We start from the raw sequence: 144,179 nt of genomic DNA on the forward strand, positions 1-144,179 counted from the left end.
GACACTATCATTATTGCTTTGTCCACCCACACTTTCCCACTTGAGCTCTGGGTGTTCTCAACATGCTAAATATGTTGAAAATCACTAAATGTGAAGCGGGGGGAACAGAGGTCATAGGGTACTCAGCAAAAATAAATTGGAACACTAGGGAAAGTATCTTATTTGTGGTGCGGCATCCACATGAACTGAGTGTGGATTTCTCATTTCATGGTATTTCACAGCGTTTCCTCTGAAGTTGCACTCCCCTGCTTCTTCCACAGCTCTATTCTTACCCTGTTTATTGGCAGCAACTAAGAGTAAAACTAACTTGTGAGTTCCCTTTAATGAGTTGGGCTCCAAGCCAACTAAGACTTAGCTACACAGATCAATGTATATAGCTCCTCTAGGTCTGTAGTTTCACATTAAAACTCCAGGGAGTACAACACCTTGAAGTGTGGAACACCTCAGTTTGTTAAAGTCGTTGGGAATCTGTTTGTGTTGTCCACTTTGTTGCCATTACAGAGCCATGCTCTGGATCACAGCATTAATTAGATTCTAATTAATTAAAGGCACTTACACCCTCGGAGGACTCTACATCATTATACATCATTAATGTAGTTAATGTGTTCCAGGAGTTAGAGTAATTTATGGCTGCATGCTCACACTTGATGTTTTAGGAGTCTTCTTCCGCACTAAGACATTACAGTGCACCCCAGATGCCGTACTGTTTGTTCTAATGTATGTTTCCCACTTTGCATTTTGGACAATTACTAATGAACCATTAGGTTCAGAATGGGGGGGTTTCAAAGTCAGATACATTTAAGACAGCTACTGTTTTTTAAGCCTATATTTGTTTACATTGTGGCTAATTGGCACCATTAAAATGATGCTGAATTACCTGTTAGAACTCCCTATCTGTGATGCACCTGTGCACAGGTTTTACAACTGTTAATGGAGATGACTCACAGGCAAGTTGTGGGGTTGTAAGGTGCATCTTTTCCCTGTGAATATTTAGACGTTTATTTGGGATAATCTGACTTGATTGTGACTCAGGGAGGGAGTGCAGTTTTTGACACTAAATACAGTTCATGTCTCTCCCTTCAACTCTCCTGCGCCCCCCCAGTGAGGCGTGCCTCACAGCTTGAAAGCCTTTTGTCTCTTAATTTTCTAATAGAAATACATTGTATTTTGTGACTCAGTGTTAATCAAGCTTGTATTTTCACTGTTAATGCAAATCATGGAGTTGGACTGCCTACATGTTTGCTTTACTCTTTCACATAAAAGCTGACATTTTGTCAGAGCTGGAGTAAATCCTGCAGTTCTGTGGGCCAATTATCTGATGTTCAGTTAGGTCACGATCAGTGAGCGTTTAGATAGTGTGAAACATTCTCCATCTGCGAATACGTGAGGGTCTGTGTGACGTAAATGTCGTCATCAGAGGTGGCACTAAGACTGTGCAGATGTCCATGTGATAATAATTAAGGTCTTGGGAGCATGTTTATTGTGGTCACGGCTTCAGTTGCCTCGCTGATGACAGTTCACTGAATATTTAATTTTTCCAGGAATCAGCAAAAACTCAGATCGATGACAGTGACCATGTTTCACTCCAACTATTGGAAACAGAGAGAAACTGAGATGCTTCATGCCCACTGGAATTTTTACTGTGTTGTTTTTCCTGTTTTGCTCATTAAAGAACATGATGTTCATGAGTGATGTTACTGAGAGCTCAGCATTATTGATCCAGTCAGAGGTCAAAGTCTCCCCTGGTTCCTCCTATCCCCCATGTGCTTACCGTATGACTGCAGTCAAATAGTCAAATGTTAAAATGCACAAACCCATTTTCACTTTGAGTGAAGCCACACAAGTGTTTCTAGTTCCTCTGACTGATTAGACGTCTTCTCAGGCTCAAACCCCAACACTCCACCCAGACAGGTGTTTTCATTCCTCCTGATTAGACTCCTACATCTTCTCACTGGAGGGCCTGTACACACTGTGCTTGATTGACATCTCCCTCAGTTTTGAAGCATCTGTGAGGATGGGAACTTTATCAGTCTTATCAGAACATTGTGACCCCCTTCATCCCTCCACTCAGCATCCTCCTGAAAGTGTGTGCAGGACTGTGAATTTCAACCTGCCAAACTCCACATATGAACAGATGCACCACAAATCCCAAATAGAACAATGTCAGCTTGCTGTTGCGCAGTTTATTCACCGTGACACATGCCACCTGTGCCATGCCAACCTAACTAAACAGCCAGGGCAGCAAGAACACAAAGCAGCCTCCACCAATGGCACAATAAACAATGCACACCACAACACACATGGTGTCTGTGACATGGGGGAGTCATGGACATTAGACTGACTCCGCCAACATTTGCACAAAGATGATTTTCAACTTTGGCCTGGATGGTGGTGTACTACAGTGCCTGCTGCTGTTTGATTTCACCACAAGCCAGGATGGATTTACTTCCTGTCACAAAGTCAAAAAGTCAAAGTCCAAAGTCCAATCTGCCATCTGTGACAGACTCACTAATGTCCAGACAAGCTTTTCCTCTGCAGACGGTTTAACTTCAATCAAACACAACAGTCATGTGGTGATCACACAACAAAGTGACAGTCGCTCGTCCTTGAGTGTCACTAACTACCATGAGTTTGAGTCTGTTACATCCTCCTGGAATTTCATTCAGTGAGAAGTTAATGAAAGGTTAGGACGCCAACAGTCAGTTAGTAAACCACTTAGCTTTTAGCTCAGCTCTGTACTTAACAGGACAATAACTTTGCATAGTTTAGTCAAAAGATGTTTTTGTACCACGAAGTCTTGTCTTATAACTGTCGCTTTTAATTAACATCCACCCTTTTTAATGTAAATTGCATACACTTGCATAAACTAAACTAAACTACAAAGCCAAAACTCATTTACAAGGCAACATTTGAAAAGTGATGTTTTCTACAAGAAAATTTGCTTGTTTAGCACAAGACTAAAACCAAACCTAAACTAAATCAATTCATACATGGTATTTTTTGTGTTTTTTGTCATCATCTAAAAAAAAGGTCATATTTGATAACAATAAATAGGATATACTTTATATAAGATTTATGAAAAACATCATATCCCTTCTAAATCTAAAAGAAATTTTAGGCCTCTGGGCCTAAACACATGGGATATATGGACTTTTTAATTAGTTTTTTCACTGGTGTCCTTGAACCTCTCTTGAAGGAAAACTGTGGAAAACTTTGCTCTAACTCTTTCAAAAAACAGCAGTAAGCTGCTGTCCAGTCACAATTAACCAACACTGACATTTAGAAAACATTAATGTAGATGTTCCAGGGTTAACTTAAATCCAATTAGCACTTGTATTTGCAGGTGCTACTACTCCCAAATTGCTTGACAGGTGTATTATTTTTGATACTGTCAGTCTCTTTAATTAATGTTTGTATTTTTCTTTGTTGTTTTCTATTTGTGGGAAGATGATTTTAGCTAGCTGAGATGTCCTCAGCATCCACAGACTATTTCCTGTCCTTTGTCCTCTGTTTTTCACCACAGTGCAAACAACTGTCAGTCACAGGTGACACTAACAACATTAGTGCCAGCTCCAGGGCCACGCTGTCCCTGCTGGCACGCTGGTTCATTTACTGAGCATGACTTATTGGTTCATCTGAGGGTCCATCATTAATGCAAGTAGTTCCCAGTCTGCTTCTCCCACTATGACAAGCCAAAGTGGGCACTGTGGGAAAGGTCTGCCCGTGGAATATTACCTGCACTAAGAGGTTTTCCTTGTCACCTTGGATCATGCTGCCTGCTGTTGAAGACAGACCAAAAACACCACCCACAACTCTAAGCATCTACCTGTTGTGGCATAAGAGGAGCAATAAAGCTCACACTGAGTTTGAATATTATAGCACAGTCAGAAGGCAACTACAGTTGGTGATTATTCTCTGTGGGTTTGTATTGAATCAATACAGGATGCAATTTGTCCTGCATCTCGTGCTGTGAATAATGTGATGTCAAGTGAAGTTAAAAAAAAAAAAAAAAAAAAGATAAAATAAATAAATAAAAAAAGTAAAAATAAAATAAATTATAAACACATGAAAGGCATTTCATGCATCAGCAATATGAAATCTCCAAAAATCTTTGCAAAAGTCAGCATTAAGCAACAAATTCCCCCATTTAACTAAACAAACAAAATCATAAAAAAAAAAAAAAATGTACACACGGTGTGTGCAGGATTACACAGCTGCTGGCGCCACTGATTTTTTGTCACAATCCCTTTCGATAACACAAGTTCTTTTGATCCATTGTTCAAGTAAAATATGGATTGTAGCAGCTTTAATTATGCCCTTTTCTGTATGTTCATCTGATCTGTGTAATCAGTACTCAACAGTAAACATTCTGCTCTCAGACAGTTTTATGCTTTATTATTACTTATAAAACAAAGCTTTTTATCCAGGATTTACATGGAGGCATTGTATTCAGATCAAAACTGTGTAGTTACAAGTAAATGCCAGCCTATGTCATTCAGTGTCTGCACTCTTATTTTGATGTGACAGATGATGGGAGCAGGACTTCTTTGTGACCAAAATAGTCACAAATCTGCCATAAGTCTTGTGAAAATGTGACATAACCTACTGTATTAAAAATACACATGAAACAAACAGGATTATTAGTTTGGTGGGAAGCTACTTACGACATGGTTTCTTTATTTATTGATGTATCAACGCATTAATGAATACAAAGTGGTAAGATAGGAAATCACTGGTCATGTGTGTAATCAGGCCAGACTGTGGTGTCTGTTTACAGCTGAACATGTTGTATTTTGGTTAGTTGTGACTTTGTTGTTCCTCTGACCATTTGAACTAATTAATTACACCACTTAAATGAGAATTCATTCGATTTCCTCTACAAAGCCTCCACTATCCATGACTAATGCTCTTATTCATCAAGAAGGGATTAAATGTGTTCTGCCCTCTGTAATTAAGAAGTGGAGTGAGGCAGTTTAAGAGGATTCACTTTAAAGGTTACTTTACAATATAGACTGAGATAAACATTTTCTTCTTTGATCACTCCAACTGTGAGGACATGTCACACAGACGGCCTCTGTCTTAAATTAGCCTGAGAGGTAAAATTACACAGTGCATAATGAAATACCATACGGAGGAAACCTTTTATGTGAAACATCATTTTACTGTATAAGAAAACAGAAAAAAAGAACTTCAGAGTTGAAACACTGTATGGGACCAATTAAATGACTATATTCAGACAGTGCATGGATGAGAGTCACTGAGCTCTACTTAGAAGAAAGAGCTTTCACAGGTGCATCATGCTGTGATGAACAAACTGCACAGTGATTCATGATGCTGCTCTGAGGATTGGAGTAAATAATTAGTACAGTACTAGCTGTAATGTGCCTGTTATGCTTTTTGCAGGTCTTTAGTGGAACATGTAGCATGTAAAGAGCATTTCATTTCAGTGACGCTAAGAACAGATCTGTCTGTCTTATGTTTTGAGGTTTATAGTTGAATTACGGTAAGAATTTAACTAATTAACAGGTCTTTTAAACAAAATGCAGAGCATGTTCATGTTCTGCTTTCTTGTAAATTAAATCAAGGTGTATGTTAATGAACAAGAGTCTGCAGCCATGCAAGAGGCTCTGGTTGAATTTAGTCACAGTGGTGATGTTTACCAGATATATGGTTTCTCTTAGTTTAATTTACATACATATAGCATGAAATGAAAAGTTCAGCTGAGGCTGATGGGAATGTTTGCTCATAAACTGAAGAACTGGAGAAATTAAAATTTTGACCTGATGATGATGAAAATTTAGGGCATCACCAATTATCTGTGGATTTGTGAATATGAGTAATATCATCATCATTTGTCATCCATTGATATACTGACAAGTTTAAAGTTTGTGTTTTAGTGCTGATTCAAAACTGAACCTGAGAATTTGCCACAAGGCGACGGATTTCCTCAGACTTAAAACTGACATTAAATCAATGTCAGTGTTACAGATGGTTTTTACAGACGATAACTTGCACAATAACAGCTCTCTGCTCTCTGCAGCTGTTGTGGTGGGAGTGTATAATTCTGCAGGTCTGTGTGAAAAAGCATTCAGTCTCATTAACAGAGCCTATTGAAATTGTGAATTGTTCCAAAGCAGCAGATAGCTGGCAGACAGAGCAGAGCCTGTCCTGACCCCCCTGGAGCCCCGACCAAAATCCTGCTGAGGGGCCCCTCATACGTCACCTGTGAGCCATGTAAACCATTTCCAAATATAAAATACTGTCTATTCTGTGGCTTGGCTCAATACTTGATGGTTATTGTTTACTGAAAGATGTGCATATTGCCCAGTATGTCCAGCTACTCAACATTTTAAAATTCAATATTTAATCAGTAGCCGATGTCAATCCATTGCTTTCCATTTCACATTAGTCCAGAGTTGTAACTAAACCTTGACTGAGAGACTAGACTCTTTTTGTAATGATGTGCACCTATATTGTCTGGACTGGTCCCAACAGATGTAGCTGTGCATGTGTGCACATCTGCACATGTGACGTGGTTATCTTTTCCGAGCTTTGATAAACACTGCAGCCAGTGTTGATCCAACATAATAAATGGTTGCATTTCACTCTTACTTTTGTCAGGCACAAAATCACAGAACAATCCTGGATGAGGCTGTCGAGGAAGACACAGAAAGATGTCCAGCTCTCAGGGAGACAGACCGATTAGAGAGAGAGACAAAGATCAATTTAATGTTACTGTTATTTGCTGATTCCTGCAATTTCACTCTGATGGTGTTTTTTTCATGCAGCAACATTGTTATGGGCATTATGTTGTCTGGTTGTCCGTCCGTCTGTCTGTCCCATTCTTGTTAACTGGATATCTCAGAAACGCCTTGAAGGAATTTCTTCAAATTTGGCAGTTGGATCAACTGATTAGATTTTGTTGGTCAAAGGTCAAAGGTCGAAATTCAAGGTTACCTTAGGTGGTGACCTCGCAAAATATGGTTTTGGTCTTGTAAATATCTCTGGAACTCCACAGTTCATTATTTGATTTAAGAGTTCGTGTGACAGGATAATTTTTTTATCACTTGACGAGACAGCGTTATCAGTCCACATCATTATGGACTTTGGTTTGTTCTGATTGACATTTTTCACATTGTAAGCCTATTATTTGGTTGGATAAAAATTCTTAATATTGGGGGACTAATCAATAATTGTCTGCATGCCTGCAATTAACTCTAATCAACCAATGTCCCATTCAAACATCTGTGTTTCATTGTGTTCCCACTGGTTTAACAGCAGAGCCCAGGAATGTAATTTGTAATTTCTGGCAGGTGACAGAATATCCTTTAATGCAGGAGAGTTTTTAAAATCACCCATCATGAATAAATAAATGTGACAGTGATGAATGACTTGCTTTATTTAGATGGCTCTGCAAGTTGAGTTCCATTGCACAGTGAAATAAACAGAGAGTATGAAATTAATCTACAAATTATGGTGTAATTGAGGACAGTGAGCAGTACATGGAAGTTGTAGCTCCTGTCATAAAACATCTAAAATCAATGTCACAGCATTTCTCTTTTAAAAAACTTTGGGCCATTGTTTCCTCCTCATTCATTAAAAGTTTTTTAATGAAACCATCTGACATTTGAGTAAATTCACTTGTTTTCCATCTTACCCAAAATCTAATGAAAAGATTGACTTTACTTTCATATTTGCCTGCCTGTGCCTGTGCATTGTAGCTGAGCTCCATATAAAATGAAACATTGAAAATGGCATAGCTGTCTAGACACATTGTTTATGTAATATGATTAGAAATAAAAACGTTAAGACCTCGGCTGGAGGAGCAGTTACAGGTTAAGACTTCCTGGATGACCACTGGGTGCAGTGATTGAGCACAGTGTGAAGGCAGCGTCCACGGAGGGTCAAGACACTGCAGGTATTCCTCCATCTAAATGTTAAAGCAGCTGCTGTTACTGATTAGCAAGTTTAGCCAGACAGGAAGAAGTAAAGAGACAGATCACCTGGTGATTCATGCTGGAGCCCAAACCTGCAGACTCTCAGGCCTCTGAGGTACAAGGCTTCATCCTCCTGATGCAGGCTGAACAGTGCTCCTCTCCCCACTGTGTTGAAGTTACTTGTGATAATTATCTGTCAACCATTCAAACAGCAGTCATCAAAGGCCTATTATTTTCTTTTCAAACTGACAGACAACTGAGAGTAAAAGCTGCAGTGTATCATCCTGGTTGGACCCCAGTTGTGATCACAGCTCACTCGCCTTGTTACTTTTCCATTCCCTTATAATAGAGCATTTGCATATCTATGACAAAAATGCATTACACTCTCAATGGTGTATTGTTTATAGACATACAGACGAGATGATTGCAGAAATGGGAAATAAGACTGTGTAGCATCGACTTAATTGGATTTCTTATCTGGCCATTGTGTGCATGAAGACACAGACTATGGGTGTGAGTGTTGAAGTCACGATCCATGCAGGGTCCAACTTTCAACAATGTTTTGGCCAAAGTTGGTGGACTGTGGTTATTCAAACAATCACGGCTACATCTACAGGTGTGAGACAAATACATATATAACAGAGAGGTTAGTTTCTTTCATAGGCCCATACTAAGCTAATTTCAGAAACTTTTTTTAATTAAAATGTAAAAGAAGATTTTAAAGCAACTGTTTGACTATTTATAAATCTCACTTTCTTTCCAAGAGTTAGAATTAAATATGAATCTACAGCAAAGAGACAGTTTGCCTACCTCAGTGAGGAAACAGACGGCCTGGCTCCATCAAAGGTAAAAAAAACTGCATCTCTGAAATATTTCAGTTCTGTCAAACCCCTGTGAAACTTCATTAGACAATGAATGCTGCAGTCGTGTCATATTTAAACTTTGTCATATTTAAACTGTACTCACAAGCAGCAAAGTCATAAAATCTGATCATAACTTCCAAGTTGTAATTCCAATTTGAAGATCAGGAATTTCCCTCTTGGAAATCTTTGAAAATAACTACAGAAGATTTCAATAAATTATTAGTAAAATGGGTCCAACGCTAGTTGTTACATTTTAATAAAATACAATATTGTCACTAATATAGTCAGTTCAGCTAATATAAATTAACTGTACACAATTTGTATTGGTTTTCATTTGTTAATGAACTACTAAAATATGTAACAAAACTAAAGTAGCTTTGGTTAGTGAAATGATGTTACAAGGCTAGCAGTGGTTGAAACTATGGTTGAACAATATGTGAACACATTGCTAGGTTTTCTGTTCTTCCCAATTGATTTTCATGCTTCCTTCTTAAGCTGGATTTGGCACAGATGCAGCTTTAGAGGTGCTTGTAGGTGGAATTTTGTTACCTTTGGTCACATCCAGGCCATCTGTTCCCCCTGTTTCCAGCTCTAAAGCTAACATCTTCAGGCTGTAGTGTCACATTCATTCATTTTTGGCTGGACTGCATCAGCAGGGACAGGGTGATGATGTCAGTGGTTTACAGCGGTTCCACAACAGTTTTCAACTACTTCCTCAATTTTGCACATTGACCATTTGCAGTTCAGCCATGTACGAGGTTTTGAACTAGTCTTGTTTCATATCACCCTGAGCCTCGCATCTCTACACTGGCGGCCTGTTTATTTTTGAATTGATTTGAAAATTCTTGTAATTAAGGTTAAGGCCAGGTTTGGGCTGACCACTCCCTATATCTCTGAGATAATTTTCCCTATGAGCCAGGACGCAGTCTGAGATCCTCTGGTAGAGCACTGCTGGTTGTTCCAAGGTCTAGGCTGAAAACCAGAGGGCCTTTGCTGTCAGGGACCACCCTAAACTCTGGAACAACTTTCCATAGGAGCTCAGAGTCAGTCCCCTGTTTTATCTCACTTCTTAAGACGCATTTTTATTAAAAAAAACCCCAAACTTTTATTGTATGATGTCTTTTTAATTACATTGACATTTTACTTTGATTTGTTTGAATATTTTGAATTTGATTTGTGAAGCACTTTGTTACTTTTATTGAAAAACTTTGTAAAAATAAATTGTTATTATTACTATTATTATTATTATTATTATTATATTATATTTTTAGCGTACAGACATGAGAGTGGTATCAATCTTATTATTAAACTCTTGGCAAGAAGGTGAAAGTATATTCAACTAAAAAATTATATTAAACTATTCCTTTCAAAAGCAATGTTTTCACTTTGGGGGACTCTCTGAGCACGGTCTGGCCTCGATACACTTCCGACCCTTTTAATCCCAGCACAGAATAAGAGCTGAATGATTTACTTGCATAACCCACTATTTATATGAGACATTCAAAAAGCACTAAGACACAGAGGCCTGCAGTCAGTATGTGAAAAGGTCCAATATTACAATGAATACTTAGATGGGAAGAATGCTCATATTCTGTGATCTCTGAGAAGTACTTCGTCCAGCTCCCAGTCTCATGTGGAGTGAGGCTGCATGAGGCGAGCAAAGGATTATTCCAGTGTTTCCATCCTACAGCCTTTTGCCTCCTCCTCTACACCTGCTCCCAGCTGGCTGGACCCAAGGATACAATGTGCAGTCACTGTAGTTAACCACACAGCTTCCTCCTTTATGAAAGCAACAGCTGGTGATTGTGCTGGGAGCTTCTTTAAACTGTGATCTTCACTGCTGAGGACACTGAGGGCAAGCACTGCTGCCATTACTGTGTTGGCAGAGTTAGACTGAAAATCAAACTGAAAGTAACTGCGAAGATGTTTGGGTAGTCAGAATGAGACAGGCTAAAAATAATATTAATGCACCACTTCTTTCTGACCTGGTGTCAATGTGCAGTGTGGAGTAGCCAATTAAACAGCAGGAATTTCTTTCTAGCTTGTGATTCAATTCGTCAAACTCCACGATTCCTTGCATTGTAATCAGAAACAAAACTAGGTTGAAACCTGGTATATGGTTGGACCACCTATGGTCAAATCCTGATTTTAAAACCACAACATCGTCTGACAGAATCACCAAACGCAGAGATGAAAGACAAAGACTCGGCTGTGATTTCAGCTGTATTTACTTATAAAATGATCACTCGGAGAGAGAGAGAGAGAGTTAGGACAGACAGCCTATCTTTCTTTTTTTTAGGTAATTTTTAGGTAACTTTTGCCTTCATTACAATCATTATAAAAGAGACGGGAAAATTGGAGAGAGATAGAGAAAGAGGATGTCACACAGCAAAGTGCTACAGGCAAAGACCTCGACCAAATGGCATGGACAAGGTGAGCTACAAGGACACCCACTCTGAGGAAGACTATCTTTCTTAATTTGTCTCTCACAGAACACAGCCTCCGTCTGCAATCCACAATTGTTCAGCTTTTATTTAGTTCCAACTCCTATTACAGGCAGGTCCTAATGTCTGACTCCCTCTGTTTGATTTGTAGTCATAGTGGTTAGTAGGAAGCCTCGTTACTCGTTACCTCGTTACTGATGACCTCTCGCTCTCCCTCCCTCTCTCCTGCTCTCACTGCTCGGTATGTCTTATGTTTAGTTATTCCTCTGCCTCCTTTAGTAATAATAATACACGTAATGAAAGTTGTTTATTTGCTGTAATGGGGGTGAGGCTCAATGTGTTGTGTGTTCCAGCTCCCCCCGCATCCCTGCAGCCCCCAGAGCGGCTGGGTGGACTGCAGCTGGGCACTGGAGTGGTGGTGGAAATACCATCACTCAGTCAGTCAGTCAGTCAGTCAGGGACATTTTGTCTGGCCCCTGTGGTTGCTGTCCAGCCAAAAATACATAATCTCACAAAAATACATGATGCTGTGCAATAAGTGGAATTTCAACCAGGAGACGTAGTAACAAGCTCAGTCTTCAGCAGTCCTTGGTCGGTGCTGTGTGTTGGCAAGCTGCTTGGAATGCAACGGAAATGTGAGGATTTAATGGAGGTTCAGGAAGGTTAAGGCTGATTTCATGGAGGTTTTTTTTTTTTTTAGATAATTTTTTGGCATTTTTGCCTTTGTTAGACAGGCTAGTAGGATAGTGACAGGAAAGAGGCAGAAAGAGGGGGGATGAAATGCAGTAAAGAGTCAGACTGGACTCATGGAGGTGACGCTTGTGACTTTTACTTCCTGCCCCCTGCCCAAAAGTCCCATAAAGAGACTTTAAAGTTTGAAGATCATAACCTTTATTTTGAAGACATTTTAATGGCTACATTTACAACATATAACCAGGATTTGCTGAGCAAATTTCATGGCAAAAGTACTTTAAAAGTAAAATCCTTAAAATACATTACAGTATTATTCTTGGGTCTACAAGTATCACCAATGTCATGGGGACTTGTCTATTTTGGCCCTGAAGCTGAATTCATCCATCCATGCATTTTCAGTCTTAGTCTAGACATCTGTCACTCCAGTGAAGTTTTCCAGCTCTTCCTGGGGGATCCCAAGGTGTTCCCAGGCCAGATATACAAGATATATAATCCCTCCCGTGTGTCCTGGCCTGCCTCGGGTCTCCCACGACTTGGACCTGCCTGAAAGACCTCTGCTGGGAGGTGCCCAGGATTTATTAATTGTAGTAAAGATGAATCTTACTCCTCCTAAACTCCTGCAGCAAACTTCACTTCTTCAGGGAACTCTGCATCATCCTCATGACTGCTCGTGACCTCACTGTCCTTTTCTGCATAAGCTTTCCATGCAGCATTCAGCTCTGCAAAGAAGTCAGACTTATAACTGGAGGTCACATCTCTGACTTCTGCAGTAAGATTTTGTCCCCTTTCCTCCCCTAGTTTCTCTCCCCTCTTCTGTTTTTCCAACCTTACAGGCGTCAGCAGCAGTGAATCTTCTCTTATAGCAGCCTGAGTCCTGGTGTGAGTCCATGTGAAACTTTTCAAATCTTGTGGCTCTATGGCACGAACAGGAACATCAGGAGTGCTGGCATTAATGTCCATTACTTGAACAAATACGTTTTTGGTTAAATCCGGCCAAGTTTTGCTCACTCTTAGATAGTAATTTAACAAAAGGCAAGTGTATTTTACTGAACATTGTGATGTCACAATGAAGCTGACATGTGACCATTTGGATATAAAATGTCATCACTTTATAATTTTATCCTTTTAGACATGTTTGTTAAATTGTGTCATAATTAGTGTATGAATTCTTGAGTTATGGCCAAAAATGTACTGTACTGTGAGGTCACCGCTGACCTTTGACCTTGACCGCCAGATTCTAATCAGTCCATCCTCGAGTCCAAGTGAATGTTTGTAATGAAATTCCCTCCAGGTGGACTTGAGGTTACAGAGACTTTGACCTAAATATTGTCTTCTAAATACTGTTAATTAACATGTTTGGTTGTCTCTACTGCACGTTGCCAGCGAAACAGACACAATTTTTACACCTCAGCTTTTACACGAATTAAACAAGTTAAATACATGATTGTCAGCTTTAAAAATTTGCATAGATGGACTTTCTACTTTTTGACAGAGCTGGGCTAACTGTTTCTTCGTGTTTCCAGTCTCTGTGCAAAACTAAGCTAATTGTCTGCTGGCAGTGGGCTCTTAGTTTGATGCACAGATATGAGAGTGGTATGAATCTTCTCATCTACTTTAACTCTTTGCAAGAAAGTGAATAAGTGGTTTTCAAAAAAACTAAAGAAGAATACGGGGTTAAACAAATGGGGAGAAAAAGATAATTCCCAGTAAAATCTATTGTAAATGCAATCATGAAACTGGAAGATAAAGACAATAGATCCCTTAAGAAAGTTTTAAAAGGTGATTTGAAATGTAATATGCTTCTACTCCTCAGGCACGTGGTCCTGCAGACTAAATTGTGATTATAGTGTTAAAGGTGTGGAGATGGTTGATAGATTTGGAAAATGGTGAAATTTCAGAGGACGCCAGATAAAAGAACGACAACACCTTTAACACATCTTTAATTAACAGCTCATAAAAAAGTCATAAAGCACATATTGTAATATCTGTTTTAGCTGGAAAATGTTTGTAATATATCTCATCGCTGTGTTGAGGCCGTTCAGCTCACTGAGTTTCAGAAGGGTGTGTAAATTAGTCTAAAAAAAATTTTCTTGAAAAGGGAAAGTGACAAACCCAGGCCCCCCCATTTTTACACGGTCTGCACCTTGACCCCTGAGATGGGAGACCCCTGCTTCTTATCTACCTGGAAATCTGCTGATTGTGCCTTAGAGGGGCTCATGCTGCCCCAGCACCTGCTCTCCTTTTTCACACACACACACACACACACACACACACACACACACACACACACACACACACACACACACACACACACACCACCTTATCTGTTGTTGTCTGAGATTGTTACGGCACCATGTTGTTCCTGGTGCCTTTTGTCTTTTCCTTCTCCTGTCTTCCCTCTAGCTCCACCAGGCTGTTCCCAACTAAGCCTCCACAAGATGCAGCTGACCAGTGAAGAAGGGGCTGTTTCTGCTGCCTCTCAGCCTGAGGGTCATTTGTTTTTTGGTTGCTGTGTCCTTACTTTGTTTTCTCTAGTCTTGATTTTGGTGTCCTGGTTATTTGTATTTGTGTTAAACAAACTCTGGATTTTGTTGTTTTATTTTATTTTGTTGTTGGTCTGATGCGGGTCACTGGTGCCATGTTGTGCACCTCTTAGGGCCACCCAAGGGTGGGCCCTAACAGGCGTGAGTTTGGTCTCAGCATTGGTAGGGACACAACAACCCTGCCTCCAAAACAAAGAGGACTTTTTCATGCTGTCAACTGAATGATTTATTAATGTATGATCTGTATTTACATTTAAATAAAACTATACATAGTAACAGATCAAAGATTAAAAACAGGAAACCAGCTCCGCCTTGACCAGCTACACCAGTAAAGTGCTGCTAATCCAGTGATGCATCAATGGTAACAATCTAATATTGTGAGGCTGGTGACATTACATAGCTAAAGCAGGTTTTCATTTTAAATCACTGGGGCTGCTGACTGGTTAGTTTAGTATTACTGCAGAAAAAGCTCCTGCTGTTTCTTGGTGGCACGATACAAAGTGCAAAACATGTTTGCATGGAACACATGACGTTATGTGTGCTGTGCAGTTCAGCCAACAGAGGACAGGGAGTCATCTGAAACACAACATTTTTGCTTGTGTTTGAAGTCTGGATTGACACTGATAACTGACACACTGATATGCTCTTGCCCCCTCTGTGTCTGGCAGTAATGGCAATATTTGTACATGACATGGCCTCCAGATAGTCCCCACCCTTTCAGCCAATCAAATGCTAGTGTGTCTAAATCAGTTGTCTTGGAGACGCAGCCTCTGGGAGAGCACATCGGAGTTATCTAATGACTTCACTCCAAACAGTGTGAACCAGTTCACTCAAGTATTGTTAAGGACATGTCCCTAACGTCCATATGCAAACCTACCGCCATGTCTGAGAAACACATTTAAAGCTGCTCTAATCAGTATTTTTATACAGCATTAGCAATATGTCAAATGACTATGTTTAAAATGATAGGGGGTCACTTGTGGTGATGAAAGAATTATCACTTTGCAGTTCCCTTCAGCTCTGAGGAGCGTTAGTTTTAGCTCTACACTGTATTCCCAGCACCAAATGGAGACAGACAAAATAAGCAGCTGGTACAGATGGTGAATCTTTTAGCAAATATCTGGTTATTTTTAACAGGAGACCAAAACAATGCTGGACGACTATATTACTCTCATCTAAAAGGCTTCTTCAGTTCTGACTGCGTGGTGAGGAGTCCCAGGTATTTAACCTCTAGTGGGGTCATTACACCTTGAGAATTGTTGAGCTGTCATGTGAGTCTTTAGTGTCACGTAGGTCATGGGCCCAATCACAGTGTCCTCACTCACAGACTCACAGACTTTGAGGTGCGTTCCTGCTGAGCCCATGAGGGCTTGGGGCTGCCCCACTGCCAAATCATCAGGTGCATGATGTTCTCTGGCAGACAGTTTGAGCTTTTTATGCACACTTTCCGTGAGATTGCATTTCTGTAGACTTTGCCTGAGGGAATTATTCACAGTTCGCTGTATTGTGATGTTAAACGCAGGTTACCATGGTTATTAGGGGAAGTGTGAAAGTGTTAAAGAGAAAGGGTAAACAACCATCATAAAACAGAAAAAAAGAACCGACAGTTAGCTCTCACCCACTTTGTAAGGCAAGAGCCTGGAAGATGTTCAAATCAGGCAGTGAGTCCCTTAAGCACCTGGGCCGTGAAGAAAGTACAATAAAAAGTCCCAAACCCACAAATGAACACAACATGTCAAAGTAACATGATATGTTGTGAAGTGCTGTCCTATTCCTATTTATAGCTTTCTGATCCCTTGCAGCATTTTACACTTCAAGGTAGTCTGTGAGGGTTCGGGGTTGTAAGTGCTTCCCTGCAATGTTTTTGCTCCCTCTCTTTCCCATCTGTCCTTGTGGGCATGTCCTGAGCCTATTGGTGTGGGGGTATGATGACCCTCAGAAAACATGCAGTTGTAAACCAAAACACAGATCTTCTTTGTCTAGGTTTTTCATTTCTACCTCCATCCTCTGATGTATGAGCGTTGTTCACTTTCCAGAGTGAACAATGCTCACATTCATTAGTTGCTAACAGATATGTTCAGTCCATTGTTCACCAGAGAGGAGGTAGTACCTTCTCATCAAACTAGGAGACTTCACAGGATGGATGTGATGTCAGGGGTCTGCTCTGTGGCCACGATGGAACTCAGGCGTAAGCTGTTGGGAATGATTCTGTGTTGCCTTCATCTCAAGTTGAAGTTTTCTGTCTTTCAGAGTCCTGTACCAGTCGATGGGTGTTCATTCCAAAGTGTGTAGTAGCAATATTTTTGTGACCATTCCCAGGCCTCCATGTAGTGACACCTGGACTTACCTGAGGTTCTTGAAGATGTTTCACCTCTCATCTGAAAGACTTGTTCTGTTCTACGATGACCTGGATGACTGAAGCCCACTGCCACCCATTAACATCTGTCTTTTGTCTTCAGTGAGGAAGAGTACAATCAGCATTCATTCCCAGTTCAAATAACTCTACAGTGAACACAGCTATTTATCGGCTCCAGCTCCGATGGGCAGTAATGGAAACATGACACCCGGATGTCATAATTTACTGGCACTGCAAGTCAGTGCATGTTGCAATTAGATGAAGCTGAGCCAGAAACCTGTCCTCTACCAGTACTGTGGATCACTGCTGACAATATTCATTAGAACTATACAGTCACTGTTTCTGCTTATTTATTGTGATTTAGGTGAGTGTTTAATACTTTATCATTTAGGGACTTTTTAGTGATGTTTTGTGTTCATGAACATCACTCACTACACTGTGCTTACATGTTCAGTGAAGAGACTCATACATTGCCTCTGTGGTGAAAGGGCAAACACAATTTCATTTTTTATTTATAGGTGTGAGCAAACTGTTTTCCAAAGGACATCCAATCCCATTACTTGTCTACTCCTTTAGGTTGAAAAACCTTTATTGAATTACAGACATGTACAATTGAATTTGAAGACAGACCCAGGTTCAATTTGCTTTGATTTTAGCTTTAAAATAAAACTGTTTTGTTCCTTTTCTCTTGCAGGGTGACTAAAATGACCTGCAGCAAATAAATGTTTTAAATATTTTGCTCAGGTGCTACCATGGAGACTGGGAGTGATTTCATTTTTCTTTTGCAGGTCATAAGAACTTTATGACTAGTCCCCTAATATGATTTCATCTTGTCCAACAATTATTTTGACAGAACACAAGAGATGGACAAAGAACAGCTGAGGTAAGATGTAATGTATCAGGAAACGTATTTTCTAACAAAACCTTTTAGTCCTACTTGTAGTAGCCTCGATTTAAATGCATTCAAACAAATAACATTTTAGATGCAAGATTTATTGCACTGATGTACATTTTTGAAAAAAAACCCCAACTTTATTTCATATTTTCTGGTCCTTGGTAGTAATGCACAATTCAGATATAAAAAGAACCACAGGTATGAAAATAGCATGGTCATCTGAAATGGATTGTAGATACTGGAGCCAAAGGAGCAATGTCATCAAAAAACCCCACTCACAGGACGCCACGCCGTTGAGGAGTACAATCTCAACACTTGCACTTGACTGTACCACTGAGTAATGAGATATCTATGTCACACTGAAGCCAAAAGTATGAAAAACACAAAGCAGAGAAAGTGTACAGTTGAGTATTGTGTATACAGTAAGTTAGATAGGAGATAATACACGTCAACAGAAATATGATTCACCACTGTTGAAACACAATGTTGATCACTAAAGTCTGGCTACAGAATGAAAGCTTGTGGTAAAAAACACACTTTGTGTACAGCTGCAGCGACACGTGTCAGTCCTCAGCACATACAGTTGTTAGTGAGATTTCTGCCGCAAATAGTACAACAGTGGATGAAATGACATATACCATCTTTAAGCACTTCTAGGCTAATTATTTCTTTTACGCTCATAGTTTCCATTTAAATGACACTTCACGGTACTGCACTGAATACATGGAAACTGAAGCTGTACTCCTTTTTAAAAAAAAACAAAAACACAACAATTTCCTCAAACAAGATTTCAACTATCAGAGAATAAACTGAAACAGAAATGTCTTTGGCTTATTCACACAATAATATTAACAGGATGTGGCTTAGAATCAGTGCAGTCTGATTTAAATGAGTTTATTGTTCTTTGTCACCAAAAATGCACTAATACTCTGAAAACTCTTAGTTTAAATGACAAAACTTTCAAATTCATAACATACACAACTTTCTTTGCAAGGGGTTTACATAGCACATTAGTTACAGACAGATAGGTTTCATTTCTAGCTCTCCACCCATCTGCCCCAACCCCCATCAGTACAAGTCCTGCTGATCCTTGGCACAGATGCTATGGTGCCCAGATCTGGTTCACTGGTTCAGTCTAGAGTCACACAAATGCCCACACTAGCCTGGGATCAAATCCCTGTGTTTACCCTCTCTGCCGTCACAGTGTAATACTGAAAAATGTGAACTGTCCAGTTGGAAAACATATTGTCCAAAATCAATACGGAAAGTAAATACAATAAGGTGGGTAGAAATTAGGCTTTTTAAACCTCAGTGTGGGGCACTGGGGACAACCAATGGAAAATCTAATTTGTCAGTTTAACACATCAGAAGCACCTTGACTTCATTTTGTCCAAATCTGACATCATGCTAAATCAAATGAGTCATTAAGGATCAATAAATGTTCTATGTAAATCCCTTACATGCAGAGTTTTTTTTACTTTAAAGGAGATCCTTGTAAGTTTTAATATTGCTACATAGCCAACGTTAGCATTAACATCTGTTCAGTTATCAGTCTTGCCAAACGCTTTGGCAAGACTGCCATTGTTAAATTTACAATACAAGAGGTTATAATGATATGGTCAACTGGTCAGAGCTAGCTGGTTAGCATGCTAACTCCAGTATAGAGAAGAAATGGCAGCAATAGAGGCAAAACAAGAAGGTTGTTTTCCACGTCTGGAGACAGCTCTTGGTGAGTAAAGGAATTAAGTTTGATGCTGAACACATAACATTTCTTCTAGACTGGTAAGTAACCAGCTGTTAATGCTAACGTTTGCTATGTACTGATAGCAAAACTTACAAATAGCCCCTTTAACCATATTAGACAACATTTCAGTCCAGTCTGGATCTTGTAAATCCTTTCATTGCCATATGACAAAAGCCTATTTTAAATAGTATAAATAATATCTTACAGAATATTTCATAATAATGGACTTTGCAAACTTCCATGGAGCCATGTTCACAAAAACTCTTGACCTTTTACTTTTATTTAGTTAAGTGTTGCAAGAACTTGTGTCTGTTGCAGTTGCGTGTTTTCGACACCATTCAGTTGACAGTCTGTATGATTTTAATAGTCAGGGCCCATTTGGCAGAATATAAACTTACAAATGAATGCAATGTGACTCAGCTGGTGATGAACCAGTCTGAGATCTCTGTCATACAGAATTCCTCCCCTCTCTGTCTAATAAAGGCAAAAGTGCCACAAAAAGTGTTTGTTCTTGGAACTTAAATCACTTTTTACACCAACATGGAAATGCAAGAGTTATTGTAAAGTATAGCACCTCTCAGAATACCTTATTGCATTGCCCTTCATGTGTTAGCAGAAGGGAGTCAGAACACTAACATCTGGGCTCAACAGAGTAATGAATCAACAAGCACTGCAAAAATGTGCTATAAAACAACAGGTTTGCATTCACACTATGGCCGACAAACTGCCATATGTGGTAGTTTAATGTCTGTAATTATTATTAAGTATGGTTACTGGTATAAATGCCAAAGAACAGAACAAAACAACAGCCAGAAGAATTACTGTCAGCGATTGCTGAGGAGTTGTGATGAGCATGTGCACTAACATATGTGGCTGCATCCATTTTCATTCAGCATCTTGTTTGTCTTGTTTGCAGGCACAGTGGGCGGTGCTTTACACCACTGCTGGCGGAGTTTACTGTTTTTCTCCTAGTGGAAATAATGACCATTGAGTTTCACTTCTGCTGCATCCTGCCACAGTGTGAACGCAGCGTCAACCCTGGCAGTTGCTAAATACTCCGCATTTCAAAAGCCAACGTTTATCTTCTTAAGGTTTCTACCGCCATGCTTTACTGTATGTGCAGTATGAAAACATATTATTATAGCTGTTTTAGGGTTGTTGAAAACTTGCCTGAAAAAATGAATGACTGGGCACATACGTGAAATATTTGGCACATATATTGCAAATTTAATAAAAAGAAAACAGCTAAAAAAGGGATATAAAAAGTCCCACTTAAGTATACTGCCCCAGGCATAGAAGTAGCCTTTGCTGCAGTGAGGTCTCCACCACGTTGAGATTATTACAGAGGTAAATATGTATTTCTCTTGTTCATCTCAGCTCTGGGCAGGCTACACTAAGGCAATTCAACGGTTGCTAATGCCAAGTCTAAACACAAGGAAATCAGATTACGAAACAAACAGTCCATATTAAAACTATAATTCTATTTCCCAACGTATTACAACTTCTTCAGGGTAATGTTTAATTGTCTATTGCATGCAAACAAGAGTCACTGGCCAAACAGAGATGAGTGAACCTAATGAGTTGGATTATTATATTTGTGCCTAAAGTAATGTTCAAATAACGACCATTATGGTTCATTTGTTCACCCCATTCTCCAACTGTGTTAGGAAAAGAACTGTAAGGTTGTTGTTAGTTTAACAGCTGAAAGAAGAAACACACTTCTTTTCTTATTCATTTTATATATTGTGTGCTAAGAGCTCTGGAAAGAAGTGGCTGCTGTGCAACACCAATGCATGTTGTGACTATGTGTAACATCTAGAAAAGTAACACCTCTGTAACAATGCAGTTGGTAAACATAAACTCTTTTGTTAAGTCTACTGTCTATAATTATGTTTAACCCATAAAACTTTAAGCAATCCCACAGAGAGAACAAGACTAGATGTAAACCTGGTATATGGATGGACCGTGTATAGGTGTGTGCAGGGTTTAATTTGAGACAAAATCATAGTGATCAGTCCAACCAGGTGTCTTGTCCTTTCCTCATGTGGACACATGGGGGACATGAACATACGCGACAAAATCACAAGTTAAATGCTAATTAAACATGGCAGAATTCTATCGCCCTTCCATTACAATGGATAGCGCAACTCGGCCAGCCGTGCTAACACTTATTTCAGAAAATAATCTCGAAATCAATAGCGCAACGTGTTGTCAACATGAAAATAAATGAGATATTGTCACTGCAGTGTGAGCGTGGACAGTGAAAGTTGTTTTTACTATCAGCTGTTCTGTGCTCTGGGCATCGGGGGCACCAGTAAAAATCTCGGTGGACTGGTCAAAAATTCTGAAACATTGGCAACCGGAAATGAGATGATACGCTTACTGCAGCACGCAAGCACAACAATAAAAGTCCTCTATAAAATACGGGGTTCTGTCTGTGCTAGCAGGCTTTTAATTTGAAAGTGACAGGAAGTTTTGAGTTTGTATGAATGTGCAATATGTAACTTTAACAGGGCAAACATGCGGATCAAAACAAGGTGTCACACTAAAATACTGGTATGACCAACAGAAATAAAGGCCTATTACCTTCTGCAGTTGAGGTAAAGGCCCCGGTCACGATTAGAGGAAATACTCTTACGCTGTAAACGCCTCATGCTGACGTCATAGAAACTGTTCATTTTGAAAGAGCAACCGCCCATGATGATGAAAGTCCAACACTTGGCTGACCAGTGGTGTAACTTCATCACTCACTCACTCACTCACTCACTCACTCAGTCATGGACATTCGGCCCAAAGCCGGTCCAGCCAAAAATATTATCCCACAATGACTTTTATCAAATTAATATTATTCATTGATCTAATTTCTCTCAAGGGAATAGTTTGACTTTTGGGAAATACGCTTTGCTTTTTTGAGTTAGAGGAGAGGGTTGATGCCACCCTCATGTCTCTATTCTAAATACGAAGTTACAGCCTGTAGCTAGTTAGCTTAGCATAAAGTCTTCAAAAAGAGGCTTGGCTCACTCTGTCCAAGTGAAAAATAAAGCTCAGTAACTAATACATTATAGCTTGTTTGTTTAATTCTTTAAAAAGCCCAAATTCTGGTACACAAAAATTGTCAGTCTTTATGCTAAGCTAAGCTACCTGGCTGCTGGATTTAGCTTATTTAGCTACTATACATACGTGATAGTAGCATCAGTCTTAGTATTAACCAAGTAGCATCAAATATCCCAATCATTACTACTTTAAAAATATATCTAATTGACAGTGTACATGAGGTTGGTGCTCTGTGCTTAAATGCCATTTATTGAAGGGATTTTCCCACAGTAGTTTTCTCTTGAGCCCCTGGGTACACACCAAGGGTCCCCTGATGAGAGATTTGTCCCTGTAACTAAAATATAAAGAACCATTAAAATAACTGACTTCATGCCCATAAAACATGTAAAAATATGCCAATAAAGCACAAATTATTACTTCTGCTGTAAGGTTATTCAGATCTTGCTCTTCCCTGGGAACCAGTTCATTTATTATAACTTATATGGGCACTAATAGTGTTAGCAAGAAAGAGGAATGAGCCAGACCTAATGGCTGAAAGTCAGTATGAAGCGATAAGAACCCAATGATTCTTCATGTGGTTGTTAACAACATACAGCTGTTTTATAAATGTAACTCAAAGCTCAAAACGAGAGCAGCCACTATCAGTCAAAGCCAGGCTCTTGTATTTTTTTTTTTTTATAAATTATTTCTCCCTGATTATTGTAGCAGATACTATCTACCCCTCCAGAGGAAGGCACTATGAATGGTTTGAATGTCCTTGGATTTTCATCAACTGGATTTGACTGATGGCTGGATAATAACGTGCCTGTACATTCCCTTCAACACAAGTCATCCTCCTGATTTAGAAGTTTGGGAGTAACAGTACAAAGCACATTTCCTTCTTTGTCTATGTATTGTCATGTGCACACAGTCCATCCTGTCCTCCCTGCCGCCCTGCTTGGCATAGGCCTGCAGACACACACTGTGTTTCCATCTCTAGGTAACTTTGTCAGAGTTCATTTGGTGTTACCTTTTTTTATTAAACTTGAATTTCTTCTGTTAAGTTGTGCTGTCCTCCTTTTAAAAACCTCCTGCAGTGTGCTAAAGGTAGAGATAGCCCACCCAGTAGACGACGTTGAACAGTAAGAAGGAGGTGGGAAAAAAGACGCGTGAATATGCGTCTAGTTCAAGTAGATCTATGTGGACGCGACCTTTTCTCCATGCACCGTCTTTACATTCCTCAAAGCAGCAGAAGAAGCTCTGGCAGTCTTTTCCGTCCAGACACTCGTAGACACATGCATCCTCAAAGTCCTGCCAGTACATGGAATTGTTTAGAGCGATGACGGTGTGTGGAGGTCGCACATCCAGGACAGAGTAGTTCTGAGGGGAAGAGACAGAACATACAGAAACACAGGAAGGAAAAGTGATTTCATGAACTCAGTCTTGTTCATTAAATTAGTAGGGTTTTTTTTTTTTTAATCTGGTGCAGCCTAAATGTTTATAGGGTAATGTTAGAGGGAACTTGAATATATCTGTTTTTCCATTGGTGGACAGAACATGTTACTGTCAAAAAAGCTTTTTGACACATGAAAATAATAGCTTTGCATTGATCTATTTTATCAGCATCGACAGATTTACCTGTCTATATTTTCTTTAGCCTAGCCAGAGCATTAAAAAATGAAAGCTGTACACCATCAACCTAGTGCCAAACTTCTATAAAGTTGACTCCTAAAAGACAGGGTTTAAAAAGAATGATCAAAATCAATTTAACAGGGGCAGAGATATTCTGATTGTTCAAATTACACCTCTGTCCTGCAGCTCTTCATTATCTCCTTTTTACTGTTGTTGTAACATGTGTGCTTCAACTTGTCCTTAATGTGCATCACTGACAAGTCGAAGCATGAATGTCGGTGTGATCTCTGCTCTACTTGTTTAGTCCTGAATAATATAAAACTACCAGACTACACCTACTGTAGCATCGACCTCACAGGCTGCTTACAATTCATGGCCACTTTGCTCAGCAGTCATTATTATCCACGTTGAAATCGTGACATTACATCATTGTTAGGGGCTGAATGTGGGAAAATATATAAAGTGAAAAAATAATTGATACAAATGATACAAATGTTAATAAATGTTAATGCAAATGCATAAATAAACTGTCATTTTCTTCGTCAAGATTATTTCCATAGTCAGTTTTTTTTTATTAATACATCAGAAAATAAATAAAAATAAATCTAAAACATCCTGAGTACTGCGTAAATGAAAAAAAGTATTTCATTATATTAACCACAGCTTGAAGATATGTATTGTAACAGGGCAAAGCAAAGCTTTCTGGATGTACCATCAACATAAAAATCCTACGCTGGGTTACCTTAATGCAAACATTTTCATTTTAAATACAATGAAAATAAGCAAATTCGGGTGGAAAAATCCATCACAGTTCAGTCTGCGGTGCACTAATGGAGGGGCAGTTATACATTCCCTGTGCCTAAAATTGCAGATTTGATCACTGTTATTCTGCACTTCCCTCCCTCAGTTGTTGATGGGCTAGAAAAGGCCTGTTTGTCTTGTTCAGACGGATGCAGTGTCCCTTAAAATAGTAACAGTCTTATCAGAGGAGCTGATAAAGGGCAGCATCACATCATCTCAACCCTGAAAGATTTTCTCACTCCCATCTCGTGATAACAGAGAAATCTACTTCTGTAACAAGTGACAGTAATTGCGTACATAAGGACATCATCTCAATCTACATTTGATTACTTTAACTAGAGTTTACTAGTCTTTAATAGTATAAAACTGTATATAATGTATAAAACTGATTGAAGGGCAACTCACTGATCTTTTAGGTTCCATGCAGCTGGGTCTTCTGGTGCTGTATGAGTAGTAATTTAATGTTGCGTACTCCATCAGAGCAGCGAAGACAAACAGGAAGCAGACGGTGACGAAAAGGTCCATGGCAGTGACGTAAGACACTCGGGGTAGTGACGTCCTGGCCACGGTGCTGAGAGTAGTCATAGTCAGCACGGTGGTTATACCTGAAGGTCAGAACAAAGGACAAACTCATCTGAGGAACTGCTGTCACGTAGTAATAGAAAGGTTTGTGCTGGATCTATTTTCAGTTTGATTGTGACATTGAACTATATTTAAATGTTTCCTCTGCCTGAAGAAACTCAAGCTAATGCAGGTTGTGTTAATCAATATCAGCACCTTGGACCACACTCCAACACTCGTCTGAATGATTTTACTCATAGTGTTTAGTGTAACATTTGTCCCTTTGAGATTAAATGTGTACAAAGAGCACACAATTAAATGTTGTCACTTATTTGAGTGCACAATCAAAACTGACTGTGTTCAAAATGGAGCAGTTTAACAGAAGATGAGCATTGACATTGACAGATCTGTGCTGTGTTGCCTCATGATCATTTATGATCACATTAAAACAACCAGTAGTACAACCATACAGTAAATCCATACATGAGAACATAATGACTTGACTCTGAGGCGTGCAAGGAAGATTGTAGCTGACTCCTCCCACCTTGGACACATACTTTTTGTGACACTCCCCTCTGGCAGGAGGCTGCGGTCCTTCAGGACCAAAACCTCTCGCCACAAAAATAGCTTCTTCCCATCTGCTATTAGCCTTATCAACAAGGCTAGAGAGCCCCACTGTTGCTGATCCCCCTGATCCTCAATTGCACGACAGTCATGTACACAGATACGAGCTGAGCTTCCTCTCAGCTCTCTCTGAAAAACAAAACAAAAAAACACTACCAAACTCAAAAATCCCATCATGGATCAAATTTAAAATCTACCTTGAATGGAAAAGACTGGAGGAAAAATCTACACTTTTTTTGCAGTGACCAGTTGAAAACAAACAGAAACCAAGACTTTAATACACATTACATACATTTTCTTCTTGCTCTGCCTAAGAAAAGAACCTGCGTTAATTGATTTTTAGGCCACATATTATCAGCATTTCATCTAGTAGCATCATCAGGTCCAAATAGCTGCAAAATTAATCAGCTTCAGCTGTACTTTGTATTTTAGTGCTAATTAGCAGATGTTAGCATGCTATGGTGCGAATCTATAGTAAACATACCTCCTAAACATCAGCATGTTAGAAATGTCATTGTGAGCTTCTTAGCATTTAGCTAACAGGCTCCTGTGTCAAATTGTAGCCACATGGAGACACTCAGTGCGTCCTAATTCAGGCATCGCCGCCTTTGGAGGACACAGAACGACGTGGCCTCTGAGGACCACTTAGATGGAGAAGGCTGAACTGAAATGAGATGGTATGGTCTAGAGAGGATTGCCTATTTATCCTTGGCCACTCTTTTATTTGCAGTGACTACCTTGCTCTCTTTTTGAAAAGTAATGAATCTTGGGATAGGTTGGGCTGCCAAGGATCCACCTGTTGGATCCTAAGATCCAGGAAACAAAGGGTGCATTTCTCTGCCACATTTGAAGATGCCTTCGAAATGGGACTGCCTCGTTGCCCCGCTGTGATGCAATTCTACAAATCTACAAATGCATCCTTCAAAGGATCCAGCTTCTGAATTGAAGCTTCACAGCTTCTGTGTCTTTTTACCAATATGGTGGAAATGTTAGCAAGCAATTGCCCATTTATTATTATTTCTTATTAGCACACAGTCATGTTTCTGGCCACCTAAGACATCCAAGTCCAGTATCCACTCTCGTTTTAGCTCCTTTGACTCCACTGACTCCTGAGGGAAATATCTGTCTCTATAGCTGCCAAATGTGCCACCAGCGAGCTAACTTTGTCCATCTGCTCTTTGGTGCCTGGCAGGTAGGATGCAGTGACTTATTATAGCTATTTCACTGCTGTGTCTGAGACACTGATGAAAACAGTTAGAATGAACCAAGACAGTAAAGTGTCAGGCCATTAAACCAAAACGATGAGCTGAAAGAAGCTAAATCGCTCTGTAGTTTGTCCCTACATTGGAGCCCTTTTACATTAACCATATTCTTCTGATCCTTGGAGGAAATTACAGGATGTTGCAAGAAATGTTGATATAAAAAATACTGGTTGGTGCAGCTTTATGATTCCCTGGATTACTGCATGTAAAAGCACTTAGGATCCGCCTCTTCCATTTTTTTTTTTTATGGTCAAAGTAACTGTGGCTTCACCCTAACTCGGCCACTTAGCTGCTAAGTTAGAAGCTAATATTTTCATTTTGACAGCAGATGTTGATGTCACTGACAGACATGAGAAAAAGCAAGCACCCCTGTACAATTTCATTTCCCCTCTTCCTCCCTCCTCCATCAGCATTATAGGGATAAGGAAAAAAACAAAACATCTGCGACTGTTTCACTGAGGTTCCCATGGTAACAAGCTGGTTTCATCTATTTCAGGCGGACATCTCGCACTTTTCCTTTAGCCTCTGCTTCGCCACAGTGATTACCCTTACCTGCCTTCTGCTGATGCTGTGGCACAGATTCTTTTAGAGCAGGTTTGTGGAGAGCAACACTCTCAAACGCATTTATCTTCACTGACAGCTTAATGTGGATGAAATTGTCAGGTTTAGTATAAGATGTGTGAAACATGCTGTAGATGCTTTGAGGCCCAATGTATGCGACAGCTTTCCGAAAAGATTGGCAGGCAAAGTGTGTCATAACTTGCTACAGAGCTAAGTTAGTGCTGTAAATATTTGTCATTTTGGCTCAAACCTGAACTGAAAGGTTTGCTGCCCCAGACTAACTCACCCTGATCCTTCTCTACCTTTACTCCCACGCTGGCTCGCCTCACCCCTGTACTTTTACAATCAGCCTACATCCATGATCCATTCATTAGCTCCATTCTTTCTCCAGATCTGCATGTAATAGATCCAGGTGCTTTAAAGAAAAGGTAACTGATTAATGTCACTCGTTCATTCATTCATTTTCTACATTTGTCCCTCTCATCAGTGGTGAATGTACATGTATTGACCAGACAATACAACAGCAGGGCAGAGTGTGACACTGTGAGGAGCAGCTAATGTTCTGCTAACACACCACTGAGAGAGGGGCACAGCACATTTGGTGTTTCCATTAAGAGCTGGGGGAAAACTGTGCATTTATACAAATTATTCCAAAGCCAAAAGTGTAATTTCTTATATTTTTAGTCTAAAAGTTTGAAATAGCTTGAAATTTTCTCCATTCCCTCCTGAGCAAATGCAACCTCACTCAAAAATGTGAATAATGGATAAAATGAAACAGAGAAAAAGAAAAGAAATGAAGACTGAAATCAATTACCTTCACCAAAATGCTCCACAGGAATGCTACAACAAAACTGGGGAGTGTGTACAAAAGAGGGAAAAAGCACAACAAAACAGAAGAAGCAGATGGAGTGACTCAAGTTACTCCAACAAATATCCACGAAGTACAGATAACAGCACATAAAGACTGGAGCATATTCAAAGCAATATGTGAAAATGGAAGTTGGTCTTTCAGACACACTGTTTGTCCTGGTTTTCAGACCTGCTGTAATCCACAGTACCTAAGGCCGTTCTGGCTGGAGTGGCATCTTTTTTGATCCAGAAGGACACCCAGGACAGGACCACGGTGAGGATGCAGGGGATGTAAGTCTGGATGGTGAAGTAGCCCATTCTCCTACTCAGGTCAAAGTACACTGTCATCACCACATAGTCTCCTGTGGAAAAGACAGCAGCGGAGCTCGATGTGACACTTTACAGAAACACAGGCCTGATCTGACTGTTAGGGAATATACATTGTACTCTATTCATAAATTATGTGTGTTAAGTATTTATTTATTATATTATTATAATATACATACAATATATATATTATAATCATTACATGAATTCTATTTATTAATTAGATCTCCAAATCTCCATGGGCTGATGAAGATCATTAGATGAGGTTCAGAGTTCCTGAAAAAATTAAGCCACTACTGCACTAAGCTACTACTTCCAAGGTGAAGATGGACACTGTATAAGCACTGTATCATTTGATATGATTACAGTTGTGTTATGAGTTATGTATATTCAGATAACGTATAATTGTTGACAAATACATAAATAAACATATGCACATTGATCACTATCACAAATATACTGTCAATAAGTGCTACATTGAGCCAGTTTGGTAAAGCTCAGTTGTGCATCCTGACTGGTTTCCAGTGGCTTCCTGTAAAGTGTAAGATTCATGAGAAATCCTATATGCAAATGATGTATAACCTATAAATACAAGAGCTGAGTCAGCTCTATGCAAATCAAATACAGCCTCCTCTCATATAACCCATTTTTCTTTCTTCAGCTGATTTCAGGTATGATTACTTATAGGAAATCATACTGCATTATACACATGTATGGTATAAACTGTAATAGTCAGTCCACTGTGTATCAACCTTTCTTATGCACAACTGTTATGTAATTGATGCATACAATATTTGAAAATCCATGTGGTCACTTTCTTGCTCCAAAGAAGTTTCACTAAACACATTAAAGTTATTATCTCTATGATGTTCACAAAGTCAGAGCCAGTTTTGATACCATTTGTGGTTTGCATGATTCAGTGTATTAACATTGTATAATTACCTCTAAATATTATATTGTAGTTTTCATTGTTCATGGTGCAGTCTGCCACTGGCTTCAAATTGCCTACCTTTGCACAAGGAATTCACAGGAAATGTCTGAGTGTGTCACCCAGCGTTAGTGTTTGTATGTCACTGATATCAGCCTCACTGTTCACTGTCCTAACACAGTGTCGGGGCTGTATTAAGTTAGTGCTAATGCTAACCCTACATTTCCTGCTGCTTCACATTTAAAGCATTCAACTGGTGGAACACAAAGGTAGCTTTTGTTGTGGGGTACTATCAAACGGCTCTTCATGTTACTATGGTAACCATGGATTTTCGCCGAATCAACCATGACTGAAATGTTGAAACTTAAATTATGTCAGATCTGAAATATGAGACCTTGTCATTTGTAAAGAAAATTTCTTAGCAACTTGCAGAAACTGAGCATGATGATGACTTGGTCAGCGGGGCACTTGTGACGCTGTCCACAAAAAAGTCACTGTGCAAAACAAATTCGAGAGAGATTCAGTGAGAACAGATTGAGAAGAGAAGAGATAGAAAGTGTGTTTCCATTAACCTGCTTAATGTGCAATTTGAAATTGTGAACTTAAAAACTAGTAATGGAAACACCGGACTTTTGAAAAAACTCAAATGTTGGAAAAGAATTTATATGCTAACGAGGTGGTTTTTCAGACTATTCGACAAAGCAATATTTCACAAAACTGATTCATTCAAGTCATGGTGTGTGCCCTGTAATCCCCCAGGGAACCAGTTCTAACCAAGAGGCAGACTGATGGACATTCATTGTCATGTTTAGCTGGAACAATATCGTGAGAGGTGAAAACAGACCATTCACAATTGTGTTTTATCAACTTCTAAAAAATTTCTAATTTCTAAAAAAATGATTCTATTTTGTGCAAAACTGCAGTGGAAACACAGGTAGCATTAAGTTTTTGGGGGATTGTTCTACTTTTTTGCAGGCTCAGTGTAAAGAAGGAGAAGATGTTACATCAGTGATGATAAGACAGTGAGTGGTCTGACTAACAAATTTTTATCTTAGAAGCAACTTTTCATGAAAAAACATGGAATTGACTTGAAAAAAGACAGAGGTTATTTTTATGGACGAACAGAATCAAATGGTGGCCAGTAGTAGTGTTTAGACAGAGAAAACTCCAGAGTAGAAACTCATTTCTTGCTTCAGATTTGCACTTACTTCTGAATCAAAATTATTTTTCCAATATGTTTCTTGTGTGATAGTGATCTAACGACCTGTTTCTTCTCTTCAAACCAGACTGGGTGGACATCAGTGTCAGATGTTTTTAGAAACTTGTTGCACAATAAATGAATGAGGGCATAATAATAATGAACTGAAACTTATTTCTGCCACTACTTCTATAAAATAAACATCAACACGTTTCAGCAGCTCCTTTTCAAATAGGAAGAAACGGTGCCTCTTACCTGCTGTAGTCTTTAATATGTCTGTAGTGTTTCGCAGGCCCATAAAATCAAACTGGTAGAGACGCCAGGACTTTTGGTCAGCTGCCTCCACAGAGTTCTTCCTCCACTTGTAAATCATCTCATCTCGTGGGTATCCATCTGCAATTACACAGAGCATGTGCGTCTGACCCCTGGCGCTACATGGCACATCCTAATGATGGATACCCTGTACAGACAGACCTAGGGCCACCCAGAGCAACATTTGTCTTGTGCTGGAGGCTGGCTAATGAAAAGACAGTCTGGAATGAAGACAGAGGCAGAAGGAAAGTAGATTAAATGAAAGCTTTGGTTCAATAATGTACTGAATCCGTCTTGATGTTGGGCCTGACCTTCACATGATGTGCACGGGGCCTGGGAGTGCTTTTACAATCGATCACGTGAGGTTAATGATGGGTTAATGATTCCATTTCTGCTTCGTTGTCGCACTAGCCTGAATTGTTCCTGTTTTAAACAGACACATAATCATTTCAAGTAGAAAAGCTAACAAAATTATGATCTTGGCTGATAGCAATTTGATGTAATAGGCTTTCAATTAAGAAAAACATTAACTGTGAGGGAGGATGTTGCCCAAACTACTAATTGTCTTCAAAAAATGCTTGATGAATGCATTCCATTAACATTTGCCACACTTCTCTCATTTGCTATTAATGGTTTCATTAAAGATTCAGCAATTGCTGCTCGCATTCAAAATTCTCAGGTTACTGTTGAGAATAGCTCCTCAACTGAGCAAACCTTTATGAATGGCAACAATGGAAGGGCAATATTCTGTAAGACATTTGCATAAAACATTAGTAATGAGCTCAAGGCACGATTCATGATGCATTTATGAGCTAACTACATTCATAAATCTTAATACATATTAGCCTGACAGAAAGAGACAATCCTTTCTAAAATTAAAGTGCTGTTTTCCACTCACCTAGTGTTTGCTAATATGACAATATGTAACCTGAGGCGATACAGATAGTCAGCAAGTAGAAACTTTGCAATTGGTTTATAACAATGTAGCTGTACGTTTAATATCTCTGGTCACATATGGCCATTGTGTCATTGCAAAAACAATGAGCAGAGATTTTTGCATCATGCATTTAATTGACTGCATTAACTCACAGCTGCACATCTGGCTAACATCATCTAATGATTGAAACATACATGTCCCAAAACTAAATACACCTTTAAATAAGGATTTTACGGATATTGGCAATTGCTAGTCACAGTTTAAAGGAAAGGTTTACAATTTTTCAAGTCTTAAAACAACAGTCAGGTGCCCACGTGAACACTGAATATGTTGATACTGGCCATCAAGAAATCCCTTCCCAATGTACTCCACTGTAAGTGACAGGGACACAGGCCTCATTCAGTTTAAACAAATGTATTCCAAAGTTTATCTGAAGTTAAAAGAGCACTTCACCAATTTAGCATTGGACTGTTATAACATGTTCAGGCTCACGATAGACAGTGTAAAACAAAAATGATTAAAATTGATGCAGCAGAACTAGAGATATATTCTTTTTTATTTGAAGCATTCTTCTTACTTGTCAAAACCTTGTGCTTTCTGCAACACCGGCACATAGACTTTGATTGTGGTGGAACTTCCTTTTCATGTGAGACAACAGCAGTCCAAGTTTGTCAAAACAATTATTTTCCAGAGTTACAGTCTTTTTAGTACAAAACTCCCTTGTGTTTCCCTGTGCTGTGTTTTGGGGCTGAGCCAAAATGGAAGACTGAAACCCAAAAAGGGGTGTTAATAGTAAAAAAAAAAAAAAAACTTACAACACAATTACAGACAAGTGATAAAATAGTCACCACATGGCGCCAGAACAGCTTCAATGCTCCTTGGCATTGATTCAGTAAGTCTCTGAACTCTACTGGAGGAACGGACACCATTCTTCCTAATGATATTTCCTCATTTATTGCTTTGATGATGGTGGTGGAGAGCGCTGTTTAACACATTAGTCCAAAATCTCTGACAGGTGTCCAACTGGTTTGAGATCAGATGACTGTGAAGGCCGCAGCGTATGAGTCACATCATTTTCATCAAACCATCAAACCATTCAGTGATCCCTCATGGGTCATGGATGAGGACATTGTCTTCCTGTTTCTCCACTAATAATTCAGGGTTCTCCTTTATTTTTGTCACTTGATTTGCTGAAAACAAACTGCTGAAACCTTAGTACCATTAAAAACATTGGGAAGGGATCTCTTAATGGCCAGTGTGGACAGGAGGAATGACTACAACTTGCTAAACCTGTTTCAGTGTTCCTATGGGCACTTGACTATTGTTTTAAGATGGACTTGGTGCCTCATTTTCGTCAACATTTGTGTATTCTCTGTGAACTTGTGTAAAACTGTGAGTTTACAGATCCGATTAGATGAAACAGATAGATGAAATTTGTCATCTGTATTGTTTTTCTCTTACAGTCTATGGTACTATAGCCACAGTAACTGCACTTCAATCATCTGAATGTTTGGTCAGTTTTCTATCAAAAAAGAAAAATAGGCCAGAGTCTCACTGTGGCAATTTCAGCAAAAATATCCGATGTAAAAGGGATTACCATGACCATAGAATAGAAAGATTCATTTACAGCAGCAGGAAATTGGACAGCTCTCAGTAATGACCTGGAATTGAAAAGGTCTGTTTAGATTGTTCAAAAACATGTAACACTGAGTCAGCAGCCTTATGTTACTGAGAGTTACAATGTTCCACTTCAAATTGTACTGTGATGTGTGTGTCTCAAACAAGTACTCGGCCAAATACACTATTCAAAAAACATGACAGTATTGTGACAATAAGTTGAGTTAGTGTGCATATATTTGAGATGAATATTGGTGTTCATTATTGTAGAGACGTGTTGTGAATATTTTCATCTAATCACATGTGGATAATGATGCTGCAATCAAAATACTGGGCCAAAAACAGGTTCATATTTCAAAGGACCAGCAGCTATGAGGTGGGTCAAACTTTGCTTTAGGAAAGTCTTTTAAGTGCAGTGAAATAGTTTTTAAACTGCTGTATACCTTAAAGGTGAAGTAAGCGATTCTGGAGAAAGAACTCAACAACAAATGCATCCCTCCCTTCAGTGCTCCTTCAGAAGCTCTGCCCCCAAATCATTGTATAAGTCATGGAAGTGGATATTCTCTCATTAGCGACCAAAACAAACCTTATAATATAAAACATCATCAAACAAACGACATGTACACAAAGACAGCACCATAAACACAACTAGAGAGTTAGTTGTTTAGATAGTCTTAACAAAACTACACTGACACAGTAGAGGACTGGTTTGTGGCTGAGCTAAACAAAGAAGGTAATGTTACCTGGCGTAGTATTTTGAATTATGCATCCAACCAAATAAATCCACCACGCCAGTGAACTTGTGTCTTTAGGTCTTCCTGGCAATTAATTAACTAACTATTTGCTGGAAATGTACTGATAGACCATTCAGTAAAATCTTGAGCCTTATTATTGCAAATATTTTTTATATGATATCATTTATATGATCAATAAGTTTAAACTGTTAATAAAAATGTTGATTATTGCAGCTTTAATAATGTGGAGAATTTCCTCATAATCTCCCAAGTAAAACAGAGCAGAAAGAAACCTGTCTGTATCCTCACACTGCTCAAAATACCCCAGAATCCAGAGATATAGTTGCCCAGATATTTCAAACTATGAGCCAGATATGATGAAATCTGGAGTGGACACGCTCCGATCACAGCATTGTAAGATGTCATATCAAAAAATCTCCAGATATGATCCAGATTCTTGCAGGAACCTAAAAGGTTATCTTTGGATTTTTTGGGGTTTTGGTGCAGTGTTCCTTTATGCCACATCTTTGAATGTCATGATATACAGCTGTAAATATTCCTTCTACCTAACCTGACAAGCTTTACCAGCTGTAGTATATTAATTGTCTGTGGTGTATACACTGGGCTCCCTTTATTTGTGTCTATTTAATCATGCTGCAGTTTTACATTGTACTCAGTTGATTATTCCAAACCCCCAGAGGATGATGGCTTTAAAGAGGAGCAAGTCTGACTTAATCAGAAAACAGAGATGTTGTCATGGAAACCAATGTAATGTTTGGTGATTTCCTTAGGTAAGGAAATGGGTGTAATGGATCACAGCAGGATGGGTCCACGAACAGCAGTGCAGTGCGCAGGTTCGAAGCTCTGATAAGGCTGCACAAGATGTAAGGTCTACTTATATCAAATCACTCTGTGGTCTTCATAAGTGAGTCAAGAGGCTGCTATAGATGCAGCGAGGAGAACACATCATGTAGCAGGCGTCAATTTTAACACGCTGCTCTATTCCTCAGAGCGTCTCCCGGCTTACTGAATGTCCTGCTGGATGGACTGACGGCCCCTTAAATGTCACATCGAAACACCAAACAATGAAAAATTAATTCCACAATGTGAAATTTGCTGTGCAGTTTCTGTTGAGTTTTATACAAACATATTACACTATAATAATCTACAGTATGATGTACTTTTTCCTGTAATATAGAGGCAGTTTGCTGGTGTTTCTGCAGTTCAGTTCTTTAGTGCAGCTCACTTTATTGTTCTTATCTTTCCCTCAGCTCTGTGGATACTGTAGTACAATTTAAAAGAGCGTGTATTTGTGAAATGAGTAAAAAGTCCTGGTTCTCAACATTAACAGTCACATTGTTTATTCAGTGTAATAAAGGATTGTAGGAAATTATATCACTGAATAGCTGGTGTTTCTAACTTCAAAAAGACTACAGCTACAAATGGCTTATGAGAAAATATGACATGAATCATATAACATTGTGGTGTGGATGGCGTACTCACAGCTGGAGAAGATGAGCGGACAGGAGTGCTCGTCCATTGGAAAGTTGTGCAGCTGCAGCTGGCATTCTGCGTTTATTGTCAGTCTGCAAAGAAAATAGTGAGTCTTTACTGTTTTGCTGCTGCAGTGAGTCAGTTCATCTGCACGGACATTCAAAGTGTCATATCTTCAAGAGTGATCCCACAGCCTGCAGTGGGGTAGCAGCAGTCATCTCTCTACAGTGCAGGGATTCGAGAAGTGTAATCTGTTAGTGTGAGATCGCTGTGGATGGAGACTGTGAGACCAGAGAGGTACAGAGCCGTCTTTCTGTTCTTACATAAATTTACCCTTGAATTCCCTTCAAGGCCATTTGTAATCAATCAATGTTACAATGACACTTATTAAACACCTGTAAAATTTTTATAACAACATTTTAAAAGTCTGCTACAAGTGCTTCAGCTCCAGATAGAAAATATCAAAGTTAACTATCTGATCTTTGATCCAGTTCTAGCTGTGATGTACAGTATGTACAGAGCTGAAATGATTGCTCCATTAATCACTCAGTCGATTGACAGAAAATTAAAGGCAGCCGGTGAAGTTGTTGACTGCTAATAGATATGAAGCAGCATTTTGATGAGTGAATCCATGTTTTGTTTGGATTTCATAGACGTTAGTAGATGTTTTCACCATGCCACTGATCAACAGTGGTGCTAGTAAACTAAATACCTTCCCACGACACTGTATTCTTGTTGATGTGCTGTGTTGTCAGTGTAACACTGCATTACATGACAGTCATTATCTATGTGAGCAATAATGTTAACTGTACAAATAATTCTGATGATGTTCATCAGGCTCTGCAGGAAACCAAGGACCTGCAGTGTGGACAGACCTTTGACGGCCTTCAGTGGCCTATAATTCACTAGAGCTGTAAAAAGCCCATTTCCAGAGGTGATGAGTGACCAGCTGTGTTCACTACAGTAACACTACTACTGAGAAACATTAGACGAAGTATGACACTGTATATCTGACTACTGTTCTAGTACCTGCATGATGATGATGTACCCACAAACTTACACCACTAAATATCACATGTTCTGTGTCTGTGATGTAGTTCAAGGCCAATTGTCCCTTAAGACGACACAAACCTGCAGATTTAATTATGAAGCCTTTACATGGTTGATCTTCAATTATAAACCAGTTACAGAAAGCAGGAATCTCAGGGGGCGGAGAAGCTACAGGAAGCGTTAAGAGTGCCCTGACCTCTTTACACATGGTGAAACAGGCTGGTTTCACACATCACCCTGAATTAACAGAGCATTTGTTCCCATTAAACTACAGTTCAAATCATCTGCCTGGGAAAACAATCAAGACAGAAAAAAGCATGATGAAAGCAGGGTTCTGGTAGTTTAAGTATGGGCTGCATTTTTACTGATAAAAGAGGAACAGACTGAGAATCTGTGAAAAAACGCAGCTCCCTCATTAGTTTGAATGGAGCCAATCAGAACATGGCTTTACTTTTGCTGCAGTGCAACACAATATCTTCTAGTGGGATGCTGTGGTGGAAAGTGTAGATCAGTATTAAAACGTTTTGGTGTCTGAGCAGCCTTTAAATTCAAACTGGACATTTTGTGCTTTTTGTTTTGTGCTAATTAGCAGACACTAGTATTTTTCACTCACCACTATAGTCTCTATGTTTAGGCTCAATCTGAACATGACATAGACCAAAACCATTTTAGCAGCTGCTTGTGGAGACAGCAGCGTTTTAGAGACATTTTCTGTCAAAAACATTTTCTGGAAATTAAAAGTGAGGTACCAGTTGTGTCTTAAAGGGGACTGGGCCAGGTTTGGTTAAAAAAAGATGGAAGAAGCCAAGACTTCGTGCATGCATTCTCTTCTGTTAGTGTCATGAGGAACAGGGGTGCTGTTTGACTGTTTCATTTGTTTTTATTTCCATATAATTTTTGCGTTTGAAAATGTAGTTCTTTGATTAGCTGGGTTTATGTTGCTTCCCTTTCCTGGGTTGTAACAGTCCCGAAGTAACTAAGTACAGCCTCACAGATGTGCTATAGCATGGCTGTCGACTCTTTGTCCACTCAGCTACACACAGTGTAAGATAAAGATGAGACAAAATCCACATCAACAATTCCAAGGAAATTACAATAATAATTATGTAACATTCGTTGACACAGATAAAACAAAAAAGAAGAAAGCAGAGGGAAAAAAATCTCTGCACTCTAGTTCTGGTATGATCTTTGCACCTCATTAAAGCATGGAATTTGGACAATACTATGCATGTGGGTGGGGCATGGATATCACAAAATGTCATCTCTGTTTACTCCAGCCAAGCCAATACAAAATTAATGCCAAGTGACATTTCATTCTCTTTCTCTCATGCCATCAACGGATATTACTCCTCAAAGTTTGTATGCTTCTGAATAGTCAATATCAGCAAAACTGGATGAGGGAGGATCTAGCCGGGCTTTGTTTGTGACTTGACTTGCTTATGGATACACTGGCTCACATTTCTCCAGGTCCAACACAAAGGCACTACAGATCCACATTTATATTAAATCACAGAAAAGTCAAAACAAACATCAGCATCAGTTAAACATCTGGAGATGCCGCGCATTCACATTCAAATATAAGGACTGGAAACAACAATGAGGACAGTGGAAAGATGCTTATTACTGAAGGAGCACTTTATATTAATGTGGAGTGCTCCAATTACAAAGAGTTCTTCAGGGCACGAGGGTGGCTGCCTCAGTAAATTGGTCTTGAAGCTTAAGCAGGCAGTTTGCACTTACAATTGATAATAACAGGGCTAATTACTCCGTGGTGCTCTTTGTGGAGAGTGTTTGCATCAGAAATTGTTTTCCCATAAATGTCTTAGTGAATGCAACTGCTGGACAGTATAAAGGGGTTGGTTGATTGATAAACATTATTGGGATGTTTAAATAGTGACACTGCACAGAAAACAGTGGGATTTGGGGAATAAATTAAAGGAACCATGTTTGAGAAATCAGATAATAGGCTATGGTAATAACCCATAAATTAGACTGTGTGTTGAAATCACATAGTGTTTACCCTACTTACAAGTTTATAGAGCCAAAAAAATCCTATTTAAAAATGTAATTATTTCATGTCTCATTATTCTCCCATCCCATAATAACCTATAGCTGTTTCCATTGTGTATACTAATACTATAGTATCTATTTTATTTTGTACAAACTGGAAATGACAAGACTACAACAACAAACAAAACTATAACATATCTCTATATTCAAATAGAAATCACTGTTTTCCCCAATCTTTAAAACTTGATCATTTTGGGCGGCGCGATGGCGGAGTGGTTAGGGTGCATACCACATGAGCGGAAGCTCTTAAGCAGCTGAGTGCCAGTTTGACTCCAGACCGGCCCGACTCCTTCCTGCGTGTCATTCCCCCTCTCTCTCTGCCCCTTTCCTGTCACTCTCTACTGTCCTGTCAATAAAGGCAAAAAATGCCCAAAAAATATCTTTAAAAAAAGAAAAAAAAACTTGATTATTTGTCCCTGGACCTAACTTTATCCTACTTAACCATGTATGAAACCAAAATAATGTAAAGTTTACTGGCTGATACTTTTACACTGTCTCTCAGTAGCTAATTTGGATTACGTTCGTTACATTCATTGTTCCCTACATTATGGGGCTGTCCAGTTATTAAAACAAACAACCAGGAACAAGCAGACCTGAGACCAGGTGTATAAATGCTGCGTATGCCCAAAAACTGTGCAAACCTAATTTCCCACAGGTGAACTGTTATTTATAAAAACTGATTCTGCAGTGAGACTGTGTGAACCTCAGGGACACTTCAGACCACATGTTTTTCTGGAGTAATCCATGGGTCACATGATGAGGTGGTGATGGAAGAGTAAGGCGAGGGATGTCTAATAATAAATAGTTATTTGATTAGTTTGTCTGATTTATTTATTTTTTTAATCTGTCATTCTCATCACATGCACATTAATTCCTTTTGTGAGATCAGCCTCTTTGTAAACTAGGGCTGTAGCTGACAACTATATTCATCTTTGATTAATCTGCTGATTATTTTCTAGATTAATCAGTTAATTGTTTAGGCTATAAACTGCAAAATAATTATGTAAAATGCTTGTTATAGTTTCCCAAAGCCCGGGGAATTTTCTCTGAAGATGCTTGTTTTATTTGACCCACAGCTGAAGTTGCATTCATTCTTTTGTCGGTGTTTTCACTAAAAGGCTGGTGGAGCAGGCAGAAGGGCCAGTATGAAAACTTATAATTTAAATGGTAACTGTAAATATAAGTTTCAGTTAAACATTTTAGTCATCCCCTCTGAGGGGAATTTTCTAATCGATTTCTGTCTTGATGTCTGTGTTTACCTTAGGGTGTAAAGTATCTTCCCATCGTTCCATATCCTGAGCAGCTGGTTGGGCATTGTAATCCAGTGGGAATCCGCTCTCTTGGAGTTTCTGAAGATGGTGTCTGGCAGCCAAATAAGTCCAACCATATTGCTGTTCAAAGTTAATATTTTCATTGTGCTGTTGTATCTGAGGCGGCTGTCTGTCCACGTCTGGGCAAAGATGATGTCGATTTGGTATTCCTAACAAGAAAAAACCAGAAGACATGTAAGTGGATGTATGGTGCAGCATCATTTGGTGCAATTTTATTTTAAATGCTGTCACTAACGCTGCTCTGAGCCCTTGGCAAAAGAGAGAACTTCACCTGCTACTCAAGAGTGTTCGATTTTCTTCTGAAATGACACCATGTGCCATCTATCATTCACCACTTTCACCAGTGGGAGCATTTATCATTTTACTCGTTCACTGGCCCATGTGTCGAGCACAGACCTCACCTCGCACCTCTCAGTGATCGGCTAAACTCACCTTCGTGCTGCCAGAAAACTCCCCAAGGCTTCAGGGCATGTGTTCTAAGCTCCTGTCAGCAACTCAACAACAACTCAGTTTTAATAATTGAAATCTAAAAAGTATAATCTGCTAGGTTTGAAGTGATGCAAGAAAAAATATGTCAAAGTTAATGCAAGGTTAATGTGCATGCCAAGCTGCATTGCAGCCATGGAGAATATGCAGCAGGCGGTAACCTCTGAGCCTGAAATATGAAGCCAGCACATAAGTGCCAGAAATCTAGTTCCTTGAATGGACACAGGCTCCAAAAATGAGTCTTTCCCCATAGACTCCTATAATAAAATGTTCAACTTTACTGCAGAAATTAACATGTTTACAGCCTGGTAAACAAAAAAAAAGATTTTGGACTCCACAGCTAATTTCCTCCTTCATGACAACTGTATTTTTATATAAGCCAATGGTTCAAATTTTAGTAAGGTTTAAAGTTATGTATGACTGAGAGCATGCTGCTTTAGGTGACACAGACCAATATGAACCGAAGTCTCGGCTTCACACAAGCTCCACCTCTTTGCCTTTTTTTAGATTAGCCGGGAGTTAGGCAGAGTTGGACACTGCCAAGATAGAGATGGTGGAGCAGCCCACTCTGAGGTAGATATTTATAATACAAACAGTCACATCAATCTTCTCATCTAACTCTCGGCAAGACAGCGAATAAGGAAATTTCCTAAAATGCCAAAATTCTCCTTTAAATGCATGTGAAAAATGCTGTATATCTACACATATATGAGTTTGTAATGTCTGTGCCTGAAATATTATCTGCAAAACTATTAACTACATCAAGATACTATAATGATTTTAAGATCTCATTGGGCCTGTTGTTAAAACTGCATTATGTCTATGTTGAGTGAATTTACAGCATCTCATTCATTCAGGTCAGAAGGAGACTATCCTGTAGACTGCTGCTGTAGAGTTGACGTGCCAGTGTCTTCTCTAAAATCTGAAACCAAGTACATTTTTCTTTTTCTTATTCAGCCTGTTTGTTTCCATGAAAATGGGAGTCACCAAGTACAGATGTTTTACCCTGAAATGTGTTAGTCACTGGTGATTTTTGCACCTTGAAGTGTGAAAAACAATGAGAAGTCGATCGATGTTGCTCACACCATTTCCCATGAGTAAATGTACACTCTCAACATACGTCCAGGTATAAGTATATAAATGTTGTAGGCTCCTTGATGCAAACAGACGTAGGAAAGCAGTGTGTGCGTCACACAGTATGTTGCCAGTATGTTGCTATGTAGTTATAGTAGCTGCTTATATGAAATCATATCTAAAAAATGATTATTCTGTTGAGGGCAGTAAAGTGTATAATAGATTTTTTGTGAAAACAAATGAATTGGGCATAATCACACAGCGGTAAGTTACTCTGCAAAACATCTGCAGCTCTTTTAATTTGTTTTAGACGTGTACCAGGGTTGTGATTAACACAACCACTGACTGCTGCTTCACATTAATTGCACACTAGATGCAATTTAATGAGGGGAACAACTGCTCCATTAATTGTGCATAAGAAGAGATGTAGCTACTTATAGATAGTATATAGTTATATAGGTGACAATGTAAACAATGCCTATTTTGCATCAACAAAATTAAAAAAAATAAGCATGACTAACCTCCAGACTGTAATCTTACTTGCTTGACAATGGTGCTGCTGTGCAAGCTCAGTAGGCCACATACAAAGCCAAAGCTCTCCTCAGCTGCAGTCAGGTTCTAAGGGTCCTCTTTAGCAACAATACAGATGAAGATGTAGACTATAATGAAATTAATAATAGTCTGGCCTCCTCCTCCAACCCACACCTTTTCATTCTGCTGCCACAGCCTGAAATGCATTTGACCTTTTACCCAGTCTCTGCACCGGTTTCAATAACTCACCAATTAGACTGAAGTCTATAATCAAGAGAACCACCGGGTGCTCATGACCTTTAATTGTGCAGAGCTCAGTGGATTTGGAAAAAAACTGAACATAATGTAGGATTTAATGACCATTGGAGGAGAAGTGCTGCAAATCAAATAAATAGAGCTGAGGCAATCACATGTGGAAATAGTTGAGTTGGAGATGGAGGGTGAGAGGTAGAATCTCTGATAACAAACGCACCTAAATTTCTAGCTTTGTGATCTCTTGTTTAATCTCATAATAGAAGGTAATTTTAACCACGCTGAAAGAGTATCGACCTCAACCCCCGCTGCTCACAGCTGTTTTGACCCACTACAGCAGACACTGGTAGTGAAGAAAATGGGTCTTTCACCTGAAATGCCTCAGAGGAGCTGCTATATTAAGGCTGCTGATCTAGAGGTACGGTATGTACTCGCAGTAAAATCAAAGATATACTGTACGGTAGAAATGGTCCCCACATGATAAAGTACAGAACAATTTTTCCCCTGAGAAATGCAGATCTGACAGGTGCTGCATGGAAATACCACCTGTAATGTTAAAGTCAACCTTGTTTGACTGAGACATACACTGTACACTATGGCCAAAAGTCTGTCTGTCTCCATGCTGTTGTGTATTTATGGTCTGGGGCTGTTTCCTCGTGGTTCGGGCCTGGCCCCTTAGCTCCATTTAAGAAAAGCTTTGATGTTAGCACACAGTCTTTTAGACAATAATGTTCCCAAGCCAGGCTTCTAAACCCCATGTATGCCCAACTACGTGCCAAGCTTTATGATAACCTAACATCAGTCTCTGACCTCACTAGTGCTCTGTCTGGAGGCTGAATGAGACCAAATACCTTGAGAGACTGAATTATGGGAACCCTGACACCAGAAGAATGGACGCTGCATTTTAAGGAAATGCTGGTCAGAGGCCAACATACTTTTAGCACATGTAGTACAGTCTGGTTGAGATTGAATAAAAAAAGATCTATACACACATGCATGCACAAATCTGAATTTACCTTGGTGACAGGATAAAAAAACTCAAAGTCACTGTGAAATTTTTTTAACAAGAAAACTTGAGTTAAAAATAAAACATATTCTATTTCAATGGATCAAGCGCAGACCTACTACTTTCAACCAGCATTGTGGAGAAATTTTTAGATTTTTGCAGATGGAGGGAAATGAGAGGCTTTTTGATCAGCTGTGGGCCTTTTCTAAACTACCTCCCTGATTGCACAGCAGACCTGGTGCGCAGAGGGCATTGCTCACTCCCCCTCCCCACTGTATGCTCCCGGTGCCATGACGCCATGACTAAGTATTTCCACCTTGAACTGCTATGAACCAATGACAGTCTCATAAAAACAGATTCAGACAGCCAGGGATTCATACGTCATATAACTAAGGAATGAATCCCGTCAACTTTTGGGGACTGAGGGAGGGCAAAGTAAACCCGAAACCATGTCAGTACAGAGAGCCACTAACACTGCCACTAACACTGTGTCAGCTACTGCCAGTTACAAGCTAACAAACAACATAAACAAATAACGACATTAACCGTTCTGATATGTCTTCTAGTCACCATTTGAGGCTTAAACATGTGGCTGAGTCTTTCCTCCTCTAACCATCTTGATACTCTCTGCTCTTTCACTTGGAGACCTAGCAGCAGTGGTGGGTTAGCACAAGGTGGGTGGACACCTACCTGTGGCCCGATCCAGAATTTCTCAATGAGGAAGTAAGAGTAGATGAGAATTCAGACCCAGTTTTTGATTTTTTTTTTTTTCACTTTTTATGTGGGGAAAACCATGTTAAACAACATATCAATCATAGCAGCTTAGTTTTACGTTGTTGAAAACATGTCTGCAGAAGAACTGTAACTAATCCATGCTGTCTTTGTGTCTGACAGCTCAAGGACTTCAATAACAGCTTTATTTTTCAGCTGTCCAGCTTTTTTTTTTTTTAACAGAGAACAGAGGATTACTTAATTTGTTTATAACAATGTACGGTCTTCCTCCTCTCCCGTTATCCTATTATCATTCCCTTGTTTTTCTCCTTGTTCACTGTTGCTCAAAGTAGAAATTATCCATTTTATTCAGACATTGAATAGTTACATTGCACATTTGAGCATTCTTATCAAATACACATTTTCCTGCTAAAATGTGTGGTATATTTACGGTATATATATTTATGGTATATAAGTCCAGCACTGATCACTGTACTAACCAGGGCAAAGCATGTGGCTCCAGCTCTGCAGTGTGAAGCCGGCACTTAATGATTATGCAGCAAAAGTCATACAGTACATACTGCATGTGTCCTGTGCTTTGTGACATCTGTCATGTTCCTTTGCTGGTTTGATGTCTCTCCTTGTGTCCTCATTAGAGGCAGCAAAAGGTCGTTGGGAACGAGACAAACTTTATCATCCACCTGGTGTGACTTGCTGCATGTTTTCAAGCACACAGATACACTATGTTGGGACTGGGGATCTCTAACTCCCATTTTAAGTCAATATGCTGCGATGTAACAACACCCAGGTTTATAATTAGCACAGGTGCACGTCCTTTGTGGTAAAACTCAGAGGCGGTAATTCTTTCCTTTTAAAACAAATTAGAGCCTAAGGAGGCTGTTTCTGTGTGAGCTTCCTCTGACAGTCTCACAACATGCAGGTCAGGTGAACACTAAAATGCCCATGGGCTGCACCCCACATATCACCCAGTGCATGCTGGGAAAGGTTCCAGCCCCCTGCAACCCCACAGAGAATAAGTGGGTATAGAGAATAAATGGATGGAGGTTAGAATTTGTCAACAACACGCTCCAGTGCCCTCAAGGTAGCTTGTTGTTAAACATGAAACACTTGTTATTGTTGTGTATTATTCATGTTTTTTACTCTTTTCTACTGAGCATATGCTTCAGCCTATCACATAAAAACAGCGGTTAAATATCACTTGTACCCACTCAGCTGCACCAAGGCTCTGCCTCTTTTGCTTAAAGTTATAATACGTAACTTCTCCACATTAAAATGTCTATAAAAACTAAACCTATGTTTTTTTGAGTTGTGAACTTACATTATCCCAAATGTTTCCAGCAATTCTCAAACCTAGAGAAATATGTGATTTTAATCATGCTAACAGTCCTTTTCATTTAGTCGTCTGTGCACATGTATCAGTGTTGTGCTTGCCAGCCAGAAGCTCAAAATGGACTTTTATCTAGTTTTATGCCACATTTTTTAAGATACATTTTTTTATACCTTGGTTGTTTTCAACTATATATTTTAACCAGATGAAGGATTTTAGTCATCAGATGTCTGGGTCTTAAGTTATCAGAGAACCAAGCCAGGCAACTGTTAGGCAGATGTCCTGTGTCTGCTGAAGAGCGTCTGTGAATCACACATTTTTAAAGTAAAACTGCTTTATTCTGTACTGGTATTAATCCCCTGGCCCACTGGTTATGGAGAAGGAGGACACCTCTGTGGATAATTTGGGTGCTGGTAAAAACCTCCCAGATGTCTGGTTCACAAGTTATCAGAGAAACAAGGATAAGCAGTCTCAGTTTCCAGTTACTCCAAGACATGTGTCTGCTGAACAGCCTCGATGAAACACTGACTTTAAATGTGAAACTGCTTTATTCAGTGTTTTTACTGGTTATAATCACTTGGTCTGTTTGTTTTGGAGAGGAGGAGACCTCTGTAGATAATTTAGCTTCAGGTAAAAATGACACTGAAGGAATCCTTACGGCAACACTATTTCATGACGTCACCCAACGGCATCTTTTGAGATTATTTTGACTGGGAGACCCCGTGCGACAGAATTTACTGTGCATTTAAATAAAGATTTTCTAAGTTCAGTAACTACCAAGATGTTGGGTAGAGAAACCAAGTCCACATTTCTGAACAGGGACCTCACAGATGATGAGTCCTTGTTTTACAATCTGTACAACAGGTAACTGTTGAAACATTTGCTGGAATTTAATGACATGCAACGAAACATATAAAACAAGCACCCTTTCAGATTGTCACTTTTTTTTTTTTTAAAGTTATTTTTTTTGGGCTTTTTATGCCTTTATTAGAGATCAGTGAAGACTGACAGGAAAGGGGGTAGAGAGAGGAGAATGACATACAGGAAAGAGTTGGACCGATCGGGAGTCGAACCAGTGACCGCCTGCTAAGAGCGTCATGCCCTCAAATGGTATGTGCCCTAACCACTCGACTACCAGGCCGCACCACATTGTCACTTTTACTGGAAGTGTCATGATTCTGCTGTCTGCTGTCAAATCATGCAGCTGAGAGCAAAAATATTCAAGTATTCTTAATGAACACATTCACATCCAGAAATTGTTTGCAGGTGCTGGGCAAGATTTTTCATAAGATCTGTAACAAAGATCTGAGCGAGATGTTTTCAGCTGTAAAATAAATTTCACAGTGCTCTCTGCTGGACAGATTTGGAGACACGTGATATGCACATGACCTCACGACCACGTATCTGGCATTTTTATACTGCAGTTTACGTATGTCAGTATGAATATATCTGCAGTTAGCTAAAATCTACCAATGCATTCATCTAACTTCAGGATATACAGCACTACAAAGTGAATGTTATGCTTGTGGAGATATGTTAAGATTTATTTGCTTGTAAACTCAGAATTCATCAGTTTAAATTCTGAGTAACCTGTCGCACCAGCTGCTTTATTTCACACCATCTGGGAAGGCTTCGTTAGAAACTATGTGGAAATGGGCAGATTCTTTCAAAAAACAGAAAAAAAATAAAGAATAAAATACTTAACAGATGATTGGATGAACCAGGTGTCTCACAGGCTCACTTCAACCAATCAGATTCTGTGTCATCCTATACTTCCTATTGGTAAATCAAACTTTTGCTGAAGCCATGCAGGAGAAAAAACTTCTTTTCCATCGAGAAAAGCCTTCAGTGTCGTTCACTGCTCTTCTTATGATAAGGAAATACGATATGATAAAGAAGCATCTATGCTTCATTATGCTGCTCGCTGTCGTCACACCTGAGACTAGCTGCCTCACAAGGTTTAGTTCTGAGGTAAATGGTCCAACAAAGAACAGGATCTCTATACCTTATATAATTTTTTTTTTAATACCTTTAGAAGAATGCAGGTAACACAAAAGTTGAAATAAAGCTCTTTTGAGTGGCTGCAGGATGTGTTCTATATAAAAGGAGCATCAGGATGTACAGTACTGTGGCCCTACATGCAATTATTAGATAACTGCTGAATCAAACAGTTCTTTCTTGTGAATTGTTCATTTTTTGCTGTTATTACATACAGTATCTGCTTCCCCAACGGCTCAATTATTACTGCTTCTGAAAATCTCTGAGGGCTTTGATGGTAGGTGGCAGATCAGGGGTAGTACGGCACGTCCGCTCATCTCTCAGGTCTGGATGGAAATCACAACAGTATCACAAGTAAAACAGGAAAGATATTTTCATCAGTTCATTACTGATTGAGCCACACTAGCAGCACATTAACAGTCCGCTGAGATCTGTTCTGTTTGTGGCGTTACCTAGAGCCTCATTATATGATCCTCATGCTGATGACTTCATTACCCAAATCTTCCAGCCAGAGAAAATGAAAAAATTAGATGCACTACTCTGGCTGATTAAGTGAAGAACATACTTTTCCTTTTTGTAGTCGAACCAGCTGACCAGCATACTGAAGAAAGGGTTTTATGGTGTGAATAAAAAATTATCACAGCCATTTGATATCACAGCAGGTAAGAGCCAAACAATTACAGTGGGCTGCAAATTGCAGGGACATAAAAAATTAATATTGTGCTGGGAGCTGAAGAAACCCACAGTACCAAGGATGTTGCATTAGCCCTGCCTACAGTTCACTTATGCAGTGGGAAATGAACTGGCATGGATTCTGCATTTCTCTGGGTTTCCAGTGTCTGATAGCCTCTGAGTGGGAAGCTCTCTCCACATGGTGAGAGCAGCATCAGGGACCCCACTGGCACAGGCTTTTGTTTTGGCAGGAATTTCCTGGATTATCCGAGGTTGCCTTGGACACCGCGTGACCCACAAGTGTAAAAATAGCTTCTTTATAATTACAAAGATGATGCTCTCTCCAGCTTAACATAATGCTAACTGCTTATTAAAACATAGCTCTGCTTATTGTTTCTTCTGAATGGGTTACCCCCCCAAACAAGTAACATTAGCATAAAAAAATTTGGCATTAAAAAAACCGATCAGCTATAATCATCTTATACCGTAGGTAATTCCTGCTGTTAACTAACTAGAACTTCTCTGGATTTTATAACAATGTCAAAATGCAATAATAAGTATATCTGGTAACTTATCATCAAAGCACTGACAGCCATAAACATACAGTAACAGTGTGAGACGTCTGTGTGTCTACATCACCAGCCTCTGTGCAAAATGATCTACTACCCTCCAGTACTTTGCACCATGTAATCTCTTGCACATTCACCCAGTCATTTTGCACAGTGCACATATTTGTATTTTATATGTATATTTTCTATATTTCTTTAAATTTTTATTGTAAATATTTTGTATTGTATTATTTTTTCTATCTATATTTACACTATCTGCTTGTTTATCCTTGTTTATATTTCTTTTCTTCTTACCATGTTTATTGTTATGCATCAAAACACCAAAGCAAATTCTTCGTATGTTGAAAACCTACTTAGTGATAAACCAGATTCTGATTCTGATCCTGATCCTGGGCTCTGACCAGACCAAGCCGAGCATCATACATCGTCATGCATCATCATTTCTGGTGAGTGCACAACAGCAGTGTTTAATTTGGGACAACAATAACCTGTGGAAATTCATGCACTACACCAGTGAGTATACTTGTGCACCATGTAATACTTATTATGAGAGTGTACTTACTGAAGTATCTGATCTGTCTTGTTTGGAAATAATTTTGGAAATTTAGAAACGCCTCAACCTCAACCACGTATTTGGCATTTTTATACTGCAATTTACCAGTATGTCAGTGTGGATATATCTGCAATTAGCTAAAATCTACCAATACATTTGTCTCGCTTAAGAATATACAGCACTACAATGTGAAAGTTATGCTTGAGGAAATATTTAAGGTTTATTTGCATGTGAACTCGGCAATCAGTTTAAATTCTGAGTAACCTGTCGCACCAACTGGTTTGTTTCACACCATCTGGGTAGGGTTCGTTAGAAAAAGAAAAGGGCAGATGCTTTAAAAAATAAAATAAAAAACTTAACAGATGATTGGATGAACCATCTGTCCATCACCGTCTCACTTCAACCAATCAGATCCTGTGTCCTTCCTATTTTTTAACTATTGGTAAATCAAACTTTTGCTGAAGCCATGCAGGAGAAAAAATGTCTTTTCTATCGAGAAAAGCCTTCAGTGTCATTCACTGCTCTCCTTATGATAAGGAAATACTCTCCAGTACTGATATAACTGCTGCTAAAGCAGCATCTGAACTTTCCTTTTAAGATTACTTTGCTTCTTTGTTAATTCCTTATGACCACTTGATCTAACGTAACGTTAAAAAACGTAAACACAATTTAAATTTTTAAGCCCTTCATTTGGAAACATTTGAATGAAAAAAGCTGATGTCAGTGGTTGGTTCAGGCCACTTAATATGATGCCTTTTGGAAATTCAAATGAAATGAACTTATTAATGTTCATTAGCCAACTGTGCCTTGAATGCAGATATTCAAGGCACATCCAATTGAAGACTCTAGTAAAGACCCAGAACATACTAGAAAGATTACATGGAAAGATCAATTGTTGGGTTGGTAGCTCACTCGCTGCTTTAGCCATTCAGGCTAAAGACCAGTGCAAATGTCAGTGATTTAATATGAAGGAAGTCGTACTCCAGCAGTCACTCCACTCAAACCATTCAGGCGTTATGCATCGGGAGTCTAACCTTTGTGAGAAAAAACCTGGCACAATACTTCGGTTGGCTAATGAACATTAATAAGTTCATTTCATTTGAATTTTTAAGTTGAAATTTCTCCATGTGTGTGAGAACAGGTTTTTCTTTGCTTATACTTTTGATGTGAAAATTGACTAATTTTCTCTAAAGAGGAGAGAATTAATTACTGTCTGTCTCTCTGAGAAGTCATGACACCCTGAATTATAGCCACACTGCATTGTAATTAGAAACAATACAAGTTTGACAACTGATATGACTGTACATGAATTCTTCTTCGACAATGGGCCTTAAAATTAGCACAAAAGAAGGTGCTTGAGTGCGCTGTAGTAGCACTGAATATGCAGGAAAAAATGCAGTAACAACGGTCTCTCATGTATGTATGTATGTATGTATGAATATTTCAGAAATGCCATCATAAACCATGGGGCTTTGCTTTGCTCTGTGGATACAATGACCCATATAAGGCTGGTGTGACAGGATTAAAAACATACAGAGACTTTACGTTTTATCTAGAGCACGAGTGAGCAGGCATGTAAAATGTTTCTCCCCTGTCATTAGAGAGATCATGTTTGACTCATTCAGTGGTCACTTACTGGCTGTTGTTGGTTGGTCACACAGCACAGGTTTTTACTTTTTCAGAGACTCTGAAAGGATTCAGTCTGAACAATCAGCAAGTGTCCTACAAGAGCTCCTCCGGAGCTGGCACTCATTCACGTTAAAACATTTTTTAATTTTTTTAAATAAAGTTGCTGAAGTGGTCTGAAAACTTGTGAACTGTAGAAACAAAGACACTCCCACACGCTCCCGCACACACTGCTGGTACAGCCACACAGGTGCCCTCACTTACTTTAGCTGATTAGGGCTCGTCAAGGCTGTGGGTGTGGGTGTGTGAGTGTGCACATGTTGCTTGATTGACAACAGTACTGTCGCAAATGTGGATAAACTTACCTCTGTATGTTACACCCGAAACGGTGTCCCAACTCACAACAAATATCTTGTAATAATGAGAATATTATACTTGTTTTCAGTGCTTACATAGATGTTTATCATGCTCTGTTGCACTCATTATTACCTACACAATATAGAAATGTATGCAATTCAACACTGATTGGTCCCATGTCAATCATGTCCCATGTATGTGTATGAGTCATAGGCAAGCATCATAGGCTATGATGCTGGCAGCTCTGCTTGTAGCAGGATCCTACAGGTTAATTGTGAAGAGACTGAAGAGTCTGTCTTTTCTAAAAAGCTCCAGGAGGTTTATTTCTTCCTTTGTAAGGTACTTGGCAACAGAAATGTTGTGTTCATGGAAATCATGGCGTTGAAAGATTAGCTTGGTAGCTGTGCTAAGTGCTGAAATAATTGTCCCCCATCCCTATAATGAGTACATAAGCACATATATGTGTGCGTGTATGAATATACAGTAGCCTACACTTAACGGTCCCAGTTTAGGGGTCTGAAAATATGATCGCCCTTTAGAAACATGCAAATGTTAACATGCTAACACTGGCATTAAGCTGAAAGTGTGGCTAAGCCTGCTTCATCACTACGTGTTTGATGTCCTGAATATGTCAGCCTTATGAACATTTTCAACCTCATCAGCCCACACTTGAAGGAACATTTCAACATTTTGGGAAGCATTTGCTTATTTGCCTTTAGATGAGAGACGTGTTACCAGTGGAGCAGTAGCATAGCTGCAGTTAGCTTAGCATATCTGGAAGCAAGGGGAACAAGCTAGCTAGAATTTAAGTTTAAAAGTACAACACTATCTTTTTGTTTATTCTGTAGACAAACAGAAACAGACAGCAGTTAAAGGTTTTATAGGGAGTTACATAGCAAAATTATTTCTTGACAAAAACATTTCACAGGTTCAATGATCAGTGTTTTTTTTTTTAACTTTAGACAGCTGTTTGCCCAGCTTCACGTCATTATGCTAAGCTAAGCTAACTGTCTCCTGGTTTCAACTAAACCCACAGACAGAGTAACGTATCAGTCTTCTCATCTAACTCTTACTAAGAAAGTCAGTTGGTGTATTTCCCCAAATGCTAAAATCTTGATGACCAGAATAGACTATATTCACACAGCAGCCACTTTCCTCTGACGTCGCACTCAGGGTGGGAAACCAAAAGAATAATGTCGTACTGTTGTGTACCAGGTTGTAACTCATATAAAATGAAGGAAATCTGACAATCATTATCATTTCACAGCTTCCCGATTGAGCAGCAACTGAAAAGACAATGGATAGTGAAAGTCCATCCGGCTGTATTTCAAGGTAAAACAGGTTTTCCCTGGCAGTGGTGTACTGCTATCCTCAACTCTGACTAAAATCAAAATTGTCAAAACTGTGATATGTCACTTGCTTCCCCACTCTGTACTCTCTATGTAACTTTAGTTAATGTTTAACGTTTGCACAAGCCAGTGAACTGATTAGTCACAAGTAGGATTTTGGAGCTAGGGCATTTTTACTTGAAAAATGACTTAATCATTAATTGATCAGTAATATAGTTGCTGTCAATCAACTAAAATTGAGTATCACATTGTTGCTCTAAATTCATTTTTAAGTAAAGAGAAAATGTTTTACAGAGCACTAGCCTGTTTAAAGTTCTTGATTTAATACATCAACACACAGTTTCTTAATATGAATTTCATTTAGTTAGATTTCTGATGTAGAAGTGGAGCAAAGAGGTAGACAGGGAACAGAAGGTCTTTAATTCACTGCCTGTCATATTTGTTCTACAACATGTCTGATGGTCCTCTTGAGACATGATCTTGTGCAGATAATAATTATGAGACCAGAATTATGACACAAGCAATTAGAGTCTAGTCATTAAGAAAATAAATTAAGAGTCCTCATACCTTAAAACTCAGACCTCATACTCTAACATCAACACCAGTGATCCTGGTGAGGCATCCACGAAAATGTCTTATCCATCTGGCTCTGCCGTTCTTTCCACCTGACTTTGAATCTGTTTCCGCTCTCAACTTAAGATCTCTCTCTGCCCGTCCATCTGACCATCGCTCTGAATCCTTTTCAAAAACCCATAAATCTCCATAAAGTCTCCTGCCTCTTTCCTTACATGTTTATATCCATCCTGTCCTCTCTTATCCCTCTCTGATTGCCCTCTCCGCTTCCTTTCTGCTCCTTAGCCACTTAGTTAAAGCCTGTCTTGCTACAGACTCGTAAAGTCATGTGAGCTGCGATTTAAAAGAGGAGACAACCTTTACCAGACCCTGATAGTAAGTAAGTAAGTAAATTTTATTTATAAAGCGCTTTCTGAAACCAGAGTTACAGGCTGCTGTACTGTGCAAACATTAAAGAAAAATACATAAAAGAGACAGGATAAGGATAAAGTTTTAAGATACAGGTGAGTTTTTAACAGCAATGTCTCACCAGCATGAGATCTCTCAATTTCAGATTCATTGACCTCACAGCCACAGTCAAACACAGATCAGGAAACATTTACATGTGTGAGCAGCAGTTTAGACAACTATTACTCAGATTGCTGTCTGATGAGATATAGAACATAAATATGAACAGAAAATAAATATGAGACTAAATTTGAGGTGAACTAACCAACATCTGTAAACAACCGGAACAAAATACAGAAACACATTACTCTAAAATATTATAATAACAAACCAGACACTGACAAACTACCCTCTAGACTCACACAATTCCCTTCTTTGCTCTCAAATGTGAGTGCAGATTTGCTGAAAGTAGTGTGACTAACATTGATTTTCTGTTATGATACTAACGCATATTTTTCTGGTAGTGAACATCTTCTTTAAGACATAAAAATAAATAAATAAAATAACAGAAACAAAGGAAGAAAGACAGAAAAATTGCTACAATCTATCTTGGTTACAGTCCATTCATTTCTGTGTCCTTGGGTCGTACAAGGACACAGCTGCACACATGGCCATGCCAGAGCATCATTATTGATAATACAACTGGATAGTGGTACCAAAGACTTTTTAAAGTACAGCCATGGTGACTTTATAAATTGATGTAAATCCAGACTAAGGTCAGGATTAACAGGAGTTTTATTGCTATAATAACATAAAATAAATGTTTTTTTTTATCTGAATGTGTCTACTGGTCTTCAGTGTTTACATTACCATTATACTGTATATTACATGTGCATTGCTATCATGCATTTTTCTGGTCCAATCCCAAAATCATCTGAGAGATGCTGCTCTGAAAAAAAATCTGGTTCTTGGACATCTAAGACTCAATTTTCTCAGAAATAACACATAACCCTGCACTGTGATGCACCTCTGCTCCCACGATGGTTGTTGCTCATGCTCGGCTCACAGGCAACACACAAACATGTAGAAACAGGCCATTTATGTGTAAACAACATAGAACCAGGATATCAGAAGTAAATGGGCTGACTTACCATATTTATCGATGACACTGGTCCGATGCTGTTCACAAATATGTCGACATCTATAACAGTTGGCTTAACTGTGGAAAAAAAGAGCAAAATAATTATTGATCAGGCACCGTACACCTGCTTTTTCTGTAAATCAAAGAGAGACAAAGTGAAGCTGATTCAAAGCCACTTTATTGTACAGAGTCTCTTGGAAGAGCAGGACGCTGCTGAGGGAAGCTGTCCTCCGGGAGTTGTAGTTGTTAAAAATGATCACACATTAGTCTAATCACATAAACTGCAGCCAACAAAGTGTTCTCTTTAATGCAGCAATTTGCATCCATGCATTCACAAATGCACTGAGCAGCAGGCCACAGAAAACACAAGAACACAACAAGTACACAACGTACTGTTCATGTCAGATGAAAAGATGCAGAGGAGCATCAGAGGAAGCTCAGAGCAGTCCACTGGTTCTTAATCCCACCTCTCCCTGCTGGTTTTTATCCAGACAGCCACTCATGAACTGAACTCTACCTGGGGTGCTACGTGAATGTAATTAACTGATAAACCAGCAGTGCCTCTATTCGTGGTTGGACCAAGGTGAAGCACTGTGGTGGTGTACATCCTATACCCAAACCCAGTGTTTCCTACATAACCTGAAGGTAGGAGATCTTTAGCTGCTCAGTGCTCCACTATGTTCACCAGCTGGTCACTAACTGTGTCTCTCTGCTGTTTAGTGCTGAACAGGTGGTGTACAGTGGGTTTTTAGAGCTTTTTCACTAAAAACAGCTGCCTGTCGCCATGAGAGCGGTGAGACCGAACCTGAACAGTCCAGTTGTCTGGCTAAAGCTGAGGGGAGCTTCAGACTCAGGTGATAATTCTCGATAAGTTCGTGACTATAAACGATCCCATTCACATGGTCACTTTGCTATTTCATACATTGTTGTTGTAAAAATATTGATTATTGCTGCTTTACAAATCTATAAATATCAAGTTAAACCTGCATTCAGTGATAAATCAGTTTAACAGCTCCAACTCCAACTGTGCTCACAAGCTAAGACCGCTAGTGACATCATAAACATCACGTGTGGTCATTTTGTTTTTTCTGATTAATATAAAAATATTGATGAGTGCAGCTTTAAGACAAAACAGGGATTTCATGTATTTCAGGAGGGTTCCTGTCATAACGTCATAAAATGTCCTGTTTATGAGAGATAGATATTGGACTTACAAAGGCAACGGCTGACAACAGTTTATTCAAGGTGAATCATTCCACTATCACTAGTTTGAGACAGTGTCAATGCTGTGTCCTCCTGACCATTGTTGTGGGCTGCCAGAGCAGCTGTGTCACACTTAGACAATAATTACCTCCACCAGACTGAGGAGAAAGGTCTGCCACAGTCTTTCATCCAGATTTCATAGCCTGCATCACCACACACCAGCCCACACAGGTCATACACACCAGGTTGTAAGAAGACATTTCCTCCTTCTTACTACTGTTGACAGTGTAATTCTTCCTCCCAGTTCAGGCAGCTTCACTCGTGGTGGGACACCCCCGGCTTCCCCCAGCTCTTAAGGATTTTATGCTCGCTGTAAAAATGTCATTTAAAGCTTGAACTTTGAAGCCGGCCAAGTGACAGGTGTGACATACTGCTGCCATGAGCATCCACATTAGCATGGTAAAGAGCCCCTCCATCATTTTACATTACCTGTCTTTAGAGTGTTAGTGTCTCAGCCAATTAAATCCACAGCGAGAATTTTTCCACCTGACAGTCTCTATTCCAGCGTTCAGTTCACGTGCTGACAGATGGCTCACTGGAGAGCACTTCTGGAGAGTCCCTGCTGAGGCAGATTTTTAAAAGCCCTATATTCATAACCACACAACACCTGGTGAGCAAATTGAGCAGATCTACTGTATAAGCCACTGAAAATAAAACAAGGAAAACAGCCTCAGACATCTGAATGTGATATTTGACAAAATCATTCGAAAGCGTTTTATGATATCTCATTTATACATCTCTGTAAAACCTGCCCCAATCAGCGCCCGTTTCATGCCATATAACCACCAGATGGAACAGGGCTGCAAACACTTCACACTCCTACGAGTGAGTTAACAACTCATTGTGTGTAAGCCGACGAGTAACAATGTCAGCTCCTGCAGCAGGATGTGTTTTGACCTGCAGAGCAGCCACCAAGACAAGAAATTAATTGAAGACAATCAACCCTGCTGGTTGGTCCTCAGCACACTGCTGCTCTGCTCCTCACGCCTCTCCTCCTCTGACCTGATCTTCTTTCCCAAACAGGGAGTACTCATATGCAGACAGCCTGCTGGTGTCAGCCATGCTTCAATTAATAAAGATCAATGACAGCCACAGGAATCTCAAAAGGTTTCATCAGGTCACTCCCCAACACTAAGTTCTCTGCCTATAATAAGGTGGTACATTGTCAGAGTTTCATTATGTAAAAAACAGTAAAAGAAATAAATGCAATATTTTTGTTCCCATTGGAAAGATAAAGCGACTCATTACGCTCTTTTCAAAAGAGATATCACCATCACTGAAAAGGATCATTCTAATGTAGATCACACAGTACACACAGCTGGGTAACCCTGTTTCCTATTAATTAGACTGATATGCACCTTATTGCATTAATATTTATATTCAACAAGAAGAAGTGCAATGTCCCTCAGTGCAATTCAAAAGTAAGATGGTGGAGGCTGGTGAAGTGGAAGGACGCACAAGGATTTTGATGGCATTCATGTTCTGCTTTCATGCGCAGATTACATTCAAATTGATTCTCAGCTTGCATGTATGGTCTTCACATTGTGTCTCCTTTTAGATTAATATGCACTTAAAAATTATAAATAATAATCTGTCCAGCTGTACAGTTATACAAAGATGACCAGGCGGAGCATCTAGATCCACAAGTTGTAAATTGAATGTACAGAGAAAAGATCAGCAGGATATCCATGTTCTGAATCTACCATGTGGTCATGAGGCTCATGGTCAATGTCTATACAAATGTATTTCCAGGCATATAAGCACAGTGTGCCATGTGCGAGAGAGTCAGGTAAAGTGGAATATAAACAAGAGTGCTTATTTTCTCTTCAGCTATATTTGTCTCATATATTTTAAGTGCCAGCTGCATGAAAGTGCTTTGTGGAGCACGATGTCCAGAGCAGCTTTCTCCAAGTCAGAAAATAACGTGGCTGATGTTCAGGTTTTTCAAGGTTGATGTCATGTCATGGTTTCTAATTTATATTATCTTGATTACTGTTAGATAATTGACAATAATGCACAATTTACTAATATTAATGATGCAACAATCACATAAATACACACATTAGCTAAAATCAAATGCACAGCTTCGGCTAACGTTAGATAACCTGTTAGCGAGATGACTTTGTCTGTGCAACGCTTTCATTAGAGGGGCTGCAATGCATGATGGTCTGGTTGGATCACTGTGAGTACATCTTTTGTACACTACATTTTGGTGAGCACTACACGGTGGATAAAATTTACAGTTGAAAAAACAGCTCTACCAAATTGTTGATTCACTATGCAGTGACTATTTAGTGGGTGAGTAGATGTTCCAAACAGAGCCTGTGTGTTCTCTGCTCTTAGCATGCCCTGATAACTAGCTTCCTATCTACAGTGGTAGCGCAACATTACTTGAAAAAAAAAAAAAAGAGAATATCATTGGCTAACTAAATTGTTCAAGGGGTAACAGGCTAGGTTACAAGGGCTTAAAGTGTCTTGCTCATCATTGTTACCTTTACCGAACACATGACTCACACAAACATATTTTTGTTTTTCTTTCTTTCTTTTAGAAAATGTTATCAACCATCTCATGGAGATACAATCAATTAGCTAGCTAGAGCTGATAAAACATGCTCAAGTTGTCATTTTAGCCCATAGACTGTATATAAAAATGGACATAGACACCGAGTCTGAAGCCAATGCAGAAGAGCCTTAAACCTGCATCTATCTAATGTCCATCAGAGGGCGACTCCATTGGTTGCAAAAAAAAGTCAGATTGTATTGAAGTCTATGGGAAAATGTTTCTACTTCTCACTTGTTTTATTACCTCAGTAAATGTTTTCCTAATATGTTTATGGTCTCAATGATGTTCATATTTTAAATTATGGTCCATTTAGAGGAAAATGGAAGATAAAGCAGGGTATGAATTAGGGTGTGGCCACCGTGTGACTGACAGACTGTAACACACACAGCGACCTGCCTGACAATCAGGATGGAGGACAGAGCAGGTCAGATCCACCCCTCACCCCTCCACAGTGCCACCTTCTTCTCCAAATACAGTTTTTCAAAAACCCAAAATGGCGACGGCCAAAATACAAACCTGAGGCCTCAAAACAGCAGTCAACAAACCAATTGTTGACGTCACGCCACTTGTTTCAGCCACCTCAAATGACAATGCAAACTGAACATGTGCCATGCTTGACTGTAAAGTGTGGTAGGTGATGGTAACTTCAGGGCGAAGGGCACCAAACCAACTCATCACCAGCACGCTCGTGTTGTCGTTCTGCTACAACACCAAAAAGACAGACGACGCACATTTCATGGTCAGAAGAGTATCATACTGTATCACTGCTTGTCTCAGCCTTGGAAAACAAGCTCTGAGGTGTGGGCTGTGAAAGACTAAACAGGTATTTCAGTTGTTAATTATATCCCTTTGAAGATTTGCACCTTTGGCAATGAAGCTGCATTACATTACTTTCTTCATTATACAATGCTAATTGTGTTGGAGGCTATAATTCTGCACCTGCCTACAGTGCCACTTAGCAGCAGTTAGGTTGGGACTAGTCATTCAGTAAATGGGGACAGCTCATTAAGTTTGGGGAAATAGATGAACTAGAAATTAATTAGCAGTGAATCATTCTGAATGGTCATCTGCTAAACACACTGTTTCTCCTCAGATACCAATACAATGAAAATATGTTTTCCGAAAATGGGTGTTTTTAAATAACGACAGAGACAAGAGAATAACAGAGAATGAACTCTCTCAGTGGACGGTAATATCTGCTCTGTATTGAAAAACAAGTACTTGGAGACATGTATAAAATCATCCAGTGAGGGGGAGAGGGAAGCCATAACCTTTTGTAAGATTTATTTGTCATTAGGGTGGGCAGAGGATGATGAACAGGTCCATGGAGACGTTAGCTAATCTCTCTCCAGGTTTGCTCTGGAGCCTGGTCCTGTCTGCTGAATGGGCGTACATAAGGCGCTGGTGAAGAGCAGGGACAGGCCGCGGAGTCGTCTCTGTGTTTGACAGTCTAACAGTGATATTTATGGAAAACAAGAACACGTGACCATGGCTGCATATTTGCCTTTTTATGTTAAAATAGAATTAGAAATGTTCTTGTCAGGCTACATTAGCCTGTCATTGTTATTCAAAGAGACAAACTTTGAGAATGAAAAGAACAAAACAATGTACTGAAAGTATGTGCCCTTACAAATGGCAACTCTGTTTACAAAGATCTTAAATATCTAATATTTAGTTTAGAGTTGAGTTAGTTTGTTCCATTAGTTTAGTTAGAGTTCATTAAACTTCCAGTGATGTGACGAGTGAAACTGATCAATTGGTTTGACCTCTGGAGCAGAGTGCACCAGCTGGGCGTAAAAAAGCAGGTCTCAACTTTCTTAGCTGATTTGAATTTACACCAAACGTGAGTGACCGGCTGTAGCTGCGCCTGATCTTATGATGCACGTTCATGTGAATACAGTGATTGTGGTGATTGTTGCTAAGCAACACACTTCTCTCTAACTTCTACCTTCAAACAGGCTCCTTCAAACAAGCCAGAAGATATGGATAAAGAAAATCAAAAGAAAAGAAAAATACATTTTACTGATAAGGAAATGAGAAAACTTATAGTGTTGTATGCATAGCATAGCCCAACATACAGTTGTCCGATGTACACTGATTATATCACAACACAGTATTGTGAGAGGCTCCGTTTGGATTAAATCCACCGTTATCAGCACCTGCAGGACAGTGCAAAGCGTCTCTGTCCAGTGCTGAAGTCGAGGGGAGCGCTCATCTACCAGAGTGAAACCTCATCAGCTCACTCTCCGAACAGACGCCCTGTGTTATCCTGAGTGGTTTGGATCTTCCCACCACATCCCCTCCTCTCCTCAGCCCAGACAGTAATCCATCTTTGATTTTCGATAAATCCTCATTACCAATCACAAAAAGGTACGAGACAGTGGGTAGGTGCTGCCTATGTGGCATATTGGTGATGGCTGGTCAGTGCTGGAATAAAGAAGGCTCTCCTCTTTGAATGCTAAACAGAGCTCGATTGATTGGTTTAAATCAATACCACAATATATTTTTCTGATAGATCACTAGCCTATATAAATTATGATTATGCAAAATTACAAAATCACACATAAAATGATCAGTTTAATTCATAGAACTGCCCTCTAATCCTCACACTAGGAGAAAAAGTTAAGTTAAAAGTAACTTTTGAATTGCAATTTCCTCAGATTTATCAATTTGGGCACCGGAAAAAAAAGAAAAAAGAAAAATGATTATGAAAAAAATGATGACGATTACATTAACACAATACAATTCCAAGACTCAGAGGAAATATATATATATATAACATACTGTAGATAAGCCTGCCCTAAAGTCAGGAAACTAATTTTATTAATTTGCTAAGTCAAAGTTTCTAAATCAACCTTTTTGAGTCTAAATTATAAAACAAGCCAACATTTCACAATATTACTGTTAACTAAATGGAAATTACTATCTCATATTGTTAGTCTGATTTTTGTAACTCAAAATGTTGATTTAGTAACAAATAAACTGTCTTATAATCTCTTAGTCTAATTCTGTCTTTTCTCATAATTGTGAATTCATGATTCAAATATTTGATTTATTACATCGAAATTTGGACTAATTATTACATAATAATAATTATAATATTCTTTCACATAATTTTGACTTAGTTAGCCATGATATTGACTAAATAAGTCAACATTTTCATTTTGCATACATTTCATCAGTCTTTTCTTGGCAGAAAAGAGCTTCCGTACAAATGTATACGAATAAAATGCAGTAATGTTACATTTTCTTAAAAGCAAAGCAGTTTCATCACCGTCTCAAACTAGGCCTTGTTTCTTGTCTTTCCTGATTTTTGGAGTAATTTGTCTACTGCGCATTTTGTCTACTCATTAATCATATAAGCAGGAATCCCCACGTCTATGTGGGAGAGTCGTATTCTTGGTTTGCGTCTACACTGAGCCACAGCGTGATGACTGATGGCGTAAAGACTAACTTCACCTCTCACTGTCCAGGTTCGTTACAAGAGGAAATGCCACGGACTCTGAAATATTCAAAGAGCAGAACAGATTACCTCCCTCCGGCAAACCGTACCACAGACCATCATCTGTCACCCAGTACGGAGCAGGACACCAGAGCTAGTTAATGTGTGAATGTGTGGGAAAATAACTGCACTGTGGCTGCAAATAAGACTGGAGTTAGATCTGTTGAGGTTGTTATTCAGAGTATTTACTTCCTACTTTTCATCTGTATCTTTTTGCGAGTATAAATGGAGTACTGTGGTGTAAGTTTAAATGTATTGTGAGAGTTTCAGGTTATGTACAGGTTATGCAACATTTATTTATGGCTGTCAATTGTGATTGGATGAGAGTTGATGGACACGATTAAATAGATAAAAGTGTGATACTAAGAAAAACACAATCTGATTCTCTTTTAATTTATTTTTTGGGACATTTTTGCCTTTATTTTACATTTTTAAGAGAAAGAAACATGGAGAGAGAGTAATTAAATTACAAATATATAATATAAAGTGTCTTACATGGTATGCACCTTAAAGTGACAGTTTGGGTTATATGACACGGGCTCATGTGAGGTAGTTATATATAATCAGTGTATTACCTGCAGTATAGGTTTGTGAATGATAAACCGATGCGACCGGATATTCGGTTCAACAAGTGAGAGATACGGCTGCATCGGTAGCAGCCTCCTCAATCGATACGAATTATCAATGAATTCCTAGATGAATCAGTTATGGAGTCATGGATCAGGTATCGCGAGACTTTGAATCGGTTGGCAGCATTACATATGCGCCAGGTCTCTAAAACAACGCGAGAGCTGAGGCTGCCCGCGAAACGCCGCAGCTGCCTGGCTGGTATTAGCATGAGTGATAAACAAGGGACGACACAGAAAATGGAGGAGGTGGAGAACGAAAGCGCCAGCCTGACTGAAGGTGATAATGCACCGAGAAAGATTTTCAACGCATCAGGGAAACAAAAATCCAAGGTGTGGACCGAAGGAAGGGAAGCTCGAACAAAGTTTGTTGTTACTACTCTGTGCTACTTTTCCCTCTGGAGTTCCCATCCAACGATTCAGCCAGACTTTTTTTTGGCCCATGTCTAAAAATAAATACATTGACATGTGATTTTGTTGTTCTGGTTTTTTTTTTGCCAGTGCCAGTCTTTTACATATTTAAAAAGAAACTATTGTACTGTCACTTTCATAGACTTGGCTTCTTTATTATATAAAATATCTACAACAAATATTAACCATAGAATCGAATCGTATCGTTCTTACACTGTATGGAATTGATTCGTATCGAATCGGTCTGTAATAAAAGGATATTGTTTTTGAATCGAATTGTAACCTGTGTATCTAGATGCATATCGAATCGTTTATCACAGAGAGATGTGCAACCCTACTGCAGTATATTCGGATCGGTGCCCTCTCAATTTGGAGATGGAGACAAAAGTACTGGCAGAGAAGCTGAGTGATGTGCTTCTGCGGACGGGGTCATCCACAAAAATGTGTTTTGGCTGCTTTAAAAAATGCCCACATAAAAAAGCCAACATCACTGCTTTATCTTGCCGTCAGACAGCCCCTTCCTTTGGAACTACATTTTCTCAACCATTGAACTACTGTATGACTACACACAAGCACACACAACCCCACATCGAATAACCCAGATGATCACTGTAACTGCAACCATAGGTAAATCTACCAGGTGAACATCAAACTTGCGCATGAATTATTCCTCGATGCTCAGACTTCTCACCTGATTGTGACAGACTGAGCTGATTGTCTCCAGCATGTTGCTTTGTTTGTTGTGTTTCACTGACACACAGCTCTGATTAATCACAATGAACTTAAACACACTGTGTTAAACCCAATCAATCAGTCACTGTTATCTGCAGAGCCTATTCTGACGGATCCTGACAGCATCTTTTGTAAGTAACATAGTTACTAGGTGACGCTCCAAACAAAAGTCTAAACTAAAGGTGCCAATTGAAACAACATGGTCTTTTGGTGAGTTTTTCTACTTTTGTAATTTTCTGTTTTTTTGGGGGGGTTTTTTGTTTGTTTTTTTAAATTATTATTCTGTTTTGCTATACTGCTTTGAAAGCCTATTATCTCACTGTGATGGTGTCAGCTTTAAACTGTCCGTGTCTTGACATTATGCACAATAGAAAAAAGAACACAGCTGGCAATTATAAAGGGATTTTCTTAAAGTCTATTACAGAGCTTCACATGTAGTCATGGAACTGGAGTTACACTGAGATAACTTTCCTGTTCAAAGTTATAACCAACCCCTTGAAAATAGAGGAGGACAGGACTTTTTTACTGCTGTCAACTGAATGATTTGTTAACATATAAGGTCTGTATTTACATTGAAATAAAACTATACACAGTAACAGATCAAAGATCACACAAGAAAGTGAACTTTAGGAAATTACTTGTTAATGGAAAAGAGAGAAAAAAGAAACAATATTTTTGCATTTTTCATTCAACATCAACATGTTCATATTCAGGTTTCCTGCCTGTCCTGTGTTGCAGTTTCCACCTTCATCTGCTATAACAGTAAAATACTGCTAAACCAGTGATACACAATCTGTTATAATCTGTTATAATATTTACAATCTATTAATATCAGGCTGGTGATATTAGAAAACAGGTTTTCATTTTAAATCACCTCCATGTGCGTCTGAATGGGTGATCAATGTATTTACATTCTGTAACTACTTTTCTTTATGCTACAGTAGTTTACATTGTTAGTGCCGGGGTTTGAAACTGCTTACCCATGAAGGATTCGAAAAAACATGATAATCTACTGTTACTGTTTGTAATTCAGTCTCGTTGACATCAGCCTTACCGTTCCTTTCTGTGTATAAGTATTTTTGTGTGTAAGTATTTTTGAAAAATTTTCAAGAATTTTTATACCAAAATAATAAGTGAGGAGATTTTCAGCCAAAAGAAATCTAATTAAATAAGTGATGCTGTGTAACTTATAGCTCAAAAAGGCCACAAATAACAATTACAGGATAATACTCAATGCTAAAACCTAGCGTAACAGTAGAAGTAGAACAGAGTGGTGGTAGAAAAGAGTCATAAAGTCAGTGAACTGACTCAGTAATATCTGTCTAAATAGCTAACATTAGACAGCATTGGCCACCATGCCACGGAGAGGGACAATAACAGACTGCAGCGTATCATCCACTCTGCTGAGAAGGTGATTGGCTGCAATCTTCCGTCCCTCCAGGACCTGTACGCCTCAAGGACTCTGAGGCGTGCAGGGAAGATTGTAGCTGACTCCTCCCACCCTGGACACAAACTCTTTGAGACACTCCCCTCTGGCAGGAGGCTGCGGTCCTTCAGGACCAAAACCTCTCGCCACAAAAATAGCTTCTTCCCATCTGCTATTAGCCTCATCAACAAGGCTAGAGAGCCCCACTGTTGCTGATCAATTGCACCAATCACCAGAAAAAATTCCTTGTATGTGAAAACATACTTGGCAATAAAACTGATTCTGATTCTGATTCTGATTCTGATTCTGATAAGCTACTGCTCATACCAGACCAAGTGCAGCTGTAGCTAAACACATGAGTGTCTTGAATTGTACATCAGAGTCCATATTTCCAGCTAACTAATTTAACTTTGTTCTGTTATTTTACCACAGGGACATATGAGATATACAGTATATTGAGTTCAGACTGTCTGTCAATGCCAGCATTAAAGTATCACTTTACATTCAAGCCATGTGGTCGAAGTACAGCTTGTTGCTGAAAAACAAGCCATTACACGCTTTAAAAAGTCATATTCACTAATGTTCAATAGAACAAGGTCAAATGACTTTAGTGCACCATCTGCTATTAATGGGCCAGCATCACAACAAATGACTTTCTAATTTACTTATCTGTAGTTTGCAGTCAGGGGAATTGAAAAAAAATGCTAATTGCCCACATCCTAATAATAGTTGCTTCTTTGAAATTATCCATAGAAATTAATTTAGTCCACTTTGGCAGGGAAAGCAGGGAGGAAAACAGATCTGTGATACACTGTAGAATAATACTTTTCCATGTGAAGGAAAGTGTGTGAAGACATTTTGGGAAAGTGAGGCTTTTACTATCCCACTGCACAAGCCAGAGAAAAGTGAAAAAGGTGAAATATTCATGGGGTGCAGCAGTGAGTGACTGAGTTCAGACACTGAGGTTAAAAAGACTCAGTGTAGAAAACAGCTTCTCAGGTTAGCTGTTAACATGACAAATGTTACTCGTGGTCACTAATTAACGTTAATTCAGTCAGTAACTTGATCTCAGGCCTAAGGTAAGCTTGGCTTTTGTTGGTTTGTGTGCTCTCTGTTAACACTCGTCAAAGATAGTTTGTGAGGGAAGAAACTTCACTCTGTGACATCCCTATACAAGCACACATGAACTGAACAGGTCATACAATCAGAGTGAGACCTCTTCCTTCTAGTGGATCATGTCACTATCCGCTTTATAACCATCACCTTCAGTATTTGTTTGGATTAACCATCACGATGTTTGTCATAATTATATAATTATTTAATAAAGACAGCAAATAATATTGAAAACCTCGTGTACCTTTTGTATTCAAATAATTTTGCTTGTAAATGTCTCCTCGTATCTCTTTGTTAAGGAAAAAAATTATCTGATCAATTTTGATTGCACCACTATAATTCTTTATGTGCTCACAGCCTCAAAGAGCTGTTTGAGGGTTGAGACCTGGTTTTAGGTTCAGGTTTAGGCTAGTCAGACTCACTAGATGTAGGCTGTGGGTATAAGATACATATTGATATATTGAAATCATCTGAATTTATGATTTAGCTAATATACTCACCAACAGCCAGGGTAGTGCCTGTAAAGTTAGCTAGCAAGCAGCTGTTGACTGATTCAATCCAATGACTGGTAAAAAATACATCTATTTAAACTTTTCCCTAAATTACCTCAGACTTTATGTGATGCAGTACTGTCTTGGTGTATTTGCGTATTTGCGAGGACCTGCCAGCAAGCTGTGACTGGGTGGCCATGAGTGACAGTAACCATAGCAACCGCACAAAGAGAAGACGCACTCCATTGCAGTCACTAGTCAGCACACGGTTCGGTTTGTCATTTGCTAGGTAATAGTTTAAAATAAATAAACAAATAAATAATTGTATATAAAATCCCTTTTGTCCTGAAGACGTCCTGAAACGTCTCTGTTTGCCCTGAATACATCCCCTGGACGACAGCACACCGTTAGTCTAAAGCTCTAAATAATCTTTTTAACCAACATAGGAGAGAAATCCTTACAGCCCCTGCAATCTGTATTTTTATATTAAAAATCTATTAAAAATATACAAAAAAAAAGTTATTGCAAGTTCAAACAACTTCATAGGATGTGGCTGAAAGCTCCTGGCCAGTTACTAAATGGTCTTTTTCGAGTGCTGTATCCAAGGACCTTTGATGATCAATGAGAAACTGTCAATAAATTTTAAACGATACAAAGCTACCTAGAAATTCTTCTCTGTAGCATATCATTCTTGTCCCCCAGTCAGTATTAGTACTCACTTGTGTCCTCCGCTTGGTGCACTCGCTCGTTTTCGTTGGCAAACACATGGCTAACATAATGAAGAATAGAGTCCAGACGGTGAAAAAACAAATTTGCATGACATTAATGAGTTATTTAAAAGTAAATTTAGAGTTTATCACAGATTTGCTTTTTTTTTAGGTAACAGAGGACATCGGTGTGCAGGGATAAGATGCATTGTCCCCTTTGTGTTTCCTTCAGTGAGTCCTTTTCTTTTTATCATGTGAGGAGGCTACCAACAGATTCATCAACATAAATGCTTGGGTGGTGCACTGACCATATGTCACCAGATGTTGTTAGGAAATCTTTAACTTATTACACTGAATTATCTTTCTTTGTATTAGAAGAGACAGGAGAGGATTTAGAGCACAGAGTATAAGCACCAAAAAGTCGCCACAGGGTGAGTGGAAGCACAGAAAAACACCGCTTGTGTTAGGAAGCGTGAGGAGTTATTGGAGTCTAAGTGACACAGGGAGAAACGGACACCTAGCATCAGCTCTCATTGAGACCAGCTCTCTCAGGATGCCATAGATAGGTCTTTTCCACGGCTCGGTGAGAGTGAGGGCAGCAATGTTTGCCCCTCAGTGGCATCCTGTGTACCAATAATATTTGTTCTTTTATGTCATGTCTCTGTCCGGCAAAAACAATATCCAATACTCAAGTAATACAGAAGCCAAAGACCATTTGCTAACACCATGTGAAAAAGACTGACCCTACCTGATAACCTGATGCTGAAGGTTGCACCTGCTTTCCAGTCCAGCTCCTGTTATGACCACGACAGCTTTTATTCACTCCGTCCATATTTCCCTGCTAACTGTTTCAAACACTAAGGTATTTAACATCAGGGGCTGTACCCGCTGCCAACCTTTTGGTATTTCTTAATACCTTTTAAGCATGCATATTTGTTAGATTACTGTATGATTCATGTGTGGTTATTTCATTAGTTGCACATTTGTTTGGTAGTGTAATACTAAAGTACAATATAAACTGAAATGATAACAGCCTTAAAGGGGCTATTTGTGGGTTTTCTCTGCTGCCTAATGTGGTTTCTTGCCAGGAGTGGGTGCTGGTGATTGTCACTTAACAAGAGCTTCGGCCATCGTTGCGTTTCCAAGATGAGGGGTGATAATAACTGAGCAGCACCACATCTTCAGGGCAGATTGGAGGCTACGCTGATTCACTTTTGGAAAGTGGAAAGCAAGCTGGATGCTAACCCCAGCTGGAGACAGCTCTTGGTGAGCAAAGGAATGAAGTTTGATGCTGAACTGGCAACGTTTCTCCAAGAAAGGAGAGTAAACAGCTGTTACTGTTAACGCTGACTCTGAAGCAGTAGCAAAACATACAAATAGCTCCTTTAAAGGAGTAGTCAGATATGGGAACCAACCTAATTTGCTTTCTCATTGAGAGATGAGAAGACTGATATCACTCTTTATAAGAACGGTAAATTTGAATCTGTAGCCTGCTACCAGTTAGCTCAGTTTAGCGCTGGACTGCTAAGCAATGGAAACAAGGGGAAACAGCTAGCCTAGCTTGGTCCAAAATTTAAAAAATTGGCCCTAAAAACACCTTTAAAGGTTAATTATTACACCTTATAGTTTGTTTATTTAATGCATACACCAACAGAAATGTAAAGGCAAGAGAAGTGGTGGTTTTATTGTCTGCCTGTCATTCCAAAGCAACCAGCGGACACTCCAGGAAGTCACTGATTGGGTCTCAATTCAGAGGCTACATCCTTTGAAGGTTACATTTGAAGAAAATTGCATCACAGCGTCGACAAGACTGTCCCATTTCAAAGGCTCTCTCAAATGTGGCCGTGAAATGATCCCAAGATTTATTGCATGCCAGTGATGACTCGCTTTTGAAAAGGAAAAATAAAATAGCGACTAAAGATAAATAGGAAATCCTCTGTGGATCATACTGTCTCATTTTGGACCAGCCTTCACTGTTACAATGTACACGATGTCCTTTGAAGGATGTGGCCCCTGAACTGAAACACAGGAACTATGCCAGGGACACGAAGAAGACACCTTTACTCTGTCTCATTTCAAATAATTTGGTTAGTACAATTCAATGTAGTACACACTGTACACTGTGTATCACTGTGAACTTGGATCTGGTAGTGTCCTATCTGGAGATTTTGAGCCAGACTGAAAGTTGTGGCAATTTTCATCAGACAGGAAAGTAACCATTTATATTTCAAATATGTGCTAAATGCTGTATCCAAATAACGCTGGTTTGGAAATTTGCTCCTGAGAGGACTGGCCAGTCAATGTGCGCCGTCGTCCCAGTAGAAAGTGTTATATCTGTGATTGGCAATTTACCATTGGCTCTGTTGTCTGTAATGTTTTGATAAATGATAAAATTCCTTCTGGAAGATGAAATTTGGTCTCAGAGTTGAAATATAATATTTGTTGCTGCTTGTTTGTCTGAGAAGATGAAGCTGAATACATAGTAAGGACGGTTTAACAACAGTGCTGCTTCTGTGGGTTTTTTTTTACAGATTTACCACCACATTCCAATAAAGAAAAAAAATATATACATGCAAAAATGAATCAAGGCAGTGTGGTCCATATAAAATTTCATTTGATATTTTAAAATACAGCTTGGATATTTGTTTTGTGGAGATTTGAGTTCATTCTTAATTGTCAAATTGTGTCTGTATGGTCAGGTACATTGTGTAGAATTGCCATCACTAGTGCCAAGATCAGCTGCCGACAAGATCAGAGCCAAAAACCTGATTAGTAAGTCAGTGGGTGTGGTTTTTTATTGACATTTGGCCAGAAGTAACAAAAATTGCTTGCTGTTAATGATAAATATGAACACATCTCCTCCATTCTTCGTTACTTCCCCCCTTGAAGACATTTTCCTGAAATGATAAATGGCAAATGTTGTGCTGTGAAAGATGATAGATGAATATAAGTCAGGAAAAATTATGAAACATGGCGCTGTTTTCACCCTATCACAACCGTTTTAATTAAATCAGCTTTAAATTAATCAAATTACTTGATAATTTATCACTCCATTTATTATTTCATGTCCATTTTTTCTGCTCCATTTTCCAGTAAAAATGTATTTTCATCACCTACAACTTTATTAATTTTTGTTACTTCAAACCCTCATATAGTTGCAAAGTATTCACTTAAATGTAAGTTTTAAAATCCTGATGACATTATTAACAGCTAGTTAGTCAGATGAAAAGACAAAGACTTATGGTCACAGGTTGAAGCTGAGGTAACAATCATGTCCGAGGCACTGCAGACTCTGAAGGACAACAGTGTGTAAGCGTCAGCTGGACAGCTTCTTACAGTGACCTGCTGATACGTGTGCTGTTATACTTCAGTTCCTCAGGTGGATGAAAACCTGACCTCCAGCTCCACTCTGAGCCCTGGTTACTGTGGCCTATGACCCATTTGTGCTTCAACAGTTTCATGGGAAGAAAATGACACAGAACTTGGTATTTTCTATAAAGCTAGAAGCTACATTTATCTCACAAAAAACAAGTCATGGAAATATTTTATATAAAGCCAAACTCCCATCTCCCATTATACCTCACATACCAGGATATGAATGTAAACATCAGAGACCACCTTCCAAACACTCTGCGAGCACAACAGACACTAAGACTAGAATCAGAAGCAGAGCCTTGTAAGAAGAGCTGAGTAGTGATACTGGCTCATCAGATCCAACAAACAGCACACTGTCTGATCATCTCATGTATGAAAATACAAAAAGCACAAGAGTCATTGAATTATATTACACAACTCCTCACATCTCTCTCCTCCACTCAAAGCTTCACTCTTAAAATGTAATTTATATTCATGGGGATATGCTGATGAGTTATGTACATCCTGACCTTTGGTACTGTAGGTCAGTGGATAAATAACACACATCTGAAAAAGGGAATAGTTTTCTCTTAGCTTGAGGCCAGAAATCAAAAACAGTGATCACAGCCCTAGTAAAATGTTATACCTCCCCAACCAACCTTCCATGTAATGGTGTTGGTACTGTCTGCCTCTTAACTCTCGACCTTGGCGCGTCATGTTCCTCAAAAATCCTGTTTTTGATACAGTATCTTCCCATTGATTTATTTTTATTCTTTGCCTTTACTTTTGGAGCAAATAAAGACAAATTAAACAAATAAAAAACAAAAAAAAAATTCCCGTACACTTCCTATAAAAATGTATTGGAACTATTCATCCTTATTAGTTATTTCTGACAGGTCTACAGTATGTCTACTAAGTCTATGTCTAAGTTTTCTCTTCCACTGAAAATGATTCCTTGCTGGGAGTTGGTGGTAGTGATTGTGGCTTGACAAGAGCTTTGGCCATTGTTGTTATTATAAAAAAAAAGGTTATAATACGCCCTCTGAGCAGCACTACATCTGCAGGGCAGGTTGACGGCTACAGTGAGTCGCTTTCAGAAAGTGACGACTCGGGGCGCCTCGGTGGCTCACCTGGTAGAGTACATACCATTAAGCCAGTGGCCCTGGGTTCGAATCCGACCCGCCGCCCTTTGCTGCATGTCATCCCCTCTCTCTCCCTGACTTTCCTGTCACTCTCTCACTGACCTATCCAATAAAGGCACTAAAAGGCCAAAAAAAAAAGAAAGTGACGACTCAAGTCAGGGCTAGCTGGTTAGCATGCTAAGTTCAGTAGAAGGCAACAACTGATAGAAACAAGTGTTTACATTTGTGTTGCGTTCCACCTCTGGAGACAGCTCTTGGTGAGTGAAGGAATGAAGTTTGATACTGAACTCACAACATTTCTTCTAGACTGGTAAGTAAACAGACGATAATGCTAACGCTGGCTATGTAGCGATAGCAACACTTACCAACAGCTACTCTAACTGTCTGTAGCATTAACTCTTAGCCACATTATTTTAACCCAGCATGTTTTACAGTTTTACAGTTGACACATGTAAGTATGAGTATGATTGATTTACAGACCATTTAGGCCTAAACCATAATTACAATCACGTGTAAGAGTATCTGCTAATATAATTAAATGAACCTTCTCCACAGCTAACATTACTGTAGTTGTTTGCTCCACTAAGGTGGTCATGTTATTGCACGTGTCTGTTCTATATTTGTTTTTGTTCTTTTACTTGTTTGTTTATTTGTCAGCAGGATTATACAAAAAGTACTGAACTGATTTACACCAGACCTGGGGGAGGGTTGTGGCACGGACCAGGAAGGAACCTATAAAATTTATGGTGCCAATCTAGTTAAATTTTAGACTCTTTCGTCGGTTCAGACATATTTATGGTGCTGAGGTCTGTGAGTTTGTACAATTTGGTTCAGATCCCCTGCTATACAATACTGTGTCTGTTGAGCAATTACATGTAGTTAATAGTAAAATATACAGTATATTACACTGTCTTTTGTGTCCACTATTTATAACTTCCTGTTTTATCATTCATGAATCATTTATGTTATCAGATTGCTTCCTTTTCCCTTATGTTTTTCTATTATAAGAGCCAGACAGACGTGTAGGATTGTTTGGCCTTGGCAGAGATATGTGCTATTCTAAGTGACATTCTAGCTGTAGATGTAGTGAAGACATAACAAAGTATTAGCATGTTTTAGAATGAGAGCCTCTCACTATGATATCAGCTAGTTTGATAAACTGACAAGTGTACCTTTAATAAACCTACAAGTTTCTATAATATCTAATGTTCCTTGTTTTACAGTAGGAGTAACAGTGTTGGCATGGCAGATATATGGCAGCTGAAATGGTGTCACAGATGCTGGCTGGATCAGACGAAGACAACAGACTATCACCCAGTGATCACAGTATTTCCTCCAGATTACTAAGGACTACGACAGATCCCATGAAGAGCCGACTGGAAGGGTACCCCAGCCCCCACCCCTCCAACTAACAGCCCAGTTCACTGTAGCAGTGGGGAGGTTTTCAGTGCCAAAGGTGAGAAACCAAAAGAAGCCAAAAAAAGGTAAAATGAAATGAGTATCAAATTTATCAGACACCATAATGTAATTGTGAAAAATGCAATATACCACTGCAGTGAACCAGCCAGGAGGCACTCTAAAATATAATGTCTTCTTCTTCTTTTGTTTTTAAACATGATTAGAAATGACAAACAAACATTTCTTCATCTCAAACAAGTAGTGTATAGAATCCAAAGGCTGCAAATTATAGAAACATGAACAATTTGCTATGAAGAAAAACTGCTGATTTTGACCCCTGATGCTGCTTCCAGTGACATGCACATCTAAGGGTTAACCTGCTTACAGAAATAATGAGCTGTCTTACACAGTAGCATCACAGCTTGTCACAACCACATTACAAAAACCACAGTGATGTCACCTACATCAGTGTAGTATTATAACCAAACTCATAGTGATAAATGACAGCTGCTATAAGACTTCATAAAGCCTTCCAGGACCTCGATTATTACATCACTGCACCATTCATGTATGTAATGCACTTTTTTCTTATACAAGTAGCATTTTTACAAAGTGTTACCCAAGCTGATTAGGTATTAGTACTGGTCCAATTACAAGCTCCTGAGGATTGACAGGCGCCACATATCTGCTCAGTTATCACATTATAATACCCACTGAACCTGCAGCTTTTACACAGGCCACTTCAAGGCATATGACTAATTGATCTCAATATAATCAGCACGTTATCAGTGCAAAATCAATATTTGACTAATATCTCATTAAATGTTATTGAAAGTCTGCAGCTAGTGAGGTGAATAAATATTCTCCAAAACATGAGGGACAAAGGTGACAGTTACCTCCGATATCCGGCCGCAGTTTCTTATCATATTCTTTCAGTAAATTGTTGAGTATTTCCGTGGCGTCGGTTTCGTGGGATTTAGGGGCCAGCATTTGGTTCACAGTGGCATCCTCGTAGTCCCCCTCGTACTCGAGTGTTGGAGAGCTGTACAGGTAAAACGAAAACAGCAGAGTCACTGACTCAGGGTGAGACCCGGCGGTCCCCTGCAGAGCGATGTGCACTGCGAGTCCCTCAGATCAACTTACAGCCAAACACAAAGTTTCCTTCCGATTACAACTAACAAGCATCACTGCAGGCAGCACTGTGCCCCCCCCCACCCCCTCTGTGTGCAGATGTGATAAACAAAAGTGCGCCACTTACCAGGTGTGAATGAGTGACAGAAGTAAGACACAGGACAGTAATCTGGATGACATGTTTCTCGCAGGGTGACAACAAGTGGAGATGTGTGAGGGGACGCTGCGTGTCGGTGTCTGGACACGATGGTCACAGCTGCTCAGAGGAGAGAGCCAGGGAGAAGCGCCTCATAGTTTGTAATCCCACAGAAATCACACTCATTGTTAAAATCAGGCGTTTTCAAATGTCCTCCCCACGGTGGTTGTGAGTCGAAGCCGCAGCTCCACACTTGCAGGGGCTGCAGATCCTGGATGGCGGACACTGGCGGTCGTACGCAGGTGCGCACTCTCTCAACGCATCCACTGAAAAGCTGTAATTCATCAGAAACTCCTCTATGGGTAAGTCTGCGTCACTCCACTTTCTTATGGACTACTTCACAGCTCCCATAAGAGCTGTTACAGTGGCATAAAAACATTTTTCTGATATTTTCCTCTTTCTCTCTCTCCCTGATGTGTGTGTGGGATATCTGCCAAACATCTGCAAAATGAAGCTAAACAGGGCTGTGGATAGAAAGATGAAAGAAAGAAAAACTGGGATTCTTTGGAACAATATTTCAATATAAAGCCTCATACTATTTATCCAAGTAGACAGGGATTTAACTTTAACCTTAAAAGAGATAAATCTGCATCAACAATATTAATTACATTCCAGTTACCAACATTTGCCAGTTTTAAGTTGAAAAGGTGAGGTGCTTTCCTCTTCTTTTTAAAATGTTATTATTCATATTTCCATAGTTTGAATTAATTAATTAATTTATTTATTTTAGTGGTGCACCTGCAGTTTGAGTCCAGGTGATGTGGCTGCTTCATTGTATTTATTTGAAAGCTTGAATATCAATGTGCTGCAAGAGCTCCTTTACAGCTGCCAAATGCTGCTAATTGGCATGCAGCCTGATTCATTATAAAGCTATCTCTGGAGCAGCGTTTGTAATTGTAATTGAGGGCCCTTGCTTCGTGCACAATCAATGATAGAGGTTTAACACTTAAAACTGCACTTCAGCAATTTAGTTTTACACTTCCATAGAGTTGGGGGACTCACAAGAGACATATAAAAAAAGTAATGGAAAAACAAAACAAAACACTGTGACCTGCATTTCCCATAATGCAAATGGATAGTATGTGTCATTAAACCTTCCCTGCCTCTTAAATTCCCACTTTTCTCAAACCCTCACACCTTGAGTTTGTCACACAGCCGTTTTTAACCCAAAGATGAGATCAGCCTGTCAGATAACCCTGATGACGTCACCAGGGTTATCTGACAGGCTGTGCCATTAAATAGAAGTTGTACTATCTTAAGGGACAAACAGATGCAACATGTCTTGGAAAATTATTTTTTTTAAAACAAACAAAAAAAACCCAACACAGCTGACCACCTGCTGTATAAAAAGGTACCGTCTGTCAGTGTCATGAGGTGGTCTCTCTCAGCAGCTGCTGTAAAGGAACTATATGAGCTTTTTCTTCAGAGTATTATGCGATTGCCCCTTGACCCCTCCTGGCTATCATTTGAAATGAACAGACAACTCTGGCTGAGCACATGTGCGCCAAGAATGAAAAAGGGCAACAGCAATTTCTCCCTCTGTCGACCCCTTGTGTTCACTCACTGTCACATGCAGGAGATTCCTGAAGGGTGGAAATTAACTGCTGAGATAAATAATCCTCTGAAGACTTAGATAACACCACATCTCACAAATATAGTCTCATCTTGTGAGAATTGTGTCTTTACGGCATCAAAGTGAGACTAATAGCAGTTTCTCCTGACAAAAGCTCAAACCTCTTCCTCATGGAGAGCAAGGACACAGCCACGAGACTTTCATGTCTCTGCACAGCTACAGGCAGCTGCTCCACCAGCTTAGCAGACAGTGCGGTGTAGCGGACATCGATCCTGTCTACAGTGCTGCTGCTGTAGCTGACTGCTACCATTCTCTGCTGGTTAAAAGGAGAAATGCAGGCGCTGGAAAGTGAACAGTGGTGGTGCTACAGTGTAATCAGGACTTGAACCATAGAGAGAGGGAACCACAGCTGCAGGAGGAGCTTACAATAACATGGCTGTGGCATGTGTCATCTGCCTGATATATATGGGACCGTCATGCTTTGATCATGAGTGAATCATGTGCTGCCCACAGTAAAAAATAAAACATCAATGGACTCAAAGAAAGTGATTAACAATATTTTAATTTAAAAAAAAAAATATTATTACCTTTTCTGTTTGGCACAAATGGACTCTGAACGTGAATATTTACAAAAATGTAATTTTGATGCACTCAGGATAATTAGATTTATACTAGAGAATATAATCACCTATAATTATTCCTTTTTTTGTTCCATTACTCTAATTTGTGGTAATTACACTCACATACAGAATTTAGTGCTGACGATTGCATTGGGCACAATTAGCCTTTAAAATCATTGATTGTGCTGTTAATTTTGATTAATTGTAACTATAATTTGCTATTTGATAATTACCTTTTTTTTAATGCAACAATTATTAAAATTCATTGACAAACATACACAGTACAATGTGAGATTTTAAGAAGTGTAGAGAAACCAACAGTTTGAACTTCTACATATTTTCTGGTGACCTTTCAGTGCTTCAAGTTCTTCTTTATAGCATCAGCGCGCTAAGATTACAGACCTGCACCCTACATGTTTCATTCATTATTTACAGTCTAAAGTTATAATCTATAGGCATACATGACAACACTGTGCTTGTAATCATCCAACCACCAAACCAAAACACATTTTTTGCAGCAATCCTCCACAGTGTTTTTATCAGTCCAACATCCAACAAAGCAACATCTTTTTTCCTTCATGTGAGGCTCTGTTCATTAAAAACAGGAAGTGAGGATGACTGTGCTTTGCTTTTGCTGAGGAAGATGAAGCTGAATTATTTCTTTCACTGTCTTGTTTTTGTGTGATGTCCTTTATTGTTCTTTACCCCCCTTTTATGACGCTTGCCTTGATTTAGGATTTTTGTATTTCTTTCCTGTTTTATTTCTGTGCTGTCATGGTTTTGTTTCATCCTTTGTCTGGCGCAATCTGCGGTTTAAAAGTGCTGTATTAGTTTAAAAAGGCTTTTATTAGCCACATGAAACTACAGGCTGGGAATCAAGGTCACCTAATGTTTTCTTTTTTAAATTGAAATTCACTTCAATATTTTGCAGACTTTCTGAGCAAATGACACAAAGAGGGATCTGTGATTTGATATTCCATGAAAGTAAGATCAATGCAGTGATATAATCCACAAGAGTTTGAACCTTGTATTTTGAAGAAATGCAGTGACCATGGCTGTATTTTTATAAAGGTATTGAAAAGCCAATGTCAGTTTAATACAAAAACATGATATAACTTTATATGATACAATGGTACAACCCCTTGTGCCACTGCAAAGGAAAGGCAGATTCACACTTGCTGAAAGTGTGTGTTCAGCAATCCAGAAATCAGATTACATCAGTGAGCTACATGCATGGGCTGCAGACATTTTGTACGCTGATAAAGTAGCTGCAGTATATGTCCGAACATAAGGTACAGTGAGTGTCCTTACATCCCCTCTGACTAAGCAGTTTTGAAGACATTTCATAGATAGTACCCATAATGAGCCTTATATTAGATTACATTTTTGTTTTTTTCACTATTAAAACTTTCCCACATCATTCTGCTCACCCTGAGCTACAGACTTCACACACCTTTCTGACACCTCTCTTTGTGGTGCATTTGCTCCACAAACATCTGTTTTTTCCGCAAACATAAAAAACCCTAATTGTAACGACAATATTTTTAGGAAATACACTTATTCACTTTGTTGCTGAGGGTTAAGATTGATACTATTCTTACATCTGTTCATTACATAGCCTCTGAAGTTACAGCGGGCAGCAGTTAGCTTAGGTTAGCATGAAGACAGGAAGCAAGACAAACATCCAGCCAGGCTCTGTCCAAAGGTAATAAAGTCCACATACCAGCATCTGTGAAGGTGTTTTGAGTAGAAATGTTAGCTGTAAGCTAGCTAACATAGATACACATAGTGTGTTTAGCAGCAGCTGACTTAGGTTAGCATAAAGACCAGAAACAGGAGAGCGAGAGAGCCTGGCTCTGTCCTTAACGTCCACACAGGTAAAGGTGCGTTGAGTACAAACTTTAGCTGTAAGCTAGCTAACACAGATACACACAGTGCTTTTTGGAGTGTGCCTCAAGCTGAAACATTTTCAACTTGTTCAGACTTGTTTTCATGTCACTTCATGACTTCCGAGATGAATTTAAATGAAGTTGCATCTTCACAGTGACTTTTTTTTGTCTTCACACCACGCAAATGTTCCATCACATGACTACATGTCGTGACATTTTCATGCACAAGTTTTTGTACAGATTAAACAAATGACATATCATTTAATCATCTGTGAGTTTTACAGGTGCTCGTAGCTGGATTTTCTTACATTTGGACAGAGCCAGGTTCGCAGTTTCCCCCATTTCCAGTCTTTGTGTCAAGCTAAGCTAACTAGCGGTAGCTTCATATTTACCTCTCAGATGAGAGTGGCATCAATCTTCTCTTTATCTAACCAACAGCAAGAAGGCTCATAAGCATATTTTCCTAAATATCAAACTAAACCTTAAATTCATTCATGGCACTGATAACACAAAGCTTTTTCACCATTCAAAATCTTGAAGGAGTTACCTTACAGCTTGAAATAGTTGTCTTTTGTCCAGGCATAATCTTTCCCTGTCTGTAAAAATTGATGTTGAATTGAAGTTAAACTTCCACTGTTGTAAAAACACCACATTGCTGTAACACAATAATAATATTGTGCTTTTTGCAAACAAATAGAAGCAGCTTGAAAATGTAATTCTATCTGAATTAGTTGGACCAGGTGAAAATAACGACTTGAAAACTACTTTGGCCACCATTAATGTCAGTGTAAAAAGACACATAGACTGGATACACTACCAAGAACCTGATTAGATCTTGATAAATCAGAATAATTTGAGAATTTTTGTAAATGATAAAAACAAAAACAAACATAATAAAACCAATATATTCAATGTTTATAAGGTTGTACTGTAAGTGCATCTTGTCTTTTGATTTAGCCCTTTACAGCATCAATCTGTTTTAAAAAATTACTGAAATTGACACTTCTTTGTTGGCTGGTTGATCAGTATGTCATGTGTAAAATATGTGTATAAAGGTCAGCAAGCAGGAGGACGACTCTCTGACAGTGTGGAGTATGTTGTCCAGGAGAGGACGGTCCTCTTCCCCAGCCTATACTGTGGCCCATCTTTGCTTCTCAAGCTATATATTATTGATGTCATTTGGTGCCATCAGTGACAGCTTAATTTGGTGTAGAGTATGGGCATGCTGAATGGAAAAAGCAACTTAAATGGGGCTAAATCCTTGGCAAACAGATGTGAGCCAGATGTTACCGCCACAGAGACTCCCAAGATGGATTTAACAGTCCACCAACTGTACAGGCTGCATGATCTGGATGTGCATGTATATAATCAAAGGAGAAACAGCACGTGCAGACCGTTGTTCCATCAAGCAAGATTAAGCCAGTGTTTTATCACATCGGCTGCATAAATGTATCTAAATATGAATTCAAGCATTATACTGTATATCTACTGCATCCCAGTCTAGCTTCCTGTGTGTATTTACCTGGCACAGCACACAAGAGAAAAGCGATGAAACTTGAAAATCCCTGATCGGTGTGAATTATGACCTGACATTTATAACATGACACTCCATGTCATAAAGGTTGTGCTACAACTGACATGATGAAGGCTTTTCATGTTTCAGTATCACTGAGCTTTTTGATCATCAACAGTCGACAGATGGAGTCGGTGAAGCTTTATTTGGAATCAGGTATGCATAACAATTAAGAAAGAAAAAAAAAGTTTAGGTTTCAACAGTGACCCAGACCCTTACATTGATCAGTTGCACAGGCCAATTACATAAAAAAACCCAACATTTAAATAAGATAAAATACATGAATAAATTAAATAAATAGAGTTAGAGAGCACTGTGCTTCCAAAGAGAGAAGGGCAGATTCAGAGTAATGTAAGTATAAGCAATATACTGATGATTCAGAGTATAAGCAATATATAGAAAAAGACTATTGCCAGAAGGATAAAATCTGGATAAAAAGACATCAACAAAATGAAGGCCAAATGATTCAAACATATTACCATAAACATTGTTCATATGAGCATTATTTATTGCTTCAGATATTTGCATTTAAATAACAGCCTGTACCTAAAATTCACTTAAATGTAATGATAATGCAATATAACTGGTGTGCTCCATAAACATATTAAATAGTGGCAGGCCACACAGAAGGCATAAAGTCACATGAGTAGATCACGCTCACATTTAAACTGTTCCTAGAGACAAGAGGCTTAAAATGTAATTCTGGGAGAACTATGAAGACTGCAAAACTGTCTCTGCTGACCTGAATGTAGTGCATGCAGCCTTTCACAGTGCGACTCATGCAAAAAGCTTGACTTCATGTGGTCTTATGGTGACCTCAAAAGTGATTTCAATTGGGGTCCATTAAAGGAATACATAACGCTCCCATGTCTGTACACTAATTATAAAGCTAAAGTCTGACAATGGTTAGATTATCTTAACATAAGACTGTAAGTAGGAGGACACAGCTAGCCTGGCTCTGTAAACATACTTGACAACACAACTGAAACTCAGTAATTAACATCTAGTCCTAACATACAAAAACTGCTGTTGTTATAACAAGACGCAGCTTTTTATTAGTTTAATTCAAGTTCAATATATTGTGTAACTCCTCAACAACATTCAGACTAATGCTACGTTTGAACTTGACACTAGTGCAACAGTCTTGTTGTCATTAAAAGTCACTGTCCAGTACATATCACACATACGAGATACAAGTGTTAAATTTATCGCGTTTCCTCTACTTTGGACAAAGCAAGGCCAGCTGTTTCCTCTTCTCTTCATGCTAAGCTAAGCTGTGTCTAAGTGTTGTCTCACTATAGCTTCATATTTATCGTAGCAACATGACAGTGTTATCAGTCGTCTCATTTAACTCTTAAGAAAGAGCCAAATAAGTATATTTCCCAAAAAGTCAAAGTATTGCTTTGATTGAATACTTCCCTTCTTTGTGCTAAGCTAAGCTAACCAGTTGCTAACAGTAGCTTCATATGGGCTGAACAGACATGTGAATGGTATCAATACATTTACATTTTAAACTTTTAAATTCAGCCATTCATTGATTTCTATTATTTATTAACTATATGATTAACTGTATTGTAACAAAATGTCTTGTTTAATCTAATTTATTTGTTTTATTTATTTTACTTACTGCTGCTCATTGTTCCCTCGTATTGACCCATGTGTGTTGAACTGTTGCCTCTGACATATAACTAAATTGCCTGTGAGTTTTGAAGTTGAGTGTATGGAATGGGTAAGCTGCAAAGGAAATGCTCTTCTCGGGACTTATAAAGTTGTCTGAGTCTGAATCTTTTCCTCTAACTATTGGCAAGACAGCAAATAAGCATATTTCCCATAAACTCTTCTTTTAAGAGAGCACTCCACTATTAAATGACAAATTCATATTAATACTTGATCTTACACCTTAGCAGGAAACCCCAAAAATAGCAACTGTAACATGATTTAAACAACCTTGTCATTGTGACTTTCTGTGTCTGATAACCTGATGAGCTCAAGTCAGTCTCTTAACTACTAATCAGTTAATTATGATGAAAAAAGTGATCCTGCTCAAAGCATCCAAATATTTATCAACAATATTTGCAAGTTATCATCAAAGCTTATGAAACAAGAAACTTATCTAAAAAAAGAAAATGTTTAAAAGAGCACTGTATATTCATAAATGCTAAAGCTCAAGCTATTCTGCTCTTTTTTCAATATCCAGTCAATGAAGCACTAGACTAGAGTAACACTGTGCTGCTGTATATGCTTAACATAGAAGCTAACCCTACTGGCTTAGTGGTGCTTTTCTAAAAGCAGGGCATATATACACGTTTCTTCAACTATGGCGTTACATACATACATACATACAGGATTCCTTAACATGGTGACCTGGAAACAGAAGCTGCCACTGTCACTTTAGCTTTCAATCTGTTCCTGTTTAATCTCTCCACAAACAAAAAAAATAGCATTGACGGGAAACTGGCCATTCTACATCCAGAGAAATAGCAAAAAGTGAACAAGAAGAGTTGACATTTGAATGAAAGTTTTCAAACTGGCTTCTGAAAAAGTAATTGCATGAGATTTCAGTGCATTCATAATGAGTTATCACACTCTGAAGGCAACACATTTAGCATGGCTATTCATCTGCTTTTAACAAGGAAGCAAAGTTCCATGTGCCAGGGCCCAGCCTCGCATACCTGGACTTCCAGCCCATTTGTACAAAGTAAGAGTTACAAAGATAAAAGCCGGTTTTTGAGTAACACAGTAAAAATGTTGTTTTTGCATAGCATTTGGCCTCGCTTTACCATCATCTACTGCAGACTCAAGGAGAAAATATGAATGCCAAATGCTAACATTTCAAAAATTTAAAATTTGGCAGAAATGAATCAGTGACTAAGTCCTGAAATGAGAAAACTAAACTACTTTTTAAGGAGGAGAAGTTGTTAATCCTACATGTACAAACTCAAGGCAAACATGGCAATATTTTCCTGAAGCGACAGACATGCAATGTAACCCAGTGACTTAAAAAAAACACAACTATGATACAAGGACTAAGTGCTTGGCATTGTTTTTGATTGCGTTCCAGTTATCAAATCCTGAAGTGGTTGCCAGGAGGATGAACCCTCATCACAGAGCTTACACAGCTCCTTTGATCACTGGTTCCCTATTGAGATACGTGGCCCAGTACACCAGGTTGAAGGTCCCAAACAGCACTGGGAACACTATCCTGGACATCTTATCAATCTTGCTCACGCTGTTGTAAGTCTTTTTGGGGTCTGGGGCCTTGGTTTCAGAGGGTTTGAGCTGAACGGCTGTGCTATTTGAAATGGTGGAGATGGATGTGTCCTTTGTGAGGTTGGTTGTGTAATTCACACCGGCTGAACAGGTGTTGTTTGGCTTTTTAGACAGAGCCAAAGGGTCTTTTTTCTGCAGAGAAGAAAAAAAATGCATTGATTTAGTGTGCGTACACACAACTCTGGCCAAAAACGGTGCTGCACATTCATTGAACATTTAGTTAATAACACAGACACACACACACAAAAACACAAAGAGGACAATATAAAATGGCTAGTGAAGGTTGAAAGTGGGGATCAATGTCCTTGGGTAATAATGAACTGGCACTGTGCCACAACAGCGGCAGACTGAGCTGTGAATGTATTGATCCACTGTTTTTTAACTTCTACATCGTGTCTAATTCATCTCTTACTTTATTGTCATGTGTTACATGGACTTTTTCACTCTACTACTCCTCTCCTCACTTCCCACACCACCACTACTCTATTATAAGGAAGCAGCACAGAGGAGAGAGTAATAGAGTGGAGGAGAAAGCAAGGGCGAGTGGAGTGGACTTGTTATCAGGCTGCTGACAGAAGCTGCTGCTGTGATGTTAACTGCTCCATGTAACAACAGCGTTATAAAGTAGAATTGTTTCTGGATCACACAGATCAGTGGTGAATCTTGGAGATTTAACATTTAAACCATGATAACAGAAAATCTCAGAAGATAAGTGTTGTGTTGTGTGAATTCACACATAGCTGTTGCTGTGTGTCTGAATGTAAGATTTGTGTCTGACTGACTGAGGATGTGATCCAGCTGCTGGGTGACTCCTGAGGAGGGTTCCCTCTTTTGTGATCATGCAAAAGGTGCCTTCACTGTTCAAAATCTGTACTGATCCATCTTGTTATATAAACAATGACTTAATTGACCCCATGTGATGTGAAATGAGTTGCTCAGATGAAAACACAAAGAATTATCACCCAACTCTACAGTTCCTCTAAGGAGCTGTTCAGCTTTTTTTTAGCTCATTGTTTTGTAGTTTTACAGACTGAAACTCTCATGTTTTGGATCTGTCTCTGCACTCTCATCAACCTCACTTCCTGCAGCAGCAGCAGGCAGCTGTTTTCAGTGATAAACCTCTAATAAACTCAATATGAGGACCTTACTAAGCACCAAACAGCAGAGGGACAAAGTCTGTGACTAACTGAAGATCACAGTGATGCATTTAGAAACTTTACTGTTTAGTTTAGCTCTGATGGCTCTCCTCAGTATTGTTCCAGCCCCAGCAGGCACCTGTACACTATCTGCAGCACCAAACGGCACACACACACAGGTAGTGACCAGCTGGTTGACTTGGTGGAGCATTGAGGAGTTGGTGCAGAGCAAAACAGAGCTAAAAGCACAGTGAGTATATTCATAGTCGTACAATCATTAGACTGCCAGAAAACATCAGCTCAAATTTTGCTGGATGACTTTGCCAATGCGTGAGTCATATATCAGCTTTATTAGGCTATAATGTGTCACTGTGTGTGAGATGACAATGGTTTTATTTCTGTTCTGTTTCAAACACAAGACGTGACAGTTTCTTCTCTAAATGTGGCAACTTACAGTGAATGCAGACTCAGACAGATGCCTTGCAAGTACTTTTTGCAACACAGGCACCTGAGGCATTTACAAAACCTGAATATAAACTGGGACTACCCCAGTCTGCACTTATACCCAAGCAGACGGACAGCATGAGCTACAGGCTGGTACTTTTAAATTTTAATGAGGAATGCCCCCTCCAAACTGTGAAAATACGGCCACACAAACACAATAATTTGCCATCAGTGTAGGAACTCTCCACTGATTACATTCATTCTTTAGCCTCTAATACCTGAGACAGAGTCTTAGTCTTACAATAAAGGTGTGGAGACCAGCTTTTTGTGTGCTGTTTCAGAGATGGTTCCCTACAGCGGGTGCCAGCTTCCTGGGTCCTCACAATATGATATTAACAAGGAGAAACACACACACACACCTACAGTACATACCTTGGGTTGTTGGGCCTCCATCGCCTTTTTTCCATCCCAGGCCCAGCTCCTCTTGGTGAAATAATTGACTGTGGCAAATTCAATGAGCGCAGAGAAGACAAAGGCATAGCAGACTGCGATGAACCAGTCCATGGCCGTAGCATAAGCCACTTTAGGCAGCGAGTTTCGAGCACTGATGCTGAGAGTTGTCATGGTGAGCACTGTGGTCACACCTGGGGGTGGAGAAAACTGGGTCAGTTTTACTAACCAGACTTTAGATTCTGTTGTGATTCCAGCAGATTAAATCGTAGTAAAAGCAGGGCACGTTTCAGAGCATTATAGACAGATCAGAAAACATCAGGTCAGGAATGCATCATGTATTAGTGCTTCTCTAGAAACATTCAGGTATCATATACAAAATTAACAAATGTTTAAATAAGATAAAGAAAACACTTCACTTATTTACAAGGTATTTGCTCATATAGACTCAGTAGTGCCGCAGTACCAATATGGTGTTAAATCATAGGGCAGTTCCAAAGTTATTTTACTGGTCAAAGTGTCTGTGGTTTCCAAACTCACCAAACACAGTCCGTGCTGGCACTGACTCCCGGTTGAGCCAAAAGGAAACCTGGGACAGAATCACAGTCATGAAGCAGGGCATGTAGGTCTGGATGACAAAGTAGCCGATCTTCCTCTTCAGGTAAAAGTGAGCCATCATCACGGTGTACTGACCTGTAGAAAACAGCAGAGCAGAGGAGGGGGCCTGTCTCAGTGTGTGAGCATTTTTGTTTCCTGAAATTGTAACTGTAAAAACTATCATGCAGTAACCCAGAGGAAACAGTATCTGATGTAGGATGGGATGATTTCATTGAGATTTGCACTGAAATGTACAGTATGTGTTTATCAAAAGACAAACTGCCCTGAGTCTTAACATTATATCAGCTTACTACACAAGGTATAGAGATACATAGGAAAACTTTATATTTGAAATCTATTTTAATTCAGAAACAATATTGTCACAGCTGAGCAAATACAACAAAATCAGCAACTGATATGTTTGATTTTACTAAACCTCCAGAAAGCAGCAACATGATCAGTCTGTTCCTGGACTGTGACATTGTTGTTTCTGTTTGTCTTATGTGACCTTCGTCGAGTTAATCCCAAGATGAATGAACTTTTTCTCATAGTAACTGTAATAAATAACAGAATTCATTGTATTGTAATTAATAATAAAAGTAATTGTAATGTTTTGAATTGAAGAGAAACCTTTGCAGTTATATCAACCATACCACGTCACACCTCCTGTTGACCCGGGGCTAACTCTTGCTCCCTGCCATGTGTACATTTTATCTGCAGTGTGAATAACATGCTCCCACTTGAACCTACATTCATTGAGTTTCCGTCCACTGGGGGGCAGTGCAACACGCTGTGAAGACCTCATTAGCATCACCGTCTTAATTTGCTATGGCTAACGTGTTAGCAAACAGCTGCTTATTTACACATCAAGCAGGCATGGAGGAACATTAGCATTCATCTGGAGTCGTGTTTCTGTCCAAGTGATTAATCCAAATCTAATATTCACTCTTATTTTAGCTCTGCACCAACTCCTGAGGGAAATGCCTGACTCTTTAGCAGATTAGTGCTCCACTGTGTTCACCAGCCAGTTGCTAACTGAGGTTTATCACAGCAATTAAAGCTGAAAACAGTGACAGATGAAAACAACGCCAAAGATGGGACCAAAACATTGAAGTTGCTGAGCCAAAAAATGCTATTGTACAAAGTGAGATTTCCATGTGTTTTTTGATTATAAAGCAGGTCTAGGTTCTGGGTTAATACTGTGAAAGTATAGACAGAGAAATGCACACAGCCTGTACTCAGAAACTGAGCCTTAAAACCAGCCGTCAGGACTTCTGAATTCGATCACTCTGAAAACAGTCAGCCAACCAGAAGAAAGACTCAGAGCCTTTCTTCTGATTGGCTGACTGACCTGTTGTTACTAGAGCTCCAGAGAGAGGAGATGTAAAACTACACTGAGATGGTTTTTGGTTCTTATACCCACAAATATATCTTCTGATGGAGATCAACACTTCAAATACAACACTGGAAAAGTTGAAGGTTAGATGTATAATGATAACTCACTGAACATTCCTTAACAGATAGAGCTGCATGTTCCTCTAAGCTTTACTTGTTCATGTTTCTCTATTCTCTGCCAACAGGGATAATTGTTAAGTTCATAAAATCACTGTAAGTTCACCTGTCATGCCACAGTTTAGTCTCCAACTTTTTCTCATACTGAGTGCCCAGGCCCGCTCCGACCGATGCCCCACACTGATAGTCTTCTGTATGATTACTCTAATGACGGTACAGTAATCTAGTACAGATGCAGTAATCTGGCTGTGTGTGTAAGACTCATCAAAATCTTCCCTTTTTTAAATGATGTGTCTTGTGCTTGTTGTCATTACAGATCTCTGTTTTGGTTTGTGTTGTTTTCATTTCCTTCAGTCAGTGGGTGTAGTCTGCCTTGTGATTAAGGGGTCTACAAATAAACTTTACTCAACAACCTCAGGGCAAGACTTACAAGTCCAAATGTGAAAGTGTGAGCTAAATTATTGAAAAACAGGCTGGTGGGGAAATCATCATATCCTGCTAACCAACTGAAGATTGCATTTGAAGGATTTTTTTTTCTCAAAAATCCTGTCGAGCCATGGAGTCTGATAAACTATAGAAAATCCACAGATGACTGCTGCTTTCTCCTGGCAAAATCGGATTTTTCTGTCTCACTAATCCCTTGTCACAATCTGCATCCTGTGTATCTCTCTCACTCTCTCTCTCTCGCTCTCCCTCTGTCTCTGCCTCTCTCTCTTTCTATGTGTGTGAGAGTGTGTGTGTGTGTGTGGTGTGCGTGTTTGTGTGTGGTGTGTGTGTGTGTGTGTGTGTGCAGCAGACAGTCCATCCCATTCTGTCAGGACGGGCCACACTTGATTGGGGACATACATCCTTGCCTTGCCTGAGCTCGAGCACTACAACAGACCTGGATCAGTGGTGATTACAGCAGGTGCACAGATGACTGAGGCAGAGGGCGGTTGAGAGGGACCGGGGGAAAAGTTTGGATGGTCCCTGCGATGCGGCGACAAGCATCATGTCCTTAAGGAAAAGGACACCTGTGCTGCCTTCGCTCCGAGGACTACTAGCCTGCAGCCCTGCTCTGTGGTGGCACGACCGGGCGAACCTCACTCTGATCTGACCACCTGCTGGACTTGAGAGTGGATGGAAATCTCCAAGGTGTGAAAAAATGCGGTTGTGGTGGATTTTAATGATTGGTTTTTGGAGTGCCTGTGGGGAACTGCCATTCATAGCGGAGAACAATGCGGCTATGTTGGTCAACTGGTAAGTACAGATTGAAACCATCTGTTGAGCTTTGCTTTCTATTTTGATCTGAGAGCGCTGATGTGTGTAATGCAATGAAATGACAAGGTTTGCCTATCATCAATTCAATTCCCGTGCCCATATTTTCATCCTCTTCGGCTTAACCTGTGAGGTCAAAGGTCACCTCCAACCAGTGTGAGCACTTTGCTGAGCTATTCTTGGCTTGTTAAAGAGGGTTTGTACCTCAGATTAGCAATGCTAATTAAGGCCATGCTGGCTCTGTGTGTTGTCCCTCTTTAACTGGTCTAAGCACCACGGGGTGGGGAAGGAGTTACACAGCATACAGCATCCTGTGTGTTAATCTGAACTTGTTAAACGTTGGGAGTCAGGGCGTTCCACCAGCGTGAGCATGGCTGGATTTTCTCCCGCTGCGTAAAAAGCATCATTGTAACAGTAAATGTTACATTGTCCAGCCAAAGCAACTGTCAGTGTCCACACAATACAGCTATAGGAGTGCCTTCCCTGTGATAAACTCACTCCCAACAAGCTTCAGAAATGTATTATCATACTTCTTTACATAACAGAATTAAGCAGATGCTGCTTGTGCCCCCCCATCCACCACCCCCACCACCCCCACCACGTGTCTCTGCCGCAGCAGCCAATCCCTGAGCTGTGACGTCACTCAGTAAAAGCACAACTGATGGGCCTGCGTACGGATTAACCCTACAGACCCAGTGGCTCAGACCATGGATAAGTGATTTTTTTTTTTGCCCCCATCTCCCCATCTCCCCTCTTCCCCCACCCCCAGCTATCCTCTCTTGGCAGCCCCAGAGACAGCTGGCTATGTGTGGGAGGCATTCTCAAATCCTTGTGATTCATTCATTGTCTCTATCCAGCTTGATTTGAAAACATTTTCTTCTCACAACATCTTTTGATGGCACACCCTGTAATAACGGAGCTGAATAAAAGGTGGAGGCAGAGGCTCAACATCAGTGCTGCTGCCTGCAGCTACCGGTGCTGCAGGAGAGGAGAGAACATAGAGAACGATGGAGCACCATAAACCCCAGCTGAGATGTAAATGGCCATGGGTATGATAGGGAAGGATAAGTCATCTGTAATCCCAGGCCTGCTCATCCTGGAGTCTGGAGGCAGTTCACTGTACCTCGGCTGGTGTAGATATCCTCCGTCCCCGCGGTCTGACCAATCAGATGATACTGATTGAGCCGAGAGCCTTCCTCTGCCACCACCACTGACTTGGCTGCTCCCTGAGTCCACGTGTAGACCACTTCTGAGACTGGATACGCGTCTAAGTGAACAGGACAGAAACATGAACTTAATATTTGCATTCACAAAAAATACAAAACTGTAACAAAAGCATGCTGTTACACAATTTGTTTAAATTTTAATCTGACTCTTTAATGTAGCTTGTGACGTGACAGGGGTGCAGATCAATACATTAATTAATACCCATGGAAACAGCTGATCTACAGTCAGAGTGAGTTTGACAGAGAGTGTAGAAAAAGAGAAAACATAACAAAGATACTTAAATTATAATTTTATGCCACAGTAGGTGTTGAAAAGTACAAAATACAGATTAAAAACTGAACGAGAGATGAACCAATCACACTTTCACTCTCTCTCCTAATTCTGATTTAGACTCCTGAAGTCAGTCACAGTTTACTGATTGGATGTAGAGCTTAACTGATAAGTTGATTTAATGATTAGTTGACAGACAGAAAATTAATCCATAACTATTTGGATTTTTTTTATGGGTATAAGTTGTAGGGTGTTATCATTTTAAATTATAACAGGCATTTTTCACTATTTTCTGACATTTTAGCAAGTAACACTTAACAAATTAATCAATTGATAGTAGCATCACTAATCTGACACCAGTGCTTTTAATTTCCCTGTTTGAAATGCTTATTGTGTGGAACTGATCAGGGGATCTCCTGCAGTTTTGAGGGTAACACGAGGCTGTACAGTAACTAAATTAACTACAACATACATCAATATTCTTCGCGGCCTTACTTTAGCCAGTGTATATTGAATCACTGCATCACTAAACTGCACATCAAGTGTCACCTTCTGAAATATAATTATGATACCTGCCATCACTGTGTACCTATTCCTAAGCGATAGGAGGAACATGGGTGGCAGAAGTTAGAGCAGGCTGACCAGGCCCTCATATCTGCAGTATATAACTGAACCCCACGTTGCTCCTGATCTGTGCAGGAAAGTACTGGATGTCAGAGTTAATGCCCTCCAGCCTCAGTGCATGTTCAGTGTATTATTTTCATGTTCACTATGAGCTTTTGTTGCCGCTTTCTCTCAGGCAAAGATGAGTTTGATAAAAGACATGTTAGGTGAATGCAATTATGTAAGCGTTACATTTGTAGTCTTATTAGTTTACAGGTGCAGGTCATATTTGTCTCCCTCTCTTTAACTTTAAAGTGTTAAGCAGATCAGCTCACATAGGTCATGTATTTTTCCATCTTTTAGTGCTTAAAAATCAGCTCACACACCACTGTGTTCTTCTTAGCTCATCACATTAGAAAAGTATGAATGAGATTCTGTACAGCCGAGCGAGCGAACTGACACAGAGATCAAAAATGTAGTCCCAGCGTGGGTTACAAATAGATTACAATTTCAATAGTCATAATGAAGAAATATGTAATTCAATGCAGCTGTAGGGCACACTATATGGAACAGAGACACAAGCTGTATCAGATGTTGGCTACACAGGCAACACTTGTTTGGTCTCTTCGGGGCTTTGTTGACCAAAAAGTAATAGATACTAAAGATAATACCAGTCTTATTCTGTAAGGGATATATGCGCCAACACAGTAAATATTAAAGGCCCCATAATGTATAATGTGAAATTTTCATGTCTTTTTTATTATAAAGCCGGTCCAGGTGCTATATTAGTACTGTGAACATATCAAAGTGCGCAATCCATGGACAAAAGATACACAGCCCTAAAAATGTGCCATCAGGACTTCAGTGACCTTGTGATGTCACAACGAAACAGTCACTGCCCTCAGCCATGCCCCAGCACAGCCCACCTGGATCTCTGAGTTTTTACTTGAAATCTGCTATATTTTCTGAGCCTCTCTTCTGGTTCACTGACCTGTCGTCACTAGAGCTCCAGAGAGAAGCCCGAGAGAGGAGATAAAACTACACTGAGATGGTTTTTGGTTCTTAAAACCACAAATATATCTTCTTCAGACCACTGAAACATCTATAATGTTCCTCTGATTAGAAATTGTCCAGTAGTCGCACTATTGGATCTTTTCTTACCACAAATTCTATAAATTGTTTTCAAGTTGTTGCTCCTCATCCTCTTCCTCATCTTCTCAAATGTTGCTAGCTAAGAAATGTGGCCGACTGTGATACAACACTTGACCTTTCACCCACTTTGCTTCATTACACAGAGATTAACTTGGTGTCAATATTAAGAGCTTGTGTTTGGATCTGATGTAATCAGTTTGAGTGTATCACAATGCGCAGATGTTACTAATGGTATGATATTATGTGTCAAGGTTGGTGTAGTTTGACAGATTGTCTTGAATGATTCTGGGTTTGCTCACCAGTTAGCTTTGCAGAGTTAATATTTCAGTTGCTAGTTTGCTGTCAGCTGTGATTCTGTTTTCCTCTTTCATTTGCTGATGTTTTTCAAATACTCTGAGTAAATAGTTTGTCGTTCATTCAGGTTCACTTAGAAAACCTGGAAAATGCAAACACAGTCTCACTCGCTCACACTGTAGTACAAATCGCACACATACTGTAGAGGCACTAAATCTGTGTGTGTGGTTGTGTGTGTGTGTGTGTGTGTGTGTGTGTGTGTGTGTGTGTGTCAATTGTACTGCAGTGCAGCGTCCAATCTAACAGTATTGCATTAATCCAGCAACTGTGGTGTTAGAAGACTTCACAGCAATTTAGATTTACCCAGTCTGTGGATTATCGTCTCAAAGACACTTCACATTGTCTCAAACATGTCTTTGTACAACTGTGTTACATCAGCAGTTGATTTTTTCTATTCCCTTTTAGAAGCACACATTACTCGTAGGTTGTATGAGAAAATTATGACAAAAAATATATCACTTACAATTGATTCTCTCATGATTTTGTTGAAAAGACACATTATGTAACAGCTTAGCCACTCACTGCTTAAAAAGTAACATAGAAAATGAACTTAAAGCTGTGTAATCAAACACTGAAGGTTACAGTGTTTGGTTTTGTGTGGTAATGCTGCATTTTGGACAAGCTGCAATTTTGTGTTTTTGATTGATTTCTAAGTTGTCAATAGGGAATTATTATAACCTTTATTTAATTAACTAGTCTCACTGAGACCAAGATCTATGTTGCAAGAGAGACCTGAGTCAAGAAAATCAAATAAAGGAATAAATGACTTTGATACTCAAAAAACCTTGTCTTGAAGAGAGATTCTTAAAAGTGGCAGACAGCTGAATACAGTACATATCAGCGGAGTCCAGGGAACGTGAAAGTTGCTTCCAGCCAACAAAGAGTCCGGCACATATACCATAGAGTAATAATTTCTGTACAGATTAAACAAATGAGCTATAACGTGTTAATCAGTGAGATTTAGAGGTTTTTTTTACTTCATTTAACTGGACTGATAGCTGGTCAAGATGTCTGGAGAAGCTGGACACCTGTAGTAAGTTTTCTAATGTCACAACCACATTTGAGGGATAGTTTCAGCATTTTTCAAGGTTGTCTTAAAACAACACTCATAAATCTGTTTCCATATTAGTATGAACACCTGACTTTCCAGACAGAGAAAAACTGTGCAGTTATCCTTTAAGCAAGTTGTAGCCCTGCATTCACTTCATCTGTGCTTCCTACATAATACAATGAACGCTTGAGACACAGTAATGTGCTAAATTTCTGCATTGTGTTTTCAGAAATGAAATCAAGGTAACATTTTACATTTACTGAACATGAACAACTTAAGTTTTTAAGTTTTTAAATTCTTAAGGAAATATTAAAGTAAAAAAATGATGCATACTGCACATTAACACTGCTAACCTGCATCCTGCAACCTGTAGTCTGTGTGTATGATCTGATGAAATGAGTTGAAATAAGTTTACTGTCACATGTGACCTTTGATTGACAAGCATACTAATGGTAATGGTGCATATATACGTTATCATAAGTCATCCTGATGAGAAATTAAAGGTTAATTTAACTGTGAGGATGAGGGGGTCAATAATTAAACAGTAAACGCAGCGTTAAGATCTATACCCACAGTAAACAGTAAGTTAGGTTTTTAGACGTTAGTGTAAAGTGGGTTTAAATGTCAAAATGTCTGATCCTTGTGCTCTGTACATACTGGTTTACTCGCCAAAGTGACTGTGAACACTTATGATTTTGCAGACACAGACTTTTCCCAGCTCCCTGCCCTGTTTCAAGTGATTCTCCTGCTGTGTGCCCTTTCTCCCATTCCACCACAGGCTATTTCACAGCACCTCTCAGTGACTAGTTAAAGCCGCCTTTGCTCGAGCTGTTGAGAATGAGGACACATGTCTTACATTCTGTCCATCGACAAGTCCAACGAGTCATATGGGCTGACATAAGAGTAAGAAAACAGCCTAATAAACAGTGGGTTATCTGCATAAATTTGAGCATGGGACACACTTTAATAAGCACCAAGGTGTAATCTGAGAGAAAAAAACAACCTGTTAGGCTTATTGAGTCAACAGACAGTCTGAGAGGGAGACAATTTTCTGTCTCATTTTGCTTTTCTATTTGCATTTCAGGTCATTTGCATGTGTGCGAGGCGGGCTTCTGCTATTCATTTGTAAGATGCAAGCTATTATTCTCAGCTATGAATTAGAGACCTGCAAGATTGCAACAACAAATATAATATTTTATTGTTACATTGTGTACATAAAACACATATAACAAAAGCAAGAACAGCACAGAAAAAAAAACATGCCAAGTCCGACAAATAGACCAAGAGGCTAGACACAGCGTGTTGTGGTCCTACACTTGATTTGAATGTTTTTATTAGATGAATGAAAGAGGGGGAAACAAAAAAGAATAAATGAATGGAAAATTATAACAGTCTGTACTGTATCTGTGAATGCACAGAACAAACCACATTCAGTGTTCTCAGATCAAATCAATATATTAGTAAAAACTGAGAATTATTCATTTGTGACTCTCTTTAAATATCAAAGTCTGTGTTCCCAGAGCAGTGCAAAACCATTTAAGTCCAAAAAGACTTAAGAAAAAACAAAACAAAAAAACAAAACAGAACAAGCAAACATATTAAAAGTGTGGTTGTTAAGTAATAACAACCACTCTCATGTCTGTTCACTAAATATCAAGCTACAACCAGGAAATGTTAATGTTAGCTTAAGTTAGGACAAGGATTGGAAGCCAGGGGAAACACCTTGCTAACCACAAAATATAAAACATACATTTTCACACTTGTTTTTGTATGGGTTTAACAAACATATCAAAACCAGTTAATTAGTGAGCGTTAGACGCTGGGCAGATTTTGTTACCTCTGGACAGAGCCAAGCTAGCTTCCCCTGCTACAAGGTTTTATGCTAGGTTAAGCTAGAGTGTCCTGCCTTTAGCTTTGTATTGGACAGACGCAAGAGTGGTATTGACCTCTTTGTTAATTCTTGGCGAGAAAGCAAATAGACATGAAGGTGGATATGGTAAAAAGAAAAGACATATCACAATGGAGAGGTTTAGAGAGATTAAATGGGGCAAGTTAGAACATTAGCAAAGTAACGACACAGAATTGCACAACTAAAAAGACGAAAACTTTGGAGAAAATGGGGATGTATAAACAAAAATGGCACCTCATCATAAGTGAGACTGCCAGTGATCAAATGTAAACAGTGAATAAAACAACTGCAGACTGCTGGCTTCACAATAGAGGGCAACTGGACAGACTGGTCTGAACTTGAATGGAGTTGATTGAAATCCTGTAGTATGAAAGAAACAGTGATGGAATATTGAGCAGAAACCTGCAATAGCCATTAAGCTAACCAGGAAGCGTCACAACCAGATGTTGCTTGCTAACAGTAAGACTTTATTTACAGCGTACTGCCATGCTGATTCCGATTTCTTAGCCATGACTTCATCCAGTTCTTTTCTTGTATTTTATTTTTCCGTGCTAAACAAGTGCAACCAGCTGATGACCTCCATGTTTGTTTTGCTCTGAAGTCATATTTGATCACGCATATTTCTGTGAGATCCTTGGTCCCTGAAATCACTCTGAAATCATTTTACACAATGCCAAGCGTGTGGTCTTTCATCTTGATTGAATCATCTGGTGTGTGCATTTTACAATGAAATATTAAATATTGGTTAAATCTGTCATTATGTGCGTGGTCTCGAAAGTCTAAAAAATTTTAAAAGTTATGAATTGAAAATCCTCTCGTGTGCATAAGCCTTAGATTGTTACTCAGACCTAGCTATGTGGCTATAGCTTGACACCAACATTTGATAGCAGCAAATACAATTTTACTGTATTTACATCAATCAAACACATTCTATCAATTTTACACTACCTTTAAATAGTTTACAGCTGTTCCGAGCCACAGTAAAATAACCGTGAGGCAGAGAACAAGACAGACAGTAGATAGTAGATTTCAGTCCATGAGAGGTGATTAACACAATGGCAAAGGGCAGGTCTACTGGAGCTTTGAAAGCCTTGAGCTCAGGGTGAGTGCTGTCCATTAGGTCAAAGGATTATCTAGGGTTAATGGAGTCGGGAAAACAGGATATACTGTACCACTGTAACTTTTACAGCTTCTGACCTTGCATAGGCTATATTTTTACTGTCACGTTAGGTTTTACAAGTTGTTTTAAAGTACTTATTCTTCAGTGATCACCTCCATTGTAGATGGAGGTAAGAGATAATATTCTCACACAGCTTATCAAACCCTTTTAAATGGAGATAAAAATTAGTCAAATGCTGAGAAATGTGAATATAACATTGACATCATATCAATGATTTTTGTATGTTTTATTAGATTTTATTAGTTTTTTAATCATTATTTTTCATCATCATCAGTATTTTTGGATATTTACATTTATGTATGAATGTATTTATTACCATTACACTACCTGTCAGAAGCTATAACATTCCCATTTTTCACTTTTTTTTATTGGAAGATTTATTTCAATAAACTTTTATTTAAGTAGTCAAGTTTAAAATCATGTAAATGTCATAAAACAGGCCTTTTTCAGGGATTTCTGGTTAACTCACAGCTTTCATGCAGCAGCGTAAGTAAATGAATCCTTGGAAGTTGATGCAAACTATAGGTGATGACTTATAAACCCTCTGTTTGTACTAACTGTGTTACTGCACCCTCTGATGCATTACTACGATGCTCCTGTGCTGCAGGAAGCAGAACTGTATATTGTTGTCAGAATGGAGAGAAAATGGCAGGTAACAATGGAAGACAGACTGGTTGGTCAGGGGTTCACACGACAGCAAGAAGATGACCCAAACCAGAGGAGAAGGGCCACATTCAGACAGTCTCCAGCCTTAAACCCCATGTAGCAGATTTGGGATGAACTAGACAGAAGGTGAAAGAAACCAACCTGCAAGTGCAACACATTTGTGGGAAGTTCTGCAAGTTTCTGAGCAATATTTGATTTCCATTGTAGAAAGAATGTAGCAAGTGTGTTCGCTGATTGAGTTGAAATTTAGATTCAGTGATTGTTTTTATTGCTTTCGTATCAGAAACACTGAGACATTAGGTACATTTAAATAACAACTTAAGAACAAAGGTGTGCTCAAACATTTGACTGGTAGTGTTCATGTATATTTTTAAGTTTATAGCCTTTGATTTTTTTGGCTTTGTGATTAACATTAGTCATGTTTCCACTCAATTGTAACATAAATCGATGGTCAGCAAAAGAAATTGTGAATAAATGCAGATTTCCAACCACAACTCACTAAGTCTGTTTCCACTGCACTTTGCTGCATTTAGCTTTTATCGATACTTGTTCTTTATTAATTGAATTGAAATGTGCATATAAGCAAATGCATTTTGTTGTCTTTCTTTCCCTATCTATTGTGTGTGTGTGTGTGTGTGTGTGTGTGTTTAGTCAGCTGGGTAGTGTGCTGTTGCATAAAACTGCCTTATAGGAATAAGTAAAGTTGTATTGAATTCAAGAATCTCAGTAATCTCAGTCACTTACTCTACAGGACACCAGGTAAAGACTTCTGTATTTAAACTTTCTTTAATTAATTCAAGCAGGTTTCGACTTTCTGGGCTCCCGGATAAGTTAATTGACACCAGTTAGCTTGGTTGGTTGTTCTGATTATCCCCATCCCTGGTCTCAGGTCGGGGTAGAGGTGACCAAAGCAGACGTGTGAAATGGCTAAATGTCATGACACTGGGCATTCAGCGTGCCCTAGCTCTGCCTCTGAGACGAAAGAGTGTTGAGGCCCGAGCTAAATAGCAGGTAGGACCACAAATGCTAATCTTAAGATTACAAGACAGGAGCTCCCCAGATATTTTTGTACCACTAGAGCTGTGTGAGGCAACCTAACTAGCTTACACAGTAAGTAAATAAGTACGTAAGTCATGAGGAAGGCTGTGCACTAACCCAAGTGTGGTTTAGCTGTGCATATGCAAGGTGCAGGACTGGATTTTTAAAATCTTACATGGTATCTTAAATCTTACTATGCAGGTCTGGTGTGTGTGTGTGTGTGTGTGTGTGTGTGTGTTTGTGCCCATACTGTGGCTGCATCCACTGTGTGTGTTTCAAATATTTCCCATTAAATGTAGCTGAGGCAGTGAAGGATGCAGGGGAGCAGCCCTGACATGTTGATTAATGGTTTAATCAGGAGCAGTGTGTCAGTGTCTACATGGCTATCTCCTGCACCGCCACAACAATAGCTTTGAACCTGAGGGACACGGGCTGTCAAACACACCAAGGTACATACATCCCTATGTCCCCTGCGTGGATAAGACACTGCAACTGATGTCATGTCAAACCTGTGCGCTACTTTTGTCACTTGTTACCTCACATGTTTTTAGATTTTGTTCTTGTGTCACTGATGTCTAGGTTGCAGACATGAAACGTTTACAACATACATGTTCTTGTGTTATTTAATGTCATTATGCATTTGCTCAGAGGCATCTTTACTCACAGCTTCCAAATTTAAGGGGACAAGCATGGGCATCCATTGGGAAATCCTCCAGTTGCATGGGGCACTCTGCTGATATAGTCAGTCTGAAAGAAGAAGTCATGCATCCAGTGTCAGAAAATAAATTGACTGTGTGATCATCATTATCATCATCATCATCATTACCACCACCATATCACTTTATTATAAATAATGTGTTTCATTTAGATTCTGCTACATTTTTTTAACCAATGAAAATCTTCATTTGTCTTCATTAGTGAGTCTCAAATTATTGATAGATGAGTAAAATGTAATTTTCCCAGCACAGAGCAATAATCAACTGAGCCACCAGAGGGACCCATGATGATCTATCTGGGAAGAAATGATGCAGCTTTGCGTCTAAAAATAAGCTTGAGAATCATCTGAGTAAACTACTGAGGATTATTTTATGGAGTGAAGCCACCACCTGCATTAGGAGGTGCAATAAAGCATGAATAAAGCTTTACTGGAAATAACAGAAAACATGAGCCTGTGTTGTGGGTCTAGTGTGTTAACCACTGTCCCTCCACACAGGCAACAGTGAACTGTGCAGCCTTATCTAATGCTGCCCCCTGCTGGCCACACATGTAACAGCCAGAGCTGCTGTCATCCCCAGTAAAGTCCCACAATTACCCACTAATGCCCTTAGACAAAACAGGAATGTGACACTGACTAAAAGTCATACTAGGTAATACTAAGGGAGTGCTTGTTCTATAATTGAATATTTTAATTTACTACTGCTTTCTGATCTAGATGATCTAGAATTTACAGGGAAATATTGTACTTACTCTCTGGTAACTGTGCAAATTAAGATTCAACATATAAATTATGCAATTGTTTCATATAATATAATGTATTTTTGTAGATTAGCCTGCTGGTGGCTCAGTCATTTCAAACTCAAGAGTCTAGTGGGAATCCTAAGATACCACATATGTCAATGATTCATCTAGAATCAAGGCTGCAACAAATTTATGTTTCCTTTATCAATAAACCTGCTGATCTTTTTTTTCATTTTTTCAATTGATTGTTAAGTTAAAAAGTTGAGAAACTGTCAAAAAACACCCATCACAACTTTCCGTAACCAAACATAGTGTATTCTAAAGTCTTATTTTATTCACATTGTTTCATTATTCTTGCTCAAAAATGACTGAAGTGATTAATTGATTATCAATTGATTATTTAATCGTTTAATATTTTTCTGCCGATCAACTAATCGTATAATTGGCCGATTGTTTCAGTTTTTATCCAAAATGTTCCTGTTTGATGGACTGATGCTGCCATAAAAGAAACATGGAGTCTTGGGTTTGAATATTTTACTCAGTGTAAGCATCATATAACTTCAATATGGATCTGGAACAAGCTTCTATATGATAATGTGTACCAGGTACAAGTCATCAGCTGTGACTTCAGAATGCTAATTACATGTTAATAATAATTAAAATCTGAATAACATTATATTATATTACAACATACAAATATAATAAAATACCACTTTGAATACCACATAGAGTATTTTTAATTTTGACACTTTAAGTAGGTTTTGCTCAGAACACTTCTGCTTTTGCCGAGGTAAAGTTTTGAATGCATATTTTACAGTGTGCTATTGCTGCTTTAATTTGAAGATCTAATTAAGTCTTCTACCACTCATAAGGCCTTATACTATATGATAGTAACACCATGAATATACTGCAATCCCACAGAAGTGGGATTGCAGCATATTAAAGGTCATCTGCTGTCTCAGCTGTTTTAATGAAAATCTGCTGCACAACAACACAAAGACCTTGAACTGTAAGTGAAAACAAGAATAGAAATAAAATTGTATTACATTATATTACAGGACACAGTATTATACAGTTTAATAAGCAGTCTTTGCTAACTGGCTCATGGTGGGTTGTGTTACGTCATACATCTCCCCCTAGTGGACCATTATGCAAAACTTAACTGGGAAAACACCAAGAGTTTCTAGGTGTCCCTCTGACATTTGTCTTGATTCTCTATTGAAGAACATACTCTATCTCCACTGTCTCCATTAGTCAGTATTACAGCTGCAAAAATTAGTTGATTGATTATTGATTATTGATTAATTGATTAGTTGATTGCTTCTCAAATGTAAGTTTGCTGCTTTTCTGTGTTTTATGTCATTGTAAACTTTACAATGTGTTTGCATGTTTAGTTACTGGACGAACAAAACAAGCAATCTGAACATGGCACTTGGCTGTGTGAAACTTTAGGAGGCATTTTAAATTACTTTCTGACATTTATGGGCAAAAAAGATCTATTCATCAAAAAAATGTTTATCACATTAAACATAAGACGCACCCATAAAAAGTATGTTTATTTTGTAACAGCACCACAGTAATTATTCTTTAATTGTTTTTGTTGGTTTCCAATGAATGAAACATTAGCTTGATGCTCTAATGAGTCACCACGTCTTAATCCACTTCGATAAATATTAATCCACTCCAAAACCCCACAGGATTACTCAGTAAAGTTGATGTGTTTATTTCAACGCTCACAAAAAATAATAACACAGAAAAATGTCCATTTCCAAAGTTATTAAACTAATTAACAAAGAGTAAGATACTGTGTGTCCCCACTCCCTGCTTGTCTGACTGACTCAGATTACTCCATGCCCTTAACATAAAAAGTGATTCAAGTGCATAGTAACTAGAAGGCGATGCTGTAGATACCTATTATAATTTATATTTTCAATTATCCACACAACCTTTTAGTGACAAAAATAAACAGTTAACTTATGATGCTTTATGTTGCATTACTGTAAAAATGAACTGCAAATATAACATTTTATCAATTACTGTGTATTACTGTTATTTTACATATGCACTTAACTAATTACTCCAACACCAATAAACTGCATTTAGGCTCCTACAGTTTTTTCTGACTGCTCTGTCAGCAGCTCCAGTACCAGAGTAGAAGCAGGTTCTTTAAAAATCTGTGTTTATTTAAGATAAATTACGATATGAAAGTGTGTTATTATCAAAGATGATGTCCAGGTTAGTCGAGCTTTGCATAACTCTGACATTTTAAAGAGCATGACAAATATCCACAAAGGGACTTTACAATAAATGGGCAGCAATCAGTGGCTTTAATTAGTCAAACATACAGGGCACTGACTCCTATAAAGATCATAATGATCAATAAACGCAGTGCAGACAAGCAGATGAATCACCCAGTGGAACAAAAAAAGATAACTGCTGCAATCCATGTTATTTCACGCAGGTTCATGTTATGGTTTAGATGAAGAAGAAATTACTGTCATGTATTGTGAAATACTATAAGAGTGTGAAATATACTGTGAGGCGCTGGTTGGTTCAAAACTCTGTCTTTCCTCTGAGAGATATTTTCATGGTACACTAGCTCGGGCACTGTGCACCACTCGTTCTGTGAACAACCACTGTAGGAGAGTAATGCATGCATAAAATGTTCCTCTAATAACCTTGTTCCCAGAACACAAACGCATTAACGAGCCCACTGTGAACACATTTCTAATGGCTTGTAGTGTTCGCAAATGTACTGTAGATTTGTAGCAATTTTAAAGTCAGTGGATCAATAGTCATTTTTTGACATGCACCCATGTCCATTTCCTCTAACTTCCTTTGTTAATATTTGATTTGGAGAATTTATTGTCCTGATAAGATGATGACACAGCACTGAACCGAAAGTGGATGTAAATGAGATGATTCTGTCCAGGATATAATATCTCTTTCTACAGTATAAAAGCATCCATAAGTAATAAGCTTTAACCAGACAAAATGAATCACTTTTCAACTCTTACGTGAGAGAACCTGCAAACAAAAAACACTTTATACCCATCTACAGCAGCTCATGTGATTATATTTCATCTCAAAAGGCTACAAAATGTGAAAAGGGGACTATGACTGAGCGCTAGAGCAGCAATAAGCAGAGTAGGTTATGTGGTTTTTCCTGTCAAAGTAAATGGTGTAAACAGTGGAGAATCACAGAGTGAGGAGGAGGAGTGAAACCCCCAGTTCCCTGTGTCAGAGCGGTGGGTCAAAGCAAACATTTCAAGTTCCCCTGACCTCCAGTACACAGTGTGAGGACAACATGATGACGCATCAATGCACCACTGAGACATGTAGTATGAGTGTGTGGGCTGTATTAGCGCAGCAGGGGTCTTAAAAACCATTACCAAAGAAGTATTACGGGCTGATGGAGGTCTTAGTCATATCTCCACTTCTAATTGGATTATATAACATTTATAAACAGCACTGGCCAGGTCTGATGACTCAGTGCTTTAGTTGAAAAGCTGTTTGGAACAGCAGTGTTTATCCCACTGTAGTCTGAGGCAGGATTAAAGGTCAGCCCTGGCAGCCCTAGCTTACCTCATGGTATATAGAAGAGTCCCATCGTCTTTGAGCCGCAGCAGCTTGTTCGGTGTGGTCATATTATGGGCGATGGATTTCTTCCCGTTGAGGAAGAAGGTGTCGGGGGTCCAGATGTTACTGGCCAGGAGATTGTTCAGGGGAAGCATCTCCATCGGGCCTTTGAAGCAAAGTCTCTCATCTTTCCAACTCTGGCGGAAGAACACGTCAATAGTGTATTCCTGCACAGGAAAATAACACAACACATATTAACTCTTTACTTCCATAAATATAAGAACTTCTGCTCTTTGTAAACATGGAGACTCATTTATGGATAAAGGACATTACAGTATGTTACAACTGACTCTTTTACATGCTACAGACTGTGGATTCATTTAAGCAGATATCTGTTTTAAATAATGACAATGAATCTGTCATAATACGGTAAATCAAAACTGATTGATTCAAAAAAGTAAATTTCAATCTCACATCATGACTCATAAAAGAGCATTTCTATGTATTTAGTATGTTGCAATGTGATTTTTATAACTTTAATTGATTTCATCATTTGAACTCGTTAGAGATACAGTGAGGGTTGCGCTGTGTTGTGTCAAAAAATTACCTTTCAAATTACCTTAAATGAAGTATAATTCAAAAAAGAAAGCTTAATAGAAGAAGTTTCTCACCATTTCAGTGTCGGACACCGGACCGAAACTTGTGACAAAGATGTTGGTTTTGATCTCCGTCACCTTTTCTGTTAAAGAGTCAGAGAGTATAATGAGCTTTTACAATAGCTTTTTACTGAGATTGCAGGTTTTATGCTTCTTGTGACATCATACAAAATTACAATATGTACAATCGGTACAGGTACCCCTGAACACTAATATAATCCATTGATTAGTTTGGTGACTAGTTAAATTTGAGTTGTCCTGAAAATGTCAAACTTTGAGTGATTAGGTGAAGGTTGGACATGAACACATTTACTCAGATGATGGATGAGTTTGATGCAGAGTCTGATTAACACTTTGTTGTCGGTGATGGAGGCTGGAGATCAAGGTTTTGTCAGTTAAGAAACTGATTGTTTAAACTTTGAAAGCCGCCGTGTTTAACACAATGCGACTCCCAGGTTCTGGTTTTAATACTTTAATTAATTTAATCAAATATTACCCCTCCACTGGAAGTTGTACCAAGTTTTCACTGAGTTACCACTGACACTACACACATTACACACTGCTGATCTGGAGTCATTTGTGTGCTGAAGCTACATTATGAACAGTAGGACTAAGATGTGAATGAGGTAGAATTATCCATATTAAAAATGCATTGAATGTGGATGTTGTTTATTCCTCTTTGCCAGTCCAGATCGATTTCCATTCATATTCAACATAAATGTAATATGGTTAATTCAAGTTATTCAATGTACATGATTTGTTTAACATGCTTACAGATACTTTGTATTCTAATTAAAAAATGTCCAACTGTTTAAAATACTCAGTTCACTTAAGTATCAGAACATTTTGGGAATGTAAAGAAGGGAATAAGTGTTCTCCGCATTCAGATTGTACTAAGTAAAAACTCAATGAGACTAACAATAACTAACAATAGTTAGTTCAATTGCGGATATAAAAGGATTGCTTTCCTAATCCAATTTATAAACACAGATGTGTTTATCATCCAAGCTTGGGCCTGTGACAGAGCTGGGTGGATGGATGAATTACTGCCTGTTTGACCACAAAAAAAATCCCTAATTCTGGTCAAACAGTATCAACATTTTGACTCAGGTAAAATCTAAAGTCCTCACAGTGTCAAAGTTAATGAAGGCCCAGTGCTGTATGGAATCAGAAAGATCTGACTTTGGTGACCCCTAGTGGTCTGTCAAAGGAGCACCTCTTGAATTTAAATAATTAGTAATAGTTTAATATCAATCAATTGCCCACAGGAGGTACCAATAGAACTTTAAAGGGGTCATAACCTTAACAACTTAACTTTAAGATTGGTGGTAGAATGAATCCCAATTAATACTGTATTGTGTGTGCACTGCCACACTCTATATGCATACAGCCTGTCCTCAACAGCCTGAACACCCTGAAGCTATCAGTGCAGCTCTGGACAAACATCTGCAGGACCAGTGTGATACAGTCAGAGTGTAAACAGCTCAAACCGACTTTGAAGTACATTTTATTTTTATGGGGACATATTGACTTTATGGTGCATAATCCTTTAAATTTTGAAATGATTATGCATCATGTAAACTAACGTGAATCTCCCAGGATCTGTCTCATAAAACCCTGTAATACTAAAATCACAAAGCAGTGGAAAAGAAACATTTTCTCTACTTATTGTATTGACTAGATTCAGTATTTTTTCATTTCTCTGTTATGATGAGAACTTTTCAGTTCTCACCTACATTGGCCTGGATCTGCTGAGAACAATGGAGCTGCTATTTAATGAAAGCAATAAAGCCTTTCTCAAGGTCACACCTATGGGCTTCAGCGTGTGATCATAGTGCCATTAAATCATATTTAGAGGAGGTCTGAAGAGCTGATTATGTGTCTTTGTCGAAGGCTTCATGAATACAGACACGTTTTCTTTGTCTGGAATAGGCAGAGGGCAGATGTTGCAGTGCAGAGCATCTTTCTCTGTGAGGACGGAGAGGCTGTAATCTTTCATGCAGAGATGTCGATGCAGATGCTGAACAGCACATTTTTCTTTTGTTTAAGCGCAGAGCTTCCTGTATTAGTTAGAAAAGAGAGATCCCCAAGACATTTCCTAATGGCATAATCAGTTCTCACCTCTCTTGTGTGTGACAGTATTAATTACCTCAGTGACAGAGGTGTGGACGTTTATATATTCAGTGGGCTTACCTCCCAGTCCAGGGCGGAGTCTGTTGTCATAACCATCCAGCAGTCCATCCAGGATGCGTGTGAAGATGGTGATGTTGTCATTTAACTCTGCCTCTTTAGGAGTTCCAGTTACATCCTGGGAAAGGCTGGACACAAGAGCATTTTCAAATAATGAGTTTGGAGATGTGGATTAGAAAAAGACAAAACTCTAAAGATGAGAGACAACCCTAGTCACTTACTCTCTTTCTTACTTTCAAAACAGTTCATTTAAAACTGAAATTCTAATAATTCAAGCACATATCAATTTACTAAGAGGAGAATTCTCTCAAAATGTGCCTTTATAATGCATAGGAAAGTTACAGGAGTCAGTTCCTTACCTCAGACGGCAGGTGATGCTCACAAGCAAGATACAGACCCACAGACGTCTCATTGCAAAGCTGTAGCACATTCCATCGCCCATTCCTGAAACCAGATATCCTCGCTGTTAAAACTACATAAACTGTCACCCCAGCACTGCTCACTGTTCATATATAAAATTAAAGCAGCTTGATTTTCAGATTTTTTTTTGTAAAGACTCCCCTGTCCTGGCAGCTACACTGTGTAAACTAAATAATACATATCAGATAACACATGCTGTATCTGTCGTTGTAACAAGGCACAGTATTGTAGGATAATGCAATCAGCTGTTACTGCGGGTTTTATTGTTGCAGGTTGGCATTTAAAAAAACAACTACAACAAAAAAAAAAAACTCATGCTCACTGCATGCATTAAATCTGTATCAGGTGCACAAATGTTTTCCTTACTACATCAAAAAAACAAATGCTGTCTCAGTCACAAAAATGCAGCTATCTCTGTGCACTCACATGTGTGCATAGTTGCAGTTTCCCTGCCTAAACACAATAACTGGACAACATCTGTAGGATCTGCAGATGTTAGCTGATATTGAAAAAAAAAAAAAAAGCTGATCATGCAAAGTGCTAAGTTCCCTTTTCACAGATGAGACTTGCAGACAGTATGTCCATTCTCTCTTTGCTGGACCCCCTCCTAGCCCACCAATCTCACTGCAAGACCCTCTCTTCCATTTCACTAATGAATCTTCTCAGTAAGTTGAACACTTCTGACAGGACCCAGGCTGGGATGGGCTGTATGTCCCCATCACTGCACAACCAGTCAAAGCAAATCGTGTGAACATGTCCTGTATATACATCTACACCCGGTCCGAGATTCTTCTCAAGCCCAACTGTAAACCCGCAATCCTTCCTGCACCGCAGCTGGACACACAGTCAATCTGTACGCAAACCAGCACCGCATCCCCCTCATTCACGACTCCCTCTAGCACTCACTCGCATCCCTACAAACGGACTGATCCCGCTCCTGTGGGCTGGAAAGTGTGAATACCTCTGTTCCCCTGACTTTCATCACCACCGTCCGCGGTTCTCTGAAGTCTACCCGGTGCAGGTCCTCTCCAAACAGCGGCAGCAGCAGCAGCAGACCTCGGGTGCGCACTAGCCTGTTCTCCACCAATGCCCACACGTCCCACTACATCTCATACTGTGCACTGGCCTATAACAGCGCTCTGCTGCACAGGCGCGGAGCCGCAGCTGCCAGATCTTACCACACAAGACGCTGCGCAGTCAAACTTCTCCCGGCTCCGCAGATAAGCTCACACACAGATCGCACTTTTTACTATTTGGCATCAATTCTGAAGGAAGTCACCTCCATCCGCGCACAATGATTGCATATTGGAAAGAGAGAATGGAGGAAGGAAGGGAAAAAAAAGAGAGACGTGGACTAATTTCACTGTCAGCGAGGTTTATTTGGCCCCAGAGCGACTAAAAGGTTGGCAGCGACAAAATAAAGGCTTCCCAACACTTCTGCTGACTGACCATCCTTTAGCTCGGTCTCTGAGGAGCCGCAGGCACACAGCAAGCGCTGCAAAAGATCCAACCGCGATCCAAAGGCAAAGTACAATGCAAATACACGCTGATGCGAAGTGGATCGACGAGAACTGTGGGCAGAAGAGCAGGGGGATACATGGCCAGTGAGTGGAGGAGAGAGGAGGAAGAGAGATGGCGTGACACAGCGGGGAGGAAGAAGAGGGAAGAATAAAATGATGAAGTATGAGTTGTAACAATGGCAACCATGAGAGGGATCTTCACATCAACACACATCTCTTAAACTCATTAATAATGACACTTTGTCATCAGATTATATCTCTGAAAAAATGTAGTCGGTGGTTATAACAAACTTGGAAGTGAGTGCAAGAGACAACAGTCTGTACAGGAATTTTACTGTGATAAACCACTGTTGTTCTTGTTAAATGTGTTTAAATGCCATGCTAATGCTCTGTCAGTGGGTTCAACTGAGACAAGTATACATGGGTTGAGAGTAGGGGGACACTGATCTATTGGATCGGGATCAGCCCGATACTGTCAAGATCGGGCTATGTGACTGATCCCATTCACACTAAATACAGACTTCTGTTCTGCTGCTTTTACATTATTTACTGCTGTTATTTACTGCTGCACAAACAGTTTATTACATGTATTAGATGAGTTGAGGGTGACATCAGCCCAGATTTAACTCTTATGTGAGTTAAAAATGTAACTGCACCATATCCATGGAATTTCAACTGTTTACAACTAAAATATGCAGAAAAGAAAAAAGTTGATGGGCTATGTGTTATAGTTACAGCCTCATGTCAGCTTACATAGCAATGATCCCAAGTTGAATGCAGTTAAGTTTATATTATATGGATTTTGAATTTGCGACAAAGACAGTATATTTGTTGATCATTTGTCCCAATTATGATAGATCAGCACTGGAATCAGGAGGTTTCAGGCATCAGAATCTAGTCTCCTGTGTTGTGTTTCCATTTATATGCACTTTTTTCATTTTTGATCAGGTCAACAAACAAAAAACAGAGCCCTAATGTTTTTGGTCAATGGGCCAGATTACAGGAGGAGACAATATGCCACACTCTTCTGCAAGCAGCACAAATATAACTCTACAGTATGTTTCATCATTCTGCACTCACTTCCAACAGGATTAGGTTCGAGTTTTAAAAGATAAGTTGTTTGTGAAACTGTACCATTTTTCTGAATTTGGTACTTCTGTTTCTAGACAGTGAGATTTAAAACTGGATTCAGAAAGAACTACCCAGCAGGGACACGGGGAAAGTCAGGGTCAGACAGCCAAAGTCAGCACTGGATTGACAGAAAGTAATGTATTGCTTTTTTTTTTTGCTTATTTTTCTTTACAGGAATGCTGTTGATGGAAACAAAAAGTTGTACGCCATCTATGACACAAGGTAAGAATCACTCCCTGAATGTTGTTTTCTGAAGGACATTAAAAAGGGAAAACTGATGAAATTAATTCTGAAATGTAGCCACAGACCAGTGTCTATTTCTTGATTAAACAGAGGAAGAAATTTGGTGGGAAGAGTCCAGCTGAAGCACGCTCTGATTCCCTTCAGTAATACTGAACTTCTTCCACCACAGCAAATACTGTAGAAAAGAGAAAAAGAGCTCAGAGAAAAGGTACAAATTTCTTCTCAACCTTTCTCATCACAGCAGCAATTGAGATTGAGCAAAGCAAAAGTATTTCAACCAGATCCAAAGATTTACTCCCTTTCTCTGTCCGCTGCCAAGAACCAAGGTCATCAGGATTGGGTTTAAGGTCTCATATATTGTAGAAAGTGAGATTTCCATGGCTCTTTTTTTATTATAAAGCAGGTCTAGGTGCGAAATAAATAATGTGAAAGTTTCAAAAATCCACAATCCATGCAGAATTGCATACAGCCTGTATTCAGAAACCTTGAAATTATCTGCCAGGACTTCCTTAAATCTTTTATATAGTCACAGTCCTTGGCCACACCCCCATGTTGCTGTTATTTTAACTTAATTAACAACACAACTACTAACCGGTCATCCATCACCAAGCTAGTAAGCGACAAGACAGAAAATTATTGCATAGCCTCCACATGGACAGTAATATTAGAGACCAGTGGCTAAAGTCTTTTGTTTTTTTTGTTTTTTTGTTTTTTTCTGAAATACCAACGCTAATAGCCAAAATTTGACCATCTGGCTCATTTCAGCTCATTTCACCATCAATATTTTCATTTACAAGTAAGTTTTACCAAGCTACAGTCTGAGCCTGTCACCTGTGGTTGGCCTGGTCATGCCTCACGCCCTGTTCTTGTTAAAGCTCCAGAGAGAAGTGTGAGAGAGGAGACTTTCACTATGTTGAGATGTTCCAAAAATAGCAAAAAAGCATTATGGGTATCAAAACTTCAAATAAAAAAAAAGAAGAAAAATAATAAAAACAAGTAATATATGTGACCTTTAAACAATAAGAGGGATCCCTTTTGACCAGAGAAAAAACATGTAAACTTTCTTAAGCACACTTATGTACATTTTGCTGGACAGCAGCTGCTCTGCTCAGTTATAGGTTATTGATAAATGCTCAAGCACATGTAGGCTAACATTAGCATGTAGCAGTTGCAAGTTGTGAAGAGCAACAAGCAAGCAAACTGGCTCAATAATGTCACCCATAAAGGCAATATCTAAATCAATCTGGCTGATGTTAGCCAACACCATAACCTATGGTCACACCAGACCAAATGTGGCCATAGACGCAACACTCCTGAGTGTACTGATTAAGGGAAAGGTCTATTTTATTGCTAATGAATTCAATTTTGTAAGAAGATGAATGTTTTTGGTAATGCTTGAAAAAATTCACATTTTATCATTTATTCATTTATTTGGATCCCCATTAGCCACTACCAAGGTAGCAACTACTCCTCCTGGGGTCCACGCAATTAAACAATACATAACAATTAAAAACAATATTCAAAATATAAATCAAAATCCATAACAAAGGTAAACAAGAAAATAACAACAAAAATACTACTGATATTAACAAACACACCTTAACATACCTTACCAGTTAGCAGTGTTTTTCCAACAGGTAGTGAGGGTCTAGAAAAAGCTGGAGCCCCCTAATGTGCCTCCGCCTCTCAGCACAGCTGAACTCCCGCTCCGTCTGGGACTCTCGGGTCAGGACAGCCGCATAAACAGCCTCCTACATGCGGACTGTCAGGGGCTCTTAGTTTGCTAGAAGAAGGGATTACTCTGAGTTTACACTGTGTTTCACGCCTGCGGTCCCCTCGGGCAGCGGACCTGTGGATTTGTGTCGTTATGATGGATATTTGCTGATCGGAGGATGGAGACGCGGAGCAGCCTGGCGGAGGCTTCCCGGCTCCGCTGCCGAAGCTCAGGCAGAGATGGACACATCTGACACCCGAGTCAACGCACCTCTGCCTCATGAAGCAGGTTAGCGCAGGCTGAGCCAGGAGCAGACATCATGAGGAGGTAGGCTCACCTGGCTCCGGGGCAGCGTCAGTGAGAGCACCGTGGCTTCTTCATTCAGTCATTTGCTGAGCGCTGGACAGCAGCCTCCCTCCAGACACCACGCCAGGGATGTGGGGGACCCAGAGAACAGGGCTCTTTGACGTCCTCTGTCTGCCGCTGGCCGTGGCAGTGATGTGCTGTGCTCAGAGGTGAGTGTCCGGGGAAAAACCGGACACAAGTGTGGGAGTCCGTCTTCAGAAAGAGTTACCGTCCGTGTTGTCTTTTCTCTTTCAGCGTCAACGAACCGGGGAACATGTCTTTTGTCAAAGAGACTGTGGATAAACTGTTGAAAGGATATGACATTCGTCTCCGACCAGACTTTGGAGGTATGTGTGGGGCCCCTCGTTTAATGGCTCCCTAAATGTTTACTTGTCCTACTAGTTCTTAGATAACTTTATTGTGTGTATTTTAAGGTCCACCGGTTGCTGTTGGCATGAGTATAGACGTGGCCAGTATAGACATGGTGTCAGAAGTCAACATGGTAAGTTGTGAACAAAGCCTAATTCATTTTTTTTTTGGAGTATTTTGTAGTTTTGGTGGAGTTCTGTGGACTACTTTTACTATTAATGTTCATTAGAATTAGTGCACTGTTTTCTGAAAAGGCACCCTGTATAAAGGGTTTATAGCTAATGGCTATATTAATGATTAATTAATAATTAACTAAAGCTTTTTACATCAGTTTTTTGCCATCATTAAGACAAAGTTTTGCCAAAGGGTTGCCAGGTTGTGAAAAAACCCTTTGGTGGTGTTTATCTTTGGCAAAAATGCATTTGTAAATGTTGGTATCTTATCTTATGTTATCTTATGTCAGCAGGTATATGGTGGCTTGTCATTAGAAGTTTTCAATAATCCACCTGGAATGTGAATTAACCATTAATAAAGCCATTGTTTATAATTTCTTCATAAAGGTTGTCTTAGAAAATAGTAACGAATCCAGATCTGAAATTACAACATAAAATAATTTCTACTGCCTCTTGAATTGCTGTAGTCTGGTATGTAAACCGACAAAAACAGTTTATAGAGGCTCTCGTGTGTTGTCTGGAGTGGTTAGTTCATGTGCTGTATCAGATTATGGAGGATAGTTGTATGGTTTTTCATCCTGCTTCACTGGCTGTGAGACTGGCAGTGATGCCCTAATGGTCCTGTTAGATAAGGTCAGTAAGTCCTGTTGCCATGTCTTCTCCACAAAAAACAAGTGAGACCTTCAGAGGCATGTGTGTGGGTGTGTGTGTGTGTGTGTGTGCACATGTGTGGTGTGGTTGGCACACCATCAGTCCTACAGTTTAATGCCTGTATGCCATCCATCATCAGTCTGAACTGCTGACAGAGCTTGATGCTTGATCACATGGTATCAGGAGGAAATAGCCCCTGACATGCTGTCCTGACAAGTGTGTGTGATGAAATGTACCCATGGTGCATTTTAATGCGTCTCTACACAACAGCAGGGACAGTGAGAACCACAGAGAAGCTAAACACTTACCTCCAGTGACAACTGAGATTCGACTGAGGTGAATATGTTAGACAGTTGAGTTAGCTTCAGTGTGTCATGTCATGTATTGTTGTTATATTAAAAAAATGCGGATCAAGTTTATTTTATTGTCACAAACCGATAAAAGTTAAGAGGTTTTCATTTTCTGTGCCTGTTGTATGACTTCTCAAAGTCATAACTCATCTGAATGTGAACACACAAATATGAAACACATATTCTTGGATTCAGTGTAACTTACACTATCTGGGGATGTCACCACTGTGCATTTATCAACAAACCCACTTTGAAATCATTGAAAAAAAGATGCTCCTCAAAACTCCAGAACTTCTCTGAGAATCAGCACATTTTTACGTTTTCTTCAGTATCAGAGTAACTCAGTGACAGCTGTCTGAACATCCTTGGGCACATTGCAAACAGGAACTGCTAAAAGCTAATTCGGCATACTTTAGTTTGTCTACAGAGTCAGAATTTTAAAATCCTTAAAATGCGATAATTCACTTCACATGTCGGATGACTAATGTCCTGGCCTTACTGTTCTAATGCTGTACATAAATAATGCACCAATGTAATCAGCCATGCCATAGTTATTGTTGCCAGTTCAAAATTTGACCCTTAATGTAAAGTCTTTGATTGCCCATAAATAGAGATATACACATAATCACAGGAAATACGCATGGAAATCTATAATCAGTTAAGTAAATTTCAGCACTTAATGGGCCAAACTTAATTTCCGCATTGGAGACCACACCTGCTTTTAGCTTGAGAGTTGCTGTCTGCGTAGCCATGCTGTGTTGTGTGAAAGCATCTGGCCTCCTTGGTGGCGATCGTATCAGACTGTCTGTGTTAATGGTTTGAGGCATGCAGATGAGACGGAGGAAATACAGCTCTTCCTCAGGCTGCAGGGATTGGACCTCTCTAGAAAAGAGCTACTCCCAGTGGCACTTGAGCATGTGCTAAAAATGATTTACTCATAATACAGATGTTAGGATACCAGGAGCTGATGGCATCCTGTCCACGAGGCACTGTAGACAGAGTCTCTTGTTTTATTTGTCAGATGTCCAAACACATCCAGCTCTGAATATGTATGTACCAAACACACAGGAACCAACAGGATCACTGGTCAGGCTGCTTGAACGTGTCAAACTTAGGAAGCAAAGTGACCACACATCAGTTCCTCCATATTTTTTAATATATGAATATATTTTAATATATATATATATATTTTTTTTTTAATACCCGCAGCAAGTTTCAGGATATTCTGAGCAGCTAGGTGGGAGCAGTGGGTTTATGTGTGGTCCTGAACATCATCACTTTGTTACTTTCTGCTCTGTCTGAGCTGTATTCCAGTTCCTCCTCTTCCAGAGGGCTTTGACATTTGTGACTCCTTCTCACATTTGGCTCACTAGAGCATCTCAAGGCTGCAGATGAACCTGTGTGTTTATGGAGAATCCTCCACACACCCTGACGCTGCAGAGTGACACAGAGTATATTCAAATATTGTACAGTACCTCACATTCAACCAGCGCTCTGCACCTTTTAGACTATCCTGTTCTGTGACCAGATGCTATTTGAGGCATTTACTCTGATGTCACTAGAATAGAATAGAATAGAATAGAATAGAATAGAATAGAATAGAATAGAGTGCTACTCCATATGGTGCCACAAAGAAACAGACACACACACATGCACATTTCAAACTGGTTAAAACAATAATAAAGAAGTAGATAATTATAAAAGTGACTACAAAGACTATAAATGAATATTGCACAGAGAGAAAAAATTATGTAGCTTCATAGTAATATTTCACCTAAAATATAAAACTGAAGAGCCAAGATCAGCTGCACTCATGCACGCCGCCATCTTTCTCCTTCACGACAGGATTTCCATGTATTGATTATATCTGGACATCCTGCTGAAGTGAATTTACAACCACCAAAGCAAGTGTTTGATTCAGATTTAGTATATGTCAGCTGCTGTGAACCTGGAAGTTACCTTCAGTTACTCTTTAATCCTATCAGTCCCAGCATCCCGCACCAAATTGGTCCATCACTCTGTCAATTCACATATTAACAGCCCAGGCCCTCACAAGCAAAATGAGCTATCGTATCATTGTAATCTCTCCTTGCCTGTTGTTTTGGCAATTATTCATGTGACATCTGCACATCATTTTGCTGAAGAGTAGTTCTGAAGCTCAGATTGGGCTGCTCCACCATCGCCATCTTGGCAGTGCCTGACTCCACCTAACTCCTGGCTAATCCAAAAATGGGCAAAGAGGTGGGGCATATGTGGAGCTGAGACTTTGGTGCATGTGCTCATCCACCTGTCACTCAAAATGGCCACACCCTCAATTATTCAGTTATATAAAAATTCATCCCAGTTGTCATGAAGAAGGAAATTAGCTATAGAGACCAAAGTGATTATTGTTACCAGGCTGTAAACATGTTTACAGCATGTAAAATACTAGAAATGTGTGAACAAATACTTCAGTGAACTCAAGCATGATTCTGCAACTGTATTTTTCTCCCTCAGGTTTTTTCAGAAAACCTTTTTGTTGTTCTGTGGTGGAAATTTGACATTCTGTCTGTCCAGTTAAAAGATCTGAAGCAAACACTAATGACAGCCCAGACAGATCACAGATCACGTCCAGTCAGATCATTGAAACCTTCACATCGATGTCTGAGTGAAAATGAGATCTGTCAGTCATCTATCGTACAGCTTGACTGAAGAGACAGAGAGATCTGTCCTGTGCACATCTTTATTGAGCTGCCAGACGCCGAGAGGGAAGACACAACTGCCCTGACATAAAAAAACAAAACAAAGCTAAACTAAATCTAAATGTTATATGTCTCAATTATTTGTTTATTTGTTGTTGATTTTTGTTATTTTTGCTTAAGTGAAGCAGACAAATAGAACAACCTTCCATCATTGCTGAACAGCAGCTACACCACCTGATCATGAATCCTTGCTGCTGTCACAGTTAAACATCTCTAGCTGCATTTGAGTTGCTGACTGGTTACTTTTACAACGTGTGTTTGTGTGTGTACATGCATGTGCGTGTGTGCATGTGTGTTATTTGCAGCAACTTTTAATCTGTTAATAGGATAGGGAGACTACATTTAGTAAATCAGTGTCCGTTGTTGGTGTTGAGTTTAGAGTCGTGCTGTAAGAGGAGAGAGGTGGGAAACGGACAGATTAGATCTGCAATGCAGTGTGTGTGTGTGTGTGTGTGTGTGTGTGTGTGTGTCTGTCTCCTTTCGTTGCTTCATCTTCGAGCTCTTCTGTTGGTTGTCTGTCTGTTTTTTCACATGGAGTCTAGAGGAAAAAGAAAGTCATGTCTCCCTGAATTATCTGCTCTTCGGTCGCTCTTTTCACACCCTGAGCTGTGATTATTAACTGATGGTCAGTGTGTCTTGGGTCGTAGCCATTTCACTTGAATCTGTCTTATTTTGAAATGTGACATTACAGCTGTAGACAGTCCTCACTGACACTCACATAACAGTGCCAGGAAAATCTAATTTAACAATCAATGAAAAGGAGGAAGAGGTGTTTGTTAGAAAGGACTTTATAAGGCAGCAAAAATACTCTGCACAATTTACAAAACAAACAAATCACAATTTAAAGAGGTGTTTGCTCTGCAGCGCTGTATTGTTACTCTGCAGTCTCAAACAACATTAACCCTGTGTTATTCCCTGACACAGGCAGGTTGTAAAGTGGTGAGAAGGAGAGGAGGAAGGAGAAAACTTGGCCCAAGATCAAGTTCATCTCCCTGACTTTTAGAAATAGCTGGATGGTTTTCAATGTGATGCACAGCTCTGTTCCAGATACCCCACACTGAACAGGACCATCCTTTACTTATAGGAAGTTCTCTCCCGCTGGGGATTGTTTGACATTACCAAAAGTAGTCTTAGAGCAAGACATTTTGTCTTTTTGGGGAGGATTGCGGGGGTTAAACTGATCCAGGGTTTAAGTTCTGTTACTGGAGCTTTTATTCATCTCTGAGACTCCATATGAAGATCTTTGACCTGTCAAAGTCTTCAATGTGATCTTTCAATATTCTGAATAAATGAATGTATGATGGTCAAAACTGTTAAACTTAAAGGGCGAGTTCCTCATTTAGGAAAAAACATATTAACTTTACAGGATTTAGATGGAAAGACTGATACCAATTATGAGATATAACATGGGAATTATTTGGCTTTAGAGGTGCTGGCTGGCTCTTTACTCTATGGATATGTCCACACTGCTACATTTTGATTTCAAAACACATCTCTTTTGCTTTGTTTACTCGTGGTGTCCACACTAGTCTGGAGTTTTCGAGTGGCTAAAACAGAGACTTTTGGAAACGTTGCTGGACCCGTTTTAGTTTGAAAACTCCTGGGTTGTGCTGTAGTTTTGATAAGGGAAAACGGAGACCTTTGGAAACGATAATGTAGACTCCCACAGTCGCTCTCTGATTGGGTCTGATGAGCCTCGACTACCAGAGGTGAGAGCAACATGGATAACAAATTACAGGCGTTGATGACCTGAACTGCAGAGGAGACAATGTGCTTCCTGTTCAACTGGTTTGTGCATGCCCAGTGTACGTGAATGATATGTGTGCGTTTTCAGGTGCGATAGTCTGGATGTTTTTGATATGGAGCTAAAACAGTCACCTGGACGGAGGTCGTTTTGATTTAAAAGAGCCATTTTAAAATGAAAACATAGTTGTGTGCACATAGCTTAGGTCAAGCTAAGCTAACCAGCTGCTGGCTGCAGCTTATCTAATGAACATATCTGAGAGTGGTATCACTCTTTCCATCTAACCCTTGGCAAGAAAGCGAAGAAGCATATTTACCACATTTACAATGAGAAGAAACCAAGAGAAATGTTGATTATAACCAGACTGATTTTTAAGGCTGATGCTGAAATAGATATTTGGGAGTTTTAAATCTCTCATGTCAATATATTGGATGATTTTAATTATTAAACATGCTGCACAAACTGTTTATTAAAGACACTGTTTATGGATTACTTCAAACCAGTTCTGTATTCCTTAACTGCAATTTATTGTCACTTTTTGACCAATGTAAAAGACCTCGATATATCTGCAGTGAGCAGCATGGGGGGAGAAATAGTAATGATTTTCTCCTTTATCGTATATTACCATCCCAAAGAACACATTTCTGCGTTGAAATTGCTTTGCCTTTTCTCTTTTGGGTTCACTACACTTTTGTACATTTGGAGCTCAACTATCAAACATAGTAAGTAAATGTGGGACTTATTTTGATGTATTTTGAGTGGTAAATCAGTGTGAAGGACTTTGATGGAAGCTCAGTCATAGCTGCAGACCAAGGAATAAGTTGTTCTGTCCCTCAGGGACGTGGAGAGCGTAAAGGTGTTGGTGGCATGCTTTCAAAGAGCCAGAGTCACACAAGGTATTGGCCCATTATAGCTTGTGTGGGCGAGCTGCAGAGCTTGTTGTCTAGGAGATGAGATTATTAATATATTTCTGACTTTACTCGCTCCACTCCTTTATTTTTAGCTTCAGTATTAAGACCGCTCTGTGTCTTTTTCCATTCTGTTGTTATTTTTAATAATATTTGTTAACCAAGCATTCAAGTTGCACAAGTGCACTCTGGGAACAAATGGCAATATTTGTGTATTTATAAAGAATCAGTCTCCGAGTCGTGACCCCACAGAGATTCTATATCTTGCAGAGAGGCACCAGTCCAGGCGTATAAAGCACCTTAGGCTGTAAAGCAGATCCTCCCAACGTTACACAGTTATTCAGTAGCCACAGTATGAGTCAGCTGGACGACAAATCCATCATGTGCTTTAAGACCCATCCACTCTGACACTTTAACGTTACCCGCCTTCTGCCTGGAGGAAGGAACCCTTAAAAATCTCATACTACAGATGTTCTCCCAGATTTATATCAAAGGGCTTGGTTACTGTAATAAGTCAGCCACATAACGCACCTCAGCTCCTCACAAGGTAAGGAGACCTCAGCTAGAAATACTTGTGTAGTCCGCTAAACACAACATGCTGACTTTCACACTGGGCTGGAACAATGCTGCATTTACTGTTACACAATAGTGGTAACCCCTGTAGTGTGACCCCTCAGGAATATAAATCCTCTGTGTGGCAGAATCATTTAACTCTTCACTCTAACACGGTGCTTCAAATAAAAGTTGTACTCAAAGGACTTTTATCAAACAGAACCACCTCATTCCAGGTGAGACTAATTGTGGCTGAGGAACTTTTTGCAGTCAGTTACATTTCAGGTTGTGCTTTGAGAGGAAATGTTATAATAACCCCTAACTAACATACATACAATCCCTTCATGGTTTGAGGGCATCAAAAATATTTTATCCATGTGTGTTGTGTTAAGGCTTCACACACCAGTAATGTAACCGTGAAAATCAAACTTTAAAGCTGCACTAATCCATATTTCTGTATCAACAATAGATCAAATTATCGTGTGTAATGTGAAAGGTGACACTCGTAGTGACACACACACGCCACTACCAGACTAGCACCACACAGCAGCAGACAAAGTGAGTTCAACTAAGGAGTGCAGCATTTAGCTTGAAGGAAAGTATAGTATTTAACACGTAATATACCAACATGACCAAAAACATTACCCATCACATATTTATCAAACTACATGACACATGACTATTCTTATAATTCCTCACTTCACAGTCTTTTGTAGCTAAACTGTTGTTATTTTTGTGCATTTTCAGTCCTATAATATTACAATTGAATGGATTTCAAACAATAACATTATATGCTGTTTTCCGTGGAAAAATCATCTTTGAATATATGACAGACACTTTGTCTTTCAGCTTGTCCAGGGTTCAATGTGATGTCTGTCAGATTTTGCTGTTAATTTTGTCACAGAACCCATGATGGCTGTGTCAAGAATATTTTCAGACACTTCTTACAATGAAACAGAGAAGAAAAAGTTTTCTTTTGATCTCTGTACTCCACAAAAATAGCTCACCTGCGACTCACTTGTAGCCTGCTTTTAAGACGTGAAAGGAATGAAATCATTTAATGAAAGGTTTGTTATATGCCATGTGGGAGTACGCGGAGACTGAAATTATAAAACACATTGTTTGTAAAATACGTATAGTACACTTTGTAATCCTACTGGGAACACTCAGCTGTCTTATGGAGTGATGAAAAGCCCCCCTCCTGCACGAGCTAAGCATCTCTTAGTGCTATTCTTGTATTCCCAGCAGATATCGTGGTGTTAACTTGACGTAGACGATATTTGACTGGCACACAGTAACCATGTATGAGACTCTGAACTCTCTGAGCTGAAGATGACACGACAGTGTCATCCTCCCACTGGGCCTCATTTACTCACTGGTGCTCAGAACAAACCTCCTTCTGTCTCTTGTGGTTTAAATATCTGACAACAAACAACAGCACTCCTGAGTGTGCCCAAACCCACAAAACTGTAAAACTTACAGGTATGATGCCAACATGGAGGACGTGTCTTTCAAAGCCTTTGTTATTAGTAATAGCTATTGCTAACATAATTGGCATATTATGGGATATTACACTCAGTCACTCTCTAGATGGTCTGTACTGAAGGTTAATGAGTTAATTAGCGCTGCAGGAACGAGTCCTAAAAGCTGGAAATTAGCTCGTCCTAAAGTCTCTGGGTTTCTTGAATGGGTTTTTGGTAAGATGTCTGAAATAAGGTCTGTAGTTAAAACAAGCTCTAGACATTTTATTTTACAACATAAAATACGTCAGGAAATACCTCAGTCATGAGTTCTCTTAAGAAATTGCCGGTTACTAAGTGGCTAAATGAGGCTATAGAGGAAAGGCTGAGGTCAGATCTAAATCAGTTGATAAGTTTAGAGTTGGTGTGTTATATTGTTTGGTTTCATTTATTAAATCAAATTAAATGTAAGTGATTGTTAAGTGTGTTTGCAGGGGTTAGTTCTCTCAGCAGAATCTGTTTGGACTCTTTGAGTGCCTCCTCACAGAGCAGAGCCTTTCCGGTCAAATGTAACTGCACAATCATTCTCTATAAATTGTTCCTTCTTTGATAGAAATGGCTGATGATTATTTTAGGTGATCTTGCCATTTCATAATATTGATTTCAACTGTTTCAGTGAGCCTTAATTTTCGAACAAGTTTAGTAATAGAAGCTGAAAGTTCAAATCTATTTTGAGGGACAAGATTATAGTCTTTCTGTTTCTATCTACCTCACAGGATTAACTTATGCTGAGTAGCTCAAATGCTTCTAAAGTGGCTTTGGTTGTTTACAGTGATACACAGACAGTTGACACAGCATCGAAGCTGCTGTATGTTGGTGAACATGGTAAAATATTTTATCTGCTAAACGTCATTATTTTAGCTTTTATTGTGAGCTGATCAGCAGACTGGCATTAGCATTTAGGTCAAAGCACAGTCGTGTCTCACAGAGCCACAAGCACGGCTGTGAATGTTTTAGTTTAGCATCACTTTTGCTGCATTTACGCTGAGTGTCCACACTTCTCCGGAAACTGAGATTTTTGGAAATGCTAGTTTGAAAACTCCAGGGTTGCACTGCAGTCTGAACAGGGAAAAAGACTTTTGGAAACGATGATGTAGACACAAACATTCGCTTCCTGATTGGCTCTTATCGGTCATGACCACCAGTGGTGAAAGCCACATGGATAATTAAATACAAGCGTCACTGACCTTGTTGTCTTTGCTAGCAGGTGTTGTGCAGTTAAATTCTGCATTTTAATGCTACATCTGTCTTTACTGTTCCTCATATATTGTATTTACAGCAAGTAATCAACTGCAGAGTCGACACTGTGCTTCCTGTTTTCACCACCATGTTCATGAATGGTCATGTGATATGCGTTTTCAGGTGTGAAAGTATGGATGGATATTGTTTCTGATATGGAGCTAAAATGTTCGTCTGGACAGAGATTGTTTTCATTTTAAAAAGAAAAAGTAGGAATGTGCACATAGATTCAGTCTTGCACCTTTAATTTCTTATATTTTCTCTTAAGGGAGATCAAATTAGATTTTCTTACTTTTATAACACACAGTGTCAGAAATGTACATTACATAAGTGTTAAACTTTACCTGAAAATATACAAAACACATTAAGACAAAATAATGCCCAAGTAATAAAACAAAAGCATAAGAAAATGAACCTACAAGTTCAAATGATGATGTTGAAACAGAGGATTTTTGATTAAAAACAGGGAGCTGTAGCAAATTGTTTCTTAAATTAATCAGTACGTGGCTCTTGAGTCACTTTCTGAGCAGCTGATTTTTATTTAGCAAAAGTTTGCTAAACCGACCTCCAGTGTGGCTGTCAGAGAGTCTCTCTGTACCAACACAAAGCCCTCTGTAGGGAATAGGCTGAGGCCTGGAATCGAGCCCTGTGGGACCTGCAGGGTCCTGGGAGCAGGAGGGCGTACTGTACAGTGTGTACACCGAGATGATCTAACTTAGTGTTGTTTCTGAGATGCTACAGTAGTGTTTAAGGCAGTCAAGGACAACTGCTGAGGCGGGATGTGAAGATCTAAATCAGACTAAAATAGTTGTGGTCCAGACACTGAGTGAGAGGGTTGGTACTGTGGATGGGCTCCGTCTCTGTAGTATAAGAGATGTTGTGTAAAGCTGATTCACCAAGCCCACACCTCTGCTGTATGTGGGAGGGAGCGTAATGAGGGCATCTTCTGTTCACAGGGGGGGAACGAGAGCTGGGAGGGTGAAGGCATTTCTACAGAGACACAAAGACTAAAACAGCCAGGTCTCAAGCCAGGGAAAGACTCTCAGTATATCACTTACTTCACAAGCTTAACCTCCTCTGAAGAGCTGAAAGTGTGTCTGCGGCCTTCTGTTTATATGCAGATTGAGGAGACATGAGTCAGGAGGATCATTTTTTCATCATTTCATTTTTTAAACTGACTGAATACTCTCCGCAGCAAGAAGGATGAAAACCCACACACAGTAGAGAGGTAACTTTTTAATACAGGGTAAGAGAACAAATACATATTCTGCATCTGCAAACACTGAATTATTCATAGGAGTCAATATTATTTTATATTATACTGTCAGTCACATCGCATCCACTCCAGACACAAAACAAGCACACAGTTTGTCAGCCAGGCATGATGCAGCTGTCCCTTTGCACCAGTGTGTGCTGTGTATAGAGTAATGAGGGAATCAACAAAAGCAGTGCATTTCTTTTTTTGTCAGAATCAGGTCAGTGGTTTCTGAGGTAAAGAACCGCACACAACAACTATTAATTCATTAGTGGATTGGTTCAGTGTTGAAAAGAGACATATGGACTTTTTATGACCAAAGGAAATCCAGGCACGTTTGAGCACTTTATTATGACTATGCCATCGCTCCAGAGGATTGAAATGTAGGCATTTTCAGCACAGCCAAGTTTTTGTTTATTTCCTGAGACCTGCTTATTTATTTAAGAGAACATTAGTCAGCAGAACAAAGCCAAGTGAGCTAGTAAAGAGCTCCATTAAAGGCCGGGAAAAGCTTTTGTGTTTGATGGATCCACTCGTAAATAATTGAAATAGCTTCATATTATAGCATGTATGGTGTGTAATATGTCATTAAATCTATCTATCAATCAATCAATCAATCAATCAATCAATCAATCAATCAATCAATCAATCTATCTATCTATCTATCTATCTATCTATCTATCTATCTATCTATCTATCTATCTATCTATCTATCTATCTATCTATCTATCTATCTATCTATCTACTTGATAACCTTGTAAGAAAGGAAGCTCTGGCTTCAGTTAAGACAGTGTTGCCTTCAATGGCCTCAAGAAATTGCAAATGTCTGAAACAAAATTATATTTTTCATACGATGCCCTTGACTAATGTCTGTTGTCAAGTACAGCGACATGACCATAGTGTTTTACTCCCCACAGGACTACACGCTGACCATGTACTTCCAGCAGTACTGGAGAGATAAGAGGTTGGCCTATGCAGGGATCCCTCTCAACCTGACACTGGACAACAGAGTAGCAGACCAGCTCTGGGTCCCTGACACCTATTTCCTCAATGACAAGAAGTCCTTTGTGCACGGTGTCACCGTTAAGAACCGTATGATTCGACTGCACCCAGACGGCACTGTTCTCTACGGCCTCAGGTGAGCACTGCTGTGACCATAATTCTCACATAGTGGCCTTTTTTCTTTTTTTTTTATCTCAGTGGCCATTATTAGGGATATATCAAAGAGAGGCCTCCTGTTACCCAGTTAATGAAAACTTCCTCTGTGTTTATCTGTTGTCAGACTTTACACTTTTTCTCCATCGTTTGATGCAGTTCTCACATCAGAAACGTCATTCTCACAACTCTTCATGCATTTCTCATAGCTCTAAATCATCTGAGCAAAAGCCCCTAAAACAATCAAAACCTTGTTGACAAGTGTTGAAACATGCAAATTCAGTCAATCACTTCAACATTGTCAGCAATGAATAAAGTCCTTTAACCAGTGCTTTACTTACAAACCAAATGTTTTGATATTTTAATAAAAACCAAACCTTTTTCTAAAGTCAGCACACTTAAAAAATGTTATGTAGAGCAAACAAATATATTCACACACAACAATGAAACGTGAATGAGTTCTTTGTAAATTCAAACAATAAACTGCTGTAACTGATGAAAGCAAAAGGACAAACATGGAGCTATGTTTGGGAAAATAGGAACAAAGAGAATGTGTGAGGGGAAATGATGAACTGCATTAAGAGTTGTGAGAATGACCTTTCTGAAGTGTGAACTGCATCAAAGCCATTCAGAATAACTGTAAAGCAGTTCTCTACAAAGTTCATCATTTCCACACACACATCAGCATTTCTCTTTGTGGTCGTACAAACTTCTATTGTGGCTGCACATAATTTACTACTTTTTTTAACTACTTTATTTCTCATCTGACTCTAACAACTAAGAAAAACAGTTTGTACATTAGATAGATAGATAGAATGACAGACGTCATGAAGAGAATTTACAGAAAATGACTTAATCTTCATTACAGTAATTCCCATTTCAGTGGGGCGCTACAATGGAGCAACTATTTGAAGACAGATTCAGGCACTGATTGTAGATAAAGGCACATCAACACGCGCCATTCAAGTGGTCTCATATCCTAATGAAATCCAGATATGATAAACTTTTATTAACGCTTCCAGATTCTGTATATGCATCTCCATTAGCCAAAGAACAGTTTTTCCTCTGGCTTGACCCACTCCACTCAGATACAATTGCCAGCATTACTGATTACGGATGCAGCCTGGAGAAATGGACGTATTTATACATTTTCTTCACTTCACACCACCCTCCAAGATGGTTTCAGTGATTAGCTACCAATCCATCTCTAATGCCTATTGGTTGCATTTACTCTGGGCTTATATACTATTACATATTTATCCAATCTGCCCAAGACACTTGAAGTGGCTGGATGTTTTATTTGTTTTCTTGAAGCCATTTAAACTGCAATTCTTCTTCTCTGTTAGCACAGCAGGTCTCATATCAACTCATCTTATAACTCACCTCAGGTTTATTTGAACTGCGCCTCTAACGCCTGGTGCCATTAGCAGTAACTGGCAGCAAATTTTACTTTCAACCAAATAATAATGAACGTCATTGCATTAACCAGGATGTTTGTGTCTCACTACTCATTCGTTCAGTTTGGATTAGTTTTATCTTGTTTCTGCTGGAGACAGAAAGCAAGCACATCTCCATGCATTTCCAATTTCATCCTCTTCTATTGTGTTTCAGTAATGTGTCTTGATAAATGACCCCCCCCCCCAAGTGATATATATTTCTCTATTGTTGTTGTTTTCACTCAGAATCACGACAACAGCAGCCTGCATGATGGATCTGAGGAGATACCCGCTGGACGAGCAGAACTGCACTCTGGAAATTGAGAGTTGTAAGTTCAAGCCCAACGTCTTGTGCCTAGTAAAGAAATACAGCAGACAGCTCCACTTTCTCATCACTTAAAAATATGAACAGCACTGTGATTCTCATAAAAAAGAGTTCTCACACTCCCCTTCTCATGAAGACAGAAACTGCACCGACTGCTGAATTGCTTTCGATTTATGAAGCTGTCGTATCTCAGTGAGATTGCTCGCTTCACCTTCTCCAGTTAGAGCCACTTCGCCTGCACAGAAAGGTTTTAACCAGACAGTGATTTCCACAGTGGAGCATGGTAATAATTAGTTCAACTTCATACATCTTGATGATATATTTGGCTCTGTGCTGCCATAAACTACTGACAGTTATGAAGCCCATGCATGTGGTAGTGGAAGTCTGTCTGCCTGCAGTGACACACATCCCCATGAAGATTTACATCTCATGCAATCAGCACTTAGAGCCAGACGAGTCTATGTGACTCATAGGGTTTACTATAAATCAACTGCAGGTAGTAGATCCCCAGATTTCACTTAAACAAATAAAAATGCGTGATTGATTTTAGCCCTGCAACAAAAATGAGACGACTGTTCTTTCAGTGCTTTTCCACTCATAAGAATCACAACTTACCTTGTTTTCTATGTCTCCTTTTGCAGATGGTTACACCACAGATGACATTGAGTTCTACTGGAAAGGAGGAGACAATGCAGTGACCGGGGTGACGCGCATCGAGCTCCCTCAGTTCTCCATAGTCGACTACAAACTGGTCTCCAGGAATGTGGTCTTTTCCACAGGTGAGTGGAAGTCACAATAATGCTGTTCAGTTAATACACAGTTGTGTGTTTATGACTAAATCCATGAATAAAACATCCTATGGAGTGCTTTTCTCACTTTTGCTAAAATTTGAAGCATTTTTTCTAATTAAATCCGACTGCACCAGTGCTCCTCTTCAATGTCATCCTCTTAAAATGGCTGAAGTGTATTATTTAAGTGTTATTTATTAAGAGTTTCACACTGTATGTGGATGAGCTTTGATCAGATTTGTTGACAGTGACCAAACAACCACCAACTGTTACAGATTTGATTCAAAACTCGCTGAATCCTGATTGGTGCAAAGATGTTTCTTTTTTCCAACTACTCATTTCTCTGATGTGAAGTAACCATTAGGCAGAAAATGGTGTTTTCTTGTAGTGCTCCCATCACTCACAGTAAGAAACTGATTGAAAAAAATCTGTTTTTAGGGCCTTTAAAGTTTCCCATGAAGCACTTAATTACAATAACCATGACCTCTCTCGCTAGAAGACCAGAACTGGAAATAATAATAGAGAGGCAATTATCCCTTTGTTTCTTGAAGCTCTTGATAAAAGACTGGCGCCTGTGCTTACAGCCGTATAATGTATTCATGAGGCAGCGTGCCGACAGCATGAATTATTCTCTTATAATACAAAACCTCAGAGGCACCAAAACAGTGATTATTCCCACTGCTGAACTAGTGTCAAGTAGGATGGATATTGTCCGAACATCTCTGAGAGATAATACTGTGAGGGGTATTAGAGCTCATTATAATCAGGTTCAAATCTTGATGCAAACAAGCTCTCAGGAGCATCTGCAGATGCTGTTAACATCTGACATAACGCCTGGCACACACTGGCCTTATGTTTAGTCAGTCAGTTAGCTTGCAGTAATAACCATTAAGGGGCAACAAGGCCAAATAGTGTTTGCATAGACTTTGATGTCACCAGAGACTCTCTAGTACAATCTTCTCAACAGTCTTGTCCCTGTTCAGGTATAAATGAGCAAGAAAATAAAATATTGGCTGCTGACAATTAACACAGAAAACAGATGTGCTGCTTTGTAAGGTAGACAACGTCCTGTGACTGCTAACTACCCATATATTTCTTCTATTCTTTTCAGCTAATTGGTGTATGTTAACTATAGCCAGTGCCTCTTGATTTTTCAGTCTGCTTAGATAAAAACTAAGGTGACCACATTTCTGACATGAAAACTACGGACATTTCCAGCTTGGCTGTCAACATATCATTAAAGTATCCAATGTTTTTATCTATGAATTAAAAAAGTGGGACAGTCCCAGTTTCATGTATTTTGACCACAGTAACTGTTGTACTGTAAGAAATTATGGTGAAGGCCAACTGATAAAATAATATGAATCTATATTTCTGATAGGATCAGTAAGCATTTGTGTGTTGTGTAGTATGTATTTTTGTATTGTGTTTGTTTAGCAAATTATATGAAAATGTTTTAGTCAACTTAAAGAAATAGTTTGGGAAACACTTATTCACTTCCATGCTTTCATGAGTTAGAGGAGAAGATTGACACCACTCATATCTGTAAAGTAAATATGATGCTACAGCTAGCAGATGCTTAGCTTAAATTTAGCTTAGATGTTAGCTTGACTTGACAAGACTTGGCACAGGGGTGAACAGCTAGCCTGGCTCTGTCAGAAGGTAACAAAGTGTGCCTGTCAGCACCTCTAAAGCTCACCAACACTTAACGTACATTTGATTTGTTTAAATCATACAAAAACACAAAAACGTGCAAAAGCCACAAAGGCAGGCTAGCTGTTTTCAGTCCCAGCTAAAGCGAGCGACTGCTGGCTGCAGCTTCATACTGTATTTATCATGCAGATATTTGAGTGGTATCAACCTTCTCATACAACTGTTGGCTAGAAAGAAAATAATTTCCTTAAACTGTCCCTTTATTATCGTGTGTGTGTGTGTGTGTAAACATTTTGTAATGTTTTCTATTTGCTCTGCATCGTGGTGCTTGCACACAGATAATCTCAAGGCTAAATTTTATCAGATGATTTGCAATTTAAACCACACTTGCTTGTTTCCATGGTGATGAAACCAGTTCATGAGACCATTGCCATAGGAACCAAAGCAAATTGCAAGACATCCCAGTGTTCCTCTTGAATTAAAAAAGACTATTTCCCTCTCACCTTCCCCTTCTTATTTTTTTGCTGCAGGTGCCTATCCCCGACTGTCTCTGAGCTTCAAGCTGAAGAGAAACATTGGATACTTCATCCTGCAGACGTACATGCCCTCCATCCTCATCACCATCCTATCTTGGGTGTCATTCTGGATAAATTATGATGCCTCAGCTGCCAGAGTTGCATTAGGTATGATGTGTCCCGTGCAATAGATTGACCTCAGGTGTGTAGTTTCACCTTCAGATAGACGTCTTTTGTGTTTTATGGTTTGGGCCTATAGGCTTGTGAACAGTGACAACCACTGTCTCATAGCTAAAAACCTGACAGAGGACAGGAACTATATCACCCCCACACAAAATGATTTTCTGGAAACAAATGATTCCATTCAATATATTTATTAGTCAAAAAAGCATTATAAGATGACATCTCACTGGTATCCATTACTTCAGTGCAAACTGCACGGATATCAACAAATGTGTGTAAACAGTGTAAACTCAGAGAGACAGAGATAGACCTGTGTGTGTGTATGTGCATCTGTGTGTGATAACTACAACTCAGCCATTCAGACACATGTACATGTGCATGTGTGACGTGTGCATGTGCATGTGTGTCAGTGTGCACATCCTGCAGCTGCACGTGCGTGCACACATTAATCTTTACGGTCAGGCTTTATCTAAAATCTCCAACCATGAACCGGGAAAAGCAGCCATTTCTCTAAATGTGGTCACATTAACAGCCTAGTTTGATTCACTATTTTTATCTATTCTGTTATTTTCTGTTACTTTATTCTAATTTGTATGTCTGTATGATTTTCCAGCAGGTAGTAACTTTAATAATGATTTGGTAAAACCGTTTATATGATTATTATATGAAAACCCACATTATTTCAAACTAAATAGTTCCTGCAGACATATTGCAAAAACAGATTAGTACTTCATATAAATGATTTATTTCAATTAAACACTCTCCAGCCAAAATCAGCTAATAAAAATCGTCTTCAGTTCACTAAATCCCTGCAGCATCTGAAGTGGTGATGTCGTGGGTCGGGCAGGTTCAGGCAAGCTTATACTAGAAAATACCATGGGTTCAGGCATGTCGGTTCAAAAAGTGACAAAGCAGCCTCAGTTGTAAGCTATGGAAACATTGCGTGCTACACTGTGACTATGAAGTCCGCCTTCTCTTCCTCTCTGTCTCTCTTACATATACACACACACACCGGAGGATGCATTCTCTTCTATGCCCTGAATAATCTGCATTACTGAACTCATACTGTGATGTGTAACTAAACTATATGAGCATGCATGTGGTGAGATACATTAGAATTATTGCTAAAATAGCAGGCATCACTTACACCTTTGCTTTTCCTGCTATGTCCTGCCAAGGTATCTGCTTTGTCTGTAACAACCGCACAGGTTTCAGCTAATGCCTTCCTCAGTGCAGCGTCAGTGATTGCTGCAGTCCAGTCTTTTTTCAACTGATTGATAGGATCAGGTGAGAAACAAAACAAATAGAAATGCTCTGGTATAAATAAAGCATATAGAGCAGGGTAAAAGGTGATGCAACACACTTAATGTCGTGTCAAAAGAAGAATTATTACAGCAAACATAGACCACACAGTGAAAGATTACTTTGATATAAACACTGACAACTACACGTTATAACTTCTCTGTTCATGTCGGTGAAAAATAACACTAAGCTGTTTTTTTTTTCTCCCTAAAGGAGGCTCATTTTCACTGTTTCAACTCCACATTTCTCCTCAGAATGTGCTTTGCAAATTTCTTCTGTCACTTTACTCTCTGTCAGTTGCTAAACACCAATTCGATGGTGCTTTGCTGCAGTTGTACGCCATCTTACTCGCACAGGTAGTCTGCCCAGAGAGATAAAAGAGAAAAGAAAGAGATGGCATTCAAGTGGGAGGTAATGATGATGTTCTGAATTGATGGCTACACAGTCGAAAATGTGAGTGTGTTGTTACATGGGGTATGTTTATGATTGATGGCCTCTCTTCTGCAAAGACGTTATACAGTAGAAAAAGCATTTGCTGTGAGATTGTGTCAAGCTTGTGAAATTTACCACACTGTGCCCTGAAAAGATGATGGGTTGGGTGTTCTTGGGCAGAAGAAGACATAAACATGGGGATGTGATTTGTTTTTATGTTTTTAAAACTGTCTGGAAGTAGGAGTTAAAGCTGCCCCAGCAAATATTTTATAATAAGAATGGATCACATGATTATGTGTAATGTGAAAGTTGTAGCTAGAAGTGACAAATCCGCCAAGAATTAGCAGTCTCCAGTCTCCTGTGTTGAGGTTTTTAGCCTCTTTTAGCTCTTTGTTTTGCTTTTACAGTGTGAAACTTTACTGTTATGGTTCAAAGTTTGGCTTGTTTAGAATGGATTTGTAGAACATTATTAGTATAATTTAAATGATCAAGTATGGTATTTGCACTAAAACCGAGGTGAAGTTTCAGCTTGAGTGTTTCAAACAGTATCCAGCTCTGGGTAGGGGACGTGGTGGAAAAAGCTTGTGATATGACATTACACTCAACTACAGCAGAGTACTGGTGGAGATGTCTTCCTACATTTTGGTCATATTTGAATGGAAAAATATTAGACTCTAAATAAAAGAATTATCACATCTGTGTGTTCCTTTAAGCCTGTTTGAGGCAGCTGTACTGTGGTGTAATAGGAGGCTGACTTAGATCTAAGACTCACACTTTCCACTGGCCTCTGGGAATGAAACAAATATGAGATTCAGTTCATCACTGGAAAACACCCCACCTCCTCTAATTGCATTGATCTCTGCCAGAATATTTGCCTTAATGGAAATCCTCATTCAGCATCTATGCACTCAAGCACTGTGTAAGATGATGCATCTTATTGCTGCATTCATTAAACATCAGTTGTGAATAGGCTGTGATAATTTGGATGTGGTACATTTCAGTGGGGGCTGGTGACCAGCTAGATTTGGAAGAACCTCCCTAGGGCCAGACCTGTTCAGGGAACACAATCCTGTGGTTCAGCTGCTGCAACGCCTCGTCATTCATAAGACCACTGTCTGAAACGCTGTGAGATCGATGCACTTTAGAAACCATTTACACTTACTGTAGTATCCAAATCCAAATTCAATTCTGTTTATGTGATGATTCACTCTAGGTTTCCATTCTGTCTGCCATTATGGTGGCGTGGATATCCTGAGCAAAACTAAATTTGCAGGGATATCTGTCTCGCTTCATACATAAGCAGTGGAAAATGACGTTTCAAGTGGGACATTAAGAGATCATACTGTGTATTTACTTAAAATATCACTAGATGGGGCGCAGCGGCAGCTGAGTCTTTGCTGCAGTGGTTTAAATCCTCGCTCTCCCTTGCCTTTCCTGTCTCTCTCCCCTGTCCATGTGAATGAAGGTAAAATAAATCTTTAAAAAAGAAAAAAAAAACTCACCAGAGTTGCATGGTGTATAGATTTATATCAGGTAATTGAGCCTTTGCAAAGCACCATCTCATTAAACATTTATTTTGCTGACTAAAACAACAACTGTCGCTGGCAGATTTGTTGCAGCTAGCTAATTAAGCTAACATCAGCATGATGAGTTTGTTGAAAACAGTCTTAAAGAGGCATTTGATAATGTTTCAGCTTCATTTGTTTTACAACAAGAACCCTGTAAAAGAGTTAAATATGCTTAAACATGCACATGATGACTACGTACACGATGTTGTCGTAAAAGACGGAGGCTAAAGCTGCGTTTTCCAGGCAAAAAGTTAGCATCCTCGTGAGCTGATGATTCATGTAGACGACAGGGAAATAAAGAGAGCATTGTTGTTGTGTTACAGTGTAGATCGAGTCCTAGTGTTATGGAGGATAAGGAAAACAGTAGGACCAGACCGTGATTATGTTCTAACATAACCCTTTTTGGCTCTTTAGCTTACATACTTGTTTGGGTTTTCAGGTCTTATCACAGCAAAAAAAAGGCTTTTAAGATGTGGACTAACTGACATCTTTTGTGAATGTAAAGTTATTAACGGGTTCAAGGTTGGTTGAGGTTGCTGGTTTTTAAATTCTCCCCAGTTACATTAAGGACCAGGACAGAGCTGCAAACATTAGCCTGAACTTTGATCACATGGAGGACAGGGCTCTACGCAGTGAGGAAATGCTAAAGTGTATATGCTGGTTGGGAAGGTGGCTCTTCTTAATCTAACCTGTAACACTACAAATTAATGAATTTTCGTTATTGATGTGCCCCTTGACCTTTGAGGTAAGACACTAGTTAGCCTGCAGTGCTAACTGTTGCAACTAGCGTTACAGCAAATAAACTTTCCTTACACTTCAGCTTTCATGTTCTTGATTTAGGAATGCTAACAACACATCCTTACAAAATCTTTAAATGCAAAGTATTGCCCGTATTACAGACTCACATTCACATCACTTTAACATTCAGTTGCAAAGCTATAGCTGTTCAGACTCTAGAAGATGTCATCTATGTTTATCACTTCTAAATCCGTCTGTGTACTTTTTACTGATGTAATGTCAGAGAGAAATGTAAAGTCTACAGTACTGCAGTGAAAACATTTTGCAGTTTGTTGAGTAACCCTCTCTCCTGAGCTCTGAGAGAGTTTAGGCTCTTATTCCTCCCTTTGTTATGCAGAAATCAATGCCATGTACCCACAGCGCTCTTGACACCCTCACACATACTGTACAGTGCAACATTTTTGCTTTAATTATGTAAGCCTCAATCGACAGAAATAGGCACAGTGTCCAGGTTGGTGAGCCATCTAGGAGACACAAAAACAACGCAGACACATGTATTGTTGATGGTGCACTTTATCAGGAGAGTTACAGCACTGCTGTTTATTTAATTGCTGCATTTGCTGAGCCTGTTCTCTTTGTGTGCTACATTAGCTTTAAAACATATAGTGGAGCTGTTTTTGTGTATCTAAGTAACTTCAAAGTTTCCAAGAAGCATCCAGGAAATTTCATCTGAACAAATTTTAAGGTTTTACTCTTTACTTTTTTAACTGTTATAACCAGGTTTTAGGGAAATGTATCTGCAGCAGATGAAGATGACTTTAGACCTTGACAGAAAGATACAGTGTTTGTCAATAGTTAATAGCATTCTTATTGAGGATACCTTTATTTTAGAGATTGGGTCGTGACAAACTATTTCACCCCTGTAATTTAATTCACTGTGCAAATTAATTTTAATTAAAGTTATAATTATAGAACCTCTTAAAAAGCCTGTTATGATAGCCAGGTAAGCAGGACTTCTCATGTAGTGGTCTAACGTCAGCAATATGACATTTTAATAGGCCTTGAGTAGTATGCCTAACTGATTAGTCAATAATTTGAATTCACACCATCGCAGCTGGTGTCAACTCCACTCTGACTGAAACATTACTGATACCAGCAGATGGAAACTGATTCAAAATGGGTCATCCAACTACAATAAAAATTTACTTTATTGATGTTATTTTGTGTCGGGTTTCATATATAATCATGATGCCGGTATTAACATGTCATTTTTTCCATGGAGAAAGCTAAAACTACATGTGAAAGAAATAAAATTTGTTGTAACTTTTTTAAGCTAGGAAACAGAATTTAACCAGGTTGTTCTTTTTAATTTAAGTTATGACATTTACATGAGTTCACCCACAGAGGGTTATGTCAGTATCAGGCCTAAGGACAAATTTCTTTGTGCATGCAAAGGTGGCTGATACAGAAAAGGTCACTGGACTGTTAAAGCACAGGGTGTTCCACTGAGACTGAGAGCAAATGAATCTCTACCATCTTAGTTTGACACTAAATGTTGAAAATCTTAATTGCTAGTAATATTTGCCTGAAACCTAAAACCTGGAAGACATCATCTGTGTTGTTTAATGACTGTATAGTTCATATTTAAAGTTACTTGTGCAATATGGTGACTGTAATTCATTTTTTCTTTCAGGGATCACCACTGTCCTGACCATGACAACCATCAACACCCATTTGAGAGAGACTCTGCCCAAGATCCCCTATGTCAAAGCTATCGACATGTACCTGATGGGCTGCTTCGTCTTCGTCTTCCTGGCTCTGCTGGAATATGCCTTCGTCAACTACATCTTCTTTGGAAGAGGTCCTCAGATGCAGAAGAAATTGGCAGAGAAGGCGCAGAAGGCAAATAATGACCGGAATGAATTTGACAGGCCCAAGGTGAGGATTACTGCCATGCAGCTGGGAATCCAGTTACACTTATCAATTCACATAGATTAGCAAAGAGGTTCAGGACAGCGGGCCCTGGTCTTGTAAGGTCTACAAGCAATGTCAAGCCACTTAACATGCCACAAAAACACAAGCACTAGAGCTTCATAATTAAACAAACTGGAATATAAATCGTAATATGGCCTAGTGCAATATTCACATCGCAAGATGTATTTCAAAAAATTGCAAATTGCACATTTTTCCGATTGACGCAAAATGTGTCACAACATTGCACCATAAGTGTTGTGGCACTATAGAGATTCCCCATGACTCATATCGCAAATACGATATCTGCAAAAATATATATATATTTTTTTGTATGTCGTGCAGCCTCAGTTGGCACTGTCTTGGTGACCAAACCCCGACAATGTGCTGCTAAACCTGCAAAAATTGGTTATGAGTATGTTGTGGTTTTAGTTTATTGTGATTTTAGTGCAAATCAGTAACACTGCTCCTCGTCCTGAACTTATCAACACCTGAACAAAGCTCAGACAAAGGGGTTTGTTGTTTGTGTTTCTCCTGGCTAGTCCATACTGGAAGGAGGCAATTGCAAGTCTTCGTCTGTTAAACAGTCCAATCAGGTACAAGGGCGTCGTCACTCACGAGGGGTGAGTGTCTGTCACTGCCTGTTGTGTCATGTCTGTGAAACCTCTACTGAAACTTTGCAGCTGCAGGGCAAAGTTTGATCCCCTCATTTAACCAAGGAACATTCTTCATCCCAGCATCTCTACCTGCCATCAGTAGATTCCTCTTTATGTTGCCTTTTCCTCTTTGGTGTTTTACCTGTTTTTTACCTGTTATCTGTATGTTTTTGTGTCTTTCTCATTACACCAACCAAAATGTCAGCTGGATTAATGCATATTGCTTTAGGAGTCTTGAACCACTGTAGTTTACAATTTATTGCCAGGAGTGCTCAATACAAAAAAATCATCATTACTGCAATATTAAGACAATTAAAACAAAGTAAAACAAAACAAATAACATTTTAATCCTATTAATTACGGAGCTCATTAGGTAATTACATCTCCTGTAACACTATCTGAACTGCCACATTTTGTTCTTGGACTTCCCATTGATGTTAAAATAAGTCTTGTGAAATATAAATATTTATTAATTATTTTTTAAAAAATTAATATTTATATTATATATTTCATAATATGAACTCCTTCATTAGTACCTGAAGATTTGTCACTACCTAATTTCTTGTTTTAACGCAAACATAAAAATGTCATTTCACTTATGCATCTTTTCTTCGGTATAATACATCCTACGCAGCATCTTATAAAACATTAAATTATATGAACAGAAATTAATTTTGAGACAGAAATATGTCCAGTCATCTTTGTTGGATTATTAAAGGTCCCATATTGTATAAAGTAAGATTTCCATGTCTTTCCTGATTATAAAGCAGGTCTGGATGCTATATTAATGCTGTGAAAGTAACTGACCCTTAAAATGAGCCACCAGGACTTCTGTAACTTTGTGATGTCATAACTAGACAGTCACTGACCACAGCCATGCACCAAGCCACGATGAGACTAGACTTACTATCCAGCCTTGCACGATTTGGTTTCTCTGAGTACCTTACCTTACCTTTCTCTGAGCAGATTTACCTTAAATCTGCTATATTTTTATTAGATCACTCAGGAAACAGTCAGCCAATCAGAGGAGAGAGTCAGAGTCTTTCTTCTGATTGGCTCACCAACCTGTTGTTACTAGAACTCCAGAGAGAGGAGATGTAAAACTACACTGAGATGCTTTTCGGTTCTTAAAACCACAAATATATCTTCTTATGGAGATCAACACTTCAAATAAATCACTGGAAAAGTGTAAAATATGGACCTTTAATATCTTGCACTGTCCACTTTTAATTTTTCCTTTAATGTTCCACATTGTTTTGGACAAGAATTGGACCAAGTGTGGAAGAACTTTTGAAAATATCTAAATAAGTGGGAAGAAAGGAGGTCAGTTGTCTAAATGATAAAAAGGTCACATCTTTAAATAAATGAGATAGTGTATGGCAAAACACACCGAAGTTGACAGAGCAGGAAAATAAATATTCACCTTGTTGGTTCCTCTCATGGTTCATGACCACATTGTTATATTACTGTGTACATCTTGTACCTCTGGTTTTGCCACATGGGTCTGAATGATTTATTTGTTTTTGTGTGGGAAGAAACAGCTGTCATGACATTAGTATTAGAGCCATCCAGTTCAACCTTGATCTGATTTGTGAGAAGTGATTTAACTTTGGGACAGGAAACCTGCTTTTGAAGGCCGCTCTCTGTTTTCCAGGCTGTAATCTGTCAGCCTGCAAGACGATGCCGGCCCCGGGGCCTGACGCATGCTGCACATGTGTCATCAGTCACTGAAGCCTCAGCTCACAGCCCATTTTTAACACTGCTCCTGTCTCTTGTGCCTAGGTCGACTCCCAGGGGAACATTTTGCTGACAACCTTGGAGATCCACAACGAGGTGGGAGGGAATGAGATCACAACCACTGTGAGCGAGACTCACAACTCTTCCTCCATGGTGTTTGACAACTCGGGGGTCCAGTACAGGAAGCCGAGTGTGCCACGGGAGCCGGGCCGCCTCAGCCTAGACAGGAACGCACATCTAAAGAAGACCCGTCTGCGGAGACGATCCTCGCAGCTCAAAATCAAAATCCCAGACCTCACCGATGTGAACGCCATCGACAGATGGTCACGGATAATATTCCCCTGCACCTTCTCCCTCTTCAACTTAATCTACTGGCTTTATTATGTCAACTAATGCACTGATGTTCTTTTTTTTAAAACCAATCTCTGTCTCATTCTTGTTTTCGAATGAAAGACAGAATGGCACAACCATAATGAACTGTTTTTTATCATAGTGAGTGCAGACTGACGAGCGGACTGTCACTCAGACGGTGTGCGTCTGTACATGCACACTCACAAAGATTTATCTACAGAACATGTGTTTTACAAAGACTTTAATGACTCTGCTGTGACCCATATGGAGACCCTGGGACATTGTACAGAACCTCATGGGTTAAAGCGCAGACTAAACAATTATTTACACTGCTGTAGGTCAGTTATTACATTGTACCCATAATTTCAGTATAAAATGTTAAAATGTATTGCTAATGGCAAGACAACTGACAAATGGTCCTAGTATTATGACATTACCTTACTCCCTAGCTGCTATGGACAAATATGACTAGTAAGTCTACACACAGGCCAAACTCAGTTTATGATCTGGAAACAATTTGCACTGAAACCAGACTTGAAGGAATAGTTCAAATTTTTGGGAATATGCTCTTTTTTGCCAAGAGTGAGATGAGAGGATAGACACCATACACATGTTTGTATAACACATATGAAGATACCCTCATCAGCCAGTTAGTTTAGCCTAGCTTAGCACAGAGACAGGAAACTGGTGGAAACATTTCAGCATATTTCCAAAAATCCCTAAACTATTCCTTCAATTTGTCTTGGAGTTGATACCACCAACTGCTCACTTGCTGTTTTGAACGTGTGCACTGGAACTGCTGTGACCTTGCTCCTGTGATTAACAGGGGCTCAAACACTGTGTCAGGATGTCAAAGTGACTGATTTCAAAGCCCAGTTTTGATTAACAAGAGAGAGGCTGATGGAATCCACACCAGCATTTTGTAAAACCATTATTCTGTCATTCACTGCCTCTATTTAAAGACATTTTAGGAAATCTGCTTCTTCACTTAATTACTGAGAGTTAAAGAGGAGATTGACACTACGAATATGAAGCTGAAGCCAGGTGACTGTTAGCTTAGCTTAAAGACTCGAAACACTGGAAAATGGCTTGACTGACTGTTTTTAAAAAATGGCTCGAAGGCTCACTGACACATTATTACAATCGCAATTGTCTGTGTGTGTGTGTGTCATCATGACAATTGGTGGTCCCGGAGACACCTACTGTAGCAGGAACTGCCACAGAGGAGGTTTTGAGGACTGTGGCAGGTGTTGTGAACAGATTTTGTCACTGCAGCAGCGTCACAACTGTGGAAGATACAGTCACGTATCATGGTATAGTTTCACATTTGTTCAATCCATACACAAACATTGATGTAAAAACAAGTTGTGTTTTTACTTGTGGTTATTTCTTGGCTGGACACCGTGACTTCCAGAACTTGTCATTTTTACAGTTTTGCATGTGTGTGGATTAAACAAACAACATATTGTGTTAATTAGTCAGCTTTAGGGGATCTAGTAGCTGGATTTTGTTAACAGACTAGCTGTTTATGCTAAGCTAGGCTTACCAGCCCAAACTTCATATTTAATGAACAAGCATGTGTATGGTATCAATCTTCTCATCTAACTCTCAGTGACAAAGTGAATGAGAGTAATATCAAACCATTTCTTCATTTACAACATTAACAATTTACAATTCTCCATTTGTTTTTGCTTTCAGTATTCAGTAAGAAATGTCATATACGCAAAAACAGCTGGACAATATACTGTTGTGTCACATGACTGTAGAAAAAAGGTTCCCAGACTTTTGTAGAAAACATGTACAATATCTGATCAGTTTACACTATTCATTTATTTATTTATTCATTTATTTATTTTGGTCATTGTGTTTTCAGGACTGCTGTCACAATATTTTATTGATTTATTCAATACAGCATAATTCACATGGCGACTTCCTTTCGTTCAGACTGCATGTTGTATTCGGGAATAAGTGCAGACACACTGTTGCACATCTCACGTCAGATTTTCTCGAGTTTTTGATCCTTCCTGAAATTTGATGTACATACTGTAACTGCACTTTTTCTTTCAGCTCACATTAATTACATGGCTATGTTGTCAACAATGTTTTGCTCAGTGATTTCTGGCCTTGCTGTTTTGTTGTTAGTCTTTACACAACATTATATTTTCCTATTTGTGTTGTAAATGTAAAACACAATATCACAGCTTGTGATTATTTCCATTCTTTCCTAAAGAAGAAATTAGATCATGTGAAATACTACAAGTGAAAAAAGGGGGTATATACAGTACTATCTCCAAAACGACGACTGTTGGCATACACGGCTCGCAACGCACCATCTGCACCACTTGGTTGAGTGACTTGCGGCGCGTAGGAGTGACACCACCTGTCAGAAGTACACTCAGCTTAGCAGCACTAGAGTGCAGCCGCCTGACAGAGCCCAACATCCCGTAACAAATTAAACAAAAATGCATTACTAATGTACCACCACTCCACAACAGTTTCCTAACGAGTGTAGAGGCTTGAAATATTTACTGCACTTGAATTTCCATCATGCTCCTTTAAAATTGTTGTTCAATTTGTTGCCAAAAACTACCACTTCAGCTACTTTTCTTTGGCTTTACTCTACTGGCTCTGCAGATATACATTTCTACTGCGTGTGAACAGTACAGACTTGACAAAGGCTTAATGGTAAAGTCTTTCTCTTTAACTCCCTCTATTTAGCATTTATAAGCATTGAGTAAACTCTTAATAAACTGTTTATATCACATTATAATGTAGTTTTGCACAGATTTAATGACATTTTTAAGTTTTAATGTGTTTGCCAACATATATATATATATATATATATATATATATATATATATATATATATAACTTCTATGAAGGAACTGTAACTGGAATAGCAACAGACAGTGAATGACTCATAACACAGTATAGGATAGGTGTAATCACATATAATGATATACATGTATGAAGAGACACAAATAAAGAAATCCTTTATCAACTTTTATTAATTGTTTGTCCTGATGTATTAATCCTTCACAGGTGGGTTTAAAACAGGTTTCACTCTTGACCTGGGAAAAAATGTTAACTGAAGGTCAGCTTATGACATTTCTTCATTGCTTTCAGCCGGATCTCATGTTCTTTGTCGATGGATGGTGTTAAAGAAGTAATGATAAATACTTAAAAGCTTAATTGGCAAACATAAGCAATAAAACGTAGTGAATACATTCGTTTGTGCCACTGTGTCAGTCACTAATTATCTGTTCTTACATCAGTTACGGAGGCGTCATGGGAGGAGTTACAGTCACTGACATGAATTAAACAACACAGGACAGGGTATCTTACATAAAGCTTCACTGGTTTGGGATTAAATTAAATGCCCAGAACAAGAACAGTCATGTTAAATAATAATGAATAATACTGAATATGGTATTAACCTGCTCAGTGACCAAAAAAAAAAAAAAATAGAAGACCTCAGCTGTTTCTTGCAGGCCTGCTCAGCAAACCTCTGACTGAGAAAGGGTAAAACAAGACCATTCATCCACAAATGAAATCCTATTGCCCTTAAAGGGATACTGAACCTTTAAAGGACATATCACAAACTTAATGTTGATATAACACAATAGATAAACAGTAAAACCAACAACGCAATTAAAATGACCTACATCTAATAACCAAGAGCTTTATGTGGAGAGTGGCGTCCAAATCAATACTGTGCTTAAAAAGATTAAGAGCCTTCAGCCATGCCCACGATTGGCCTCAAGAGGACCTAAGCTGCATCTTGTGCCCCATTTATTTCCCCATGTTTCCTGTCTGTCTCTGTAGTGACTGTCAAACAAAGGCAGCCCACATCGACAGAAGTAGCTTTGCACAACACAGTATCACAACTTTTCGTGTTCATGGTCACGAAAATTAATCTATTGAATCGTTACCCGGGCATTATTTCCGGACTTTTTTTGTACTTGACAGAACGAAATTTAAATGCAGGTATTTTAAGTGGGAGCGGATATTCTTGAATTGCTCATGCGCAGACTGCAATCCTGTGTAGCACGGCGGCCTAAGGAGAGTACAAGGTAAGATTGGGTGATCATCTTTAATTTAAAAGTTTAGCAAATTTTCTGTGGGTGTCGCGCGACTCTCTCAGGTTCATTTGTGTGTTTATCTAGCGCTGTCACCTTCCTGAAATTGAAATGAGGAGCATACATTAAGCACTTTTAAAAATTTCTGTTCAAATTTGTGACACTGTGCTCAACCCATATTGGCCACATGTAATAAATAAAGATATGTTCTGTTTTTTTTTTGCTTTGTTTTGTTTTTTAGAAAAGACGGTGCAGTTGGCCTTGTATACATTTTTACTTAACCCATTCCAAAAAAAAAAAAAAAAACATAAACAATGCACCATGCATCAGAATTCAACATTACTCAATCAATGTGTCTTTAGCAAGGCTGTTGCTAACTTATGAGTCACAGGCAAGCATCATAGGCTGTGATGCTGCCGGCTCTCTCTGACAGAACCTGTCAGTATGGTAACAATTAGCTGTCATGTCAAGAGGAAGTCAGTCTTTCATTTGTGCCTTTAGAGCACAAATGAAACTAAACAGTGGCACTAGAGGAAAAGTCAAGAAGTCACCAATGTCAGTAGGTTTCATCTACTTGGGACAATGAATGTCTGTACAAAAACGTAATGGCCATTTATCCAACAGTTGTTGGGATATTTCAGTCTATAGCAAAGACAGACCATCGTTGCTAGCGTGGCTAAATATCCACCTGGACTGACTGCGACATTTCAAATACACTTCACTACGCCATTTTTTGCATGGCCTCATCAGCAGAAAGAGGATTGAAACAACCATATCTATAACAAGATATGATCCCTTTTTTATTGTGTGTGTGTGTATCAGCACCACTGAGGTCACGGTACAGTGGCTCCGGATGAGCAATGGTGGTGTAATCTTCACATCTGCAAAACAACTGTAACCATGATGTTAATCATTCATTAGTCATCTACAGTCTTCATTTATCCTCCCTGTCCTTTCTCTGCTGTATTACATTTGCACAAATGGAAGTCATTCTAATCTCATTTCTGTCACTACGCCTGTTTGCTCCTTATTCCCCCGCTTGTGTTAATGTTGTGATTGGTGTAGTGTGGGATGAATGGATTGGGGAATTCAGATGCGCGATATGCTGGAGCTGCAATAATTCAATCTGCAAATTACAACTGATTTATAGTGTTGCACTTCAGATAAATGAACAGCAGGAGTGTACTTCGCTGTGCACTGTACACACGAGCACCTGATTTTAGGACCCGTCTCTGCTGTGAAATCTGAGTTCCCCAGCCTTCAGTCCCCTGTACTGA

At 39.2% G+C, this 144,179-nt stretch overlaps 3 protein-coding genes across 10 annotated transcripts; 1 reads left to right on the top strand and 2 right to left on the bottom strand.

Moving 5' to 3' along the window:
- Positions 1-17,810: 17,810 nt before the first annotated feature.
- On the bottom strand, positions 17,811-75,551 carry LOC139626682 (gamma-aminobutyric acid receptor subunit gamma-3). Its single transcript, XM_071487114.1, has 9 exons — positions 75,416-75,551; positions 75,054-75,199; positions 55,440-55,507; positions 40,725-40,945; positions 36,355-36,437; positions 31,507-31,644; positions 29,008-29,160; positions 25,347-25,546; positions 17,811-23,888 (listed from the first exon to the last, which is right to left on the bottom strand). Exons 1-9 carry the CDS (start codon positions 75,466-75,468, stop codon positions 23,610-23,612), a joined length of 1,341 nt encoding a protein of 446 aa, XP_071343215.1. The 5' UTR covers positions 75,469-75,551; the 3' UTR covers positions 17,811-23,609.
- Positions 75,552-81,265: 5,714 nt separating this feature from the next.
- gabra5 (gamma-aminobutyric acid type A receptor subunit alpha5) lies at positions 81,266-112,201 on the bottom strand. 5 transcript variants are annotated; one of them, XM_071487111.1, is made up of 10 exons: positions 112,066-112,201; positions 107,498-107,582; positions 107,142-107,266; positions 104,964-105,031; positions 104,299-104,519; positions 99,920-100,002; positions 90,929-91,072; positions 86,980-87,132; positions 86,422-86,633; positions 81,266-84,541 (listed from the first exon to the last, which is right to left on the bottom strand). In XM_071487111.1, exons 2-10 carry the CDS (start codon positions 107,578-107,580, stop codon positions 84,251-84,253), a joined length of 1,380 nt encoding a protein of 459 aa, XP_071343212.1. In that variant the 5' UTR covers positions 107,581-107,582; positions 112,066-112,201; the 3' UTR covers positions 81,266-84,250. The 5 variants fall into 5 exon arrangements, with proteins under 5 accessions (XP_071343212.1, XP_071343211.1, XP_071343214.1 ...); XM_071487110.1 differs by having other exon boundaries at positions 112,061-112,195; XM_071487113.1 differs by having other exon boundaries at positions 112,051-112,163.
- Positions 88,411-141,830, top strand: gabrb3 (gamma-aminobutyric acid type A receptor subunit beta3). Of its 4 annotated transcripts, XM_071487105.1 has the most exons (11): positions 88,411-89,787; positions 110,384-110,431; positions 112,767-112,858; positions 112,946-113,013; positions 124,931-125,151; positions 126,851-126,933; positions 127,571-127,708; positions 129,901-130,053; positions 135,802-136,046; positions 136,622-136,702; positions 138,518-141,830. In XM_071487105.1, exons 1-11 carry the CDS (start codon positions 89,693-89,695, stop codon positions 138,863-138,865), a joined length of 1,572 nt encoding a protein of 523 aa, XP_071343206.1. In that variant the 5' UTR covers positions 88,411-89,692; the 3' UTR covers positions 138,866-141,830. The 4 variants fall into 4 exon arrangements, with proteins under 4 accessions (XP_071343206.1, XP_071343208.1, XP_071343207.1 ...); XM_071487107.1 differs by lacking the exon at positions 136,622-136,702; XM_071487106.1 differs by lacking the exons at positions 88,411-89,787; positions 110,384-110,431 and adding an exon at positions 112,533-112,681.
- The last annotated feature ends 2,349 nt before the right edge of the window (positions 141,831-144,179 follow it).

Source organism: Trachinotus anak, unplaced genomic scaffold, assembly GCF_046630095.1.
Source record: "Trachinotus anak isolate AG129_WGS33_773 ecotype Australia unplaced genomic scaffold, CSIRO_AGI_Tana_v1 ptg000010l, whole genome shotgun sequence".
In the NCBI taxonomy this organism is placed as follows: Eukaryota; Metazoa; Chordata; class Actinopteri; order Carangiformes; family Carangidae; genus Trachinotus; species Trachinotus anak.

Bases quoted from the DNA above. Each gene is read 5' to 3' on its own strand.
- LOC139626682 (XM_071487114.1), bottom strand. From the start codon at position 75,468: ATGTCATCCAGATTACTGTCCTGTGTCTTACTTCTGTCACTCATTCAC. The intron at 75,200-75,415 runs GTAAGTGGCGCA...TTACCTGTACAG, and splicing joins CTGTCACTCATTCACACCTG to CTCTCCAACACTCGAGTACG. The intron at 25,547-29,007 runs GTACTGTGGATT...TCTGACCTTCAG, and splicing joins TCCAGCCAGAACGGCCTTAG to GTATAACCACCGTGCTGACT.
- gabrb3 (XM_071487105.1), top strand. From the start codon at position 89,693: ATGCGGTTGTGGTGGATTTTAATGATTGGTTTTTGGAGTGCCTGTGGG. The intron at 112,859-112,945 runs GTATGTGTGGGG...GTGTATTTTAAG, and splicing joins TCTCCGACCAGACTTTGGAG to GTCCACCGGTTGCTGTTGGC. The intron at 136,703-138,517 runs GTGAGTGTCTGT...TCTTGTGCCTAG, and splicing joins GGCGTCGTCACTCACGAGGG to GTCGACTCCCAGGGGAACAT.
- gabra5 (XM_071487111.1), bottom strand. From the start codon at position 107,580: ATGGGCGATGGAATGTGCTACAGCTTTGCAATGAGACGTCTGTGGGTC. The intron at 104,520-104,963 runs GTGAGAAACTTC...TTTCCTGTGCAG, and splicing joins CGGTGTCCGACACTGAAATG to GAATACACTATTGACGTGTT. The intron at 91,073-99,919 runs GTGAGTAAAGAT...CTGTTCACTTAG, and splicing joins TCCCCTTAAATTTGGAAGCT to ACGCGTATCCAGTCTCAGAA.